We start from the raw sequence: 104,230 nt of genomic DNA on the forward strand, positions 1-104,230 counted from the left end.
TATAGGGTGAACAGGGGCCATAGAGGGGTTAAAGGGGCTATAGAGTGGGTGGACAAGGGCTGTTGAGAGGAGCACAGTGGCAGTAGGGGGTGCACAGGTAGAGTAGAGGGGGCACAGGGGCAGTAGGGAAGCACAGGTGGAGTAGGCGGGGCACAGGGGCAGAGGAATGGTGCACAAAGGGTAATTAAAAAAAACTAATAAAACAAACTTTTTGATTAAAAAAAACAAACTATCCTCTCATACGCATCACATCGTCCATGCAACCCGAAAGGCCTACACACCAACACAGCCACACATCTGGTGGTGAACCTGGCCTTCTTTGTACCACCACCTCACTTTTCTCACACACAACCTCACCAAGTTACCTTAATAAGGTACTCATTCTACCAAATGTTACTTTGTTTTTGTGAGTTTTCTTTCTTTCTTTTTTTCTTGTTATATGATTCCGCTTAAAGCGGCACTGTCATGCCGAACTTACCTTTCCCCAATCGATTCCTCTTCTCTCCCTCTGCCAGGAGCTGTTCTTCGTTTCTTCCTGTCTGCTCTAGTTTTATTTAAAACATAGGGACTACTTTGTCTTATGCAGGTTTCCTACGTCTGACCATCTCTGACCAGCGAAGGAGCAAAGTGTGCTTCACGTCCGGTGGTCAGAGCAATTTTCCCACAATTCTCAACTTTCCTCCGTGTTCCCGCAAAGCCTCCTTTCACATTTCCCGAATGTCCTGTCATTTTAGACATTCTAAAATGACAGGACATTTTTCTAGTTTACCTAATTCATTTGCCATTTGGCTTATCCCTCCTGGAACATCAACCCTGTTACATATGTTACCATCAAGACCTTCTGCAATATCACTAATAATTAAAGAGACCAAATAGCCAAAACACACATTGCTTGCTTCTTTAACCCCTAGGCTGAGATATGCAGGATAGCTAGTTAAAGGACAACTCCAAGCAGCATAACCACTACAGTGCACTGTAGTGGCTATGGTGCCAGGAGTGCCCTTGCACTCCTAAAATGTGACTTCTTATCTAGGCTATGCTATGTGCTGATCACTGCCTCTGTGGAGAACTGGAAGCACCTGCATAGAGCATCTGTTAGCTTTCCAGAAACAAATCTTTGTGAGCAGGCACAGCTTATTAGTAGAGAGCATCAGCTAATCATACTCAGCCTGCACTGCTGGACTTAGCTAAGAGGATAGAGCTTTCAGCTCTCATAGAGGCAGTGATCAACAAATGGCAGAATTCAAGAGAGGAAGTCAAACTGTTAGTAAACCGTTTAACTACTTACATTGGAGGAGCGCCAGGGCACCCGTACACTCACTGTAGTGCTTGGCATGTTCCTTTAAAAATAAGGAAGACTGTGCAAATGGTCCAACCATTACATCTTGATGCATGACCACTCAGGCTAGGTAGGTTGCTGGTGGCGGAGGTAATGAACTACTGAGTAGGATCTCAGTAAACAACTTCTTTCTTCATGTCATGGAGGGTAAGGATGAGTGGAGGAAATGGTCAAGTTACATTTCCATAGGCCCAAGGCTTTGAAATGGTAGCACTCCGTTAGTTAGAGCTGCATGGTGCCACTTGCCATTCATTCACACACACACACACACACACACACACAAGAAAATGGTCTATTTTATACCCTGAGCTGGAGACTGTTTCCAAATGTTCTATACAATTCACAGCTTGGTGAACAAAGTCTTCTGAATATGATTTTCAAATGATGTGGGCGTTAAGGCAACTAACAGCAAAACACACACACAGAACCTTTTTTTTCTAAGGAATGTGTTTATTGCTACAGGACATCAAGTTTAAATAGTCTAGGTTAAAATGCCCATTTTTTTAATGCACTTAAAGAAGGCATTATAAAGAAAAAATATCTGTATATTTTTATAAATAACTATCCTAGTCCTATCAAATCATACTTTGTGACAGCTACAGAACTTTTTTCTTTGTTTCTGCAGCTGCACAAACCTCCTTGATTATATGGTGCAGTGACCAGTTAAATACTTCTCAGAGAGAAACAATAAATTGGTGGATCATGGTGATAGCCATGCATGCAGTGTGTCCACAATGCTTCTCAAATAGAAGCATTATGGACACATGGCGCATGTACAGCTATTGCTGCTATCTGTCAATCCAATGCTTCAGTGGATGTACACCCAGCATGCCTTCATGTTGACTCCGGAGGTAGAAATAGACGTAGTCATCGACTCTATTTCAGTTGGAAGCCCCATGTGTTGCTGTCTGATTGATAGCGACTAGGGGAACAGGGATTGCAAAACGTTAACATTTTTCAGTCATAAGGTTGCAGGAGCAGCATCTCTGACCCCCAAATCATTTCATCAATAAAATAAAAGTGATTGTGGATCTTAGACTGACCCTTTAACACAATAATATCGGTCCCCCTGTATCTTGGCATTGTGTAGTAATTTATTGGAAATCAAAGCATAGAAGCATAAATGGGGTTTGTTGCAGGATCATGATATATAGATTTTTATTTGACTAGATATTGCTACCCTAGCTGTCACATCCTTTACTGAGCACCCAGGAGACATCTTCATTTTGTTTACCCAAGAAATTAATATTATAGGTAGAACGGATTCTTTCATAGTCATTGTATGTAACAAACAATAATCCTTAACGCAAATAGAAGTGCTGCACGTTCTGATTTTGCAGTTTGTGCTTTAGACATGTAAATGTATTCAGAAGTGGCTTTTAGCTTGACTGTTTATTTTAAACAAAGCCGCTTCAACTCTCAATAATCCTCAAGGACTGGCTTGCAATCCTGCTTGTCTGTGTGTGTAGATAAGCAACAGATTAAAACGAGGAAGCATGCTTTATGTATTTGATGTAGAATTATTAAAAAATCTTATTGTATTTATATTGAATTGCTGCTCTAACTCTGTATTAACCTGATACTGTGACAAATCCTCCATTTTGTCCTCATAACCTGACTTCTTCATATGAAAACTACATTACATGACAGTATTTCTCAGCACATCTAATACAATAGACAAGGACTGTATTCTCCATAAGGATATGACTAACCCAGGAACTGTTGAATTTCCCCTAACTCGCAACATAATATAATTTAAAGGCCATGAGAACACAGTAGTAATGAAATGTTCTATTCATAAGAGACCTTGCACCTAACCACGAGATTTGACATCACCGACCGAGTAAAATGACGCTCAAGACCCCTTGTCCCCCACCCGTGTCCGAAAAAGTACCACCTCTTGGTGGGTGGACACGGAACTAACCACTTAGCTTTTGATCCAATTAATTATATTGAAAGGTGGACACTAACCCAGACACTTAACAATTAATCCAATTAATGATGTTTATTCACTGATATCTTGATAATCAATGATGACGAAAATGTCTCTTAAAAGGGCCTGCGCGCCCGCTGATTCTGCACTTGCCAATAAATTTCCTCGAAGTTATTTTAACCTGAACTCCGTGTGTCAGACTGAATTACTTCAGCGTATATACGCAATTCAATTCTCTTTAATTTGGACAGGAACAGATAGACACTTAAACATTTTGGTTTACTGAAAAAGTACCATAACAACTTTGGCGCCCGAACAGGGACTCCGGGCTATGTCTGGCCGGTGAGCCGTCCTAAGGAAGACAAGGGTGGACGGAGGAATCCAGGGGGAAGGAAGGGAGATTGATCACCTCCAGATACACGGTAGAGACTACTGCAGAGCCACCGGTACGTTCCGGCCCCTTTGATTGACCCGTCCACGTGTCTGTGACTGCTTCCCGGGAGGACATCAAAGACAGGTAATATCTTGCCCGGAGTCTCATTACCCATTTGTTACCTGCATTTAGTCTATCTGTTGCCTGGGTGTGTCTAGTTTGGTTGCCCGGGCTGAATGTTTATTTGTTTCCCCTTTTTGGGATAAAGGGGAGGGTGGACCCGGGGGGGTTTGCCTGGAGTCCTGTTGCCTGTTTTACTCCTTTTAGGAGCCACGTGTTTGTGGCTGTAGGGAAAAAGGGGGGTTGACCTGTGGATGTGTTCCTGGGGGTCTTCTTTGCCTGTTTACTTCTTTTAGGAGCCTCGTGGCTGTGGCTGTAAGGAAAAAGAAGTTTGTGGAATTGTGGGATCTGTGTAGAATCATAGTTTCCTGTGATCCAATTTTGTGTCACTTTGATAGCCTAGCTAGCTTCACTGTGCGCTTTCGGACCATCCAGCTCTAGTTGAGTTGGGGACGTCCTGACCCGGACCATCCAGCTCTAGTTGAGTTGGGGACGTCCTGACCCGGACCCTTCGGCTCTAGTTGAGTTGAAGGCCCACTGATTATTTTAACTGTGGTAGGAGACTTAGCCTTGTGGCAGGGGACTCAGTTTCCTGGGGGGATTCAGGCAGGCATTGCTTGTTTTCCGCATCACGTGGTAGTGAGACTTATAGAGTGGGTTTTATAAGGGCACTACGGGAGTGAGGGTGGCGTGGCCACTTTAAGTGGACTGCTGTAACGAGGGAGGCTAGAAAGGATTTCGGACCGGTGTTAGCTGTTATCCTTGGCCGCTGGTAGTGAGACTTGAGGAAGTCATTCTCCGAGCGGGGACACTACGAGGTTGAGAAAGGTGACTTTGGAGTAAGCACATGTAGAAGGAAAGGGATTACTGTTGATTTCATTTGAACTGTGATGCATGCACTGTATTTCAACTGTACTGTTGTCTTGTTTGTTTAATGTGGAGTCATTTAAACTCCTGTATCTGTCTCTAAGGATTTTCCTTCCCTTACTCTTTACCTTTTCTACACTTCCTGTACTATTGTACTATCCACTCCCATTCCTCTTAATAGAGAAGTGATTGGTCACACACTTCTCACCTCGCTCCAATCCGTGTCTACCACCCCGGGTAGGCGGATTCAGTGACTAGTCTACGTTTTGGGAAGACGCACTTGAGAAAGACCCACGATTCTCAGGTGGCAGTCGAGCATTGTAGACGTTCCGGTTCAATTTTCCTTATCTTTCCCTATATCTGGGACGCTGGTGTAGGGGAGAAGGGATCATGGGGCAGGATTTAAGTAAGCCCAGTAAGGGCTGGTTAGCATGTGATTTAGTTGATGACAGAGAGGGTGAGGAGATGGTTAAAGGTGTTGAAAAGATTGCAAAAGTTTGTAAAATAGCTGTGCCGACATGTGGTAGATTACAACCAGAAAGTTGGCGTAGATTGTTGATGGAAAAGAAAGGCAAGCTTGCAAATTATAATTTATTAAAAACAGCTGAAGCATGGTACAGAGTAGCAAAGGCTATTCAGCAAGAAGGTTGGGTTGAAGAAGAAATAATTCACAAGGGTGTGAAATTGTTTGTGTACCATAATAATTGTGTTGCTGGGGCTCTTCCTCAGCCAGCGCCCCAAAATGGCGCCCGGGGGATGTCTATCCCAAAGGTCCAGTCAGCAATGGGAGATTGCCAGCTGACTATGTATCCCACTCCCAATCCTCCCGATCCCCATCCTGTCACCTCTCCCGTTTGCCCGGTCCTAAATTCTGATGGATCCTACTTTTCCCCTTCTCCCTCCCTAACATTCCCATCATCCTCATCCATCCCCAAGCCACCTTCTGAGTCTAATGCTAACATCTCATCTGCCATTCCTTCCTCACACTTTGTCTCCGTAGATAATCCTACCCTCCCATCTGCATCTGCCCAGTTCACTAACCCCTCCTCTCCTGCCACTGTCAATCCTGCTGATCCCACTCCGGCTCCTCCTCCTTCAGGCACCTTTACTGACTCTTCCCCACCCTCTCCCTCGCCCGCCCCGACCACAGCCCAGTTTCCCACCCCCTCTGCTAATCCCTCCCCAACCTCACTGCCCACTCCAGGTTCCGCCCCAACTCCCACCCAAATGGCCTGGCCATACCCCTTCCCATACCCCTATCCTCACTGGCCATACCCCTTTCCCCAAGCCACTCCCCAGGTTCCGGTCATGCCCAGTCCGGTTCAGTCTGCCCCGGATGTGCCCACATCCAACATGGCCGCCACGTCTTCCCTTAACCCCAATGCAACTTCCTTCCCCGCCTCCAATATGGCGGCCCCCAGCCATTCAGCACCCCTGATGCCGGTGCTTCCCGGTGATTACCGGTCCCAAGGTTATGACCCAATGGCAACTCCCGCCTCCGGAGCTCCCTCCTATCCCCCGGCCCTGTCTCCTCAGGTGATCCCCTCACGCAGAAGGTCCCAGATAATAGAGCTAGATGAGGAAGAGGATGACAGGCTGTCCCAGGGTTCACTGGAGGCTGCGAGAGCCCACCGTTCTATTGAAGATCCCTTCGGCCATCAGGGTCGGGGAGAACAGGCCCCTCCTAAATATGTCGCTTTTAACCCCACACAAGCTAGTGCTTTAATGAAATCTCTCCCTGACCCAGAGAAACAGCCTATGCCTTTTTACCGAGGGATAGTTCAGATACAAAAGACTTATTCCGCCGCCTGGCGTGACCTACTGAGCATTTGTGCTATTAAAGCAGGGGATGCATATTGGCCCAGCATGGCCCGCCACCTCAGTACAGATCTGCTTACAAGTGATGTTGATTATCCCTCCGGAGTAACCTTTTGCAATCAATTGAGAGATTGGGCTAAGGATAAACTTGCAGATCAAGCTGCTGGCCTTACTGATGTTGTGCAAGACAAAGGAGAATCAGTGGAAAGGTTTCATGCAAGATTATATCAAATGTTTACAGATTTGGGATTTGATCTCACTGACAAAATTCATTCACAAATGCTATCAGGTGCGTTTGTCCAAGGTGTTAAAGATTCCATACGCAAGGGAATCATTGCTGCACGCCCTGAATACAAGGTTGTTCCCCTAGATACGTTACTCCTAGTTGCTAGAGGTTTGGAATCCGCCCAAACCCCCAGAAGACCCAATTCAGCTCCTCTCATGGTGGCCCGTGCCACCCCCATCGCCCCTGGCACCAAGGGTGTCAAGTTAGAGGACGTAACATGTTTTAATTGTGGGGCTAAGGGACACTACAGAAGTGACTGTCCAGAACCCAAAAGGGAACCGGGGGAGCCCAAAAAGTTTCCTACAGGGGAGCCCAAAAAGTTTCCCAAGCCTGCCCCGGCCCCTAAGACCATGAAAACGGTTCCAATTGTTGAGGAACCAGATGATGATTAGGAAATTGGCAAACCTGTGTCATTAACCCCTGTCATGGCAGTGTTTACAGGGGATAAGGGGGGGGGGCCACTTGCCACAGTGACTTTACCCATTGAAGGCCAACCTACCACATTTCTTATCGACACAGGCGCAGCCCGAAGTGTTCTCAGAGAACAAGACCTGCCAGACCCATCTTTCTTGTCAAGTATTGATGTCTCCTGTGTTGGAGTGGATGGCCAACCGAGACACAGTCCTCTAACAACCCCTCTGCGGGTTGGCACAAGCTTACTTGCTCGTTTTGTAGTTTCCTCCACATGCCCAATTAACCTGTTAGGCGCTGATGTCCTTTCACGCCTGCAGGCGTCTATAACCTTCACTCCAGATGGACAGGTAGAAATGTCTACACCTCTATCTGTTTCTGACACTTCAGCCCTGTGCTCCATACCTTTGATGCTGCAATTAGATATATCCAATGAGCAAGCAGCAGAACCTAGGTCCAATTTCCCAGATGAGTTAAAAACTCAGGTGCCTGCTAAGTTATGGTCCTCAGGCCCAGAGGATATAGGTCATCTAAATGTCCCACCTGTGGTGGTTAAGCTTATCCCAGGAGCTAAGTTACCAAGGAAACCACAATATCCTCTAAAACCAGCACAGGCTGCAGCCATTTCTATTCACATCAAAGCGCTCCTGGAAAAGGGTGCTTTAGTGGAGTGTAAATCAGAATGTAATACTCCATTATTTCCTGTGAAGAAAAAGACTCTAAAAGGTGAGCCAGTAAAGTACAGGATGGTTCAGGATCTCCGTGCAGTCAATGAAGCCACTGTCCTGGACACCCCTCTTGTACCAAACCCCCATACTCTGCTCTCTGGCGTCCCACCTTCTGCAAAGTATTTCACAGTCATTGATCTAGCTAATGCCTTTTTCAGTGTTCCACTAGATCCATCCTGTCAATACCTGTTCGCTTTCACCCATGAAATGCAACAATATACATGGACTGTCATGCCCCAAGGGGCACAAAATTCTCCAAGTCAATTTGCCAAAGCCATGTGTACTATTCTTGACCCATGGCAAGCTGAACACCCAGAAGTTGTTTTACTCCAGTATGTGGATGATTTGTTGCTCTGTGGAGATGATATACCCACTACTGAAAAATGTTCAATTAGTCTGCTTTGCTATTTGGCAGAACAAGGATGTAAAGCTTCGCTTCTCAAGCTGCAATTCTGTCAACCCTCTGTGATTTTCCTTGGACATTGCCTATCTCAAGGTACCAGACATCTCACTCGGGACCGAGTCAGAACAATTCTGGACATTCAACCCCCAAGGACTTCAAAATCTCTTCATGCCTTCTTAGGCCTCATTTCCTACTGCAGAGCATGGATCCCAGAGGCCTCTCTGCTTATGCAACCTCTCTACGATGCACTCAAGTCAGATCCATTCGGCCTGACCAACGAAGCTCTGGACAATTTCAAATCTCTTAAGCGTGCTATTGCTTCTGCTCCTGCCTTGGGCCTACCTGATTACTCCAAACCTTTCAAATTATTTGTCTCTGAAAGACAAGGCCACGCAACAGGAGTTCTCACCCAAACTAATGACTTAAGAGACCGCCAGAGGCCTATTGGATATTTCTCATGTCAACTGGACATTGTGGCCAGAGGGACTCCTTCCTGTCTCAGGGCTGTTTTTGCTGCAAGAGAGCTCATAGAAAGAACCTCAGACCTGGTCCTTGGCCACCCCCTGGTTGTTTTGGCCCCTCATGACATTTCTGCCATCATCAACCAAGTCCAGCTCAAGCACGTGTCTCCAGCCAGACACCTACGCCTCCAGTGCCATCTTCTTCTACCAGACAACATTTCCATCCAAAGATGTCAAGTTCTTAACCCATCCACTCTTCTTCCACTCCCTGAGGGGGGTATCTATTATGGATTTATCACAGATGAAACCTACATTTACCTGCTTTGTGGATGTATCAAGAAAGTCATGCATCCACATTTGACATTTTATGAAGGTGAAAAGCCTCTCTGTGAAGGCCCAGATCACGCCTTCTGTACCATGTGGTACAAACCAGACATTACTCCCGAGCCTTGCTATGAAGATGAGCTCTACCATTGGACTGATGTTAAGCTCACTGCTCAAGATTTCTATTGTGACTCTGAAGGCAATAGCATGGTCTTGGTCCAACTACCTCAACAACTTAATTACCTATACCGCCATTGGGATACTGCTATCCCACATATTCCTGTTACCAAATTGAAGACAAAGTCATGGAATGATCTTGGGCCCATGGCAAAGTTATGGGCCACCATGGATGAAGAACAGCTACAGGAAAATGGTATTGTCAAATACCCAACAACTGACCTTCTGGAAGCATGGCCACGCCACTTCCTAGAAAAAGAATTTAAAGACCTAGTTATAACAAATGACTATGACCCAGAAACTCCTCATGACTGTTTCGAACAGATGAAAATGGAAACAGTACACTTACCAACTGTGCATGAGAATCCATTACCGGATCCGGATTTTACTCTGTTTGTGGACGGTTCAAGATATGCTGATGAAGAAGGAAAATACCATACAGGATATGCCGTAACCACAACAGGGGAAGTTCTCAAGTCATCACCTTTACCGCCAGCAATGTCTGCGCAAGAAGCTGAATTGCAAGCCCTGACTTCAGCATGCAAGATTTCCAAGGGAAAGCGTGCCAACATCTATACAGATTCAAGATATGCTCTGGGTGTGGCACATGACTTCGGCCTCATTTGGAAGACAAGAGGATTTCTTACCACTGCCGGTACACCAGTCAAACACAGCTCTGCAATCAAGGAACTAATGGATGCCCTCCTACTCCCTGAAGAAGTGGCCGTTTTGAAAGTAAAGGCACATGGGAAATTGGATTCAGATGAAGCAAAAGGCAACCATTTGGCCGATCAGGCTGCTAAGCAAGCAGCCAGAGATTTGCAGGAAGTGGATGAAGAAGTGTCCGGTCAAGAAGAAGAAGTTCCTATCTTTACCTTACAAACTCTTCCTACTGACCTAAGAATTCTACGAGAACAACAAGCTATAATTACCCCTGAAGAAATCCAGAAATGGAAGAAGAAAGGAGCTGTCCAAAAGGACGGAATTTACTACAACAATTCTAAATTTTGCCTTCCAAGAAACTTATACCCAGCAGTTGTCCAATGGGCCCATGGGCCTGCACATCTGTCAAAAGACCTAATGGCCGCCCTCATTCAAAAATATTATGAAGCACCTGGAATCACAACCCTGATCAACAGCTTCTGCAGGGCCTGTGTCATTTGTGCAAAATGTAATCCAGGAAGACCAATCAAGGTGCCTGCAAAGCACCTAGCAAAACCCATGTACCCATTCCAGAGAATTCAAATTGATCATATCCAAATGCCCAAGAGTGGGTCTCATGAATATGCACTAGTAATGGTGGATATGTTCTCAGGCTGGCCAGAAGCCTACCCTGTAGCCAATATCACTGCGAAAACAACCGCAAGACGCCTACTTACAGACATTGTATGTAGATTTGGACTTCCAGAAGTCATTGAAAGTGATCAAGGCCCAGCCTTTACAGCAACAGTGACTAAAGAAATTTGGACTGCTCTGGGAGTGACCCTAGCCTTCCACACCCCTTACCACCCACAAAGTAGTGGTAAAGTAGAGCGCATGAATGGCACTCTAAAAGCCAGAATGTTAAAAATGTCACAAGAAACAAAAACGCCCTGGCCAGAAAGTCTGTCAATAGCTTTGTTCAGTGTTAGGCACACACCTAGAGGGAAGCATTCACTGTCCCCATATGAGATTCTATTTGGGACAGCACCCAGACTAGGTTGTTATTATCCACAGCAGTTACAGCTTCAATCAGATGTTTTAGTAGACTATGTAACTGAACTTGCAAGTGCCTTGAACAAAATACATGCCCAAGTTTTCTCTTCAATTCCAGATCCCGAATTGGATACAGGTACCCATAACCTGCTTCCCGGAGATTGGGTTCTGGTTAAGAAGTTCGTGCGGAAAAGCACCCTGGAACCAAGATTTGACGGGCCATTCCAAGTTCTCCTGATCACCGCAACTTCCGTCAAATTGGCCGGCAGGCCACATTGGATCCACGCTTCCCACTGCAAGAAGTCTCCTGCCCCAGAGGAAGCAGATACCGCACAACCATGTACCTCTGGTACATTGTCTCCTTAATTAGTTTAATTAAGGCCCAGCAAGTAGCCATCACTAAAGATGCTAGTGGGTACACCTTCTGGTATAATTCATCATGTACCCGTGTGGCTACCTATACCTTTGATTATTGTGACATCGTAGAATGCCCATTCACTACAACACAAATCCAGAATATCTATAGAGATATCCCTCATGTAAAAGATCCATATGTTTGTGTAGTTGACAAACAATGGGGGCATGATTGTGGCCATTGGGGGGCGGCGGGATGGAATGCCGGGCCTTCCTGGGGCTACAAGCCAAAAAGTGCCTTATCTAAAGTAGATGATCATGGTAGGTCCCTCCTTCAAAGAATGACTCTGAGAAAGCCTGGAGGAGGCACACCAATGAAATTAATTCTTAATGTTGAGCATCCAAGCCCAACAGATGCAGACCAGTATGTATTGGGAATGTACTGGAAAAAGGGTTCCTATACTAAATTAGGGCATTTCTACCTTAAAGATATGTGTAATTCCCCTGAGTGGCGAGGAGCTACTCATATGGTCACAAACCCATTAAAACCACACATCCAGTCCTTTAAGGACATGATGGCCATTGCTAACCCCACCTTTGAAGATACTATGGCCGCTGAAACAGGTTTTAATGATGTTAACCTATGGTTAGAATGGATGAAATATAATGCCAACAAACATAACCGAACCGCATGCTATGTGTGTGGTGGTGCCCGGCCTCATCTGGGCACTGTACCTTTGACTCTGCCAGTAAATGAAGAAAATTGCATTTTAAGTCTTTTTGCCTATCAATATAATTTCAACAGGTCTCAATGTCAAGCATGGACAGCGGAGTATCCTCTTATAGCCAAAAATGTAAGACCTCCTCATGGTGTTACCATATATAAAGGTAATTACACTTGCTATGTCAAACATGATGGGATTGGTAAATTTGTGGGTAACTTTCCCGCAGGTTATTGTACTACGTATAGAACTGTTCCTGTACGTTTGCTGCAGCAGCACACTAGGTCACTGGGAGATATTTACTGGTTGTGTGGGGATTTACAGTTAAGATCCAGAATGGACACAGAGTGGTGGGGGGAGTGTACATTGGCCAAGGCCATTATGCCTATACACATTATTTCTGACACACACACCAACACCCATGAGTCCAGCCACACTAAGGCCAAGCGTGAAGCCCCAGTAAAAGGAAGTTTTGACCCTCACATTTACATTGATGCCATTGGGGTGCCTAGGGGGGTACCCAATGAATTTAAAGCAAGGGATGAAGTTGCTGCAGGATTTGAATCAATTTTTACCATAGTTACTGCAAACAAGAACTTAAATTGGATAAACTACATTTATTACAATCAACAGCGTTTCGTTAATTACACCAGAGATGCCCTCCAGGGATTAGCCGAACAGTTGCAGGCAACATCCCAAATGGCCTTCCAAAATAGAATAGCCCTGGATATGATCCTAGCCGAAAAAGGAGGGGTATGTAAAATTTTGCCCGACACCATGACATGTTGTACTTACATCCCAGAAAACACAGGTCCTAATGGTAAAGTTACATTAGCCATAGCAAAATTAAATGACCTCTCAGAAGAATTAAAAAGGAATTCTGGGATAAAAGATCCCTGGGACAGATGGTTTGGTTGGATGACGGGTTGGAAAAAGGCTTTAATGTATATTGGTATGGCAATACTAATTTCTTTTTTTATCTTTGCTCTTCTCTTTTGTTGTGTCTTCCCCTGCCTGAGGAAAGCTCTCACGAAGACTATTGACCAAGCGGCACCCACTTTCACATTACTTGATGTTGATGACCAAGATTTCCAGGATCTCAACACACCCTGTTTGCCGCTGCAATCCATCCCTTTTGATGATAAAGTGCGAGAGTTCTAGGAAGGGACCACCTTAGGGACAGCATCTGTCGGTGAATGGTAAAGGCCCCATGTGGAGAAGTGGTGGGTTAGCTGCCATGGGATACCCTTGGGTGTGAAGCGTTCGAGAGCCATACTGACGGATGGTTAGCCTATTAGGGTCAGATCTAGGGACAGACTTGCACTTTGCATTAACACCTAGCTAGCGGCCACGGGGTTTCTGTGCCTTTGGGCTAACACGTCTTCTGGTATTAACAAATAAAGTTTTTATCTCTTAGAATCTAACATTTCATAGGGGGGACTGATGTAGAATTATTAAAAAATCTTATTGTATTTATATTGAATTGCTGCTCTAACTCTGTATTAACCTGATACTGTGACAAATCCTCCATTTTGTCCTCATAACCTGACTTCTTCATATGAAAACTACATTACATGACAGTATTTCTCAGCACATCTAATACAATAGACAAGGACTGTATTCTCCATAAGGATATGACTAACCCAGGAACTGTTGAATTTCCCCTAACTCGCAACATAATATAATTTAAAGGCCATGAGAACACAGTAGTAATGAAATGTTCTATTCATAAGAGACCTTGCACCTAACCACGAGATTTGACATCACCGACCGAGTAAAATGACGCTCAAGACCCCTTGTCCCCCACCCGTGTCCGAAAAAGTACCACCTCTTGGTGGGTGGACACGGAACTAACCACTTAGCTTTTGATCCAATTAATTATATTGAAAGGTGGACACTAACCCAGACACTTAACAATTAATCCAATTAATGATGTTTATTCACTGATATCTTGATAATCAATGATGACGAAAATGTCTCTTAAAAGGGCCTGCGCGCCCGCTGATTCTGCACTTGCCAATAAATTTCCTCGAAGTTATTTTAACCTGAACTCCGTGTGTCAGACTGAATTACTTCAGCGTATATACGCAATTCAATTCTCTTTAATTTGGACAGGAACAGATAGACACTTAAACATTTTGGTTTACTGAAAAAGTACCATAACATATTGAGTTGTTAGCAGTGCCTAGTGATTCTTCACTATTAATAAAAGAGATGAAAGAGACTATTGGAAAGACAAGTACACTTTTCAGAGTACGCAGACTTTCTCTTCTTCATTTACAGGAGAGAACAATCGGCTGGCTCTTGAGTTTGTAACTAGAAAGTTAGATGTACTTGCAGCAATGCAACTCTAGATTTTCAGGCAATCGTTGAAAGATCAGCTTTTATCTGCAATTTTTTCTTACATATTCTGAATAAATTATATGAATACATGAAGTCAACTGACAGCAGTAAGTTGGGTACTTAAAATCATCAGTCTCTGACAAGAAAATCTGTTCTTTAAGGAGTGACTGTAAAGAGGTCTGTGGGCGAATAAATGAAACATTAGTATGCAAAGCAGTTTTAGCATGGTCCTTTTTAATGATATGGTTGAAATGTAAGTTGGACAGAATATTAAATATGTGATTGCGTTCTGCTACTTGGCGGTTATGCAAATTTCATATAATGTTTTCATAGTTTTTGTAATATTTTTTTCTCGCTGTTCATACTGGAGTCACTTGTCCATCTAATTTTGTAACAATGCCTTGCAGTACCGTGATAGATAATTTGATGTGACAAGAATTAAAGGGACAGTCTAAGCAAAATAACTACTGCAACTCATTTTCTCGATATGGATTAGCCCAGCGTTCTCAATTTATAACTGCTCTGTTTTGAGTGGAACATTCCCAATCCCATAAGTAACTTCAATACTATGGAGAGTAATAGTACGTAGTAATAGTACGTACTATTACCCTCAATGGGCTAACCTTAATAGGCTGAGATTGTCAACTGACACTCTCAGCCTATCACCAGCCACCTGGCAAACCTTCTTGTTCATAGTAGCCACTAAGAGGATAGAAAAGAGATGGCAGAGGTTTTGGGCAGTGGGATACCAACTTTGGGTAAACAGTTGGAAAACATTTTAGCCCGTGAAGGTAAGACAGAGTCCAGACACTCCTGCTACCATAAAAACTACATTGGGATAGTTTGCTATCAGGCTGGTGCTTTCCTTTAATAATGGGGTAGTGTAATTTCACATTAACAAGTTGGCTGAGGACGGGGCAGTTTCAGTGTTCTGGGAAGAAGCCCTTATTTTTCAAACTGCAGAAGCCCTTATTTTTCAAACGACAAGCTGGGGCCCACTGCAAGAAAATCACTAAACTAAGCTGTTGGTTAGAGTGTTGGTTAGAATGGCAATTTAAGTATAATGTTTGTGTAACCAAGGAAGCAAATAAGGCATTTTATGCCATGCTTTTTCAGTTTTGCACATCTAGGTGTAGTTGTGAAATAATCTTTCATATACTATACATTTAAAAAAATGTAAATATATTATTAGAAATGTTCCTTGAAAAATTTGAAGTTGAACTGCTCACATTGAGCTTTGATTACTTTGGCCAATGATGGAGACCCACAGAAGAACACCTGTACTTTGCCCTTTTTTTCTTGCTCAATTTTTTGGAACACCTAGAATAAAAAAAAAAAATCATATGCAGAGTCAGTAGATGCACTTGGATATCATCTGTAAATTCACAGCATGACTTGACAGATGTTATAATAATGAGAAAGTCTGTTGGTGGTACAGTGGCAGACTACCCAGGATCACAAAGGCTGCCTGTGTACCACTTGTCAAGGAGGGCTGCCCTTGTGCTAATGAAGAGTAGCACATACCTACTTTTCCCAAATGTAGAGTATTGGGCAAAGGGGGGGAGGGGAGGGGGATGTTGGGAATAGGTAGTGATGGATCTCATATTTATATATTCTGTTGTAGAAATGTTTAATCATGACCTGCGTTGATGCTAGGACCTGAGATATGACATCACTCTAGCCCCAGCATCACTAAAAGGTGTGCTTGGGAGCAGTGTAGGAAGAGCACAAAGATCAGAGCAGCTCCCATACACACAGGGATAGGATCCACGCTTGGTGGGAGAGCATGGGATTCACTAATGCCAATGTGTTGGCAGCGAAGCCATTATGTTAGTATCAACACAGGGGAATGCCATTAAGGAAGTGTCCCCAAGCAAGGAGTATCGCTCCACTTAGCCAAACTTCATATACAATCACACTCAGCCAACTACACACATATATACATCACACTTAGCCAATCCAACACAGAATCCACTCAACCAATTTGTGCACAATCATACTCAACCACCACACAAAATCCCACGCAGGTGTATTGCTTAGGAGGGAGCAAGGAGGGCGATGAGGAGGGCCATTTTTGGATTCTTGGACCAGGGCTCTATGTTTCCTCTTTAAGCCCATTGCAGTCATACCTTGTGCCAGTCTGGTCTTCCAGGCTGTGTCCTGGTCCTCAAGCCAGTAATGGAATCTTTCTTCTCTTTCTGTGCCAGTAGGTCAAGGGCCATTTGCAGTCCAATGGCCTTCATGTCATTCTTGCAGAGAGCTGATGTCATGTACATATGCATCTCTAGGAAACAACCTGTACATTTCAAAAATCAAAATATTTATTTTTAGTCTACAAACATGTAAGGAATACTAATGTGATATTTTAAATATGTAGATGGTTTAATTTTTTTTATATGATAAGGACATTGTCCAATATCTACCCTAGTATTGGGCATGAACGTAGGCAGTATGGAAGTTTCAAGAGCTCTCCCTGGTTCAGATGTTAAATGTAATTTCTGAAAAATGATGAGGTGCGCTAATCAAACCTTTACCAAAAAGCCAGACACCCATTTAAAGAAATTACTATTCTATTGATTCACAACAGCTACTGGAGAAACTAATTATTATATTAGTCTTTAAAGAACAGCTGGTGTCCAAAGGAAGAACATACTGTTCTAATGGACTTTACAGTACAGACACTGCCCAAGAGAAGACTATTCAATACTACTGGCCTTTACAGTAAAACCACCTGCCCATCGAATTGCCATATTCTATTGACGTTTTAAATTCCAGCCATACTTAAAGGGGAACTGCCACCTCTCTGGAATGTATACCATTAAATGAAACATTGAAACTCACCTATAACTTGTGATAATTACAGCACAGGAGTCTCTGAGCATCATCTTACCTTCCAGGTATGGCAACAGAATCCCCACTTTCCTTCTTTGCCACGCAAGTTAACTCAGCACATAGAGAAACAGTTAACACATCTGTGGCCTTGGATTGATCACCATTACGCTCTGGATTGTACGCTATTAAAAGACCTCTGGCCATCAATATTTATTGTAGCAACAGAAACTGGCTAACATCGGAAAACCAAGGCCAAAACCCTTGTGGGGGAATGGTTGCCCTAAAAAAAGTCCCTCTAAAGGGATCCTCTACATCTATGCTCCTATCCACTGTCAGACTGGCCCATCCCTCAAATTGTATGAAACACCATACAATTGTTTTTGAAGATAATCTATCTATACATACATTTAAATCTAAATAATGTATGTATATGCTTTATCTGTGCCTGCGCAACACGTATTTAGACATGAGTGTGTGATTATAATTTTTTACAGTTTTTAAAATCATTATGTCAAAAGTCATGAAACAAAAAGTTTTGTGTACATAAATCATATCACAAATAACAATTTACATATAAAGGTTGTATAGTTACACAATAACTAAGAGACAGCAAGATAGCACTACGTACCCTGTGGCTCTTCATCAGCTTGATCCATCTCGAGCTTGGTTAGGAGACTCACAAACCATTCAAAATACTTTTGGTCCCGATTTATCCAGATAAAGTCTACCTACCAATGATATAGAATTAAGAGCAATTTAATAAAATAGTAGATTCTCTTTAGGAAGCCGTTATTATTTATGATTATATGAAAGAACAAAATGCTATATGTTGTCATAGTCGCCTCCAACAATCATCCCAGCTATGATAGCACTATATGTGTGAGACACAACTCCCTTCATGCCTCCAACCAATAAGCTGATCACAGACGAGAACATTAGTGCTAAATTACATTGCAGTTCTGCATAGGTGGAATAGGTGGAATTTCTCCCTTCCTACCAATGACCTCAGATTGCCTGATTTTGCATTCCTTGTATGTTAGCTATTCCATGAGACTCAACAAGAATTGTAGCTTAAAACCTGGGTGAGAATGATTCAAGCTGCATGACACAAAGTGACACATCCAACATTGGGATTAGATTCTACTTCTTGCCTGCATGTGAAATGTTGTGTTAATATGTATATAAGAAGTGTAAAATATATCTAGAGATCTGAATTTTACTATTATTAAAAAAATACTCCATTCACAATAACTACTATGTGCCCTCCCCCCAGGTAATTAGTCAAACTGTTTGCTAATGGATTGCCTTCTCACAGGCACCAGTCCACTCCTCTCTGCAGTCTGAATATCTGTGTCTGAGCTAAGCCTATAGGTGCATGTCTCAGCCATCTCATTGGCTGAGAGTGATCAGCTTACTCTCTTACCCAATGAGCTGGTCCTCCACTCCCCGACTTAGCTCAGGGTTGCTAATGGAAGTTCCCCGTAGGAGATTCCATCTCTCAATACCGGAAAAAGAGCACTCGGTGGACTCAAGCTCAAAAGCCCCCACCCTCAGGAACCCCCTCCTGCCGGGCTCTGGGGAGAGGAAAGGGGTTAAAACTTACCTTTCTCCAGCGCTGGGCGGGGAGCTCTTCTCCTCTGATGATCCTCCTCTCCTCCCATTCGGCTGAATGCGCACGCGCGGCAAGAGCTGCACGCGCATTCAGCTGGTCTCATAGGGCAGCATAAGTAAGTGGTGTCCCTCAGGGTTCTGTTTTGGGACCGCTTCTATTTAACATATTTATAAATGATCTTGAAATAGACTTTGAAAGCCATTTTTTTGTGTTTGCAGATGACACAAAACTCTGTAAAGTAGTAAAATGTGAGTAGTAAAATGCTTTGCTGCAGAGGGATTTAGATAGATTGGGGCACAGGCGACTCAAATGGCAGATGAAATTGAATGTAGAGAAATGCAAAGTTATGCACTTAGGGGTAAGGAATGCACGAGCAACTTACACCCTAAATGGTAGTGAATTAGGGATAACCACACACAAGAAAGATGTGGGAATTGTTATAAACAATAACTTAGGCAGCAAGATGCAATGTCAATCGGAAGTTGCTAAGGCCAGTAAGGTTTTGTCATGTATAAAAAGGGGCATTCATTTTCTGGATGAAAATATAATTTTGCCTCTTTATAAATCTCTGGCAAGATCCCACCTTGAATATACTGTGCAATTTTAGGCACCTGTTCTAAGGAAGGATATTATGGCACTTAAAAAAAGTGTTGAGAGACCGGCTACAAAATTGATAAAAAAAATTATGAAGAAAGGTTAAATACCGGTAATTTAAATCTCTTTAGTTTGGAAAAACGGCACCTCAGCGTGAATATGATAACATTATACAAATATATTCAGGTCCAGTACAAACCATTGTCTGGAAATCTATTCATAAACAGGGCTATACATAGGACAAATTTGGAAGTGTTTCAGACTGTTTTTTTTTGCTTTCTTTTGGATCAACAGCAAAAACATATGTGAGAAAGACTGAACTTGATGGACGCAAGTCTCTTTTCAGCTATGTAACTATGTTTCTTAAACCATTCCTGAACAATTTTTGCAGTGTGGCAGGGTGCATTATCCTGCTAAAACATGGCCACTGCCGTCAGGGAATACCATTGCCATGAAGAAGTGTACATGGTCTGCAACAATCTCTAGGTATGTGGTACATGTTAAAGTAACATCCGCATGAAAGCCAAACCCAAGGTCTCCCAAGAAAACATTGCCCAGAGCATAACACTGCCTCTACCAGCCTGCCTTCTTCCCATAGTGCATCCTGCTCACATCACTTCCCCAGGTAAACAACACATATGCACCCAGCTGTCCACCTGATCTAAAAAAATCTTCACAACAGGCAACCCTTTTCCATTGCTTTGTAGTCCAGTTTTGATGCTTACGTCCTCATTGAAGATGCTTTCGGCAGTGGACAGTGGAGATCATCATGGGCATTTTTTACCAGTCTGTTGCTACGCAAGCCCCATAAGCAGCCAACTGAGATGCACTGTGTGTTCTGACAACTTCCTATCATGGCCAGCATTATGTTTTCAGCAATTTGAGCTACAATAGCACTTCTGTTTATATCGGACCAGATGGACTAGCCTTCGATCCCCACGTGCATTAATAAACCTTGTGGCACCATGACCCTGATGCTGGTTCACAGGTTGTCCTTCCTTGCACTACTTTTGGTAGGTACTAACCACTGCATACCGGGAACACCACACAAGACTTACCGTTTTGTAAATCCTCCGGCCCAGACGTCTATTTGGCCCTTGTCAAAGTAACTCAAATCTGCCTAATATATCCCAATGGCAAGTGCCATTGTAATGATATCATTAATGTTATTCACTTCACCTGTCAGTGGTTTTTAATTGTTGTGGCTGATCAGTGTATGTCTAGGATCTCAATACATTTTTGATAGTGAATGCCAGAAGTGTACCTAGGGCAGCGTCTCCCAATTGGTGTTCTGCGGAATACCAGAACACAAATGGGGTTCCGCCAAAATTTAGCAAAACAAAATGGCCATGGGCAGCAAGGGAGCACTTTCCCTGGCTCACTTCCCTCTCGCGCACAGCAGTGATGCCGGAGCCGAAATATGACGTTACTCCGGCATCATTAAGAGGTGCGCAAGGGAGCTGAGCAGGAAGATCACTGCTCCCTCGCCGCCCGAACTGTGCTGCACACCAGCCGCTCAGCAGCCCCACTGTACCCCAGGGACCGCATGTCTAGCCCAGCAGCCCCACTGGACCACAGGGACATAGAGACTCCATGCCAGCACTCCCAAAAGTAGGGAGGCTGAGTGGAGTAAAATGTAAAAAAAAATAAAAAAATTGCATGTCTGTTAGGGAGTTTGTATGTGTTTGTGTGTCTGTCAAAGAGTGTGTATGTGTTTGTCAGTGAGAATGTATGTGTGCTTGTATGTGTGTCTGTCAAAGAGTATGTGTGTCAGGGTGTGTATCTGTGTGTCAAGGTTTGTGTATGTATCACTGTGTGTATCTGAGTGTGTGTGTGTGTGTATCTGTCAGTATGTGTGTGTTGGTGTGTGAGTGTGTGCGCCAGTGCATAACAGTGTGTTTGTATGTGCCTATGTGTGTATATGTCAGTGTGTGTGTGTCAGTGTGTGTATATGACATTGTGTGTATCTGAGTGTATGTATGTGCCAGTGTGTGTATCTCTGGGTGCGAGTGTGTATATGTCACTGTGTGTATCTGTGTGTCAAGGTGTGTGTGTCTGTGTGTATCTGTGTGCCAGTGTGTGTATCTGTGTGTCAGGTAAATACACACACACACACACACAAACACAGATACACACACTTTGACACAAAGATACACACACCTTGACATACAGATACATACACACACACACACAGATACACACTGTGTGTCAAGGTGTGTGTATCTATGTGCCAGTGTGGGTGTGTATCTGTGTGTCAGATTCATACACACTGACACACAGATACACACACTGGCACATACAAACACAGATACACACACCTTGACACACAGACACACGCCGGCACATAAAAAAAGAAAATAAATTGCGCCATTTTTTGTAACAGGGGGAGGAGGGGAGGGAGAAGGGGGTTCCACGATGTTGATACACTATGTCGAAGGGTTCCATGGGAAAAATTAATTGGGAACCACTGAGCCCTAGGATATTTGTTACGGAGCTCTGGACCAGAGAAGAATCTCTCAGTCACTTCACCTCCCTTCTTTGGTTCAGCTGGTTTAGCAGTAGTATAACAATGATTATAGCAGTGAATATATCCCACTTCCCCACAAATAGTTGAGACATAGTTAGGGTAGAACATGATCTAAGTTATTCACCATATATATATACACAATTCAAAATGTGTATTCCCATCACAGGGGATAATAGTCAAACAATGGGGACAGACCGGCCCTGGCATCTCAATATCTGGGCTGAATCCCCTCTCTTCACCCCCTAGGGCTACTAATGCAACACATGGGTGTTTTGGCCCTAACAGTGGGATTCCTGCACTGTATACATCTGCACTGGTCTCCAGCTACAGTCCAAAAAGCACCCTAAATGGATGGTTTCGATCTGCACCCAGGTAAAGGCATGACCAGGCAAAGGCGATCTTCTGATCCAGTCGTGAGTTCCTGGAGGCTGGCGTACCTCTGTCAGCACTCCTGAATTTAACAAGGGTAGTTACTGCAACCAGATGCTGGCGTTCAGGTGCACTTCACCGGGATCCAACTGTAGAGTCTAGGCAGAACAAAGGGAAAGGGGTCCTAGGGGGACTGCTCTAGGTTAACGTCTTTTTTTTTTTTTTTTTTTTTAAGGGGGGGGAAAGGGGTTCTTGTCACAAAATTACTCTGCACCAACAAGCAGAAGAGCCTCACAGTTTTTCAAATATTCTACTCTTACATGTTAAAATGCTTTGAAATGAGCTAAATGCCAGTTCTGAAGTGTCTGGAAATTGAATGTTTTTGGAGTTCCAATCTGATGCTTTAATTAATTTAACATGGGCACATGACCCATCTCTACAGATTTCTTTAATGTCACCCATGGTATTCATCCCCTTTGAAGGGATTTACATTTGAGCAATTAAAGTGGGTCAAAAAAGAAAATCCATTAAAAGAAGACTGTCCATCGTGATGTATCCGGTATGCTAGTTACATTAGATGTTTAAATTAACTATCTCTCTTTGATTTAGGATTAGGCATACTGAAGGGGTATACTATATAAATACATATAGCTCCTGATGGAAGCTTTTTTTTTTTTTTAAATGAAATATTGACAATAAAGGCTAAAGACCCAGGAGTGCTATTTTTTGTTTATTTGTATCAGCCACAACATCAAAACCACTGACAGGTGAAGTGAATAACATTAATTATATCATTATAATGGCACCTGTCAAGGAGTTTGATATATTAGGCAGTAAGTGAACAGTCAGTTCTTGAATTTCATGTGTTGGATGCCGGAAAAATGGCCAAGCGGAAAAATCTTAGTGACTCTGACAAGGGCCAGATAGTGACGGCAAGCCTTGTGTGATGTTCCAGGTTTGCAAGGTGGTGCAAGGAAGGACAACTGGTGAAGAGAGGCAATATTCTGGTGGGAACCCTTGGGTCCTGCCATTCATGTGGATGTTACTGTGACACGTACCACCTACCTATAGATTGTTGCAGTACATGTACACCCCTTCATGGCAAAAGTGTTCCCTGATAACAGTGGCCTCTTTCAGCAGGATAATGTACCCTGACACACTGCAAGAATTGTTCAGGAATGGTTTGTGGAACATGGCAAAGAGTTCAAGATGTTGCCTTGGCCCCCAAATTCCCCAAAAACCAATCCTATTGAGCATCTGTGGGATGTGCTGGAACAACAAATCCGATCCATGGACGTCCGATCTCACAACTTGCAAGACTTAAAGGATCTGCTGCTAAAGTCTTGGTGCCAGATACCACAGTACACGTTCAGAGGTCTTGTGTTTTGCAGTCCATTCCACATCAGAGCTGTCTTGGCAGCACAAGGGCGACCTACACAATACTAGGCAGATGGTTTTAATACTGTGGTGTCACTATATAAATATAAGGAACAATTACAGAACATGTGGGATAAAAAGAGGATACAGTGATTCAACACTACAGAAGGCACTCGACAAGTGCTACCAACCAAATAACAGATCAATAGAACTATTAATAGAAAGAACTGTCTTTCCTACAACTTATACAACAGCCTCTTTAAAGTTCAAACAAATCATTGACGATAATTGGAGGGTTCTTACGAATGACACCACATTACCAGCACAATTTCAGAAATGTCCTATGATGTGCTACAAGAGGAACATGAGCTTGAAGTACCTACTGGTTAATACAGATCCCACACCAAGGACTGCAGCCGACCATCCGCCTGACACCTGACTGGCAGGGAAGCCACCAGCTTCAACCCAAACCCATTGGAGAGACTCACCGATCCAGCGGCCTTAGGCTGCAAAGTTGTTAAGTTGTAACATTTTGGTTCACAGTTATTGCCTTATTTTTTCGTTTATTAACGTAGACTCACTCATACGAGGACACAAACACTGACCTGGGTCTCCTAGGAATAGAGAGACCAGGCTCACTATAACATGACCAGGCACCCTCGAAGCAATACCACATAAGGCCCTAGTCCGGTTCCATAAAGCCACGTATAACTCGCTACTGCACCGCAAACACCCCCCCAGTTACTCCCTTGGTTAGGGGCAACACCTCCACCACACGGCTAAGCCATGCACGAAGGTAGCCAAAGGTAGTCACCCCCACCATAATGGAGGGCAGCACACACTATATCGGCACCCAAGTGCAGGAAACCACACGATTTAACCCTAGACCCGTGCATGTTTCCAAACTTGCTCACACATGAGCGAACACGACCGACTTGTAAACCCCTACATTGCCTTAGGAACAGGCACCTCATGCACCACCCTCCCGGGGCTTAAACAGACAACACCAATATACCATGTACCATGCTCGCTAATAGCCCACTAGGGATCCACCCATGATAAACATAAACAAAAATGTGCATAATTACGATCACTATATATGTGTAACAAGTACAATATCACACTGTTTACTTTGCTAAAAATGTCAATTATACATCTCTGTAATGCAATGCACAACAAAAATAAAGAATTATAAAAAAAAATACAGATCCCACACACTGCTATCTGAAAAATCAACCTCCAATCAATCCAGGCTGTTATAGGTGTCTGGGATGTGTGACACATGCTTCCTGGCAAATGGTTTGCTCATCCCCATACTGGGAAGAAATATACAATCAAGCATCGTCTGACATGCACCACAGATTTTGTGGTGTATAAACTCACTTGTCCATGCGGATTGACTTACATTGGTAAAACTGACCTACCTCTCCGAGAACTGATTAGAAATCATAGTTCTAGCATTCGAATAGCCTATAGAGATCAGAAATCAGATCTTCCAGTTGCAAAACATTTTTTGGAGAAAGGCCACACACTTCCAACAATTGACCATGTACCTCCAACACAGAGCGGGGCGACCGTAAGAAAATGTTGTTGCTACGAGAACTATACTGGATTAGAACTCTCAGGACAGTATATCCAGATGGTCTTAATGAAAAATACACACTTTCAGCGTTTCTTTAAATGCTGTAAGAGTTGTAAATATGGAGATTGGTGTCTACTGGAGTTGGGGCAACAATGCCCACTTTGGGGGATACACAAGTTCCAGTGCACTCACCTATCCACAGCAACTTCAATGTTGACAGATTTTATTAGTTTTTTAAAAAACAACAACATATTGTTACATTATATGATCATACATTGCATAAGCGTGCCACAACGTCAATGTACCCCATCTTTGGCAGGTCCTACTCTAACAGCCTAATGTCTGCTCTTATGAGATTAACCCACTTACTTGGGGAAAAAAAAATCCATCTGGGGCTCTCTGCAGTACAAGGCTAAATAGGGCCCTGGGATGAGGCACCTGTGACAGGAAGGGGTGCAAAATCAAGGAGTTGGCTAGACTCTTAAATCTATCTATCTATCTATCTATCTATATATATATATATATATATATATGAAACAGGTGGGGGGAAGGCTGCATTCACCTGAACATGCATAAATGGGGTGCTGCTGGGGGCCAAATTATACAATACACAAGATCCAGCGCACTCACCTATCCACTAAACAGCAACTTCAGATTTTATTAGTTATTTTTAAAAACACCTAATCTAGGTGAAAATAATAGGGGTTTAGTTACATTATATGATCATACATTGCATAAGCCTGCCACAACGTCAATGTACTCCATCTTTGTCAGGTCCAACTCTAACAGCCTAATGTCTGCTCTTATGAGATTAACCCACTTTTCCCCAAGTACCCCATTTATGCATGTTCAGGTGAGTGCAGCCTCCCCCCCCCCCCCCTGTTTCATATATACACTTTGGGGGATAGGCATTTCCCTATGACTCAGGAACACTGTAAATATCCCTTGGGACTCACTTGACGGTGGGGTCCTACTATGTATAGTGCTTATCTATTCCCTGACAGTCACTTGTGCCGTATCTAGTCTATGGGGAATAGGCAACAGTACCGTTTACTTAAGTGATAGGTTGAATGTACACTTCTTTGCTATATGTGTTATTAAGGTTTCGGCTGGACATTTTTTGTTAATATATTAGAATCCATGGAAATGGCAATATATCTTTTCTATAACATTTGGAATTATGGGTAGGAGATTAAATTCAGCGGTTTGAGTTCTAAATTGGAGCTCCTTATTCTTCATCCTATATTTAAGCAGATTGTATTGAATCAATAGTATTTTTCCTGGGGCGGGGCAAGACTGCCGACCCGAGCGGCCGCACACAGCAGGAGCTCTGTGCAACATCGAGCTTTAAACTTATTTTATGGACCCTAAATTCATACTCTCTACGCCTGAGATACCATACTAAGTCTGGGAATACCATAGTCCACTAACACACCGGTATCTTGGCAGTGGAAACCCTGGCAATGCGACTGCGGCCTACCTAGTGGTCGAGACCTTGAGGGACGGCTGACCTCGTGGTCTCTAGATAACCTGGAGCTGGGCCCTCGGCGGTTAAACTCACCGTTCCCCCCCCTGCCGGTGGGGGTTATCCCGGCGCCCACTACATCAGACACCCCAGAGCTGCTTACCTACGCTGGTTCCCGCTTATTGTTGCAGCACGAGCAATCCAAGATGGCGGGCGTACCGGACGCACAAGCAGGCACGACTGAACAAGCGGAACGGAATCTTCCCAACCCAGTGGACCGACTCATGCGGCGGCTGGATGAAGCCTTCACACGGTTCTGGGCAGCCCTTGAAACCCGCATGGCGGAAGCCGTGAGACAACCAGCAGAGAGCAATGAGAGAGGTGAACACCGGGGAGGGAGTGGGCCTCCTTTGGGTACAGCCTCTCAAGGTACACATGCCGCAGGCGATGCAAGCCCACCTGGGCCGAAAGTCACAAGGGGCCTAGTCCCCGTGCACCGACCGCACAGACAAGGGGCCACCCGCCGCTGGAGGCGTGGGAACACCACTGCCTACTGTTCCCCCAGACGGGTGAAGGTCAAGGACTTTCTAAACCTCCGCGACTACGGTAAGAAGATGCATGCTACAACAAGGGCCTGGGGCTGGAGGAGTGCCCCCTCTCGCTCCCACCACTGTGACACCCCCACCGAGAGCCCAGCACGACCCGAGCAGAGCCTGAGGGTGGGAATCGGCTGACCGCTGACAAGCATAGTTTCACTGCTCCACACTGGACACTGGGTGCAATTCGAACCTTCCAGCAGATGTGGATTGCAAAACAAGAGCATGAAAAAGGAGGGACAGCATGTATGGAGAGAATTTGCCCTCAGTACCCTTCAGACTGCTACTAGTTCCTTGCGGCTAAGTCTTTTAAAATAGTTTTAGCAGACTCAGGAAACAAAGCGGCTTCTTTTGTAGTTAAAACAACTATATCACTTTTACTAACCGAGGCAACTGTCTTAAGTTTTCTATCTGATAGCAAGATAAACCAGAATAGCCTGTAACACTAGCTTAATGTACTATATACTATACTATATATACTATATATGTGACCTCGAGAAGTTTACCTGGCTTGATATGACTACCTATTGAAAATAGTGCAGAACCATTATATACATCTAATAAGCAAAGTGTTTTCTCTATCTTGTGAGCAGATTAAAGTTTAACTATATGCTACCTGATGCTTGAATAATCTTCCTTACGTTTCTACTAGTTACTCAAAAAAAATGTGTGCTGTTATTTGAAATGCCATACTATGTCCAACATTGTTTGTGATAATTAAGCTTGTGAATGCTGTTGTGGCTAGACAAGCGTGTAGTGTTAACCTGCGCACAACAAAAATAAATTTTTTCCTTTTTTTTTTTTTTAAATAAAATAATTTCTTGTGTGATTAGTATTGTTTTTTTCCGGTTTATGGCATTACAATAAGTAGCAATGCAGATTGAATTCCAATATTGAGATTGATTAGGATGGTTTATCCTTAACCCTTAGAGTAGTAAGAATTAAAGCTGGTTTGGTTTTGATTTATAATTTACTAGGACCTTTTTGTAAGAGGCATTTCTTGAATTCTCTGATAAGGTACAATGGATGGATGAGAATAGTGGGGGTTAGGACACAGATTTTGACATGTGCACTACGAATGTCCCCACTGCCTTTTATCAGTAATTTGGTCAATTAGGAATAAAATGAGTATTCTCCACAAGCCTGCCATAATAGGTAAATATGTATGATGATGTCCTCTATTTACCCGACTATAATAAGCTATCCCTTTAGTCTTTTCGGACACAGTGTGGTTAGGGTGTGAAAATATTATACTTTAGTTCTATCTTATCAAATTAGGAACTACTGCCTGCCGTGATTTGTTTTTAACATGTTTATATGCTTTGGTAACACTGGTTTTATTTATAGGTAGAATTTGCTGCAGTGTTTGTATGTTTCCATGGCAACAACTCCAGGCTGCGTCATAGAGCGCGACCCCATGTGGTTGCGGACTTACGCCAGTGTAAACCGCGGCAGTCATGGTCACCCTAGGAGTCAGTTGCATCACAGGTGGGGGTAAGTAAGTGTTTTGATTAAGCTATATATGTTGGGTTGTTTTGTATACACATTTGTCCTGATGAAAGCTTGAGGGGATCAAGCTGAAACATTGATGTTATTTTAAAAGAAAGGTAATAAAAGCTAAGTCTTATATTTAAAGTCCTGTGAGTGCTATCCTGATAATTATTTTCTACTTTGGCTGGACAAGCACCGGGCAAGAAAGTAGTTTTGGTGGAGTGCAAGATTTTTTTGTGTTTAAATATCTATATTTATCTACGTCTATATTATCTAATATACACACATATATATATATATATATATATATATATATATATATATATATATATATATATTAAAATATATATATAATCTATTTCATGTCTGCGCCTTTTCCAGTTCTGGTGCATGCCGCAGGCTGTTTGGAGGGGGCGGGATATGGATCATGTCATATCCCTGCTCTCTGTGTAGCACACAGCGCAGCACCTAGTGATGGGTCTTGACTGCTGGGAACTCCAAAGGATGCTCTCCAGGGACCTAATTGCACAGAACTGAGATGTAAATATGTAACTATGCTTGTATGTATGACTGTATATCTGTGTCTGTATGGCTATATGTCAGTGTGTGACTGTGTCTGTATGTCAGTGTGTAGGTGTATCTGTATGTCAGTGTATGACTATGTCTGTTTATATGCCTGTGTCTGTATGTCTGTCTGTATGTCTATGTATGTCTGTATGTCAGTGTATGACTGTTTGCCTTTGTCTGTATGTCTATATGTCAGTAAATGAATGTATGTCTTTGAATGTATGTCTCTGTATGACTGTGTCTGTATGACTGTCTGTATGTCTATGTATATCTGTATATCAGTGTCTGTGTTTGTATGTCTCCGTATAAATATGTCTGTATTATTATTATTATTATTATTATTTACATAGTGCCAACAAATTCCACAGCACTGTCCAATGGGTGGACCATGTTGGGGTAGTACCTTGACAAGTGGGAGGCTACGCTGATCAGCATCTTCTTATAGAGATGCATTGAATCATTGCATCTCTATGGGGAATGTTCAGAATTACTTTGGGCATAGGTCTTGCAAAGATTGCAGGACCTCTTCCAGGAATTCCCTCTAGTGGCTGTCTGAATGTCAGCCACAAGAGGTGTTACTAGGCAGCAGTTTAAGCACTGCCTTTTATCTGAAAAGACAGTGTGTACATTGCTTAGTCTACAGGAATAGGCTATAGACAACAGAACCACCATGTTAAACTGTAGTGGTCCTGGTGACTATAGTGTCCCTTTAAAAGGGAACGTTCACTTCCCACTGGTATTTATATTATGTTTATTTATCCCCATTATTTATTAATATGCATTTTTGTGGTGTGCAAAATAAATGTAAATGTAGAACTCAACACCTATTGTACTCCATCTTAGCTCCCTTTCATTCATTGTTATTAGCTCTATCTTTTGCACCTGTCAGTCAGCAGAAAGCAAACCATGAATAGAAATTAAATATTACTACACCTACTCCTATTTGCAATTTGTGCTGGCTTTGCCTGGAATGATCTGGACTGTTACAAGTTATATTTTATGCAAGTTCAATATTTCAATCCAATTTTATTCAAGTTCAAGTGACTTGTGCCCTGTGAATGAAAATCCAATCCCTGCTTTGCTGAACCTCTTCCTCTCATTTGCCCGGGTCCCTACACTTTCACAGAATCAAGTGTGCAATACATATAAATAAAGTAAGATATACGCACGTGTAGCTTAGTGCATACCTTCCTCAGATTCATTTCATTGTCTTTCACATTTTCACACCATGAGTATTTGCAATTGGGACAATTCTGTTTTCTCATCCGATATCTGCAATGACAAACAATAACATGGAATCAAAGCAATACATTGATGGTCAATTATATTAGTTCACCCAGAGGAGGTTGTGCCCCCCCCCCCCCCCCGCTTCCTCTCCGTTATATATAATTTTAGTTAGTTCTTCTATCTAAAAAAAAATGTTTTCCTCTCCCCCACCCCTCCTCTTTCTCTCCCCATCGTTTTCTACCCTCACCTTTTCATCTCTGTTTCTCTCCTATTCCTCTACAACTATCCACCACTGCCTTGCGGCGCTGTGATGCTGCGATTGCTGGGGAACCAGAACTGCTATATCTGCTGTTGTATAAGGTTATGTAAGTTTACATTAACATTGCCGCTGCTCTTATGTTGTGTTTTATACATGCTAACTGAAAATCACTGCCGATACGTCTGAGGGGTGGCCTCTAGCTCCCTGGATAGTCGTTCCAAAATGTGTAAATCTGCTGTGGTATTTTGTTTTCCACCAGGGAATTTTGTTGGTTCTTGCATGCCCTGTTATACTCTGTGGTACTATTGTTCTTTTTCTTCTGTAGTGTTTACAAAAAATAAAAATTGTCTTAAAAAAAAAATCTATTAGTTATATTTACAACATATATACAGAGGATGCTATAAAGAGGCTATCATCCTGCTGTCTTAAATAAAGCAAAATAATTGAATTATTTTAATATATTGTGTGTGTGTCTTTGTCCTCTGTGTGTAACTGTGTGTGTGTGTCAGGGTCCTCTATGTGTAACTGTGTGTCAGTGTCATCTATGTGTAATTGTGTGTGTCAGTGCCTTTGTGTGTAACTATTATGTGTGTATTATATTTTCATTTTGTGACTTTTATACTTCAAATTTATAGTTCATACACAATATTCACATTATGGCATAATTATTTAAAAAAAAAAAAAAAATTCATAGCGTTAATCAAACTTGTTTTCCAATATGGGATTAACTTAAAATAGTCTACACGTTCTATTTGGAATTTAAATCAATACAAATTACTTTCTCGAGGCAGGGGTATTTAGGAATATTCTTTAAACCTGCAGGGGTACTTCTCCGTAAAAGGTTGAGAAACACTGATGTAGTCCACAACATCTGGGGTGCCGAAAGTTCCCTACCTTTTAACTAGACCCTTTCAACACCAATAGCCATCATTCACAGAGGTTCAAACCTCACTTTTCTGGAAATGTAACTTTGAAATACCGGTAATCAGATCTTTCTGGTTTTCATATCTGCAACTCTACAACGCTAGATAATTGTAGTGTGGTTACCCATTCACATACCACAAGAAGGATAAAACATTAGATTGTGGTTGCTGTATTGCTTCTGCACATGAGATCTGTCTGCATTTTGGTTTCAGACTGCTGTTGAGGTTAAGATCGCTCTGATATGCTATATTATATAGGGTCCTTGTGTAATGATACACATGAGCTACAAACTTAGAAACTTAGAATGTGATGGCAAATAAGAACCATTCGGCCCATCTAGTCTGTCCAATTTTCTAAATACTTTCATTAGCCCCTGGCCTTAGCTTATATTTGAATGGGAATAAGTGTAGGGCAAACTATTGACGTTTTGTCTGTTCTTGGTGTTATCTCTTTTAGCTTCTTGCTGCAAATATGCAAAACACTCTGTGGTTGGAGATGCATGCAATGTGCATTTATGCCATCTGTAGGTCTGTTGTGTTCTGTATGTCTGCCCATTGATAAAACTGTGTATTCACTTTGTGCCAATGCCTAGTAGATTATAACTGAAATTAATATATTACTCTACATGCCTTTTAACAGCTGTCTGCCTTATGGAACTAAAATGGTCAACCAGTTTAAAAGTAGTGACTGAGATAGTCTGTCTTTGCTGACTATCCTGTTAAAGATAATTAAGGAGAGGTTTGAAAAGTATGATCACATGCCTAGGCTTTCTCTGTATTCTAAGATCTTCCTGGTTGTACAATCAGTATTTCTATAATAAGCACCTGTACATGATGCTCTGCAATATGGAGGCAAATGGTGTGATTCCAATCCCTGCTCCAATCAGCACAGCATGTTCTGATGCGAAGATCTGACGAGTTGGTGTCCCATATGGTCCATCAACGTAGCACTGTAATTAGCAGAGAAAACAGACCAATGACAAACAGTACATCTGCCATATTATATAGGGACGGTCCCTGTGTAATAATACCAATGAGCTACAACTTATCTGAGACTTGAGTGTCAAACTATTGATTAGAGATTATTTAGTATCTCCCCGATCAGGGCTGACCCAAGACATTGTGCTGCCTGGGTCCAAGGAGGAAATGTTGCATCCCCCCAAAAAATGACACCCACCAAAGCCTGCCCATATCCATTATGTTATGCTGTGTGTGTAGTGCATACAGTGTCTGTGTAGTGGATGCAGTGTGTGAACTGGGTGCAGTGCGTGTAGTGAATGCACAGTGTGTGTGTATAGTGGATTCACAGTGTGTGTGTATATATAGTGTGTGTATAGTAAATGCAGTTTGTGTGTGCCCCTTACCCAACCTCTCTTTTTGTGTCCCCATAGCTTTTCTGTGCCTGCTTGTGGCCCTTCAGCCCCTTTGTGCCTGCTTGTGGCCCCTGAGCCCCTTTGTGTCTGTCTGTGTCCCATCAGCTCCTTTGTGTTTGTATGTGTCACCTAAGCCCCTTTGTGTCTGCTTGTGTCCCCTCACCCCCCATGGGTGTCTCCCTCCCAGCTCTTGTCTGTTTCTGCCCCACAGCTCTTGTCTGTTTGATTACTGGTTAAAATATGTATACCATACAGTAATAAACATCAAAACATATTGGGTCATATTGGGTCATCAACATTAAGGTGCTTACTTTTATATTACACAGCCGGTGATTTTCACCAACCTTGAAGGAAATCTGTAAAAATTGAAAGGTAATTAATTACATTTCTAGTCATAAAGAGTGTGCATTACTGTATCAGAATAATTTTCCTATTGCGGGCTTTGACATCCTGCTGTGCTGACCAAGTTACAGGTAAAAAAAATCAGATTGTAAGATTATGGATGTACATCCCCATACTGTGTACTGCTGAGAACTGACAATGGAATTGCAAAATCTAGACCCAAATAGCAAAGTTGCCAAACTTGTTTTATATTACAAACTCTTCCAATTTGATTTTGAAATTGCCTGGCAATTCTCTTGAAATGTTCCCAAAATGTACAGGTCAGTGTTAGATGCATTGTATTTCCTTATGGAAAGTGTTCACACACCATCAAAGATACACCCTCTACTTTTTTTTGCTGTTCTACTGCAACAGTTTACTGTTAGATGAGATACTGTATATACAGTGGGTTGCAGTTATTGCACTAAAAAGTGACATGAATGTTATATTCTGATAATAGATCAAGTGAATCTCACAACAAATATTAAAATATAACAAACCAAACCTAGGTGAGTCATCTCAGAATATAGATTTCTATAAATTTCTATAAATTGTGCATGGGCAGATGCATGAAAGAAAGGGTGTGTGATGGCAAATATAATAAAATAACCAAAGCAAAATCGATAATGTACAAGAAGCTGAGGTGGGAGAAATAATTAATTAGTCTATGGCAAGAAAGGTTAAAAATTACAGCACCAAATCTAAGCTTAATAAAGATCCTTTCTCAAAATTAATATAATTATCACCATTAATGTTTAACTAGAGAAATACAAACTGTAGTGACATAAAAATTTAGGAAAGTCTCAGTAACATACCAATCAAAGTTCCTCGATTGCTACTTAAATAATCAGTGTCAGATGTGTTCCTAAGTATTTTTAGGAATCACCTACCACTAGCTAGCAGTGAATCAGATTTTAGACTCAGAGGTAAAGGTAAGTGTAGCAAAAATTAAAAAATAAAAAAGGACGCAGATTAATTACTTATCCTTAGGATGGCTTAACTCATTATCTACAAGGAGAAAAAAAGAACAACAAGAAAACTTACCAAAATCATAGCCAGAAAGAAAGAAACCAATTAGAACAATGACAGAACATACAATTCAGGATAGAGGGGACTAAATGTAAATTGCATCATATGATATCACTATGATTTAGTATAGTTTGGCAACTTGCCTGGGTCCTGCTGGATGCCTGTGGCCGCATCTGGTCCTCCCCATCAGGGTAAGCCAGATTTCTCTATAGAGTACAGCACAGCTCGTTGGCCTGCGAATGTCCTACATGGTCTTACATAGTCCTACATGGCCATGCTTTGCTCTGTATGAATTCTCTTGGTGTAAAGCCAGGGCACTCCTGGCACCCTAACCACTATAGTAGGCTGTAGTGGTTATGGTACTTTGAGTGTTCCTTTAACCAGAAATACAATATTAAAAAATGTGGACCTCTAATATAATTAGTTATATTGATGGGGTTATTGAGTCAAGTGTCAAAGTCAATTAAATGACAATTCAGAGAGAATATAAAAATATTAATTATCATGAAGTATGAAAAGAACTACCAGTATGTAGTATGAAGTATGAACTAGTAACCAGTAAGGTATGCATTTTCAGGAATTGAAAGTGAGGTTTTAGAGCAACCCAAAAATCTAGCTTTTTCCAATTCAGCAATTTTGGCCTATAATTTTAAATTCCCTTTAAATTTACTTTGAATACAAAATTATTCAAATTTAAGTGAAGACAGCTGTTTGTCCATTTAATCCATTGTCATGCAGTTCAGAAATTGAGAAAATCAGTACTATCATTAGTCTCCCCAACAGAAGTTTTCCAACTAAAGTTGCTCTTAGAGCACAATACTCTAAGAAGGCCACCAATCTCGTCCATCTCAAGTCATCTCAAGCATCCAGATAATCCATACACTTATTGTTCGAGTGTATTGTACAAACTCTCAGCAGCAAAATGTAGTATTTTATGCAGTCCAGACTATACCCACCAGAAGTGCCATAAAGGCAATTTAGAGAAAGCAAGTTACCATATTCTTAGAAAGCATAATCTGCTATATGGTGACATCAACATTGCCAACTGTTTGTTATTGTGATTTGTTTAGATAGATATTTCTGATTCACGAACCTCACGAACTTGTGAACCAGCTACATCCAAACTGACGCGGACATCCTCCCCCACTGCATTTTTACATGGTCGGTAGGAGGTCAATTCAATAAGATCATCTGCATTAGAAGCAATTCCTCCAGAGGAACAGGGTGATTTCAAAAGAGACTCGTGGTTAAAAAAAACAAAACAAGAAAGTTTTAGATACAATTACTTTACATAATATCATTACTTTTATATATGGAGTGGACTGTTTACATAGGCAGTTTATGTATATTTAAGTTTATAGTCTAACCACAATACTTTAGAATAACCCATTTTTTTGTGAGTGCTCACACCTGGCTCTGATATCTGCTCTTCTTCAGATTCCGGGTCAGTCGTTTATCATTCTGACTCTTTACAAACTCTGTTTTACTGATGTATTCATACAAGCTATTAGTCCATTGGCCAAGTGATCGGATGTGAAGCCAGAATGTATCTACATTGAATAAGGACAAGACACCTGGTTATTTCAAGGATGTGGACATATCCCAAATAAAGTTTCTACTCACCGCGTTTACTCAAAGGGACATTCATACATAAAAATACATTGGCTCAGGCCACTTTAATTAATTAACTAACACATCATTGCTAGTACATAAAATAAAATATCAACTCAGGGGAGGAATTTGTGGTGTTGGCACTCCTCATGTGTTAACACTTTTCATGTTTTTGAGGTTGAAATCACAAAGTTTTTGATGATCCCATTACAGTATTAATAATTGCACTTTGGCATGATTGTGATCATTGAAACATAAATGTTTTACATAGGTATATGAGCATATGTTGCAGATGTGGCCTCTTATGGGATCTGAGAGAAGCATCATTTGGACGAGGTATCATACTAATACTACGGAAGATGATCTAAACTTTTTATACACTTACCTTCCTGCTCTGGGGCACTGCTGATGGTGAATGGGTGCCACTCATACTTGGCAATGGCTGGTATGTTTAAGTAGATGAAGTCGCCAGGCTTGTATTGGAAAGATGGCGGTCTCTTAATAACAAGATGTGTCACCTTCAAGGCAAAAGTAAGAATACATGTACAGATTAGAGTATGTGCATCTATAGATTTATGCATACCTAGTACACAATGTTTCTGATGTAGCTTGTTCTTGAAGTTAGCCTTGGCTGGTGAATTCTAATAAGAATAAGGTCCTTGCTATGAGAGATTTGGTTTGAGTATCCCTGACAATATCTGGTGGCCACTTGAATGTTAAATCCTTGTCAGGTATAAGTTATGAGATTTCATTTGTAAATCAACAAAACAAAATTAACCATGAATAATAATATATTCAGGCACTTATCATTATTCGAGGTTACTGTTGAATGTCTACAGTCTATGTGGCAATGTTCTACAGAGATTATAATAGGCATGTGCATGGGGAAAATTTTCGGTTCGGTTCGGCATTCTGAAATTCAGGATTTTCGCAATTCGGGACTTCGGCAATTCGGCACTTCAAGACTCCGAAACTTCTGCAACTTCGGAACATCAGCACTTCAGCACTTCGGAAATTCGGCGACTTCGGCACTTCGAAACTTCGGAATTTCGGAACTTCGGCATTTCGGAATTTCTGGACTTCGGCACCTCGGGACTTCTCTTACAGCCGCTTGGTAGATAACTCCCTAATTCCCACAGTATTAGGGAGTTATCTACCAAAAGGCTGAAAGACCTAAATTGGTCTTTCAGCCAAATTTACTAATACTAAGTAAAAATTACTTAGTATTAGTAAATTTTTCCCCTACTCGCTATACCGCGAGTAGGGGCATGTCTAGTGCTCACTGTTTAAAAAAAAAAAAAATAGCACCCCCCCGGCCCCACCCCTGAGCGGCGGATGGGGACCCTAACGTAAAATGATGGGGGGGGACCTATTGTCCTCCCCCCTGGCCCCCACCCCTGAGCGGTGGGTGGGGGCCCTAAACCAGAATAAGGGGGGGACCTAATGTCCTCCCCCCCGGCCCCCACCCCTATAGCTAGGATAGCCTTATGCCTATCCCATGCATAAACTCCTTCACTGTGTTAACCTCTACCACTTCAGCTGGAAGGCTATTGCATGCATCCACTAACCACTCAGTAAAGTAATACTTCCTGATGTTATTTTTAAACATTTGCCCATCTATTTTAAAACTATGTCCTCTTGTGGTAGTATTTATTCTTTTAAATATAGCCTCCTCCTTTATGTATTTAAATGTTTATATTATATCCCCCCGTCTCGTCTTTCCTCCAACCTATACATGTTAAGATCCTTTAACATTTCCTGGTAAATTGTGTCCTGTAATCCATGAACCAATTTAGTAGCTATTTTCTGAACTCTCTCTAAAGTATCAATATCCTTCTGGAGACATTATTATTATTTTATTATTTATATAGCGCCAACAAATTCCGTAGCGCTGTACAATGGGTGGACTAACAGACACATAATTGAGATCAGACCATTGGACGTACAAGAACAGAGGGGGTTGAGGGCCCTGCTCAATGAGCTTACATGCAAGAGGGAGTGGGGTATAGTGACACAAAGGGTTAAAGTAGGGGAATTAAATAGTTTGTTAGAGAAGGGTTTATTGAGTGCTTGGTAGGTCATTTTTGACAGTTGCAGGAAAGGAGTCATGGGGTGGGGGATGAGAAGCCTGCTGACAGTTTAATTGATACGCTTTAATGAAGAAGTGAGTTTTCAAAGATTTTTTGAAGGAGTGGAGGCTGGGTGAAAATCTGATTGAGGAGGGAAGGGAGTTCCACAGAATAGGTGCAGCCCTAGAGAAGTCTTGAAGGCGAGCGTCAGAGGTGGGGATCCGGGCAGAGGATAGGCGTAGGTCTTGGGATGAGCGCAGGGGTCTCGACAGGACATACTTGTGTATGAGGGAGGATAGGTATGTTGGAGCAGCATTATGTAGGGATTTGTAAGCAAGTGCCAGAATTTTGAATTGGGCCCTGTATCTAACTGGAAGCCAATGCAGGGACTGACAGAGCGTGGTCTCCAAGTGAGGTCTCTAAGTGTTCTGTACAATGGGCATGAGCACTTCCCTCTTTCTACTGCTAATACCTCTCCCTATACAACCAAGCATTCTGCTAGTATTTACTCATCTTACCTTGGCCTAACCCATACTCTGTTTCACTTACGAGAGTCATATGCCTATGTTTGATGATGCTTTATAATTTTTCTTTTTACTGTTAGTTTATTGACTCAAACACTACCAAACAGTCCAGAGAGGCACTCGCTGGTAACTAATTTACAAGGCGCTCCAAGCTGGTCCCTTGGTACACCCCCCCCCTCCACCATGCTCTGGGGTTACAGAACCTCTAACTCCCTGAACTAAATCACTTGCCACGAGTATGCAACACATACAACAGAACCTTTCCAGTTGCCCCAGGTAGACTGCCTAATAAGATCCATCACCGACTCTGTTTGCGACAGTGGACTACCTTACCTGACCCTTACACATGGTATATAGCTTCTACCCATTTTGGTTTTAGCTCAAATGTCTGTATGCAGTCTACCTGTACAGGCTTTAAATTGCCCCATAGGTGCCGTCTAATAACAGTTCTCCTTTATTGATGCGATGTAAGTCACTTATCTCTTTTACCCTCTACTTAAAATGGGCATGATCCTTCACATAGCGATTCCCACAGTCCATCTAGGCCACAATGTAACGCCATTGATATACCATGTTCTTGGCGTCCACCGCTATGTGGACTGGAAACTCTCTAGCAAGTGTATTGCTAGAATGCCTTGTGCAGCCCTATAAATCTGCTTGTTCATATATATATTATGAAATGTGCTTGTTTTATCCTGCCTGCAACTTTAAAGCTTTATGTACTGGATTGCCTGTCATACGCTGTTGGGGCGTGACATGACTGTTTGTTTGTCTATCTGTGCACTTCAAAAATAAAGAATTTTTTAACAATTAATAGAAAAAAAAAATGTCAGTTGCCACAGATCTGACCTTTTTCCTAAATCATTTGCCATTTGGCTTATTCCTCCTGGAACATCAATGCAGTACACCTACATGTGATAGGAAACTGTTATCTTCTTACCCTTCTCAATCAATCAAAGAGTAATTCAGCTTTCCATTGAAATGAAAATAAATAAAGAAATGAACTAATTTGATCCAGGATTCAAAATTATAACGTGTTGGTTAAAAGTATTTGGAAATAGAAAGAAATCTATGGTAAACAGTTGGAGAGAAGCATAACCCTCTACTTCCAAGAAAAGCAGCTCACTTACTGCGCTGTGTATATATTGATTACTGTCGGAAATAATTACCAGCACAACAGCTGCAGAAGGATGAAATGAGAGACCCTGAAAGGTTGTACAGTTGCCATAATCTCACTACTCTACATTTCTCATTCCGTACTTGCATTTCTTTACTCCTGCCAAGCATGCAATTGCAAGAAACATTTATTGAATAAAAACAAGGAGACATGCTCACACAAACTCTTAAAAGCAACCTTCCAATTACTTATATCACATTTTTTAAACAAATCAGAAGCCGTTCAGCAGTTGAAACGTTCATAGACAAGCAACAAGTACTGCCTGTAAGAAATTACTAAATTGAAGAATATTATTCCAGCACAACCTAATGAAGCAGACAGTATCCCTCAATTCAAGTGCTCAACGTGTACAAAAGCAATGTTTCAACTGCAAGCTTGATGAAGTCCCCCTTTCAATTTTAAATGGGTACTGTCACTTCTCTGGAATTTGTATCACATAATAAAACATTAAAAATGATCTGGAAATTGTTTTTTCATTAAATGCTTTTTTATAAGTACATTCTTTAACAGACTAAGCATTAGTAAAAACAATAAAAGTATTTGTTAGTGAACAATCCATGTGCATTTTAAATGTATCTATTTAGCAACTGACATCATAATCCAGTTCAGACATGGAAGTCAAGAATGAAAAAAATTAAAAAGAAACATTGTCCTCTCCTCTGTATGATCTCTCCATGCTGACTGCCAGGTAAAAAAGGACAGAGTAAATAACAATGATTGACAGGTAGCTAAGATGGCGGTACCTAGGTGCAGGGTAAAGTGGTGTGGGTGTACAGAGGGCCGTTTGCCTTTGCTGTTTATTTTAAAAAAAGTAAGCTAGGGGGGCAATATATTGTACTGTATTATTTGACCACTACCACTCTGACGCAGTGGTGCACAGCTGTATGTACTCATAGTTTTTATAAAAGTTAAAAAAAAGTGTTGTGCATTTTTACATTTAATATTAATTACCAATCCTCACAAATACAAATTTGTTAAATACAGGGAAATAAACATAATATTACAAATTATGGGCAGAGACAGTTCCTGTTTAACCTTTTCATGATCCAGGATTTTTGGAGATTCCATAAATTTGACCTTTTTTGACACTTTTCCTATATGCTTCCTCTTTAAGTGTACCCATACCTGTACATTTTACAAATTGTTTGAAGGACAGATAGAGCTCTCTTCTGATACCCAATATGTATACATAACACAGCATCAACAAGGTTATCCACTAAAGTCTGTATACATCCAGTTTTGCCATTAAAAATAAAGCACTCTACACCTTTACTTCTATTATCTAGCAACACAACTTTCTCAGGTAGCAATGTGGCATGCGCCCATGGAGGAGAGGAGATGGGTAGACCTAGAATCCTTAATGACGGGAGCAGATCTACCCCAATACCACATGTGGATACCCAGGGAGGATAGGAGTATTCTACGAACAACCTGCCCAGCAATTCTAAATTCACTGCGAGTATGGGATGCTTCCGTGCAAAAATACAAGTTAACATCATCCCCATTACCACTAAACAGAGCGTTCCCCCCAGGACTAATGGCTAGGGATTTTAAAAACTTAGAATGAGTAAGACTTCAGAGAATCTGACATAAATTCGAGAACAGATCAGAAGTACTATTTGACAATCTGAAACAAGGAGCCCACCTCACACCTTCAAACTTCTTTAGGTATCTACAACTCAAAGATTACGTGAAACACCCACACATACAAAAAGCAGCAACAGGATCATTGTCTTTCTTTGAGAGGATGTGTCTGAACAAAACCATGCAGCCAGGCCTTATCACTAAACTATACACTCACATATGCTCCGAAACCTACACTAAACAATGGGAAAAAGGAGTGTGGAGTGGCAAGAAATATGGAAGGCAAACAACTCAGCATCCATTTGTGTATCTTTCCAGGAACAATCTTTCAAAACAATGTTTCAGTGGTATACCACTCCTGTAAAGCCACATCAGATGAAAAAGACGCCAACTGATGTATGCTGGAGGGGATGCGGCCTCAGAGGCATGTATTTCCACGTGTGGTGGGAATGCCCCCGTGTACAACTGTTCTGGGGGGGGAGACGAGAGATACTGTCTCGAGTCTTCCACAGAGCGCGAGACATGGATCCGTGGACATACCTGCTGAACAGGCCTGTAGAGAACTGGACTAAACGGGAACAAAAATTGATCCACAAGGTCACATTAGCGGCTAGGAGAACACTAGCTCAGTCATGGCTCAAGCCAGACATACCCCCGATACAGGCCATACTCAATAACGGGAAAGCTGCCGATCTCATGGACAACCGGACGGATAGGATCCGGGGGTCCATGAAAAAATTTGAAAAACTGTGGGAACCATGGAGCAGCAGTGACCTGGTAGACTGAGGAGGCCGGATAGGTCACTGGGTTTAATTTGGTGTCCAAATGAGACCCGGACTCTTTTTTCTCCTTCACTTTTTTTTCTGCTCTTTCTGACTTTCTTCTCGCTACTCCCTGGAAGGGACAATGGGAACGGACAATTACATTCGCATACAATAGGATCCAAAGGAAAGACAGGGGACCATGGAAAATGGAAAGGAAGTCTAACTTCCCTCCAGGGAAACAGACAGCAACATACAACTATGTAAGCCAAGCATGTCAAACTCGCGGGCCACATGCGGCCTAGAATGGACATCTTTGCAGCCCGGCAAGCCGCGAGTACATGCTTAGTGTTCCAAGCAGAGTAGGCACCTGCTTTCCCCAAATTGCAGGTGCCTACTCTGCTAACATTTACCCGGCCGGAGGAGAGGAAGGTGGATGCAGTGAGGGAGCTCAGCCTTCCTCTGCTCCCTCACGCACGCCGGCATCACTAAACTGCGCGCGAGGGAGCAGTGAGGAGCAGGAAGGCTGAGCTCCAGATAGAAGATACCAACTGGACCCCAGGGAAAAATACAATAATGTGAGTCGGTGCAAGAATGTGTAAATGTGTCAGTGTCTTTCTGTGCGTCAGTGAGTGTGTATGTCCGTCTGTCTGTCAGTGTGTGTGTCTGTCAGTAAATGTGTGTGTCTGTGTGTGAGTGTGTGTCTGTCTGTGTGTGTGTCACTGAGTGTCTGTGTGTCTGTCACTGAGTGTGTTGGGTCAGTTAGTGTGTATGTGTGTGTGTCAATGTGTGTTTGTGTGTGTTTGTGTGTGTGTGTGTGTGTCAGTGTGTGTGTGTCAGTGTGTGTGTGTGTGTGTCAGTGTGTGTGTGTCAGTGAGTGTTGCGATGGCAATTTTTTATTTAAAAAGAGTAAAAAAAAAAAAAAATAAATAAATAAAGCACTCTGATTGGCTGGCTTGTAAGCTAACCAATCAGAGTGCTATTACAAAGTCTCAAGCTCATTGTCTGAAAGTGTCAGCTGATCGTTCTCCACTGAGCTCTCCTGTAGCTATAAAGGAGGCAGGAAGTGGAGCCTAGTGGAACTCAGGTAAGAGGTCAAACCATTCTAGAACAGTTTGACTGCTACAGTGTAGTGGCACTAGGCACTGCTGGCACCATAGTCACTATAGCACTTTTGTAATAGGAGTACTATTACTGGAAGTCTAAGTACAGATGGCTGTTACAATGCACTTGAGTGTTCCTTTAAAATTTAAATTGTTCTGCAAATGGTCCAAAAAACTTTTCTCTGCCTTAATGCAGCTATGGCATACATATAAAACTAATGTATAGGGCAGAAAAGAAGCAAAAGTAAAAAAATAAAATAAAACCCTCAAGAGAATGAATACATTTCACTGAATAAAAACTCCAACAAGTTGCAAAACTGTCTGTGACACTTTGATAAATCACCTCCAGTGTTTCTATTTCTCCTTCTCATTTGCAATGTGTGCCCTGGTTTTGCCCAGACTGAACTAGATTATGATGTCATTTGACAATAGAGAAGGTTAACATGGGTTAAAGGTGAAAATCCTATGTTTTATTCAATAGTGTTAATTTCTAGAAAAGTGATAGTTCCCCTTTAAATAGAGGACGTCCAGCTGGTTGGCTGTCTTGGCGATTCCCTGCCTGGAGAACCTCCAGAAGGCTGTCTCTGTGATGTTTCATTAGTGAGATATCCACAAATAGCTCAGTTTTATCTTACATTAGTGACGGAAGGGTAAATAGAGAGTCATGTACTACAAATTCAGACAGTAAATCTGTCCTAAAGTGATTCTGTAATGTGTCCTCTATAGATCAATGATATATTCCAACAAATCTAGTCTAACAATAAGAGATTGAGGTTATTGAGCAGAGGATACCTTGGAGGGGAGCAGGTTCACCTCTACAATGTACAGCCCTCCAATACGTGAAACAGCCACGCCAAACAGTTTCTCCAGCAGGAACAAGAGTCCAGGGACCAAGAACCACTTCCAGAATTTTGGTGTATGCAGAAACAGCAGAATCCAAATCCAAATGTAGGATAAATGGGTCCAGTAGAATATCTATATTACCCAAAACATTAATGTACTAGTTAGAACTGATGTGCAAGGTTAACTTATAGGCTGCTTACACATACTGTTCATAATGCAAATTGACTGTACCTCAAGATATTACTTACTTTGTAATAACTGCTTTTTATATAACTGATTTATACCACAGATAAAGTTGGCAAAGTACAGGGCACCGGGGGATTTATATTTGTGCATGCAAGGATGTGTTTGTGTATATGAGGATGCTGTTGGTGTGTGAGGCTGTATATGTGTGTTTTTTTTATCTCCCTTCTAGTCACAGGATAACCACTCCACATACCCATGCCCTTGGTGTTTGTATACCCTCTTGCATACATGTACAACGGATTGATGACCGAGGTTATAGAAGAAGAATCTTTTTTTACCAACAATACTTTTTATTTTATTTTTACCAACAAAACATTTTTTTCTGTAACACATACACTGATCAGTCACAACATTAAAACCACTGACTGGTTAAGTGAATAACATTGATTATATATATATTATATTGTTACAATGGCACCAGTTAAGGAGTGGGATAAATTCATCAGGAAGTGAACAGCCAGTTCTTGAATTTCATGTGTTGGAAGCAGTAAAAATGGGCAAGCGAAAAGATCTGAATGACTTTGAAAAGGGCCAAATAGTGATGGCTGGATGATTGGGTCAGAGCATCTCTAAATGGCAAGTCTTGTGGGGTGTTCCTGATATGCAGTGGTTAGTACCTACCAAAAGTGGTGCAAGGGAGGACCACTGGTGGACCTGCATCAGGGTCATGGGCGCCTAAGGCCATTGACGCATGTGGTGAGTGACGGCTAGTCTGTCTGGTTTTATCACACAGAAGAGCTACTATAGCTCATATTGCTGAAAATCATAATGCTTGCCATGATAGAAAGAAAGAATATCCCAGTTTGATGAATATGGGGCTGTTCAGCCGCAGACTGGTCAGGGAGCACATGAAGAACCCTGTCCACCCCCGAAAGCACCTTCAATGGAGATAAGAGTGATATATATATAGAGAGAGAGAGAGAGAGAGAAAGAGAGAGAGAGAGAGAGAGAGAAAGAAGGCCTTGCACTCCTACTGACAATTTTTCTGACCCAGTGCTCGATTGCACTAAATGTATAGAACACAAAAATCAGCACACCCAGGTAATTCTCTCAAAACTTCTTTACTTGGAAACGTGTAAAGGTCAACATTTCAGTTCCACTCAGGACATCCTGATGAAAGTTCCTGAGTGGAACTGAAACATTGACTTTTACACTTTTCCAAGTAAAGACGTTTTGAGAGAATTACCTGGGACTGCTGATTTTTGTTTTTTTTATATATATATATATATATATATATATATATATATATATATATATAAATAAAACCTTTAAATATATCTGTTTTGCCCTGTTGAAACACGTAGGTGAAATGTTGTCATCAAATTTTCTCTTCTCTAATTGTTCTAAACTGCAGCAGTTGCCAAGTTAGGTTGAGCAGCAGTTGGTGAGATAACAGTAGCCTCTGACCCAACATGGCTGCTCAGGCAAAAAAAAAAAAGTATTTGTTTTCGCAAACAAATCAATATACATCACTTAAAAAATATAATTAATCCAAATGCAATTATGAAAGTGGAATACCTGATATTTACTTTACAATCTCATGACATTCCCAGAGATATTCTGCTATCCAGAAAACAATTGATGACTATGAGCAATATCTTGAAATTCTGAATATTTTCCATGTGTCTAGACACCCTTCATTACTATACAATGTTGCAGGTACTTACCTCAAAGTGCCCACCCTTCCTGACGAAGGAACTGGAACAGGCCAGAGTCAGACAGATGAGAAACTGCAAGATAATTCCAGTGAGAGAGGCAGTGCCATAAATCCAACCGATACCTGGCTCCATGGTCAAAAGATACTGCCAAAAAGTGTATATCTTCAAATTTACAGCCAGTTTTACTGTGTACATAAAAAGACTATGTTAATAGAATAGGTTTCTTTTATAAATATCATTTTGGATGTGTATATTATTTGTTTTCAAAAGGGAAACATATGAGGCATTTGGTATTCACTTTTATGCGTCTCAGGTTGGTATAACTGAGCATAGACAGTGGATCTATTTCTTGGATCACAAGAAAATATAATGCCAGGGAAATTGCAGACATAAACCAATCAATTATATTTGTAAACAGTGACAAGAAAGACATACTAAGGTCTGTGAGATCATAATAACACATTGCTCCATAGAGGACCTAGGGGATTCCAAGTCGTCTGGACTTTATCTAAATGAGCATCTCTTGGACCCTTTGAAGAGCAAACATTTATTATGGAGCCCATGAGACAAGGCATAACTGGAGAATGGAAGCACGGAGGTCCAACAAGGCGACATAGACCAGAGTGGGACCAGGCTGCCTTCGGGCAAAGCCGTGAAAAATCAGCCCAAGTAGCTCCATACTAGCCCATCCGAGCCGAGGGCCACCAGGGGAGTAACCCCGAAGCATCGACCATGCAGGCGGAGACCCACCTGCCGACGATGGCAAGCCACCAACACCAGGGTCTCCACTACCTTTTGGTCCCACTACCTTCCTTTATAGAGAGGACCCCCTGGGGAATCGCCATAGCATGATGTACCTTACACATGGCTGGCTATCCGCCTCTAACATGTCGACTCACTTTGTTTAGCCTTAAAACCAACTACCATATGGTTGATATCCTTGATTGCTAGCACAGTTTTCTCTTACCTTTGCACCCTCTCAGGAGCTAAGCTTGGACCTTTAGTTAGCCTGCACTAGAAACATATAAGTCTATGCCTAGACAGAATGTCAGTATCTTCCACAATTTATCAAGCTTGTTTATCATATGCTAGTATGTATATATTTTTTCCTGTAGTCTCTCAGGTCCTAAGCCCAGACTTATAATTCAACAGTTTTACTTAAACCACTACTTGTCACGACACTGCATTTACCTGTGATTTTGCTATATGTTTGCCATGCTGTCGTGGCATCACAAGCAAACATGTTACTCTATGCACTAAGAAAAATAAAGAATAAAAAAAAAAAAAAAAAAAAATTACAATATACAAACTATATATATATATATATATATATATATATATATATATACATATATAAATTTAATACATAACAGGTAATAAATATATAGATATAGTTTTTTGCTTTAATGACACAAGTGAGGAAAAACTTTTTTTTGAGACCTCAGTGGGGAATTAGCAAACTACTGAGTTTCATACTTGTTATTTTTGTATAAACTAGCAATCTGACTCCCTTTTGCTTTTAAGGAATTACACTGATCAGCCTCAACATTAAAACCACTGACAGGTGTTGGAAGCAGGATAAATGAGCAAATGAAAAAAATCTGAGTGACTTTGACAAGGACCAAAAAGGGATGGCTAGATAACTAGCACCTACCAAAAGTGTTGCAAGGAGGACAGCCGGTTTACCGATGTCATGGACGTGGGGCGTGAAGGTTAGCCTGTGTGCAGGGATGTATTTACCACAAGGCAAACAAGGCATTTGCCTAGGGTGGCACTTTTGGGGGCTGGGGGGGGGGGGGGGGGGGCATATGGATGCCGCAGACAGGTTAGAGTGCCCATGATGACCCATATTCAATGCTGAAAGCGCCTTCAACAGGGAAGTCACAACTGGACCATGGAGCAATGACGAATGTTGCCTGATCTGATGAATCACGTTTTCTTTTAGATCAGGTGGATGGCCAGGTGCATGTGCGTCGTATACCTGGGGAAGAGGTGACAGCAGGATGCACTAAGTCTTGCATTCATGTGGATATTACTTGTCTTGGTACTAGATACCACAGGACACGTTCAGAGGTCTTGTGGAGCTCGTGCCTCAATGCATCAGAGCTGTTTTGGGATCTGCACGATATTAGATAGATGGTTTTAATGTTGTGGCTGGTCAATGTATGAGCCTATTCCTCCCTATACAAATCCTGTAGAACATGTCATAGACTGGACACCAACGCAGAAAGAATATAAATTGTGTAAGAGCTGTTGTCACTGGTGATATTTTACTTACTAAAATTTATAACATGAGCGGCAGTGTGAATAACCGTCTGGACAAAGATATTGTATCCAACTAGCTCATGCAGGTAAACATTCTGATCCAGTGGTAGAAAACGCACTGCACATGTAGCACGCAACCATGTCAGACAGCGACGAAGCATCAGCACCTAAAGATAGCATGACTTGGTGAAACCTAACAGCATTGCACACTAACATATGCACCTTATACAGACACCCATTAAAAATATATATATATATTTTTTAAACACATATTTACCTACAGTTTCTATCTAATATATCTACACATATGAGTTGCACAGACAGACAGCAGAAACTAATATGCCTGGAGTGGGTATTGGGAGACAGGGGCAGTGTGGTTCTTTTTACCCTGGCTCCTGTTTTACAATACCAATATTGGGAATGGGTCCAAATTAAGAACATAAGCTGCAAATAGCAGATACTGCCTGGAAGTGCAACCAGGCATCAAATGAACACTTCAGACCCCTAAGAAACCTAGTTTTTCTTGAAGGAGCTTTACGGGCACCATCACAACTTTGTTTAAATTAAGTTGTTACGGGGCCAGGAGATCCCTGGCACTTCCTTGCCTTGAGGGGTTAAACCGTTCACAAATGGTTTAACCACAAAGAGGGCAATCCTGCTCTTGGTTTGTTCCCAACAACATCCAGTGTCTCAAATTATGCTGATTGGCTTAAAGTGTTGCCTGATCTTTGTCCATTTGAAATGTTGGGAGGCATGTAAGATATAAAATATATATACTCACAGGCTGTGTCGCAGATGCTTTCTGGACCCCCTGTTTTGGTCAAACCACAAAAAAATGGTTTGACCAAGAACTGGGGGATGGCACCCGCAGCCTTATTGAACATATTCACTTTATCGGCATGTAGTGGACATTGTGTCTAGCCTGCTCCTTTACATATATCCTGTAATTAGAAAATATGTTCACTAACTAACATACAAAACATGAGTTGTCTTACAGCACATTTAGTAATATACACTTACACTTTAGGAGTATCTTTATAAAATAATACTATAATAATAGCTGAACAGTTTTTCTTTCGTGTTTTCCTATCTCTATCCTTTCAGTTGCTGTTGTTCAATTCACCCAGTAGATGAGGCAAGAACTTACCACGATGAAAGTGCAGTTGAAGTTCAGACATTGACCGCAGCCCTTGGCAATCATGATCAACGGACCAAGGCTGGCATGGCCAACTGCATTGAGTGTGAAAAGCAGGATATTCACGCACCAATATGAGCACATGAAGAGTAGCTTACTGCGATTATTGTGCCAGTAGGTCGGCGTTAAATAACGAGGTGTATGGCTCTTCCTTTCTACTGTAGGAGGTTTCAGCCAGTTAGCAGCACTTGGCAAAATGAGAGAAACAAATCTGTTATTTGTTGTAATACGGTAACTATACTCAGATTATCTCTTGCATGAATGTTGGAATAAAGACATGGAATCCTGATTGGTGCTTAGTGCGTACAAATAGTGTTAAACCCACAGGGTTATTCACTGAAGGGAGGATTCAAGGTGAATTCAAAGTGAATTTCAAACTTAAAGCCAACATTTCCAAACTGGAAACATTCTCTAACTCAGCTGTCAGTTTGTCTACTCGGACCTTACAAATGCACTTTGAATTCCCATTTTAGTGTATAGCCATGAAAGACTACTCTTGTGCCTTGAGGACTGAATTGGGAAACATCAAAATAGACAAACAGAGCGGACAGATGTATTACAATTTAACTAATGCCTATGGTAAATATATAGTAAGCTATATGGTACTGTACTAGTTTAAAGAGTTAGCAATGCCCCAAAATATGTCTGTATTCATACATTCTTAATTCCCTTATTTTTTAAAGAACCCATACATAAAAAGGACAAAGATCATATGTCATTGCTGAATTTTGACAGTCAGAATTCAAACCATGTTCAATGACCAGAATCTTCAAAAGTAAGAATACCCAGTCTCCTTATACAAACAGGGCAGGGAACTGTGCATCTGAATGCAGCAGCCTAATGTAGCAGGTCAGGTAGGAAACAATTCCTTTATAAGATTATCATTAAGATCGGTGGTCAAAAATTTTCACTCGCCATTGGTAAGTGACGATATCTATCTTTCAAAGTCTGGCTAGTAGCTGAGGACTTAAAATATAAAGCACTGATTAAAGGGCTACTTTAACCCTTCGGATCAGGGGGACCTTTCCTGTGTAAAATACCCTAATGGGCACCCCTGGAGAAGGTCCCACCACTGCAATTGCTGTAAAATCTCGACTAAGCTCTCAATGCTGACTTTTATGTCACCAGGGCTGCGCGCAGTCCAATCACAGCCTGCTCACTGAAAAGCCTGTGATTTGACTAATTGCCATCTCAGAGCGCATGAGCGTGCACATGCCCTCCAGCGGAGGGAGGTAGAAGGAGAGATCTAGCTTCCCCTTGCAAAAGCTCTACCTGATTTTAACATCTTTTTGCAGCGTGCTGTGTGCACTCATGACAAATGTTTTTATGTACAGAATTGACATTGGCAGCTCAGTACAGAGTTCTGGGCTGCCAATGTCACGAGTGCTAGGGGTGCAACTAGTCCCCTGCACACAATTACAAATATCTCTGCATATGCAGTGTTTCAAACAGACACATTGCACATACATGCTCCTACCACCATGACCACTTAAATTTACTGAAGTGGTCATGGTGGTTGGAGTAGCCCTCTATGATAACATGTATAAGACTGGGATAATTGCTTCTTTTACATGTAAATTCCATTTGGTTCTACAAAAGTCAGCATGGGTGGACTGAGGAATAAGGTGGGCAGACAGTTTTTTGTGTACTAAGCTTTGAGTATTTTCATATCTATGTGGAGCCAGTTGCTCTGCAATTTCTAATAGGTATGTATAACAGCAGCAGGTTAGAATGTTTCTCCTGCTTTCCTGAGAATAACAGAAGTTGAAGGTGGGTCCCCTAATTAATAGTAGGCTGGTTTCCTGGGGATAAAAACAGCAAATGGGTTTATAACAAAGCATATTTTCACAACTACATTAAGATCTGGTAAAATATTACCATACTAAAATTAGTGTAGGAAGATAGTTAACATAGCCAGTAAACCCATCAGAGGCATCTAGTTTACCTGATTGTTAAGTTCTCCATGACTTCTGGGAATCGTTCTAGTTCCTCCTTCAGCTCCTGGAAAGTAATGGATCCACTGCTGTCCTTGTCGGCTGATTGGAAGAGTACTAAGGTGAGATCATCAAGTTTCTCTTCGGGCAATGAGATTGCGTTCTCAAGCAGGCAGGATTTAAGCACTGTGCGGAGCTCATCTGGATCAATTGAGCCACTACCTAGAATGTTTCAAGAATGACACACAGTATATATTAAAAGAGGGTGGTTTTCATCTCACAAAAAAGATGTAAGCAACACATGGAGTCACTGTTTGTATTTTGATGTATAGGTTAAAGGAAAACTCCAAGGACCATAACCACTACAGCGTACTATGGGCTTCCTGCCTCTTCCCTTCCTGAGAGAAGAAAGTTCTTACTAGGAGTGCAGGCCCAGACCATTGCCTGATTGATGTGTGTCTGTGAGTGTTAGTGCGTCTGTTAGTGAGTGTGTTAGTGTGTGTCTGTTAGTTAGTGTGTGTCTGTTAGTGAGTGTTAGTGTTTGTGTCTGTGAGTGTGTTAGTGTGTGTCTGTTAGTGAGTGTGTTAGTGTGTGTCTGTTAGTGAGACTGTGTGTCTGTTAGTGAGTGTGTTTGTGTGTCTGTTAGTGAGAGTGTTACTGTTTCTGTTAGTGAGGATTGTAGCGAAAGCCACTTCGCCACTGTGTTTTGGAGGGGGCTGCTTGCCCGCCTCTTACCCTGTGACTACGGTCCCTGGGCGATTTGGCCCTTTATGCACGGTATTTAGGCATACTGTGGGTTATTGGGCTGCCCCAGGATTATGGGCCCTCTCATCAGCCCATACGAAACTTAAACCCCATGGCGTTTGAACTGTGTTTGTGGCATCTGAGCGCTGTTTGGATATGTTGAGCGCTCAGATCCAAGCCATCTGAATGTGGGGGTTCTGTTTAGTATAACAGGAGTTATGTATTTTTATGTCTTTTGGTGGTTGCTGGTAACATGTGCTTAATGGAGGCTGTGTTTGTCCCTGGATATAATTAAATCAGCTTCTCCATTGTCTCCAGGATAGAGAATTCTGTGGAACTAGTTTGAGCTGGAAAAACCATGCTTCCAGAAGGTCAAATGCACATTTGTACTAACTTTTGAACCCCTGGTCCAATTCGTATGATTTTTGAGTATGTTGTTCCCCCGAATGGATTGATTGTGAATATGTATTTTTATGCAAATGTGATGTATATTTTTGTTATGAATGTTGTGTAAAAATTGTATTTTCCCTACCTATGATAATTGTATTTTCCTGTGTGTACAGATAATTAGTTTACAGGTAGAGGGGAGGGCTATGTGTGGGATGTAACTATTGTGTGATTGGTTAATGTACGTTACTGTGTGTGTCCCTCCCCTTCATGGGAGCACCTAATAAAAAGGGCTGCAAGCTAGCAGCCAGAGAGTTCTATTTTTACCCTCAACTTGAGTCCTGTCTCTTATTGGGGGAATCTGCTACAAGGGATTGCTATGCTAGGCATATTCCCTTGCTATAATCACTGAGCTCTTGTAAGAGCTTGTTCCTGCTTCATTCTGAAGGGAGATAGCTGCAGCCTGCGGTGCTTATGGTGTCTGGTGGAGTGCTTGGAGTGTTAGTGTGTGTCTGTTAGTGAGTGTGTTAGTGTGTGTCTGTTAGTGAGACTGTGTGTCTGTTAGTGAGTGTGTTTGTGTGTCTGTTAGTGAGAGTGTTACTGTTTCTGTTAGTGAGGGTGTTACTGTTTCTGTTAGTGAGGGTGTTACTGTTTCTGTTAGTGAGGGTGTTACTGTTTCTGTTAGTGAGGGTGTTAGTGTTTGTTAGCGAGAGTGTTAATGTGTCTGAGTGAGTTAGTGTGTTAGTGTGTGTCTGTTAGTGAAAGTGTTAATATGTCTGTAAGTGAGTGTGTTAGTGTATTCTGTTAGTGAGTGTGTTAGCGTGTGTCTGTGAGTGTGTTAGTGTGTCTGTTAGTGAGTGTGTTAGTGTTTGTCTGTTAGTTAGTGTGTGTCTGTTAGTGAGTGTTAGTGTGTGTGTCTGTTAGTGAGTGTGTTAGTGTGTGTCTGTTAGTGAGTGTGTGCCTGTCACTGAGAGTGTTTATGTTTTTGTCAGTGAGTGCATATGTGTGTTAGTCAGTGTGTGTGTATCTGTCACTGAGTGTGTCTGTCAGTGTGTGTATGCGTGCATCAGTGTGTGTATGCGTGTTTCAGCATGTGTATCCATGTCTTTCAGTGTGTGTATGCGTGTCTGTCACTGAGAGTATGTGTCTGTCAATGAATGTGTATGTCTGTTAGTCTGTGTCTGTCAGCTAGTGTATGTGTGTCTGTCAGTCAATGTGTGTGTCTGACACTGAGTGTATATATGTTTGTCAGTGAGTGTTGTATATGTTTGTTAGTCAGTATGTATCTGTCAGTGAGTATATGTGTGTCCCAGTGTGTGTGTCTGACACTGAGTGAGTGTGCATCTGTCAGTGAGTGTGTATGCATTTCTGTCAGTGAGTGTGCATGTGTGTCTTGTCAGTGAGTGTGTATGTGTCTGTCGGTGAATGCGTGTCTGAGTTAGTCCACAATAGAGGTAGGGAGTCGTGTCTAGTGCACCTCAGATAAGAAGGTCAAAATATTAGAGAACTGTTTGACTACTTACAGTGTCAGGGGAGCTAGGAAACCGTTGCCACCATAACAACTACAGCATGCTTGTAGTATTCCTTTAAAAAAGTGGATTATTAAAGAACCAGTGGAGCCGCATGGACAATAAAATGTATCCCAATGTCAACATCTGTACATGCATTGTAATTCTGTTTGTGTTTAAAATAAGTGCTGGTGCTTCTTGACACGCACCGACCTACCCAAAGTCACAGAGGGGGAAGCCGACCTCCTAAAAGAGCTAATCACGTTTGAGGAAGTCGCAGCAGCGATTTCAATCCTCAAAGGCAACAAAGACCCGGGCCCCTACGGGTATGACATTCACTACTACAAAACGTTCCGACTAGAACTGGTCCCACAGCTGACCAAACTATATAACCACTTCATGCAAGGGGGAACCCCAGACAGAGACATGGCTACAGCAAACATCGTGCTGCTGCCAAAACCGAACAAGGATGTCACCTAGGCCATCAATTACAGACTAATATCCCTCATAAACTCGAATTTAAAAATATTCGCAAAAATATTAGCAACGAGACTCGCATCGCTGCTGCCCAGACTAATACACTCAGACCAGGTGGGATTTATCCCGGGCCGACAACTATACGAAAATACCCGCAGAGGGGCTGACAAACAGGGATTCCCCGAACTATACATGACAGCTATTAAAGCACTATACACGGACATAAGGGCCCAAACACTCATTACTGGAGCCCAAAAGACACCCTTCAGAGTGAGCAACGGAACGATACAGGGATGCCCCTTATCCCCTCTCCTCTTTGCACTAGTATTGGAACCACTATTGCAAGCCATTAGACAGGACCCCAATATAACAGGAATACAATTAAGCAATCAACAGTTCAAAGTAGCGGCGTACGCAGACGACGTTCTGCTCACGCTCTCAGATCCAAGAAAATCAATGACACACCTCCACACACTCTTACAGATGTATGGGGACGTATCGGGGTACAAAGTTAACCTCACCAAATCAGTGGCAATGTCATTCCACCTCACGGAAGAAGACAACACAAGCCTAACCAACACACACAAAATCAAAATAACCACAGAGAAGCTCACGTACCTCGGGACACAACTCTCAGCAAATCCTACCAAGCTATACCACCTGAATTACACTACATTAATCCACACGCTAAAAAGGGACTTAGAGAAATGGGCTGATAAACCCATCACATGGATAGGCAGACTACATTCAATAAAGATGAACCTTATGCCCAGACTCCTATTCCTATTCCAAGCACTACCCGTTAAGGTCACTAAAGGAGATCTAGCCGACATCCAGAAAGCGATAGACAAGTTTATATGGCAGAGAAAGAGACCCCGGATAGCCAGGGCAGTACTATACAACCCCAAGTGGAGGGGAGGACTAGGATTGCCTCACCTATACCACTATTATCTTGCGGCGCAGGTAGCGCAAATAGCACACTGGCCAGGGCCGTCTTTAATATCACTAGGACCCTGGGCAAAACATTTTCTTGGGCCCCACGGGCAAGGCATTTTCTTGGGCCCCATGGGCACCCCCACTCCCTGGCATGCAATTGCACTTTTCACATACATACTTACACAGACATACACATGGACAGACATACTGACACACACACATATATACTGAGAGGCATGCTGACATCACAGACACAAACACACAACCTGACAGACATCCTAACACACAAACACAAAGACATACACTGACAGACATACTGAGATACAACCTACTGACACACATACACTGTCAGACATACTGAGACACACAGACAGACACACATACATACTGACAGACAGAAACACAGACATACTGACAGATTCACACTTTTAAATCTACTCCCTGTTTCCTACAAACGCCCACCGGGTGGCCCTTACTGCATGGGCAACCCAGTGGGCCTCCTTAATGTGCGTCCCCAAGATCCTGTGGATACTTAAAAGATCACTATAGTGTCAGGAAAACAAAGCGGTTTTCCTGACACTATAGTGCCCTGAGGGTGCCCCCACCCTCAGGATCTCCCTCCCGTGGCGATGAAGGGGTTAAACCCCCTTCAGCCACTTACCTTAATCCAGCGCTGGGCTCCCTCGGCACTGGTGACCTCTCCTTCCGTCCAACGTCAGCTTTCCGGTCCAACGTCACTGGAGCTGAATGCGCACGCATTCAAAGTGTCCATAGGAAAGCATTTCTCAATGCTTTCCTATGGACGCTCTGTGCGATGGAGGCAAAATTTGCCTCCAGCGTCGCAGATGCGCCTCTAGTGGTTGCCTCTAGTGGAGGCAGGCTTAACCCCAAATGTAAACATAGCAGATTCTCTGAAACTACTATGTTTGCTTCTGAAGGGTTAAAACCTGAGGGACCTGGCACCCAGAACACTTCATTGAGCTGAAGTGCTCTGGGTGACTATAGTGTCCCTTTAATATCAAGGAAGCTGCAATCCAAACTGATTTTGGGATGCTTATGGTTGTGTGAGAGTCCCTTACAGCATGTGGCCCTTTAAGTGCAACATATAGCTCTGCATTTAATACTGGAAATGCTTAGAGAGACATTTTGTAAACCTGAGTTAACCCCTTGAGTGCCAGAGGCATGCCCAACGTATTGCAAAACATGCATAGGGCTAATGTTTAGTTGCCACCAGATTTCCCCTTTGAATTGCAGACTCCCATGCCAAGCCTAGGGATGGGCAATGTGTTGTTTTGCGGTTTAATCTGCACTTTTTATTATCTGAACTGAAATCACTGCTGCTGTTTTGCAAATTTTTTTTAACCTGTTCAGTGCTGGAAGCCACTGCAACTAAGTCTACCCATTACATACCCTAAAAGTTCCTGCCAGGCAATGTTTCACCAGGCGTTCTCTTAACCACTAAGTGACAAAGAAACATGTTAACTATTTGTGCACTGCTTGTTATTGTGCAGGGAGCACACTGACACTTGAAGGGTTAAAGCCACTATCAGTAAATACTTTGCTTGTATGGAGAAAAGGATATCTACTTTCAAAATGAAAAAAATAAAATAAAAATGTATGTAGAACCTTAAAGGAAGAACAAACACATTGTGATCTATATCCTAAGCAGTGAATTAAAAACAGAGAATGATTTAAATTTTTTTAAAGTTTTGGCCCCAAATATAGCATATTCCAATTTACACATAATCCCAGCTTGAATATTTCAGACTGAACATTTGCAAATTAGCTTTTCAGTGAAATTCACTGTTTAATGAAAATACCCCAAAGTGATTTGTGATGCTTATAGGTTGCAAACACTGCAATAAAATGGCAATATTATTAAAAATAAATAAAGGACTTGCTCTAAGCAATATATATATGAATGATCATGAGATGCTTGCCAGAACTGGTAGAGAATTTTGCTTCAGTAATAAAATAGCATTTATATTTGTTTTAACTCTTAACTTGAGTGTCAGAGAGTGTGAAATGCTTTTCTCAGACACCTGGTACATACAGGGTTAATAGTGACTTGTTTATAAACTGAATATAGGAGGATTATATTAGGAATATTGGTCTTACTGCATGGTACAATAAATAAATTTACATGGTCCAAATGTTCTTCCCCTAGCACTACACAATCCTTCTCTTTTCCCCTTTACATAAAATCTTTTTAAATGAAATTCCCAGATTTTACTAGTAACATGACGTAAAGTCATGATTTTATTAAAGACACGGAGGCGAGTATTATGCATAACTCTTTCTTTATTTCCTCAGCAGCAAAGATAGAGGAATATAAATATTGTCAAAATGAAAGAAAAAAAACTGAACAGGCATAACAGTCAGCCAATCACATAACAGAGGAAGTAGCTATATAAGTCCTGTGTCTCCCACAATCCCCCTCTTTCTTGCGAAAACCGAAGACCAGGTAAGATAACGATGTCCCACTTGATCCAAACAGGAAACAATACGAAAACTTCAAGCTAAAAAAGATAGAAAAATATGGTAATTTCCAAACTCAAAACTGTAGACTTACCAAACATAACTGTGAGGAGCCATACAAAAAACTGTATTCTGAAATAGAAAATATATAAAATTAGGATCCAGCATAAAATGGTCAAGATCATCCAAAACATGATGCAAATACATGATATAAATACATGATATAAATACAGACCTAATTGAAAAGCATACCTGAATAGCACCGAAGCATCTCCTTTCCCAGAATCCACACCGGGAGGGTGGGCGGGAATAATACTCGCCTCCGTGTCTTTAATAAAATCATGACTTTACGTCATGTTACTAGTAAAATCTGGGAATTTTATTAAAGACACGGAGGCTCATATTATGCAAGTTCAAAGCTGTGCCACTACTCGAGATGCGATGTGTTCAATTGGTCTGAAATAGAAATCTCGAAAGGTCGATTCCCTGGACCAGTCCGCCGCTCGCATAATGTCTTCTAGACGACATCCGACTGAGGATGCTTTCGAAGCCATCGCGCCCCGCACAGAATGAGGCGTAAAAACAGAGGTGTCTATACCTGCAGAAGATAGTAGCCAACGCACCCAACGTGCCAGAGTAGGTGTCGAAACTGGCCGGTGAGGTGACTTAAAAGATAAGAACAAATCATGTAGATCAGCGGAGCGAAGGGAATGTGTAGCATCCAGATAAACTTTGACGCAATCCACTGGGCAGAGTGCCGGACGACCAGAAAACCTCGGGTAAGTAAACGACTTGGATGCAGACTTCGTCCTCCTGGATATGTCAAAAGTAACACCTTCTGGGGTGAATGCAACGGCGTCCCAATCCAGGGCCCTGACGTCAGAGACCCTCTTGCAAGAGATCAAACAGAGTAACATCACCAGCTTGGATGACAACCGTTTCAAAGTCAATTCATGGTTAGGGTACCACGATGAGAGGAACTGCAACATCACGTTGACATCCCAAAAGGCAGAGAAACGAGGCCGAGGAGGACGTGCAAGGCGAATACCCTTGAGAAGGCGACATACGAAAGGATGTCTGCCGACAGGGGAACCATCCAAACCCCTGTGTCCGGCCGAAATAGCCGAGCGGGATAGGTTGATCGTGCGGTACGCCTTGCCCGAGTCAAACAGGAACGTGAGGAACTCCAGGATCAGATGTAGAGGGGCAGATACGGGATCCACTGCCCGTTCCATGCACCAACCAGACCACGATCTCCATGAAGCTCGATAAGCCGTTCGTGTGCCTGGGGCCCAGGCGTTATCGAGGAGCAGGAGAGTTGTTTGCGGAACGTCTGAGACAACCCAAGGTCCCCTGAAAGGAACCATGCTATCAGGGGCAGCTGGTGTTGAATCACCAGGTCGTGCGAGTTCCCATCCGGATCCAGAAGGAGGTCCTGGAAGACTGGTATCAACCGGGGAAAATCTATTGACAACTCCATCAAGCGAGGGAACCATGGTCGAGATCTCCAGAGAGGGGTGACCAACGCCACACAACAGTCGTGGCGAACCAGTTTCGAGATCGTGCGTGCGATCATGTTGAACAGGGGAAAAGCGTACAGGTGACCCTGCGGCCAGTCTTGGAGGAAGGCATCCGTCGCCACCGCTGCCGGGTCCGGCCTCCAACTGTAGAACCTCGGCAGCTGAGTGTTCAGCCGTGATGCGAACAGATCCATCTGGAACTTTCCCCATAACATGTCCAGGCCCTGGAACACCGAGGCGTGCAAATGCCAATCGCCAGAGTCTCGTAAGTGTCTGGAATTCCAATCCGCTCCCGAATTGTCCAGACCCGGAATGTGTTCCGCCGTCACCGAGACGTTGTTGTAGAGGCAGAACTGCCAGAAATCCTTCGCTAGAATCGCCAACATTTTGGACTTCGTGCCGCCCAGGTGATTTATGTAACGGACCGCCGACACGTTGTCCATCTTGAGCAGAACGCAGCAATTCGCCCGCCCTGGGGTAAGGCTGCGGATCGCGAATGCCCCCGCCAGAAGTTCCAAGCAGTTGATGTGTAACGACTTCTCCATGTCGGACCATCTGCCTCCTGTGGAAACGTCTCCACAACGAGCACCCCAGCCGTGCAAGCTGGCATCGGACTCTATCACTACGTCTGGGACAGAGCCGAAAATGGCTCTCCCGTTCCATGCCTCCATGTGTGCCAACCACCATTCTAACTCGTCTCTGGACTCCGCGTCCAAGCGTATCCGAGATTCGTAGGAGTGGCCCAGTCGAAGGTGCGACCCTTTGAGCCGTTGAAGGGCTCTGTAATGTAGTGGGCCCGGGAAGATCGCCTGAATAGAGGCTGCGAGGAGGCCAATAATTCTCGCCAATTGTCTTACTGACAAGTCTGAGACACGAAGAGCCCTCCGGATTTCCTTCCGAATGGCTTTCATCTTGGAATCCGGTAGAAACAAAAACTGTTGGACGGAATCCACTTTGAAGCCCAGGAATTCTATCGACTGGGCGGGGGTCAGGACCGATTTGTCCCAATTGATCAGAAATCCCAGACCTTGTAAAAGGTCGGTCGTCCAGTCCAAGTGTAGTAGGAGGTCCGCCCTCGACTGGGATAGGATCAGAATGTCGTCCAGGTAAATAATGAGGCGGACCCCTCGGGTTCGGAGGAATGCCACCACCGGCTTCAGGAGCTTGGTGAAGCACCAAGGAGCCGAAGAGAGACCGAAAGGCAGGCAGGTGAAGCGCCATCGTCGGCCATGCCAAGTGAAATGCAGGTAGTCCCTGCAGTCTGCGGCAATGGGAACCGTGAAGTAAGCGTCCTTCAGGTCCAGTTTGGCCAGCCAATCCGCTTGGCGTAGAAGGTCTCTGAGGCAGTGTATGCCCTCCATCTGGAAATGTTGGTATCGTAGGAAAGCATTGAGAGGGCGAAGATTTATCACGGGGCGAACTCCGCCTCCTTTCTTTGGTACAAGGAACAAGTTGCTCGTAAAGCCTCGTGCGGCGAACGGCAGTTCCTCTATTGCGCCCTTGGACAACATTTCCACGACTTCCGCGGAAATCATCTCGTCCTGATCTGGTGGAAGAGACAGTTCTCTGGGGGGATAAAACTGGACAGGCATAGAAACAAACTCTAGGCGATATCCCCTTACACACTGTAGTACCCAAGCATCTGAGGTCAGTGCCACCCACCTGTGATAAAACAAGGCCAACCTCCCCGCTACCTGAGCGGGAGGGGAAGAAGGGGTACTCACCGTAAGGACGTCTGTTAGGAGCGCCACTGCGGGGGTACCTGGAGCCCCAAGCTCTGCCTCTGGCTGGGAAGAAGGTGGGTGCTCTCGGGTCTTGGAAGCCTCGTGATGGAAAAAAGGAACCTCTGGGTGCTCGGAACGAGCCTCTGTAACCGCGGCCAGGCGGACGGTTCCTGCTACGCCCGGCCCCTCCAAAAACCTTGGGCGCGAACATGCGTTTCATGTTCGCTTGCGCCTTATCAATTGCGGTAAAGGTCTTCACATAGGAGCCCATGTCTTTGACAAAGGAGGAGCCGAACAGCAAGCCCTCCTCAGTCGGGTCAGGTTCTGTCACCGTCATAGCGGCCAGCTTAGGGTCGATCTTTAGGAGGATCGCCTTACGCCTCTCAGAGGACATAGCCGTATTAGCATTGCCCAGCAGGCATATAGCTCGCTGGACCCACCCGATGGCCACATCCATATCCAAAACGTAGTCTCCAGATTTGGCAGCTTCAAGAAGCTCGTATAACTTCGATAGGGGCCCCAGAGTATCCAGGATCTTGTCCTGGCACCCTTTCAGGGAGTGGTCAAGGCCCTTCTTGGGCTTCCAGCCCGACTTATTGAGGAATTGGGCAATTTGGGGGTCAATATCCGGGGTTTTGCCGGCGGCGCCGGGGAGGGAAGGCCTCGGGCATTCGGCGCGCAGTTTATTGCGGCCTTCTTTAGAGAGCGGGGTGCGAATACGCTTAGCCACGTATTGGGCAATATGGTCTGGGGGAACCCACTCAGCGGACCTGGGGTGCCGCAAGTCGTCAGGGTCGAACAGGGGGTTACCCTGCGGGTCAAGAATCGCCCTGGTATCCCCAGAGGCGTCTAATAAGTGGCCACTGGCCTTGGCAGAGGAGCCCGAGGGGGTCACGCCCGTAAGGGGCAAATCCTCGCCAGATTCACCTTCGTCAAAGGAGTCATATCCCATATGGTCGGACTCATCCTCCACACTCCGGTCGGTATCCGACCCATCATCTAGGGCTCTGGCCCTTTTCCATAGTCTAGCCTTTTTAGCCCGGCCAGGGGCTCTTTTGCGCGTGGGGTGCGCGCTATCAGTGACCGCTTCCAGCGTGTCATTCATGGCAGGTAGCACCTGCATCGAGGAGTGGGAGCCGACATTTTTGGATTTGGCCTTAGCCTTACGTGCCCCAGGCACTGTCTGGGCAGGGGAAGGGGACCCCCCACCCTGGGAAGTTGGGGTGGTTACTGTAGGTACAACCATAGAGTGCAGGGAGTGGGTAAATGAGGAGGAGACAGCCCCCATGGCCGAGGCAATAGCCTTCTGCAGGGAGGAAGCCATAGTGGCTTCAAGCAATGCTTGAAATTCCTGAGAGGCCATAGCACTCTCAGTAGTCTCCATGGTAAAGTCCCCAGAGGGATCTGTAGGCCCATCATCCCTATCCTGCATGCTGGCTATAGTTTGTAAGAGCGAACTTTAAAACTAACGAAATGGGGCAGGAGAGAACTAAAAGGGTTGAGTAACCCACAGAGAAAAAGCAATAAGAAATAGTCAGACCGTTAGTGTGCCCGGGAGGGATCGAGGCGACCGACTGCACGGCAACTAGGAGGCAGACCGCATGGAGGTCCGTCCAAAATGGCCGCCGCACGCGAGGGAAGTGCTCGCGGCCGTGCACCCGTCGGGGGAAGGGGCGCGTGCACTCTGCCCGCGCGGTAAGACCGTGGGCGGGCAGGGAAGTGCACGTAGCCGCGGTCGTGAAGCAAGGACCGGCCGCGGCAAAAATCACTGTTTGCACCCGCGAGGGAGCAAGGGAAAAAGCAGGGAGAGAAAAAATCTCCCGGTAAAGGGGAAAAACCCCCAGGGATCCCCAAGGCACACTAAGAGCACAACAAATAAAAACGATGCATATACATTTAAACAAGGGATGCATCAATAAACACAACACCAAAGTAAAATCAGTAAATGGCAATAATAACAAGAAATACCACAATCAAAGCACAACAAGTAAGAGAGCTAAACATGGATACTTAGCTGTCTGAGGAAGCAGCAAAGAAAGAGGGGGATTGTGGGAGACACAGGACTTATATAGCTACTTCCTCTGTTATGTGATTGGCTGACTGTTATGCCTGTTCAGTTTTTTTTCTTTCATTTTGACAATATTTATATTCCTCTATCTTTGCTGCTGAGGAAATAAAGAAAGAGTTATGCATAATATGAGCCTCCGTGTCTTTAATAAAATCCTGATTAAATATGGTGTACATCACTGGGTTCAAAGAGCTGTTACAGTATCCAAACCAGAAGAAAAATTATCAGGGGTGAACAGCTCGTACATATAGCAGAGAGGGTGTATATAAAAAAGAAAGGGAACCAGCAGATGACAAACACCTGAATGACTACAGACAAGAAAAATGTGAACCTCTTCTCACACTTTTAAGTTTACTCCCCGTTTCCTACCTTGAAGGATTGCTTCCCTGGTGGCCAGAGTGGTGGCTGAGGCTGTTGGGGGTTGCAGACTGGCAGTCTGGACCAGCCCTCCTCCTCTCTGCTTCCCTGGTGTGGTCACTCCCGCGCGGCTCTCTCTGGGAGGAAGTGACTCACGCAGTCACTTCCTCTCATGCTGCCGAAAGGAAAAGGGGCCCGGTCGTGCTGTTAAAGGGCCACAGAGTGCGACCGGGCCCCTGCTTACAAACGCCCACCGGGTGGCCCTTACTACATGGGCCACCCGGTGGGCCCCTGTGTGCGTTCCCAAGATCAGCATGCACTGGGGGCCCATGGGTGGAGGGCTGGAGGGAGAAAGTTGTGAAGGGCAGCGGGGCCCACGTGGCAGCTGCCTTGGGCCCCCACAGGTAAAAGGGCCCGGGGCAGCTGCCCCGTTTGCCCCGCGTTAAAGTCGGCCCTGACACTGGCACAGCCCTGCCGGCCACCACCAATGGGTAAACGGTCCTAATGGGCGAGGACCCACCGCAACTCTTCATATGGACTCCCAAAAAATACAGGGTGCTCCTTAAAACCACTTGCCCGGCAATCTTGAATTCAATAGAAGTATGGAACAAAACTGCCTTAAAACACCAGCTCATGAATAATCCCTCTCCCATGACACCGGTACTGCACAACAGAGCGTTCCCACCGGGATTACACACAAAAGCCTTTAAAGGCATAGATACACACACCTGTACCAAGAAAATCTGGTAATTACCTATGAATATCTCAAGACCCTAGCACCCCTGACGACCCGTGACTTTTTTCGCTATATTCAAATCCGAGATTTCGCCCACACCGCGGAGGTTAAGACGGTGTCAGGGATCTTACCTGGAGTGGGAGTCCGGCAGGCAGAGTTAAGGCACCCTTTGCAATTCGGCACAGACCGAGGGGACTCAGGACAGAAATCCCCAAGGCTGTGACACAGTACACTGGGGCTGAAATAACCAGTGCTTCCTGGAACGCAGTACAGACAAGGGAAATCCAGAAGAGTAGTCGGTAACAGAATCAGAAGTCAGGGCTGGCGGCAATCAGGCAAAAACAGTAGACGAGCAGGGGATCAAATCCAGGAGTCAGATAAACAGCAGTGAAACCAAACGGAACAGGAAACACGATCTGACAACGAGAACCAGACTTGCGGGGTTTAAATAGGAAGACTCAGCCAATGATCATGGAACCAGGAACAGGTGTGCAAATCCCAGGCAAACAGGCTCAGACTACAGGATACCAAGAACATCTAGAAACAGTCAAAGATGTGTGGAGCCCAATGTAAGGATCCTGACTGGGATGCAGACAACTCAGGTTCGATCCCAGCCAGAGCCAAATACACAATATTGTGTAAAGCACAATGATGATCCTGACAGACGGCTGTCTCAATACAAATCACCTTTTTTGAACGCATGTGTCTTAACGAACACATACCCTCGAAACTGATCACAACTCTATACAACCACATCAGCAGGGAGTCAGGGGAAAAGGGTACACTAACTTACACAGACAAGTGGGAAGCTGACCTGGGTGAGAAACTGGAGGGGGAGGAGTGGCGAGACATATGGGAAGCAAGCTCCAAGGTATCCATATGCACCACATTACAGGAAAAAATGTACAAAGTCCTATTCAGATGGTACACCACACCAACAAAACAATGCCACATGGGACTGAATTCACGCATTCTACAGAAAAAGCTGACGGCAGACCCTTGGGCTTGTCTCCTATCCCGGCCAACAGAAGGGCTAGACAAATATAGCCAGAAACTCTTAAACCTACTAAACCTGGCAGCACGTAGGGCCCTAGCACAACAATATTATATATCTGCTGATTTGCCCCTGCGGATTGCAGTATGTAGGGAGAACGATCCGTCCGCTACATAAAAGGATTTACGAACATGTTAACAATATACGCAAGGGATTTGAGCTACATAGTGTGTCCGCGCATTTCAAAAAATACCACAATAAAGATCCGAGCGGACTAACCTTTGTAGGGATACAAGAAGTACAAAAATCCTGGCGAGGAGGTGACCATATACAGCACATAGGTAGAGAGGAAATGAAATGGGTCCATAAATTGGGAACCCTGGAACCAATGGGTCTTAACATTGAATTTGATCTTTTTAATTTTTTATAAAAAAAATTTTTAGGATGTTTCTGAACTTTTCCATTATCTGTACTTCTTCTGTTTATAATGTTTTTTTAATCTATTTTGCTCTATTAGTAGGATGTGGGACATTACAATATAGCTGCTACTACATCTGGTATGAGGTTTTCTATTTAATTGTATTATAAAAATAATAATATATGTACCTATTTTACATTTACTTGTGTTTAGCTTGTGTTTATAATATTATTGCATATTAAAATGTTTTAAATTTCCTACACAGACAAGTGTGAAAATGCTAGTATTATTAGCCTTTATATTTTTTCATTTCAACACAAATGTGCCGTTTAGGCGATATGCCCAAAACAATAGAGACTGGACATTTTAATTATGGAGTCATCAGGTGACCCAGAACCAATAGACTTTCCTTTCAAGAAATCCACGCCCGGAAAGATCGTCATAAAAACGACAGGACAGCAGGATCCAACATGTGATCTGAGGAAGCCAATCTGGCGAAACGCGTCATCACGCACGACGTCACCACGTGATCGCTCCGAAACCCGGAAGTATTGACTCGAGGTGATAATACTTATCAACCGGCGGATACATATAGCACATATCGTGACCGCTGGACGAGGAGGATCATTTGGACTGGTGACTTAGAAGCTATTTTTATACATTTTATCACTTTGTGTGAATTACTTTTTAAATTCTTTATTCAAATAAAGTGCTTCAGAAGGATTTGTCTGCTGTCCTGAATACTAAAGGTCTCTGAGTCCTGAGATAAGAGGACTTCTGCCATCAGAGTTAGAGCAGACTTTTACTGCTCTACTTTTGTAAGTGTGAATTTTTCCCCTTACATATACTTTTAGTTTTAAAAACATATTATCCTATGATCTTTGTTTTTTGTGTTTGTTTTACATATTTGCATAGCCCTGAGGGGTGATCCACGCCAGTGGCGTAAAAATTGTGAGTGTGGATTTGCTACCCCATTTTCTTCACGTGTTGCACATTGCACATGCACTTTTAACAATAATATTGAGAATTATTATTGTATTGGACACTATTAAGTTATTTAAAGTCATAGCGCACCTTATTTTTCCTGCAATGTATGTATAGTGGTGTTTTTTGAGCTATTTTACACTTTAAGGTGCAGCTTTTTAATATTGCTTCACTTGTAATAAGTAAATATTTGTGTTCACTATCACTAAATATATAGCGCCTACTGTTTGCCTGTAGATATTTCTTTTATACCAAGTCAGAAACCCCACCTATAACGCCAGTGGCGTACACACAACCCATGGGGCCCCGGTGCGAAAACTGATCCGTGGGCCCCCCCGCGCGCGCGCTTACGCTGCGCGGGCAGGGGCCGCAACACATGGCGGCGGGCACCGGGTCGCAGGGCTGCGACCTGTGTGACCGCGGTATGTACGCCAGTGCATGCATAAACACATACACTTTAAGGACCACTACAGACACCCAGATCACATCAGCTCAATGAAGTGGTCTGGGTGCCAGGTCTCTAGTTTTAACCCTGCAGCTGAAAACATAGCCGTTTCAGAGAAACGGCTATGTTTCACTGAGGGTTAATCCAGCCTCTAGTGGCTGTCTCATTGACAGCCGCTAGAGGATTTTCTGCGATTCTCACTGTGAAAATCACAGTGAGAAGACGCTGAACGTCCATAGGAAAGCATTGAATAATGCTTTCCTATGGGCGGTTTGAATGCGCGCGTGGCTCTTGCCACGCATGCGTATTCGGAGCTGAGAGGCGGAGAGATTCCCAGCGCCAAGGGAGTCCGGCGCTGGAGAAAGGTAAGTGCTTAAGACACACACACACAGACTCTCATGAACAGACGCACACATTTACTGACAGACACACACTCAGTGACAGACATACATACACACTCACTAACAGATGCACACAAACATACTCAGTAACAGACACACACACACTAACACACACACACTAACATACACTCACACACACACTCTAAGACTAACACACACACGCTAACACACACTCACACACACTAACATACACTCACACACTAACACACTCACTAACACACACTCACACTCTAACACACACTCACACACTAACATACACTCACACACTAACATACACTCACACACACTAACATACACTCACACACACTAACATACACTCACACTCACAAACACACACTAACATACATTCACACACACTAACTCACACTCACACACTAACACACACTAACATACACTCAAACACACTAACATACACTCACACACACTAACATACACTCACACACACTAACATACACTCACACACACTAACATACACTCACACACACTAACATACACTCACACTCACACACTAACACACACTCACACTCTAACATACACTCACACACTAACATACACTCACACACTAACACTCACAAACACACACTAACATACACTCACACACACTAACATACACTCACACACACTAACATACACTCACACTCACAAACACACACACACTAACTCACACTCACACACTAACACACACTCACATACACTCACACACACTAACATACACTCACACTCACAAACACACACTCGCTAACACTAACATACACTCACACTCACAAACACACACTAACATACACTCACTAACACTAACATACACTCACACTCACAAACACACACTAACATACACTCACTAACACTAACATACACTCACAAACACACACTCACTAACATAATCTCACACTCACACACACACTCTAACACACACTCACTAACACTAACATACACTCACACTCACAAACACACACTCACACCCTAACACACACTCACTAACACTAACACACACTCACTAACACTAACACACTCTAACACACACTCACACTCTAACACATACTCACTAACACTAACATACACTCACAAACACACACTCACACTCTAACACACACTCACTAACACTAACAAACACATACTAACATACACTCACACTCTAACACACACTCACTAACACTAACACTCACAAACACATTTTTTTTTTTAAATCCCCCCAGCCTCCTTACCTGTGGGAGAGCTGAGGGGATTCCCTGGGGTCCAGTGGTGCTGCTGGGCTCCTGGGGGGCCGGTCACCCGGTGGGCAGGCAGGCTGGCGGGCGCGCGAGGGAGCACTGTCTCCTGAGTGCTAACTCTTCAGCTCCCTCGCGCGCCGCGTACTGATGCCGGAGCCGGAAGATGACGTCATCTTCCGGCTCCGGCATCAGTGCGGTGCGCGAGGGAGCTGAAGAGGAAGCACCCAGGAGACAGTGCTCCCTCGCGCGCCCGCAGTACCGGCCAGCCGGATGACAGCAGGGCCAGCCTCGGGGGGCCCGGAGGTGGCCGGCTCTTGGGCCCCCCAGGAGAAGAGGCTGGCCCAGTGACATACATACCGGGTCGCAGGGCGGCCGGGCCCCCTGGTGGGCCGGGCCCGGTCGCAGCCGCGACCCCTGCGACCCCGGTATGTACGCCACTGTATAACGCTAGTAAAGACAAAAATCAGAGACAACTGTCTGATGGACAGATTAACGGCCCAGGTGCGAAACACCACTACCACTTACCAAAAAGTATGGGAATTATGGGAACAATTCGACATCTGACTGCTGGGGGAACCCCAGATCACATAGGCAGGACCAACACAGAGACAAAGTATTACACAACACAGAAGGGTACAATACGAAACGAACACAGTCGACGCATACACACAACAACACGCAAAACGGATCACTTAGCCTCATACAATAATAATACGTGACATATGTTTATTACGATTCATCTGTTTATTTTCTGTACGTTCTCTATACATGATATACATGTTTTATGTTACAAAAAAAAATCAAAAAAATCTGACGGTTACCAAGATACCACCGGGCTTCTGCGTAAGCCACACAATGCATACCGATCGCAATATCACTGTCTTAACCAAAACAAAGAATTGAAAAAAAAAATAAGTGCTGGTGGGATGGAGCACACTAGCTGCTTCTCATACACTCTAACTAAGCATTTAGTGTTGAAAATGATTGGAATGCGCTAGATTGGTCCCTCAGACAATAAGTAAAAGTCAAGAATAAGACATCACCAGTAATGCAACCACATAAATGATAAATTGAACATAGATGCCTAATAGAGCGTCTAAAAAGGGAGACATTGTTTGACCATTATTTCTATTTAAAGGTACATCAAAAACATTCACAAAATGCTTGCTACTTTTTATTAAATCTATAATTAGGTTTTAAGGTGATACAGAACTGAGCCGCATAACACATTATATCTAGATAGATTACCATCTACATCATAGACCTGGAACAGGAATCTCAGTTTATCTGTTTCATTTCCATGTATTAGGAGATTGAGGGCCTTCAGTAATTCGTCCAGACTGATCGACCCACTCCCATCTGAATCGAACAGGGAGAAGAAACGCTCTGCAAAAAAGGACTGAGAGCAGAAATAGCTGGAGTCAGTATGAGAGCTATAACATTTATTACATGGAGCAGTCATGCTGATATTCTCACAATTGCCCTGAAATGTAATTAATAAATCTACTACTAGACTACTAGTATTTTACTTCTGCAGCAAAGCACTTCAGCTTGCTTTCAATAGAAATTAGCACTTTTATAATTGGGCAGAAAAATCTCCAATCAGACAGCCAGGGAGCTTTTCTTATACTGTGTGCTAGCACGTGCCTGCCTCTCCCCTTCTCAATAAGCTATATTACAAGTATTATATAATAAAAAATATTCTCAATAAGAAGCCTCTGATTGGTGTATTCCCCAGTACAGGGTGAAACGAAAGTATGTGGTGGGGATCCTCCAGCCTGGGACTGTGGGTGTACAACAGCTATCCCGTTCCCCCCCTCTGGACCGGCGGGGGATATCCCGTTCCCCACTAGGAGTGAAGCAAACACGCACCTGAAGTAGCGCTGAGACTGCTCACGCTGTAGCAGCTCACTCTCGTGATACAGTCCAAATGGCCGGCGCAGCCGAGAAGCAAACTGCAGTGGACTGGCAAACCAAGTTCCTGACAGTCTTTGATGAGCTATGTACAGGCTCAGGCACTGAGGGTAGTGGTGTTGTGGAGACAGGCTTGGAGACTATGGTGAGACCGAATAGAAAGCAGTTGTTGGGGGATTCCATCATAAGAGGTGTGGAGATGGACAATGGTGATCTTGTGAGATGTCTTCCCGGAGCTACTGCTCACAGAGACAGGAGACGTATTTGTAATATTGTTAAGCAAGCAAAGCAGGGAGGGGAATTTGATGTACTTCTCCATCTAGGGACAAATTACTTGGCTTGCAATGAGGTTTCAGAGGTTAAGGAAGTTTTTAGTGTTTTTGCCAATGATATACAGCAGGTTGCTTCCACACTGTCATTCTCTGAAGTTCTGCCTGTGCATAACACTCAGAACGACAGGCGGATGCGTATTAGGGACTTTAACTTGTGGCTTGGTGAATGGTGTCGGGAGCAAGGATTTGGCTTTATTTCTCATGGTAGCTCTGTTTGGAATGGAAATAAACTGTACAAAAAAGATGGTTTGAATCTTTCTCAAAAGGGAACAAATGTTCTCAGTGAGCAGTTCAGAGGTTTTGCTAGGATGTATTTAAATTAGGAGGGGGAGGTGGGGGGGGGGGCGGGCAAAAGAGTGATAAAACATCACTCCAATTGCCCCCCAAAACAAGGACAGAAGGTGCCTTTAGCAAGTGTGTTAAAAAATTACAAGCTTAGAGTTATGTCTACAAATGCTCGCAGTTTAGGGAATAAGATCCATGAAGTTGTGGCAATAATGGCAACTGATACTGTAGATTTAGTCGCTGTTACTGAGACATGGTATAATGAGAAAAATGACTGGGACATAGCAATACCAGGGTACTTTTTATATAGAAAAGACAGGGAAGGCAAGAAAGGGGGAGGGGTGGCCCTGTATGTGAAGGATAGCATAAAATCTAGCCTAATAAAAGTTAGTGAGGCGAACATAGAGTCCGTTTGGGTTACGTTAGAATTTGGTAATCACACAGTAATGCGTGTAGGTGTGATTTATAGGCCCCCAAAACAAATAGAAGAGTTAGATAATCTACTAGTTGAGGAAATAGCTAAAATGACAATGAAGGGGGAAGTTATCATCATGGGTGACTTTAATCTTCCTGATGTGAATTGGGATTGTCTCTAAAACAAGTCGTTGAGGAGCCAACTCGTAAAGAGGCCATACTAGATTTAGTGTTAACAAATGGAGATTTGGTATCAGATATTACTGTAGGTGAAAGTTTAGGATCCAGTGATCATCAGTCAATGTGGTTTAATATAATAACAGTGACTCACACCACACAACAAAAGTTTTAGACTTTAAAAAAACAGACTTTTCTAAAATTAGAATATGTGTAAAGGAGTCATTATCAGATTGGAGCAATTTACATGGAGTCCAAGAGAAATGGGATTATTTAAAAGTTGCACTACTGAAGGCAACAGAAAATTACTTTAGGCTTGTGAGTAAAAGCAAAAAATTCAAGAAACCACTGTGGTACTCCGCAGAAGTGTCCAAAATAGTGAACTAAAAGTTATCATTTAGTAATTATAAAATAAACCAGAGTGAGGAAGACAGAATGATCTATAAGATTAGGCAGAAAGAGGCTAAGCAAGTTATAAGAGCTTCCAAATCTCACACAGAAGAGAAAATAGCACAGTCAGTAAAAAAAGAGGACAAAACATTTTTTAGATACATAAATGAGAAAAGAAAAATAAAACAAGGATTAGTTAGATTAAAAACAAAAGAAGGAATGTATGTAGATGAGGATAAAGGTCTAGCTGACTGCCTCAATGAATATTTTTGTTCAGTATTTACAGAGGAAAATGAAGGAAAGGGACCTCAGTTAGGAAAAAGGACAAATAAGTAATTTATTACATGTGAGTTTTACAGAGGAAGAGGTTATATTTCAACTGTCAAAAGTAAAGACAAATAAGTCAATGGGACCTGATGGAATACACCCAAAGTTATTAAAAGAGCTTGGTGGTGTACTAGCAAAACCATTAACAGATTTATTTAACCAATCATTGTTAACAGGAGTAGTCCCAGAAGATTGGAAGTTAGCGAATGTTGTGCCCATTCACAAGAAAGGTAGTAGGGAGGAGTCGGGCAACTATAGGCCAGTAAGCCTTACTTCAGTAGTGGGGAAAGTAATGGAAACCATGTTAAAGGATAGGATTGTTGAACATCTAAAAATACATGGATTTCAAGATCAGAGACAACATGGGCTTACTTCAGGGAGATCATGCCAAACTAATCTTATTTAATTTTTTGATTGGGTAACTAAAATAATAGATCAGGGTGGTGCTTACCTATATTTCAGTAAGGCTTTTGACACTGTTGCACATAGAAGGCTTATCAATAAATTGCAATCTTTAAGTTAGGATTCCAATATTGTTGAATGGGTAAGTGACATGCAACAGAGGGTTGTAGTCAATGGAGTATATTCAAAGCTTGGGCTTGTCACCAGTGAGGTACCTCAGGGATCTGTACTTGGACCCATTCTCTTTAATATTTTTATCAGTGATATTGCAGAAGGTCTTGATGGTAAGGTATGTCGTTTTGCTGATGATACTAAGATATGTAACAGGGTTGATGTCCCAGGAGGCATAAGCCAAATGGCAAATGATTTAGGTAAACTAGAAAAATGGTCAGAGTTGTGGCAACCCAAGGGCAGAGTACAGAATATTTGATAGAGTCCTAACCTCAACATTGAGGAAAGGGATTTAGGGGTGATTATTTCTGATGACTTAAAGGTAGGCAGACAATATAATAGAGCAGCAGGAAATGCTAGCAGAATGCTTGGTTGTATAGGGAGAGGTATTAGCAGTAGAAAGGGGGAAGTGCTCATGCCATTGTACAGAACACTGGTGAGACCTCACTTGGAGAATTGTACGCAGTACTGGAGACCGTATCTTCAGAAGGATATTGATACTTTAGAGAGAGTTCAGAGAACGGCTACTAAACTGGTTCATGGATTGCAGGATAAAACTTACCAGGAAAGGTTAAAGGATCTTAACATGTATAGCTTGGAGGAAACACGAGACAGGGGGGATATGATAGAAACATTTAAATACATAAAGGGAATCAACACAGTAAAGGAGGAGACTATATTTCAAAGAAGAAGAACTACCACAACAAGAGGACATCGTTTTAAATTAGAGGGGCAAAGGTTTAAAAATAATATCAGGAAGTATTACTTTACTGACAGGGTAGTGGCTGCATGGAATAGCTGAAGTATATAAGAGCACTACCTGAGTACAGCAGACATTAGAATCTTGAGATTGGCAGACTTTATTAAATCATTTTATAAACAAGATGTATAAAAGGCATTCTTAATCGAATAAGAGTTAATTTTTAATTGTTTAATAGCAAACCTGCCTCTTTTACTTTTAGTGCTGTTTTGAATTCGTCAAGGTCAATTTCCTTGTCTTTTCCAGCAATGGTTTCAAACTGCTTAGTCATCCACTCCAGCCACTTAGAGTCTTCCTCTGAGCTCATGTTCCTAAAATATTAACTAACAAAGACAATTAAAATTGTAGGTAAAATCAACAATATAAAAGTTAGCCATTTATGTGTCACTTTTCTTGACAGATATTTGTTTTTCTTAAATGTTAGTAAAAAATGCAAGTCCAAAATAGAGGCACCACTTTACTGTGAGTGTTCATTAACCAATCACCTGTTAAATCATTGCAAAATACATATTAGTCCAGAAAAACCTCCACGTATCTAACCCTACAGCACCTACTTTTTAAACTTGTTTTGTCAATTAGTTTTGTTATTGAGGTTATCTCAGACACTATAACTAAAATGCATGAGATCAAGTTGAGCATTGATATATCAGTACAGCAGGAAATATGATAAAAGAGACCAGCGTGGCGATGGAGAAAAGGTAAGTAAAGCTCACCTTTTCATGCACTTGGAGAGGGCCTGGGAACCTAAACAATGAACAGGTTTGTATTCCGAATAGTGTTCCTTTAAAAAAACGGGCCCTGATTTTAAACATCCAGGCCCGAATTTTAACCATCCAGGTTCAAATTTCAGCTGACGGCTTTTAATTCAGCTCACCAAATGCAAGCACAATCAGAGATGCTTTGCAAAATTACATATTGTGAACAATGGCCTAAACGGCCTTGTACCAGTGTGAATGGTTTTGCCCTATTCAGTACGGGTCCGTTTGGACATTAGTGAATAACAATGACAGTGTTTACCTGCCTGTTAAATTTCCCCACAAAAATGTGTGAAAAAACATACACACACAAATAAAAAAAACAGATGATTAGATTTTGATTAGTTGGTGATAAAATGGTTAAGTGAAAGTCTACTTTTTACAAATATGTACATTTGTATAGTGATTTTGTATTCTTTGCTGGTTATTAAAGTCATTCTGTCGACAGATCAAATTTGGCAAAAGTTTAGCTTTAAAGGGACACTGTAGGCTCAATGGGCTGAAGTGGTCTAGGTGCCAACGCTCATCACCCTTAACCCTGCAAGTGTAATTGTTGCAGTTTTTATAAACTGCAATAGTTACCTTGCAGGGTTAAGTACTCCTCTAGTGGCTGACTACCAGACAGTTTGGTAGTCAGCCATTAGAGGCACTTCTGGGTTCTTAGACGACTTTTGGTCGTCTTAATGATGCTGGACCTCTTTACGATATGCATGAGGACCTCCAGCGTCACCGGAATCCCAATAGGAAAGCACTGAATAATGCTTTCCTTTGGGGAGGTCAAATGTGTGAGTCTGCAATTGCCGCGCATGCGCATTATGTCTCCCCCCGCTGGCGGACGTTGGTGGGGGGAAGTGTGGGCGGAGCTTGACCCAGAGCCGAGGGACATCGGCGCTGGATTTAGGTAAGTGTCTGAAGGGGTTTTAACCCCTTCAGCGATGTGGGATGGGAGGTGGGAGGGAGAGGAGCACTGCAGGAGCCTATAGTGCCAGGAAAACGGGTTTGTTTACCTGGCACTAGAGAATCCATTTAAACAACACTCCTTCGGAATATTTGTTCTATTCTATAACATCCAAACATTTTATCAAATCCTAAACAAATGAGACATTTTCAGAATCAGGACTAAAACAAGTACATTTATTTAAATTATTTTTCTTCAGTTGCAGTATTTTCCCATAATTTTATTTACACAGACAGGGTTATTTTACTAAAGTGAGAATTCAAAGTGAATTCAACAGCTAAACTGAAAGCTACTGAAAGCTGACATAGAGAATTTTTCTAGTTCGGCTACTTTGACCTTAGATTTGAAATTCACTGTCAATTCACTGTTCACCTTAGTGAATAACCCTGTTAGTGTAGTGTTATATAACATAGCTGGTATCAGAAGAAAGTCCCATCTGTCTACTATCAGGAATTGAAAGTGATTTTGAAATGTAAGACCAAAATAGCCCAATGACATCATATTCCGGCTCCAGCATCAGTACAAAGTGTGCAAGCGTGCTGGGAAATCAGTGCAGGGAGCTTCCAGCAGCCACCTCACCACCCACACTGCAACAACCCACCGCACAGTACCAGAACAGGTACCTACCTGCGAGCAGTGCTCTGACACATCCCTGCCGAACCATTGCAAAAAAAATGTAAAGTTTTAAAAATCAACTCTATTGGCATTGTAAAGGCTACTGATAAGTATGTGTTAGAAAAAACAAATCTGTAATGATTATATCTGCAGTTTCCATTCTGCTCTTTATTGATGACTGGAGATGCAGCTGGTTTTAAACAGAGCATGCCATCTCATGGGATGAAATGGGTAGAACCCAAAGAGGCAGGAGGAGGGGCAGTGCCCCACATTGTAACTTCCCCAGCCGCCAATAGATCACTTAAACCCCTGATCCTTAAAGGTTTTAAATTACTGTTGAAAAGTACTGTTGAAAAGGTAAACACATACATTATATGATTACATAGCACCATCTAGTGTTCCATTGCTGGTTTAACAAAAATCAGGATTATAGAGAATGGAAGCGCATGTGAAAAATATTTATTAGAATTGTTTGCAGTATTCATAACTGTTTTAAGTCCCCCAAAAAAGAGATAAATATTTGCTTCTATTCATAGGAGAATATAGATTTTAGTCCACTGAATATTTTTGGGCACGTTTCTAACAGATTAAAGCGAGCTGGGAAATAAAATAAAAAAACAGTTTTTTAAATAAAATTCTTGCTGACAAATTCCCCCTTCCCCTACCCCAAGAAAGCAAAAGCCCCTACTCCAATAAAGCAAAAGCTTACCTTCAACCCAGCGCCAAAGACATGTTCACCCTGTAGCCAGATCCTCCACAGGTGATGTCACTCCTACTCACTACAGGGGGAGGGACGTCCTCGAGGACAGGCTGAGTGGAGGACTTGGGCATCACATACAGGGGGTGTGCCACCATTGGTAATCTGATACCAAATATGCACAGAATTAACATAAACCAGTCTGGAAATCTCATTGCTGCCAATAAGGCTGCTGGATGTGGCAGTGCTATGTCATTTAACTCTTTATATGCAGCATTTGAAACAGAATCACTAAAGTGGTCATAATGGTCAAAGTAACCCTTTAAAGCAGGGGTGCTGCTTTGTAGAGTTGGTGTAGAACTACAATTCCCATGATGCTTTACATGCTTTTTAGAATGACAATGCATCATGGAAGCTGTAGTTTTAAATAATCTGGGCATTTAACTTTTGGGCAATCCTGCTTTAAAGGAACACTTTAAGCACCAGCTCTACTACAGCTTAATGTGTGCGCTGCGTATGAAGACGCTGAATGCTTCTTAGATAGATGCATTGAGCTAATGCATCTCTGTGAGGAGATTCCGGTTGGTGCGGACATTGCCATGTATGTATACTAGTCTCTCAATGTTTTCTTATGGGGAAGCATTGTATTTGGCTGAGAACATCATCATTTATGATCAGTTGGGGTGGAGCATTACACCCAGGGTAGGCAACCATTGGAACTCCAAATGTTGTGGACGATATCTTCACTGATGCTCTGCCAGCATAATCGCTGTATGAGCATTATGGGACATGTAGTCCACAACATCTGCCGTGTCGAGGGTTGCCTACTCCTGCATTACACACTAACAGACAAACACAGGTATTAATATATACTGCCAGACACATACTGTGATTTGCGATATACATGCAGCTATACACATGTGTACATTTATACATGTGTATACAGAGCTGAGTACGTAATGAATAATGTATATGTAACAAGATTACAGATATTGACAAATGTTATTTATTTAAAAAATTTTTGCTTATATGTAACTTCATTATTTGGTACATAATTGTTTTTCATTTTTCTGCCCAACCAAAAAGTTTTGTTTTTAATTCCATAAAAAAATGTGCTATCTATGCATAACTAAATAAAAACTATATTTAAACCTTACTTTCCAGAACACCCCAAACACTCAGAATATGGGGTGCTTGGTGGTGAAGGGGTTAAAAAGATGCAACACATAAGGGGTTATATATAAAAAATTAATTTTGAAACCTTCCACATGCACAACATCCAAATATATAAAACTCGCATTTTCATACATACATTTAGTACTTTTTCTGTTTTTACTTGACATATTTGTCAGTTGAATGTGATATTATTTGCTCCTCAGCAATTGCTTACCCAGAACAAAAAATTCTGCTACAGCTTAGAGGCTTTCGATTTTTTAGAAAACTTGGTGCAAATTTCCAACTGTTATTATTTTATATAGACCTCGCCAAAATTGTGGTCTAAAAATATATCAAAAAGACAAAAGATATGAATATATACGCGCAAAATAATGATAGAAAATGTAAATGCAACACTTTTATACAGAACTTCTGTCGTACTTAGAATACTTCCATCTTCAAGATAAGGCAAATAAAAACTGAGACCTACAGTTGATCCAACAAAAATCTAATCCTTTTGATTTGGGAGTTTAATTGCCTGTTATTTGTTCAATATTTTATATGTTTAATACTTGGTAAATTATTTCTCCATAGGTTAGAATGTTGCAAGAAGTTGGAGACTTCTAGGCCCCTATTTGGAGAACCCGTTGGTGAATTGGCTGGAAGACAGAAAAAGTGTAGACACCAAAAAATGAAATAGAGGGTGATGATGACCCTATAAATGAAATAATAAGTTCTGTTGCACATGACCCCCCAATAAAAAAAAAATACAATATATGTATATAGGTGTGTATATAAGAGAACCATTAAAACAATGACTGCAAAAAGCTACGCATATATCACTACTTTACTGCTATCTTGTACATTACATTACATTATGTTTACCTAATCGTTAAGCTAATGGCTCACGAGAAATGCTTATTGTCTATAACACGTGCAGCACTATTGCCATTCATGTTATATCTGTGCCTAATCGTTATACAGTACTATTTTCCTTAATCACTCATGCTATATGTTGTACGTTAGGTTGAGCTTAAAGCTGGTGTCAGTATGCACACTGCAGCGACCTGATTACCTTTACCGAGAATTTAACTACGACCTTTATATGCACAGATCTTTATGATCCAACTCACTGTTATTATGCGGACCTTGTGAAATAAGCTTATGTTTTTAGCCTGTTTCCTTAACATGTTATCCTGTTTCAAAAAAAAAAATGTGCAACTGTATATTACCACGACTTTGTAAGCATCACTTCACCTGTGCCTGCTGTCGTGGCACCACAGGAATGTCTGTTAATCTTATTTGCACCAAAAATAAAGAATTAAAAAACAAAAAACAAAAAAAAAACAATGACTGCATCTGTTATGACCACTGGCCACTTGATGTGAAGTATGACGCTACAAAGTGTCTCAAAACCTTGTACATAAAAAGCTTTCAACATGAACTAAACCCATTTAACTCACTGTTTCAGATTCTCCACAGGGAATCATTATGATGCCATATGCCAAATGTAATCAATGCATGTACCTTGTTTTGCATATGCCCATTGAGTACATGACAATATAATCACAGTTGTACCAGACAGTATTACCCTGTCTGGAGCACCTGTGTTTAGAGACATAAATACTATGTCCTCTGGCCCTGACAGTCTCATGTCCATGCGTTCCCAGCAGGGGGAGGGAAGACAGGAATGACAAGAGACTGCCTGTGGTGTGACAGCTGTTTCCAGAAGGAAATCATCCTATTACTGAACAATTACAGTGTGTTTGCAAACTAAACTGACTGGGCCTGAAAGTTATGGCGTTCTATGCCGTCCTATACAGAGTGGGATTTGTAGTTGTTAGGGTGACATGGAACATCCTGTCGTCACTTTACCCTCATTCTCCCCCAGCATTAGTACCTAATTTGCCAATGCAGGGACCTGCCTAGCAACTGAGGCAGTTCCTGGGATCCAATCTGCATCAGCCGACCACTTTTCTCAGTTATAACCCTTTTTAAGCTTTTATCCCTTTCATGCTATTTCCAACCACAGCACTTTGTCTGTGATTAATCTGATCAGCGCATTTTGTCTAATTAACGTAATCTATTAATTTTTTCACTTTTGTATTACTGATATATGTTAGTGAACTAAAAATATGAAAATAAAAATATATATTATAAATCTTTCAGCTCTGTTTATCTCTTATCATTTTATGCTGTGATCAATTTATTCCAGTTACTTCTGCTCTGTTTCTTTTTTATTACTGTATTTAAAAAAAAATTTGAGGGGGGGAGGGTCCATTTGTTGGGTGGAAGTGGGGATGTGAAATTTTGTTTAAGGATGTTCAGCTGCCCAGGGCTGCCAAGGCCCCTCAGGATACTTCCAGAAATATTCTTGTTAAACTTCGGAAAGACTCAGACAGCGCATATTCATGGGTGCTGTCAAGGGATCTCCCACTCTATCAATCCAAGGGTCACAACTCAACTTTTACAGAGACTTCTCCAGACAGACTGTTATTTGGCAGCAATCCCACTGTGTACTTACTAAGTTATGGTATGAAAAAGAGATTTCATAAAAGTGGGAATCCCAATGACTGTTGGTGGAACAGTATTGCAAAACCTACTTCCTTATTCAACTGGCGTATGCACCTACTTTTTCCCATACTCTGGGACTCTCGTTGGATTCTCTGCCACTAAAGGTGCCATATCAACAGAACATTGATGCCATAGTACCATTTATCCTGGAACCTAGCACATCCTGGGTGTCGGAGCCTCCCGACTGATGCTGCTGGTCCACAATTTTCCATACTTATCATATAGTTAGAGTGACTCAATTAGCTTTTGTTATGCTTACAATCAGCAGATTGTCTCCCCTGTCCTGAGATATTAGGAATTATAATTTCGAATACACTGGCTAAACAAAGGTGCATAAAAACATTAAAATATTAAGGTATTCCCCTTACATCAATTCCCCTTTAAAAAACTTTAATTTTTCTCCTCTTCTTAAGGGACAACTGTCACTTAAAAATGTTTTCTAAAAAAACAAACCCTCATCTCTACTTTTAGTATAGGACAGGATTCTTCAGTCATAAATATGCACCTTAGGTCAGACAGTGTTTAAAACCGACAGTATGGATTTTGTCAGAACAAGCTGGTACAGTTTCTGGTCTCTCTAATGTAGTTACCAATTGGTTTACCTAAGAGGTTACATTTTGAACATCCAACAATAACTCCAAATCTCAGGTGTTGGCAAAACTACTTCCAAAGTCTACATTGATAAATTATCTTATCACTATGTTACCAATAACATAAATTCATTGGTTCCATCTAAGTATAATATGGGAACAGTTTGCTTTACAAATACTGGAGAATGTTTTTCACACAATCCCTCTCTAATAATTTTGATCTAGAAGTGATTTTAGTCTGCTATTTTCATTCTACGGTTATTATTAGATTCTTGGAAGGACAAGTAACATATTTCTAACAAAACTGTAAAGAAGGAAAGATTATACCCCATTGTATGTCAACTTCAAAAATTCCCTCCTTCCTTTATGGCCAAAAGGGAGTACGAATTGGGATTGATAATTATTATTTAACAATGGGACAAATGTGCATCCTAATACATCATTGTCCAATATTATCTAGTTTACAAGAAAACTCATACAAATTATTAACCCATTTGAATAGAACTCCTGTGCTGGAAATTGCTTTGCTCAATTTAGATGGTCTATGTCAGGGACGGACAGATAAGGGATCAATACCACATATTTTGTGGTCATGCCTACTAATTAAACAATGCTGGCCTACAATACATTCTATCATGACCTCTACTGATAACCCATCAAATTCATGTACACCCAAAGCTATATTACTTAATCCTTCTACACAAACTTCAACTGCTAATAAGAATTTACAATTGTTACATAGTTACATAGCTGAAAAGAGACTTGCCCTTCCTCACATACGTTTTTGCTGTTGATCCAAAAGAAGGCAAAAGTCTGAAATCTTAACGATCTCACTGAAGTCTGATCTCACTCCATTTGCATGATACAAATCCACCATCCCACAGGAAATGGTTAATTAAAGCAGACCAAAATAGAGTAATAGAAGAGTTAGTTTATACCTTCAACAACAATCGTCCATCAGATTAACTAAAATGGTTAACATGTTTTAAGAATGTTACACTCGGATAATGTGGAAATACATTAGGAATTATAAAAATATTTAAAGAGCCTTAATATAATTTCTGGGAAACAAGGGGGAACCCCTTTTCCGCCCTTGTACTCATACAGCTGAGCAATTTATTTTTATTATGTTTCTTTCTTTTCCACCATACAGATAGTGTACTATCTTACACAATGAGAGCATTGTATCAGCGTTTGTATAACCCAGATTAACTATAGTAACAAATTAATACTTGTATAGAAAAAGTGATACGAAAAGGTTGTGAATACAAAGCAAAGTGATAAAATGTAATATATATATATAAATATATATACATTATATGCATAATTGTTTAAGATAAACACAAATATTTTCTGCATTATAAATGAAATGAAAAAATAACAGCCACAAACGCTAGTAATTTTAATGAAAGGGGTTCAGAACGAAGAAATATAAAACAAAAACAACAGAATTGTTAAAAAATAGTCATGATTTTGCAAACATTTTGCTAAAATTGTATTATAATTTTGGCATTTTATCCTTAAGCCCCTAAGAATGAGTGTTAGGCAAGTGCCATCATGTCATGACACAAATGGTATATTATCAGTCATCAAAGGGTTACATTGTGTCAATGTAGACATTTGTTAGTAGGATATAAATTGTTTTACTCATTAAGTAATAAATTACATATGGTTACATTTAAATAATGATAAAAGAGCATAACTCACCAGAAATGTTGAAATCCAGTCCTTCTCTCAGTAGTGCTAACAGTGAGACTGCACTAGGAAACAGTCAATCTCTGGATATATGAGGGACCATCCAATCAGCTCTTCTCTCAGAACTCTTATTTCTGAATCCAATATATAGAGTGTTTGGTACTATTAGCTATGAGCTGGACATGCAGGGCTGTTTTTTTCTCTCTCCTTGCTGCCCCAAGGCCAGTTTACTCAATGCACCCACACAGTGCCATCTTAACAGCATTATAGGCCCCTGGGCAAAGCAGTGCACTGGGGCCCTATCTACACAACAATTAAAAATGTAAAATATCAATAAAATGAAGCTTATATTTATTGGTACCTCCAACAAATACAATAGATACATACAGTACATACACACAGACTGCTGAACACATGCACACACAGACTGCTAAATACATGTACACCAACTGCTGATTACACACACACAGACTGTTAAGTACACACACAGACTGCTGAGTACACACACAGATAGACTGCTAAATACATACACAGTCCGCTGAATACACACACACACATACACAGAGACTGCTGAATACACACAGGTTGCTGAATACACACACACACACACACAGACTGCATGTCACGAGTAGGGGCATGTTGCATAAACAGCGCTGTCATTTAAAACTGGATATTAATCTAGTATGGGGGTCACTCTGACCCCCATATTAATAAAAGGGAGGTTAAATCCTCCCGCATGCCCCTACTCACTCCACAGCCCCAGGATGAAAGCGCACGGTATTCGCAAGATCCAGGATACAGACACGTAGTCTCCCGACTCCACAGATTTATAGTGCAGAAGCTAATTATCCCCTTCAGGACGGGTGACGGACGAGGTCCGTCATCCAGGGAATCCCCTTAATGACGGGTGACGGACCTCGTCCGTCACGCGGTAAAATTAACCCCAGATCGCGGGGTTAATGGTGCTCCGGTCTGCCTCTGTATTAGAGGCAGACCGGGAGCACCGGATCGGGCTGCCCCAGCACATGTACCCGCTCTGACAGCATGTCAGAGCGAGCACATGTGCTGTGTATACTTACCTTCCGCCTCCCTGCACTTCCGGGTTCACTGTGAAGTGCAGGGAGACGGATCAGTGCTGATCCTGCCCCCTGGTGTTAAAAAAAAAAGTAAATTTAAAATCCCAACCCCCTTTACCCATTTTAATAAAAAATTAACCCCTTCCCTGCCAATTGATCACTGACTTCAGTGATCAATTGGCAGGGATTATATTTTAATATGATCTGATTTTTTTTTTAACCCCTGAGGGTTAATTCTTTTTTTTTTTAACCCTCAGGGGTTAAATTTATTTTATTAATTAATTTAAATATTTTAAAATTATAAATTTAGCTAGCTGGGGAGGGTGGAAGTTAGTGGGGAATTAGGGGATTTAGTGTTAGGCTAACTAGGGGTTAACGTTAAAAAAAGTTTTAATATAAGCTTTAAAAAGTTAAAAAATTAAGTTAAAAAAAGTTTTAATAACGTTTAAGTAAAAAATTTTAAAAAATAAACCCTTTACCTAGTCCAAATAAAAATTAACCCCTTCCCTGCCAGTCGATCACTGCCTACAGTGATCAAAATACAGATCACAGTATTATACTGTGATCTAATTTTTTTAAACCCCTGACGATTAACTTTTATTTATTTTTTAACCCTCAGGGGTTAAATTTATTTAATTAACTAATTTAAATATTGTATAATTAAATATTTTGCTAGCTGGGGTGGGTGGAAGTTATGGGAAAATGGGGAATTTACTGTTAGTGCTGCTTACTGCTAGTTAGGGGTTAACGGTAAAAAAAAAAGCTTAGAAAAATGTTAAATCTGTAAAAAAAAGTTTTACGAAAGTTTAGGAAACTTTAAAAAAATTAATAAGCATAACAAAAGTTTAAAAAATAGTTTTAAAAAGTAAAAAAAGTTTTAAAAAGTTAAAAAATACATTTAATAACGCTCATTACCACTACACCTGGTACAAGCTAGCGGAAAAATGATCCCACGCTAAGGTTCAAAATATGCCTTTTGAAATACCCTGGGATGTCTTCTTTAAGAAATGGTATGGCTTTATGGGGTATTTGGATTATATAGCCTGGTAAAATACTCTAAAATGGGACATGGGCACAGCGTAAAAATGTAAAGTTTGAAAAAAAATGGAATGGCTGTGTCCCAAATGTGCCCCTCCGATGTCCACATATACCTGGCAAAGGTACATACGGGGGTATTTTTGTACTCAGCCGACATAGCTGAGCAACATATAAAGTATTATACAGTCGTAGTACACATAAGGTTTGCAAAATATACTGTGCAAATTCACTTTGTGTGTCAAAAAGGCAGAAAAAACGCTTATTACCACTACACCTGGTACAAGCTAGCGGAAAAATGATCCCACGCTAAGGTTCAAAATATGCCTTTTGAAATACCCTGGGATGTCTTCTTTAAGAAATGGTATGCCTTTGTGGGGTAGTTTGAATTATATAGCCTGGTAAAATACTCTAAAATGGGACATGGGCACAGCGTAAAAATGTAAAGTTTGAAAAAAACTGGAATGACTATGTCCCAAATGTGCCCCTCTGATGTCCACATATACCTGGCAGAGGTACATATGGGGGTATTTTTGTACTCAGCTGACATAGCTGAGCAACATATGAAGTATTATACAGTCGTAGCACACATAAGGTCTGCAAAATATACTGTGCAAACTCACTTTGTGTGTCAAAAAGGCAGAAAAAACGCTTATTACCACTACACCTGGTACAAGCTAGCGGAAAAATTATCCCACGCTAAGGTTCAAAATATGCCTTTTGAAATACCCTGGGGTGTCTACTTTAAGAAATTGTAGGCCTTTGTGGGGTAGTTTGAATTTAAAACCTGCGAAGATGCTTGGAAAGTGCACATAGGCCCAGCGTCAAAATCCAAAGTTCTGTAAAAACTGATATGGCTTGGTCTCCAATATGGCACTGTAGCTTCACAAAATAGTGCCAAAGACATTCATTGGGGATGTCTTTTTACTCAGAAGACTTAGCTGAGCATAATTTGGAGGTTTTGAACTTAGTGGCACATATGAAATATACAAAATGCCCAGCAAAAATGCAATCCGTATGTAAAAAAAATGCCCCAAATTATTATTTACCACATACTTTGGCATATATTGGTGAAAAAATGGGGGCATGCTAAGGCACAATATGCACCTCATGATATACCCTGGAGTGTCTACTTTTACAAATGGTAGGCCTTTGTGGGTTTTTTTTGAACAGTCAAACTGTTATAATACCCCAAATGGAAGCATAGGCTCATTAAATCCGTCTCTCAAAATTCTACTGTGAATACTGAAAAGGACAGGTCTCCTGTATGGCACTGTAGCTTCACGAAATAGTGCCATAGACATACAATGGGGGTGTCCTTTTACTCAGAAGACTTAGCCGAGCATAATTTGGGGGGTTTGAACTTAGTGGCACATATGAAATATACAAAATGCCCAGCAAAAATGCAATCCGTATGTAAAAAATGCACAAAATTATTTTTTACCACATACTTTGGCATGTAATGGTAAAAACATGGGGTATGTTAAGGCACAATATGCACCTTATGAGATACCCTGGAGTGTCTACTTTTACAAATGGTAGGCCTTTGTGGTTTTTTTTTTGAACAGTCAAACTGTTATAATACCCCAAATGGAAGCATAGGCTCATTAAATCCGTCTCTCAAAATTCTACTGTGAATACTGAAAAGGACAGGTCTCCTGTATGGCACTGTAGCTTCACAAAATAGTGCCAAAGACATACAATGGGGGTACCGTTGTACTCAGCAGAAGTAACTGAACACAAAATAAAACTTTGTACAGGAATAGCACACACCAACTTTACAAAATACACATGAGAAGTTCTTTGTTATAAGTTTGTGTGCGAAAACCCCTCAAAAACACAATTTTACTCCAATATTTAGCAGAGGTTGGCGGTAAAATGGCTACGTAGAAAGTGTCAAAACAACCTTAGGTAAATAGCCTGTGGTGTCTACTTTATATAAATATATACTTTTGTGTGGCAATTTTGTTTTCTTTTATGGCTATTAAGCTTACAAGACAAACATACCAAATTCTAAAATCGCTCCACATTAAAAGTTTATTTTACTCCTTGTGCTTTGTGACCTGTAACTACCAAAAAAAAAAACTTAAAATCCCAGACACATTATATATTCTGTAAATCAGAACAACTAAATGAATTTATTTTTAATTACTTTCCTTAACCTGCACTACTTGTGCACACATTATTATTGCAAAAACTGTTAAAAAAAATCAAGATTTTTCATTTTTTTTTTTGCATTTTTCTGTATTTTTTAATAATAAATAAGCATTTATGTAAATATATGTTACATCAAATTAAAGCCCTTTCTGTCCTTTAAAAAACGGTATATAATATGCGTCGGTGCAATCAATTAGTAAAATGCAAATTGCAGTTGAACGCAAACAGCAAAAAAATGCAAAAAATGCTTGTGTCATTAAGTGAAAGACAAGCTTCTGAAGCTCTGTCCTTAAGGGGTTATATAGTCTTTATTCTCTGTTGAACGTTATTATAACGCGTTTTAATCCACTGCGTTTTACGTTGTTATCATTTTACTTTGTTACACATACAAACTACACAAACTACCCCTGCAATGGCTCATATTCCTTATAGCAATTTCTTGACACATTATAACCCCCCACCCCCAACTTTGAACCCTAGGGTTATGGAGTTCTTACACCCTGTAGTTTCTCTCACATAATCTCGTGGTCACTACTCTATCCTAATTCTCCTTGACCTTTCTGTGGCTTTTGACACGGTTGATCATCAACAGCTTCTTCTCATCCTCCGCAATATCGGTCTACAAGATATTGCTCTCTTCTGGTGGTCCTCCTACCTCTCCCAGTGCTCTTTCAGTGTTTCTTTCTCTGGCTCTGCTTCTTCTCCCCAACTCCTCTCTGCTGGTGTCCCCCAAGGTTCAGTCCTTGGTCCCCTACTGTTCTCCATCTATACTGCCTCCCTTGGTAAACTAATTAGCTCCTTTGGCTTCCAATATCATTTCTATGCGGATGACACACAAATCTATGTGTCCTCTCCTGATCTCTGCCCGTCCCTCTTGACTAGTGTCTCTGACTGCCTCTCTGCTTTTTCTAACTGGATGGCTGCCCACTTCCTTAAATTCAACTTGACCAAAACTGAAATTCTGGTCTTTCCTTCCTCAAGTGTTGCTACTCCTGTGTCTGTCTCCCTCCAAGTCAACGGTGTAACCATCAGCTCCACCACGGAGGCTAGCTGCCTAGGTGCTCTCTTTGACTCTGACCTCTCCTTCACGCCTCATGTTCAGTCTATCGCCAATTCCTGACGCTTCCATCTCAAAAATATTGCGCGCATCCGACTCTACTTAACGGCAGATGCGACTAAGGTACTGGTCCATTCCACTGCTCTTTCTCACGTTGACTACTGTAATACGCTTCTCAGTGGTCTTACGTGCTCCCAACTTGTGCCGTTACAGTCCATAAAGAATGCTGCGGCAAGGCTCATCTTCCTGTACTCCCGCACCTCCCACGCCTCACCCTTCTGTCAGTCTTTACATTGGCTTCCTGTAAGATACAGGGATCAATTTAAAAATCTGGTTCTTGCTTTCAAATCTCTACATAACGCTGCTCCCACCTATCTATCCTCCCTAATACACAAGTATGTCCCGTCTAGGCCCTTACGCTCTGCTGAAGACTTACGTCTATTTTCTGTCCGTACTCCCACCTCTGATGCTCGCCTTCAAGACTTCTCGAGGGCTGCACCGTTCCTCTGGAACTCACTTCCCTCCTGCGTTAGATGCTCACCCATTTTCCACTCCTTCAAAAAATTATTAAAAACCCACTTCTTCATAAAAGCGTATCAATTAAACTGTTAATAGCTCCCGACTGATTCCTCTCTTGCAACTGTCATTAGTCTAATACTATCCTTACCTTTTGTTTCACTTTACCCCACTCCCTCTAGCATGTAAGCTCATTGAGCAGGGCCCTCAACCCCTCTGTTCCTATGTGTCCAACTAGTCTGGTTACAACTACATGTTTGTTCGTCCACCCACTGTAAAGCACTGCGGAGTTTGTTGGCACTATATAAATAATAACATACCTAGGGCCTCGCTCATGTGATATGGTTTAAATGCCAAATCCACTCACTACTACCTACCACTGCCCTACGGGCCCCAGACATACCGCTGTTGCCCATTAGACTACCTATTCCCACCTGAAAGCCTCAGGCGATGAGCCCTGTACGCACCCATGTTGACTTACTGTTTTATCAGTGTAATACGTACCACTCAGATCTAGGGGGGTGCTTTATGTTTCTCTTGCATACTACAATATAAAAATGTGCAGCCTACCTGACTGCCACATCATTGATTTAAAAATCATGTTATGTTAATGCTTGTAAATGCTGTTGTATCATATCAAGCAGTTTGTTACCACATGCGCACCATAAATAAAGAATAAAAAAAATGTATATTGCCATCTACTGTTTTTTTCAGCATTACAGGAATATCCCCGTAACGTTGAAAATTAGGCATATCAATTATATTGTGATTGGTGCTGGGCAGCTGTCAAAGCCCAGCACCAATCATAATTGGCATGGGACCATGCTGGGGGAACCTAGGGGGTCTCCCTTGAGCACCTGCCAACCCAGAATTAGCCACAGTGTTCTCAAGAGATTTAAAAGTTTAATGCAGCGCTCACTTTTTTCACTGCACACAGCTTATCAGTCAACCTGGTGTGAGTAGGAATTTAACCTTGTTCATACTGCATTGCAGCAATAGGTATGTAAATGTCTATTTAAATTGTTGTAGCAGAGCTCACTTTTAGTGCTGCATACAGGACATCTGTCAGTCTGGGGCCACTAAAAACGGCCAAAGCTGACAGAGGGGAGCAACATGTATCTATTGCTACCTAGGTCTCCTGGTGTGAGCAGGGATTTAACCCTGCTCTGCTCACACTACATTACAGTTAAATATTTGATATTTATGTGGCTGTATACAATGCTCACTTTGAGTACAGCATACAGCTCTATCAGTTTGGGGTCACTAAAAATGGCCCCAGCCGACTAACGCGAATTCCAGGAATTGCAGTGAATGAAACCTGATCACACCAAAATATTAGGATGTGTCAATAAATCTTAACGGAATTAAAACCAAGTAGAGTTAGGAAGTAATTACACATCCTGACATCATACAGGGGCTAAGCTAATATAACAAGTATACATCTAACAAAACGTAATGGCTGCGAGGTCTACTGCTTAAAGGGAAACTATAGTGCCAGGAAAACAAACTCTGTCAAGGCCCCCTCCCGTGGTGCTGAAAGGGTTTATAACCCCTTCAGTCACTTACCTGGGCTCAGCTCCACCCACACTACTCCCCTGCCGATGTACACCAGCAAGGGAGACCTAATGTCAGGGCCGGACTGGGGATACAAAGCAGCCCTGGAAAAAAAAATCTATGCCAGCCCCATAAGTCATTGCGCCATATATTGTCGCATGTAATATGTAAGGCTATGTCTTGCCACCCCAGATGATTGAGTAATATATATATATATATATATATATATATATATATATATATTGCTTTTTCTAATATAATATATTGGTCCTTTCAGAGTAAAACATTTAATTATACAGTAAGCATACTCACATGCAGACACAGACAATCTCACTGACACACACAAGCTCCTTGATACACAGCCTCATAGACAAACAATTTCACTAATATACATAAGCTCATTGACATAAAAACACAAGCTCACTCACTAGCAGGCACACACACACACACACACATGCAAGCAAGCAAGCTCACTAGCAGGCGCACACACACACACAGCTTAATGTAGTGGTTCTGGTGTCTATAGCCTGTCCCTGCAGGCTTTTGAATGTAAACACTGACTTTGCAGAGAAAAGGCAGTGTTTACATTGCTTCCTAGTGACACCTCTAGTGACAGACACTCAGACGGTCACTAGAGGCGCTTCCTGTGTCAGTGCGGATTGGCTGAGATCATCAAGCTTCAGAGGCAGAGACCAGCACGACGTTGGAAAAAAAAAAGGTGAGTAAAACACTATTTTTAAAAACACACACAGACACCACGACTGACACACACACACACCATGACAGACACACACACACACACCATGACAGACACACACACACACACCATGACACAGACACACATACACACACCATGACAGACACACACACCGTGATACAGACACACACACCATGATACAGACACACACACCATGATACAGACACACCGTGACATAGACGACACAGACACACACAGCATGACACATACAGACACACACACACACAGCGTAACACAGACAGACACACACACAGCGTAACAGAGACAGACACACAGCATGACACAGATAGACACACAGCATAACACAGACACACACACACACTGCATGACACAGACAGACACACAGCATGACACAGACAGACACACACACAGCATGACACAGACAGACACACACACAGCATGACAGACAGACACACACACAGCATGACACAGACAGACACACACACAGCATGACACAGACACACACACAGCATGACACAGACAGACACACACACAGCATGACACAGACACACACACACAGCATGACAGACAGACAGACAGACACACACACACACACACACACACTTTTTGGTACCTGTGGGTGGGCAGACTGATTGCTGTGCTGGCGGCCGCAGGGGAAGCTTTTCATGAGGCCGGGAGCAGGCTCTTCTGGGGGAGCAGGCTGTTCTGTCTCTGCTCCCCCTCCCTCGCGCGCAGCTTAATGAGACCGGAACCGGAATATGACGTCATATTCCGGCCCCGGTCTCTTTCTAGCGCGCGAGGGAGGGGGAGCAGAGACAGAACAGCCTGCTCCCCCAGAAGAGCCTGCTCCCGGCCTCATGAAAAGCTTCCCCTGCGGCCGCCTTTCAAGTTCTCCCTGCGGCCGCAGGTCACCCCGGCCCCAGGTGCCGACGGCCCACCGGGAAATTTCCCGGTATCCCGGTGGGCCAGTCCGGCCCTGCCTAATGTGCATGCGCGGCAATGGCTGCGCTCACGTTAGGATATCCCCATACGAAAGCATTATTCAATGTCCTCATGCAGAGCAGGAAATTCCTCTAGTGGCTGTCTGGTAGAGGAGGAGTTAACCCTCAGAGGTGATTATTGCAGTTAATAAAAAATGCAATAATTACCACTGCAGGGTTAAGGATGATGGGAGTTTGCACCTAGACCACTTCAATGAGTAAACATTTCAGCTAATAGACATAATTTCTTAAGAAACAGAAAGTGGTGTTTTTATGAACCCTTACACACTTATTAACTTTTATTAACCTCTGAGTCCTATACTAACAAATCATCTTACTGCTACACTTTAACAGCCATTTTACTAGTACTGCAAACATCTGTTATTTAAATGTGCATAGAGATTTGGGATAGGGCTCAACTTTTTTTTATGTATTTGGGCCGATACATTCAGTGATAATAAAAGAGATGCACTCAGAAAAGTATATCAGTTGATATCCATGTTATAGTGTTGTGCATGAAAAATAAAAAAATAATAGTGCAGATCAATAAAATAATTATATGACAATTTATAATAATTGTTGCTTAAGATACTGGAAGAAACTAATAATAACAATGTGCTTATCAGTCTCTGAGGATCATCAAGTGAAGAGATGATGATCCTTGAATGGAGTAAGCACAAACAGTGTAAAATGCCTCTCGAGTAACATTTGAAAATGGGTGGAGTCTTGCATTAAAGGATCACTATAGGGTCAGGAACACAAGCATGTATTCCTGACCCTATAGTGTTAAAACCACCATCTAGCACCCCTGGGCCCTCATGCCTCCATAAATATAGCAAAATCTTCCTGTATTCAAGCCTGAAGCTGTAAATCTGCATGCTGTTTGCCTCAGAAAAACAAGCTGTCTGCAGACATCATCAGAAGTGGTAGCCTGATCCAATCACGATGCTTCCCCATAGGATTGGCTGAGACTGACAAAGAGGCAGATCAGGGGCAGAGCCAGCACAATTCAAACACAGCCCTGGCCAATCAGCATCTCCTCATAAGATGAATTGAATTAATGAATCTCTATGAGGAAAGTTCAGTGTCTGCATGCAGAGGGAGGAGATACTGAATGTTTGGATGCATTTTAGGCAGCCATGACCCAGGAAGGATCTCTAACAGCTATCTGAGTAGTGGCCAGTGAAGTTATCACTAGGCTGTAATGTAAACACTGCATTTTCTCTGAAAAGACAGTGTTTATAGCAAAAAGCCTGAAGGGAGCTATTCTACTCACCAGAACAAATTCAATAAGCTGTAGTTGTTCTGGTGACTAGTGTCCCTTTAACTAGCCACGTGGCTGCACTAACACGCCAATACTGCCATTTTTACTTCCACCAATTTTAATATTCTATTTGGGCAATAAATATATATATTTAAAAGTATGCACTGCATTTGTTTGCTTTTGTTGCTCGTGGGACCTGTTTCAGAGTGGCCCAATTTTATAGAGAGCCGTTTCGGCCACACAAGGGGCTTGGTTCTGCAATTCTAACACTTTGACTGCTTCTATTGCTATCAAATCCGGCCTTCACTTTACTGCCCAGGATTTACAGTGTTTCTGTTATATCGGAGAGGCGGTGGGGAAGCAAGCCCTAAATCGTGTATTTGGAGGGACTTTATTATCTAGCACAAATATTAGAGCTAGTTAGTAGAACTATAAGAAATTATATTACAGCTGTAGTGATTTTACTGTGCTTCTTGTTTTTTTATGCTCTGTACATGAAAAGTTGTGCTATAAGTGCAAAACTTAGTTTTTCTTCTCTTAGGGCTTATCCTCAGAAGCTGATATCCATACTGTTATATTTGAGTCCGTTTCTCCTGGTATTTCATGCAACATTTATTATACATTGCCATATAATTATGTTATTCATCTGCATTATCAGTATTTTGTTTTAAGTAAGTTTTTTTTCAGTGAACCTCATATTTATAGCACTGTATATTTAACTTTTCTGACAGGAGGGGAAAAACTCTTGAGTGGTTTGCTGCTCACTAATTACTCACTTTATTGGAGCATCTTTAATATCACTTGATAGTATTTTAGTGTATAAGGGCTGATGAATGACCATTGTTACTGCCCAGGAGTATTGGAGTACTAGAGTTTGAGAGCAGTACCTATTGTACCTCTGTATATTTTTGGCAGTACCTATTTCTGTTTGTTCTCTTTCCCCACAATGGTCTGGAGAGTGTAGAAGATGACAAATAGGATATTTTTCAAAGCCTTCTTTAAAAGGACAAGTTGTTAAATGCTGAGCATGTGTTTCCATTAAGATTTCATGATGCTTAGGCATCAGCACAGTAAGCCCAAGTTAGTTAGTCCGTTAGTATTACATAAGGTCCTTTCTACACATTTTATTCACAGGATATCATGCAATCATGATAATATTTTAATATAGATGCATCAGTCATGAACATTTAAAATCCATTCTGTTTATCTTCAACATTATTTTTTTTTTTTTTAGTCAATCTTTATTTTAAGTTTTTCAGAATCAAACAAAACATAAAGTAAGGTTCAAGGAATACGTTTTACACAAACATCGAGAACATAGTTTAGGATACGCCCTCGTTTCCCAGTAGGGCCTATTCCAATATATAGTTCAATTGTGGGGGGTGACCCCAGTCGCCATTACATCGTCCTTACATTTACATGGTTAGTATGTGTCCCAAGCAAGGCAGCATAACCAAGTGAGTTAGCAGAGGTGTCGGGTGGGAGTGTCAGCCTGGGACTACGGACAGCAGTGTAGGTGTCTCTCCAAGTTACCCTTTCATCTGTCTTCCCATCCGTCATCCCTGGATTACACCCCTCAGTCCTCCTTCTTTATTTATTTCCTCTACTGAGGGGGGGGTAGTGGTCGGTCCGTAATTGGTGTGACCTCATTGTGTTTGTTAAGTGCTCCTTTGGGTAGCAAGCATTAGTCAGCAGCATTGGAACATGTGTTCCGTTTGGGTTCTCAGTCAACCTTCCCCCCTTCGTTGCCAGTGGTGTGGACTGTAGGGTCTGAGCTTGTTAGTCGCCTGTGGGGTGCGTCAGTCTTGGCGGCTTGGGTAGTCGGTGGTGGTCAGCAGATAGTCTGTGACTTGTAAGGGTCTAGGATTCCTTATGCCTCACTGCAAGTGCCAATGGCCCTTGTGTCCCTCGTACAGATGGCCTCTAGTCCCTGTTGTCCTCTATTAATTGTTCTCCCCGGAACATGGTGTTTGTCCATGGTTCGGAGCTGTTCTGAAGGGCCTAAGTACGGCCCAGTTCTAATTTTTGCGAGGTGGCATGTATGAGGCGACAGCCTCGACTTAGTATGTCTTAAGCCTGTACCCTGCTCGAGGGAACGGTGTGTTCAGGGGGAAAGGAGAAGGGTGGGGTCGAAGTGGTCAGGGTGGGAGGGTGGTGGTGTGGCAGAGAGGGGGAGGGGGAGGGAGGGGAAGGCTCGTTCGCCGACTAGGCCGGGGCCCCCCGCATTCCTCCGGACCATCCAGCCGGGCACCCCTCCGGGGCCCGAAAAGGCTCCCCAAGTTTTGACCCCCCGTCACGTTCCCTGCTCCGATCTCACTCCAGGGGTCTGTGTTGGTGTTTATTGTGGTCTATTTGATAAATACATTATCCAGGGCATCCAAACATGCATGTATCTTTCTGTGGTGCCATTGAGAGCGGCGGTTAGCTGTTCCATTGCATGTATTTCTTCAACCCTGTCCATCCAGTGTTGCAGGGTGGGGATCTGTGTGGTGCGCCATCGTGTCGGGATAAGCGTCTTGGCAGCGTTCAGGAGGTGTTTGGTTAGAGACTTTTTATATATCGAGATGGGTAGCGGTGTATGGTGAAGCAGCATCTGAAGTGGCTGCAGGGGAATAACTGTGCCCGTGATATGTTCGATCTGGGTGTGTACCTGTTGCCAGTACGGGGTTATCTTTTGGCACGTCCACCATATGTGGAGAGCTGTGCCTACTTCCTTGTTGCATCGCCAACAGGTCGGCGATGAGTCCGGGATCATCCGTTGTATTCTCGCTGGGGTTCTATACCAGTTGGTTAATAGTTTATAGTTGAGTTCCTGTTGTTTGGAGCTAATAGAGCTTTGATGAGTCAAGATGTGAATATTCGTCCACTGGGGGGTCGTCAATGTTACCCCTGTGGTTTCCTCCCAGCGTACGATGTGTTTCAAAGGTGCATGTTGTGTAGAGGATATCAGCATCGCATATATGGTCGAGATCCCTCTGCATAGGTGTTGCCGCTTCGTGCATAGTTTCTCAAACTCCGTGAGGGGTCTATGGAGAAGGCGTTTCCCTGGGAGGGCCTGATAGAACGATTTAACTTGGAAGTATCTGAATCTTTCAATCCCCGTTGGTGCCCTATCGGTGATCAGGTCCGGCAGTTGTTTTAGCGCGTCGGTCGTGCACCACTGCTGCATGTATGCCCATTCCGCGTCCCCAAAAGCCTCTACGTCGCGTGGAGATAGTCCCCCTGCCAAGTCCGGATTGTGTGTGATCGGTGTCAGCGGTCCCGGGGTCGTTGTCCACGCCAGTTTAGTCCTTATCGAGTACCATACTCGCAAGGTCGCACCGATAAGTGGGTGTTTGCGGGTTCTTACCGAGGTTAGTGGGCCACTCAGCCATATTGCCGCTGGCAGTGAGCCTCCCATCTGGAGCCGTTCCATGTGTATCCATTGTTTCCGTGTGCGGGTGGCGTGCCAATCAACAATTCTGTGTATGTGTGTGGCTCTATAGTAGTCCAGGAGTGATGGGAGTCCCACTCCGCCCTGCGCTTTTGGTAGTCGCAGTTGCGATCTTTTCAGTCTTGGTGCCTTGGAGAGCCAGACAAACTTGGAGATGGCCGTGTCCAAGGTCCTGAAGTAGGTCCGTGGTATAGAGATGGGTATAGTCTGAAATAGATATAACAGACGGGGCAGGAGGTTCATTTTTATCGCGTTCATTCTCCCGAACCACGATACGCATAAACCAGCCCATCTGGCTAAATCCGAGCCCAGTTTCTGCTGTATAGGGGCGAAGTTGTGAGTGAATAGCCGTGAGAGGTCTGCAGGTAGCCAGATGCCCAGGTATGACAGCTTTTCCTGACACCATGTGAAGGCATATTGTGATTTAAGTTGGGTAGTCATCGTATCGCCCGTTGTTATGGGAAGAGCCTCCGATTTGTCCGTGTTTAATTTTAGATTCGATATTTGTCCATATTCCTCAAAGGCCCTCAGGAGACTAGGCAGGGAGACCAGTGGTTCGCTAATAAAGAACAGCATATCATCAGCGTATGCCGCCACTTTGTGTTCCTGCCCTTGCAGTGCAAACCCTCGTATGCCCCCATCCCGTCTGACCGCCCCCAGGAAGGGTTCCAGGGAGAGGGCAAACAGAAGGGGGGACAGCGGGCATCCCTGTCTCGTTCCGTTGCGTATGTGCACTGGGTCTGAGAGTGCGCCGTTCACCCTGATCCTAGCAGATGGTATCGTGTATAAGGCGGAGACCCACGCCAGGATGTGAGGGCCGAAGCCCATTGTCTGTAGTGTCGCTAGCATATAGTGCCAGTCTACCCGGTCAAAGGCCTTCTCCGCGTCTGTTGAGAGGAGAAGGACCTTCTGTGACGATTGTTTTGAGGCGTGTATGATATTCAAGGCTCGGATGGTGTTGTCCCTGGCCTCTCGACCTGGGACAAACCCAACCTGGTCTGGGCATATCAGCTCCGGTAGAACCCAGCTTATTCGCGTTGCTATGACCTTCGTGAATAGTTTCAGGTCAGCGTTCAGTAGTGATATCGGCCTGTAGCTGGCACAGTTGGTCGGGTCCTTGCCTTCCTTTGGGATTACCGTAATCGTGGCCGCTAGGGTATCCCTAGGGAGCGTACCCCCCTCCAAGAGGGAGTTGAGACCCGTCAGGAGCTTGGGCATGAGTATGTCTCCGAGCACTTTAAAATACCGCACCGGTAGGCCATCGGGTCCCGGTGCCTTATTCGTCTTGGAGCCTTTCAGCGCTGCCTGGAGTTCCTCTATTGTGATGGGGGTTTCCAGTGTGGCTGTTTCTTCTCGGGTGAGGGTCCTCTCTACATGTCGTTGTAGGTATTCCGCTATGCGTGTGTCCTGGAGGCATCGGGCGTCAGGGGTGTCAACCCCCGGTAGGTTGTACAGATCGTTGTAGAACCTTTGGAAGGCGCTCAGAATTTTATCCGGTATTTGGGTGGTCGTCTGGTCTCTATTTTTAATTTTTGTGATCTGGCACATTCTGCGCCTCTTCTGTAGTACTCTAGCAAGTAAACGGCCGCATTTGTTCGAGTACTCGTAGAAAAAGCGCTGGGACTTGCGTATCGTGTACTGAAGTTTGCGTTGGAGGATGTCCCTCAGTGCCCTTCTCGCATCTAGGAGGGATTTGTAGGCCGCGTCGGTCTGGGAGGCCTTATGTGTGGCTTCCAGGGTCGCTATCTGTGCCGTTAACTCGGCCACTCGCAGGCGTTGTTGTCTTTGTCTGTGGGTGCATAATTTGATGAGGTGTCCCCGGATGACACATTTGTGTGTTTCCCACACAGTCATGGCTGATGTCTCTGGGGTTTCATTTTCTCCAAAGAAGGTTGTTAGGGCCGTTCGGAGTTCCGCGACTACCGGTGCGTCATTGAGGATCGATTCGTTCAACCTCCATTGACGGTCTCTCGGTCGAAATAGTGGGGACTCGAGTGTAGCCGAGACAGGCGAGTGGTCGGACCAGGTCATTGGCATAATCTCTGCTGTTAACAGCTTAGGCAGAAACTCCTGGGATACCAGTATGTAGTCCAGTCTGCTATACGAGCGATGCACCGTGGAAAAATAGGTAAAGTCCTTGTCTGCAGGGTGCATCACTCTCCAGCAATCCACGAGTCCGGAGCCCCCGAGGGCTCTTCGAATGGTCTGCAGACTTTGGCGTGTGAGGGAGCTAACGCCTCTGGAGGTGTCGCTCCTCGGTTCCAGAGCCACATTCAGATCCCCTGCAACCACCAGGAATCCCTCTCTGAATCTCTCCAACTTAGTCAGTGTCTGTCGTACGAACCTGCCTTGGCGGGTGTTCGGGGCATATACGCTTGCGAAGGTATACGAGCAGCCAGCTATTGTGCCTTTTACGAATAGATAGCGTCCCATGTTGTCGGCAAGGGTGTCTGCACAGTCAAATGGTATCGTGTTTGCGAATAGAATTGCTACTCCTGCCTTCTTGGCTGTCTGGTGGTTCGCAAAAAAACCCACCGGGTATCGCGAGTCTCTTAGCGTTGGGTTTTCCGTGCCTTTGAAGTGAGTCTCCTGGAGAAAGGCGACGGACACCCTGTCGGCCCACAGGGTTCGCAGCAGATGGGATCTCCGCTCGGGAGCGTTCAGGCCCCGGGCGTTACACGTCCAGACGTGCAGAGGGGCGGGCGTAAACCCCGACCCCATGGTCCCGAGCCTACTTAGGAAGGGGAGTGGGTTAGGGATAGATGCAGGGGGGGGAGGAGGGGGGAGGTATGTCAGGCCCAAAACAGACCTGTATGATTCGGCACCTGTGGCGGGGGTGTCGCGTGCGACGCCCAGGAGGTGCGTCCCACGCCCCCCCCGTCAACCTTTGAGTGGCGCCTATCTATGGGGATCCGGTCCCTTGGAGCACAGTTGCAGGCAATAGACACTATACAAAAAGAGCGTGGTCAAAAACTATTAGCAAGTGCTATTCACAATTCCCCTGTCTGCGGGGTTACAGTAATAAGTAAAAATATAAACCAACTATCGCACACCCCCCTGGCCAGCGGTGGTTTGGCTTAACGGGAGGCATAAGGTTCCGAACAGAGATGTGCTGTTTTGTATGTTAGCGGTGAGTGAATGTGAGCGGTTGGCGTGGGGTTGGGTCCCTAGACCCCCGGGGGCATCTATCGATCTCGGGGGGGGAGGTAAGTTCACCGGGTGGGGTCGGGCGCGTCTTGAATATTCTAGGTACGTATGCATCTTGTCCCTGGGCTACTCCGTTGGGGTAAGGGGAGGCGCATGCCTTCTGCGTCATGTAGTTGTGGTGGGTCCTAGGGGGCCTGGGTGTACGGGACATTGTCTCTCAGCTAGTGATTATAGATCCCTGATTCTCACTACATAGTCTCCCGTCCCCAAATACATATGTGCGTCTACTGTGGCCCGTCGGGGCCCCCTCCTGCTCTATGGCCCTTTCTGGTAACAGTTATTCGTCCCATGTGTGGGTCTCCCGGTGTAGGTCAGCAAGTCATATTGACAAATATCATGCATTAGGTCCTCAACAATCAGTATACATTCCCTCCCCACTCTCCTGCACAGCATAATATCACATAACATTTCTGACAGTGCGAACACATTTTTCTTTTTTCGGACCCTTCTTGGGCATATGTCTCTAGGAGCCGTCTTGGGGCAGTCCCTTCCCCCTGAACTGTATCGATGCTATGCCTTACGAGAGGAGTGGTGGCACAGCAGTCACATTGACAATGGGGGCCCCGCTCGGGCCTATACCAGAGAACATATTAATCTGCTGTTTCGCTATCGGGGTTGTAGTAGGCCAGCAGAGGTGCCCTCCCCAGGCAATATTATCCCTTCGTCCCCCCACCCAAATCCCCCATCAAGGGGTTGCATGTGTTGGCCACCCAAATCGTGTCCACCGTGCCCTGTGATGACAGTTCAGGTTAGTAACCCGCCAGTCTCCTGGTTCCCAGTGTCCCTTCCGGAGATGGGGGAGCTATCAGCGGCATTAGGTACCCTCGTCCCTCTCCCTCCCCAAGTGTCCAGTCCCCCCCCCGTTGCCTTGTGATCCCCATTGTCTATGAGTGTATATGTCCCCGGGTGTGTTCAGGACTCACCAACTCCCCGACCAATCGACCTCTCCTTGGGGCCTACTCTTCCGGGCCCTCCGGGCCCCCTCGCCGACGTGGTGGAGGATTGTTGCCGGGTATAGGTGCCTGTGGGAGCAGCGGTGCTAGAGGGTCTCGTCGTGTTGCCACAGCTTCTTCCAGTATCCAGTTCCTTACTCTAACGGGTGGTAGGCCTAAAGTCCGTAGCATACGTGGGATATCTTCCGGCCAGCGGGCCGTGAGCCATGTATTACCGTGTTTCACTTGGAGGCTGAATGGGAAGCCCCATCGGTACGGTATGCGTTTATCACGGAGGGTGCTTGTCACCGGCCTCAGGGCCCTCCTAGCGTCTAGTGTGAGGCCTGATAGGTCCTGAAAGAGTGAAACTTCGACCTCGCGGAATCTGATGGGGGTCTGCTCTCGTGCTGCGGCCATTATTTGTTCTTTCACTCCTTGAGAGTTTAGGCAGCATATTACATCTCTGGGGTTGCCATCCTGTCGTAGAGGGCCCAGTGCTCTGTGTGCCCTCTCCACTCGGAGCGTTTCAGGGGCCTGGTCCCGCAATATCTGTTGAAATAAGGCAATTAGCGTTGCCTGAAGCTGAGCTGCGTCCGCTTCTGGCAGGCCCCTAATCCGGATATTATTACGCCGGCTCCTATTCTCCAGATCTTCCACTTGTCTGCGGAGCGTTAGGAGCATGTTGCCCTGTCTTGTAACCGCCACCTCTGTTGCCCTGTGGTGTTCATCGCAGCCCTGGGCTGCTGTCTCTATTTCATCTACTTTTTGCTCGAGCGCAGTCAGGTCAGAGCGCATTTCGGCGAGCTCGCCACGCATTGCGGCTCGGATTTCCTGCACTAGGGTGCCAGTGTCTGCCTTGGTGAGCATGCTGGCAGAGATGTGTGCCAGTTCAGCCCTGATCTGGGCTAGCTCACTGCCCTGTGCGACTTCTGTGCGGGGCTCTCCCTCGTTCTCCGTGGTTGGAGAGGCGGGCGCCATTTTGTGCTCACCATGCTGTTTCCGCGTGTCGGGCGGTGTAGCGACGAAATCGTCCATCGGGCCCGTGTGTCTTCTCGGTGAGTCTGTTCCCGCTGTCTCTGCTGTTAGCTGTCTCTTATTGCGGACCATTTTCTCCCGCTTTTGTGGCTAATTTTCGCTGTTTAGGCGGCCAGGGGTGCGGAGCTCTTTCAGTGTGCGTCCTGCACCATGCTCGTCCAGGCCACGCCCCATCTTCAACATTATGAGATGTGAGGGTCGATGGCCACTTAAGTTATTTATATATATATATATATATATATATATATATTTTATTACCTTTATATTTAATGTTCTTTATATATTTTGTTAAATATACAAAAAACACTAGAAACTGGGGATTGTTAGACATTAGCCAACAAATTGGTCATTATTGGGCAAAATGGTAACAACCTTCAATTTATATATTTGTTTCAGTTTGTTCATAAGCTCATTCAGATTTTACCATGAGAATTCCCTTTTGTCCCTTCATTACCAAGGTCTCTTTGCAAGACGCATATAAATCAAAATAATACTATAAAGAATTTTAGCACTACTAGAGATAACAAAACACAGAAAAAAATGAATATTTGGGGGGAGGGGAAGCTTTGGAAAAAAATGTCTACTCCACCCCCAGACTCTCACCAAATTTTTCATAAAAAAATAAAAAATAAATACAATTTGACTAATAAAATATTGATCCATTAACTTCAGGATAAACACAATGGCATAAGGAGCCAGGAACTTGAACAATGGTGTTTATGTGAACACCATAAAACAAAAGCCAGTCCGGGCAAGATAATAAACTCCTTCGCATCCTCTGTCCTTCTAAATAATAATATAAAATCTAACTGGTCGGAAAAATTTTGTATGGAATATGTTTACAATGATAATAAATATGTTTATGACATGGTGTTTTATGCCCTCTTGTTGTGGTAGTTTTTCTTATTTTAAATACAGTCTCCTCCTTTACTGTGTTAATTCCCATTATGTATTTGAATATTTATATCATATCCCCCTGTCTCGTCTTTCCTCCAAGCTATACATGTTAAGATCTTTTAACCTTTCCTGGTATGTTTTATCCTGCAATCCATGAACCAGTTTAGTATCCCTTCTCTGAACTCTCTCCAAAATATCAATATCCTTCTGACGATACGGTCTCCAGTACTGCGTACAATACTCAAAGTCAGGTCTCACCAGTGTTCTGAACAATGGCATGAGCACTTCACTCTTTCTACTGCTAATGCCTCTCCCTATACAACCAAGCATTCCCTGCTGCTCTATTACATTGACTACCTTTAAGTCATCTGAAATAACTACCCCTAAATCCCTTGGCTTTTACGCTCACGATGTGTTATCTTGCACTTATCCACATTAAATGTCAGTTGCAACAGTTCTGACCATTTTAAAGAAAGTAAGTGTTAAAGGAACACTATAGGGTCAGGAACATTTGCCCCCCTATAAAAGTTTAAAACTTACCTTATTAACAGCTTCGTGCGGGTCTGCCGATGCTGTCTCTTCCCTCTTTGAGAAATCATCAAAATGGAAGATTTTTAGCCAATCCAAGAAAGCATTGGCTTGGCTAAAATCAGCACAGGGGCAGGGCCAAATTCCTTTTTGGCCAATCAGGACCTCCTCATAGAGATGCATTGAATCAATGCAGCGCTCTATGAGTATCGTCTTCATGCAGAGCGTGGGGACGCTGAATGTCAGGGCTGCTATTTCGTCAGCACTTACCCAGAAAGCACCTCCAGTGGCTATCTAAGGAGTGGCCCTTGGAGGTGTCCCTAGAGGAAATGTAAACGCTGCCTTTTCTCTGAAAAGGCAGTGTTTGCATGAAAAGAAGCCTGAAGGGAACTATTATACTCACCAGAACAACTACATTAAGCTGTAGTTGTTCTGGTGATTATAGTGTCCCTTTTAATATAACACTTTCATCAAGTTTTGAAATAAAATAGATTTGTGTCAAATGAAATATATTAAAAATATGACAAAAACAAATCCCTACCTTTAGTATGTGACAGGATCCTTCAACCATACACATACACCTCGGGTCAGATAGTGTTTGTTAGTCTGATTCACTCTCTGCACAGTGCAGTGATATTATCAGCCTGACTAACTTGTGGATTAAAACACTGTCTGACTCAAGGTGCAGGTATACAGCTCAAGGATCATGTCATATAC

General features: G+C 42.9%; 1 protein-coding gene across 1 annotated transcript; it reads right to left on the minus strand.

Annotated features, from left to right (window-relative positions):
* Positions 1-14,253: 14,253 nt before the first annotated feature.
* NOX5 (NADPH oxidase 5) lies at positions 14,254-74,392 on the minus strand. The gene is made up of 16 exons (XM_063448733.1): positions 74,273-74,392; positions 70,162-70,312; positions 51,540-51,750; positions 49,547-49,781; positions 48,413-48,566; positions 46,144-46,319; positions 44,180-44,362; positions 36,555-36,687; positions 35,969-36,108; positions 35,652-35,798; positions 33,460-33,504; positions 32,601-32,725; positions 30,554-30,638; positions 17,815-17,914; positions 16,484-16,650; positions 14,254-15,674 (listed from the first exon to the last, which is right to left on the minus strand). Exons 1-16 carry the CDS (start codon positions 74,390-74,392, stop codon positions 15,543-15,545), a joined length of 2,304 nt encoding a protein of 767 aa, XP_063304803.1. The 3' UTR covers positions 14,254-15,542.
* Positions 74,393-104,230: the final 29,838 nt, after the last annotated feature.

This window comes from Pelobates fuscus, chromosome 3 (genome assembly GCF_036172605.1).
Source record: "Pelobates fuscus isolate aPelFus1 chromosome 3, aPelFus1.pri, whole genome shotgun sequence".
NCBI lineage: Eukaryota > Metazoa > Chordata > Amphibia > Anura > Pelobatidae > Pelobates > Pelobates fuscus.

Excerpts from the sequence above, each read along its gene's own strand:
- NOX5 (XM_063448733.1), bottom strand. The coding sequence starts at position 74,392 with ATGAGCTCAGAGGAAGACTCTAAGTGGCTGGAGTGGATGACTAAGCAG. Across the intron at positions 35,799-35,968 it reads AGAGCAGATATCAGAGCCAG|TCTCTTTTGAAATCACCCTG; the intron begins GTGTGAGCACTC and ends TTTAACCACGAG. Across the intron at positions 30,639-32,600 it reads TTGCAGAGCATCATGTACAG|ATATCGGATGAGAAAACAGA; the intron begins GTGCTTATTATA and ends TTGTCATTGCAG.